General features: G+C 44.0%; 3 protein-coding genes across 5 annotated transcripts; 1 reads left to right on the plus strand and 2 right to left on the minus strand.

Moving 5' to 3' along the window:
- The first annotated feature begins 7,902 nt into the window (after positions 1-7,902).
- On the plus strand, positions 7,903-38,518 carry LOC125623187 (helix-loop-helix protein 2-like). Of its 3 annotated transcripts, XM_048822134.2 has the most exons (3): positions 30,741-31,803; positions 32,397-32,531; positions 34,436-38,518. In XM_048822134.2, the coding sequence occupies exons 2-3, from the start codon at positions 32,518-32,520 to the stop codon at positions 34,830-34,832; spliced, it is 411 nt and encodes a 136-aa protein (XP_048678091.1). In that variant the 5' UTR covers positions 30,741-31,803; positions 32,397-32,517; the 3' UTR covers positions 34,833-38,518. The 3 variants fall into 3 exon arrangements, with proteins under 3 accessions (XP_074976367.1, XP_048678091.1, XP_074976366.1); XM_075120266.1 differs by lacking the exons at positions 30,741-31,803; positions 32,397-32,531 and adding an exon at positions 7,903-7,940; XM_075120265.1 differs by lacking the exon at positions 32,397-32,531 and having other exon boundaries at positions 30,743-31,803.
- A 9,276-nt stretch (positions 38,519-47,794) lies between these two features.
- On the minus strand, positions 47,795-58,210 carry GABARAPL1 (GABA type A receptor associated protein like 1). Its single transcript, XM_048822149.2, has 5 exons — positions 57,608-58,210; positions 57,142-57,527; positions 53,919-53,997; positions 51,930-52,048; positions 47,795-50,410 (listed from the first exon to the last, which is right to left on the minus strand). Exons 2-5 carry the CDS (start codon positions 57,229-57,231, stop codon positions 50,345-50,347), a joined length of 354 nt encoding a protein of 117 aa, XP_048678106.1. The 5' UTR covers positions 57,232-57,527; positions 57,608-58,210; the 3' UTR covers positions 47,795-50,344.
- A 25,094-nt stretch (positions 58,211-83,304) lies between these two features.
- On the minus strand, positions 83,305-88,871 carry TMEM52B (transmembrane protein 52B). Its single transcript, XM_048822119.2, has 5 exons — positions 88,344-88,871; positions 87,628-87,671; positions 86,029-86,067; positions 85,426-85,586; positions 83,305-84,715 (listed from the first exon to the last, which is right to left on the minus strand). Exons 1-5 carry the CDS (start codon positions 88,395-88,397, stop codon positions 84,471-84,473), a joined length of 543 nt encoding a protein of 180 aa, XP_048678076.1. The 5' UTR covers positions 88,398-88,871; the 3' UTR covers positions 83,305-84,470.
- Between the last annotated feature and the right edge of the window lie 55,308 nt (positions 88,872-144,179).

A 144,179-nucleotide genomic window follows, 5' to 3' on the forward strand; every position in this document is an offset into this window, starting at 1 on the left:
CTTTGTAGACTCTTATCTTATCTCCACTTATTCATCACTTAGCCTATCTTGCTAATTTAGTAGACCTGGAACATTTTCCACAGGAAAATGTCTGTTTCTCAAAATCAAAACTTTCCCTGGACAACATATCAGTTTTGATGATATTTTGATTTGAAAAAAAAATGAAATTAAGCATTTCAAATGTTTGTTTCCAAGTGAATTTTCATTTAAAAATTCATTTTACTTTATATTATATTTTAAATTTTAAAAACTTGAAACTGGAAAAAAAGTTTCAGTTTTATCAAAATGTAACATTTCAAGCTACATAAAACATTTTTCTTCAAAAAAATTCATTTCATAGGAAATTTTGAAATTTCTTAGTTTTGTTCTTATCCAGAACAAAGATAAATTTCAAAACATCAGGATTTCCTGCAGAATGGAAATTCCAAATTTCAACCACCTCTGATATTTAGTTATTTTAATCTTTCCTCAGAATTCCATCCGTTTAGACCCCTAATCATTTTCATTGTTCTTCTCTGAACTCCCACTAGTTTGTCAATATCTTTCTAGTAATGAGGTGACCAGAACTCATTTCCCAATTCCAGGGGTAGCCAAATGAGGAATGGAAAAAATATAAGGAAAAAGTGCAGAGAGATCTTCAATTACTTACAGTCCAGGGACTATGGGTACATCTACACTGCAGTGGGGCAACGAGTCTGAGAGCATGGGTCAACTGACACAGACTCATGGGGCTCATACTGTGAAGCTAAAAAAGCCTCGCCAGGTTTCAGAGCTCAGGTTCCAGCCTGAATGGGAACATCCACACTGCTATTTTTAGACCCATGATCTAAATTCAATTGATCCAAACCTCAGAGACTGGCTGCTAAAAGGGTGTGTGTGTGTGTGTGTGTGTGCAGAGTAGACATATCCTATGAGTTGTAAAACCTGTGCTGTACAATAGATAGCAAAAGGTCTGTCCTGAATGGTAAAAATATAAGGTAATATGTGCCTGAGGCAAAGCCCATGGATAACAATGAGTGTTTTTCCATTGACTTCTATGGGCTTCAGATCAGGGTCTATGAACATTAAGTGTCACAGATTGTTTAGCCTCCTTCTCTGTGCTTCAGAGACATTGTTGCTTAATAAATTCTAACTAGTTGCAGCAAGACTTTGAAGTTAACATCGTAGCCCTAGGTCGTGTCATTTTGACTCTCATAGATGTAAGCCCCTTTGCTCTGAGCTATTTGGATTGGTGTAGAACATCTCACTTCAATTTGAAAACTTCCTGTGCGGTCTGAGATGAAAAATTGCAGAGCGAAAAAATCTTCCTTTCTTGGATCATGCTGTCCATCTTCTCACAGGACAGTTCGATGGTGATATTACAATTTCTCTGCTGGGACTAGACCAAATACAGCTCAGAAAGTACAATTCCAGCTCTCCAGCCTCTTCCTAAGGACCTATAGGTACAAACAAAGGTGTCATACCCAAATGCTTCCATGGCTTTTAATGTGACAGTATTAGATAAGTTTACATAAATAAAATATACCTAATTCAGAAAATGGTGGCTTTATTACACCAAAGGGATTTTATATATATGTGTGTAACTTTGATTTTATTTCATCTCTGTTAAAGTTCAGTACAAGCAGTAGGCATGATGTATTTAAGAATTCACTGTTAGGGGTTCATAGAATCAGGGTTGGAAGGGACCTCAGGAGGTCATCTCGTCCAACTCCCTGCTCAAAGCAGGACCAATCCACAACTAAATCATCCCAGCCAGGGTTTTGTCAAGCCTGACCTTAAAAAACTCAACAGAAGGAGATTCCACCACTTCCCTAGGTAACGCATTCCAGTGCTTCACTACCCTCCTAGTGAAAAAGTTTTTCCTAATATCCAACCTAAACCTCCCCCACTGAAACTTGAGACCATTACTCCTTGTTTTGTCATCTGCTACCACTGAGAAAAGTCTGGATCCATCCTTTTTGGAACCCCCTTTCAGGTAGTTGAAAGCAGCTATCAACCCCCCCTCCCCCGCCCCCCGCACATTCTTCTCTTCTGCAGACTAAATAATCCCAGTTCCCTCAGCCTCTCCTAATAAATCACGTGTTCAGTCCCCTAATAATTTTTGTTGCCCTCTGCTGGACGCTTTCCAATTTTTCCACATCCTTCTTGTAGTGTGGGGCCCAAAACTGGACACAGTACTCCAGATGAGGCCTCACCAATGTCGAATAGAGGGGAACGATCACGTCCCTCGATCTGCTGGCAATGTCCCTACTTATACAGCCCAAAATGCCATTAGCCTTCTTGGCCACAAAGGCACACTGTTGACTCATATCCAGCTTCTCGTCCACTGTAACCCCTAGGTCCTTTTCTGCAGAACTGCTGCCTAGCCATTCAGTCCCTAGTCTGTAGCAGTGCATGGGATTCTTCCATCCTAAGTGCAGGACTCTGCACTTGTCTTTGTTGAACCTCATCAGATTTCTTTTGGCCCAATCCTCTAATTTGTCTAGGTCCCTCTGTCTTTCTCAGGGCTTGTCTGTGTTCATGAGGAGGGAGCTCTGCTACGATGGAACAGATTGTTCCCCTGGTAGGCTGCCTTGCTCCATAAGCAAGTGGAAAGGGAGGGGGCATGACCCACTTTTCTGAGTTGTGCTCCCCGGGGGATGGAGAGATAAGAACCAAGCAGCTTTTCCACTCATTAGAGTGCAGGGACTGCTGTTGTGGGAGGCCCCTGTTCAGCTATTGAGTGGAGAAGGCAGGTTTATCATGCTCCCTGCTTGGCTGAGCAGAAGCCATCACCATCTGGCCAACAGAGAGGAGAATGAGCTCAGAAATGTCTGTGGCACTGTATGTGTCCGGTACACAGTAGAAGCCAAAATGGTTCATATGGTGCTAGTGACAGGAAATCACTAAAAGGCTTCATTAGGTACAGTTCTGTTGACATATCACTTGTTCTCTGTGGTCTGCCTGTATACACTTCACTTTCAGCAACATTAGATTCATTCACAAGTTGTTTTAGAAACTAAACCCACTCCTGTCCCCTTCTCCCCACCAACGCCACAATGAGTACCACTGTTGAGGATGGTTACTGTGTTAATGGCAAGGCAGGAACTTAGATTTCTCTCTCCATCTTAGGTTTACACTTACACAACTTTATACGCCAGGGGACTGTGTACTAATTGCCAGCAAAGCAGTCAAATCCTTTTTTTGTGAAGAACAACACCACCACTGCATTTGTGAGAAGAAGGCCGTTCACTCAGAACCTACTGCACTGGCAGCAAGAGGAATGTAGAAGTGATGCAAATTGTTTCCTGCCATAACCTGACTCCTGAACACAAAGACAAACTCTGGCATAATCCATGCCTCGAGAGGTAGTATGTTGCATTTATTATAATGTAGTTTACAGTCATTTTCAAATACTTCCTGCAATCACAGAAAATGCTGAGCAATTTGTAATCGAAGGAGACAGGCCTTAGCCATTCACAGTGAGTAGTACCACATTCATTTGATATTCAACTTTGGACAGGTAAAGAGCCAATCAGAACATTCTTATTAACCTGAATTATAGTGTATTTAACCACAAAGCTGCAAATACCTTTTTCACTACAGAGTTCTGATAGCACGGATTCGTCTCCCCATACAGCAATCAGATCCAGTACCTCCCGTTCAGTCAATGCTGGGGCTCTTTTGCGATTCTGGGACTCCATGGTCACCTCTGCTGATGAGATCTGCACTGTCACCTGTGCTGATCAGCTTGCCACGCTGGCCAAACAGGAAATGAAATTCAAAAGTTTGCAGGGCTTTTCCGGTTTACCTGGACAGTGCATCCGAGTTGAGAGTGCTGTCCAGAGCAGTCCCAATGGAGCACTGTGGGATAGCTCCCGGAGGCCAATACCATCGAATTGAGTCCACACTAACCCAAATTCGACCCGGTGATGTAGATTTCAGCGCTAATCCCCTCGTCCGGGAGGAGTACAGAAATCGATTTTAAAAGCCCATTAAGTCAACAAAAATGGCTTCGTTGTATGGACGGGTGCAGGGTTAAATCAATCTAATGTTGCTAAATTCGACCTAAACTCGTAGTGTAGACCAGGGCTGAGAGTCCTCAGAACCTTGTTAGGGGGCTTATTCCTTCACCCACTTACTTCCCTGGTCCTTCTCACATGAACAGAGAGCAACAATACCCGAAGTCCAAAAGTGCAAACAATTTGATGTTTATTGGGGTGAACTTCCAGCAAGCATGATTCCAGTTTCCTTCCTCAGTGTCCCTCTTCCCAGCTCTGGCACCACAGAGCCTTACACCTGTGTCCCTGTTCCCATTCCTGCCCTTAGCCAAACGTGATTCCAATTTCCCCGCCCCCATTCCCTGTTCCCATTCCCCACACACACACACACCCCCACTCTCACCCAATCACTTCCTGATTGACTGCAGACTATATAGTAAAACTTGAGTTCAGCTTAGCTATACCTTAACCAATCATTTTCCTGAAATTTAACTAACCAATCCTAACATATGGTAACGTGATTATGTAACCAGTTGTATCCCACCACCTTAATTAGTTTACACCCAGCAAAAGTAATTATACAGCAGACAGGAACAATCACAGAACCAGACAGAGATTATATAGACAAACAATAGCAAAGTGGGAACTATAATGACAAAACAATACAGAAGTGAGGATTTCACATCCCAGCTATTGATAAGTTAGTTCTTGCCAGACAGGATGCTATCAAACTAAATTTCCTTTTACATCTTCTAGGCACTTCCCTTTCTCTGGAGGTGATAGGAACTATCAGGACAGGATTGTATTCCTAACAGCCCGATAGCACCTTCTTTCAATGTGACTAGTTTGGAATGTGGGGAGGTGACCGGTCACTTCCCAGCTTATGGCTGCCTCTGTTGCTTAGTCAAAGGCCTTAGCCTAAGAACAGGGCCTCAGACTGTCACAGTAAGAGAAGGCTCTTACACCGGCAGACAGTGATTTTGATTCTTTCTTTTATATCTCTAGAACTAGCCAAGTGATAAGAATACACCTAAATTCTTAGAGTACAAGCCTTTACAGACAGGCCTGAATATCTATATCCTAACAAACCTGGTAACTTGACACCTCATGTGCTTGGAGTGTGAGAGGAAGCTTTTCTTCCTGCAAGATGTTATGGAAAGCTGCACAGGAACTGAGCGATGTAATTGTATCCCTGTGGACCAATGGGGCAGAGGAGAAGATTGGGAGTTGCCGAGCTAAATGGGCAGTGATTTCTGCCTTCCCTCTCACCTTCTACTTCCTCCCTCTCACCTTTCCCCTGCTAGACCCTTTCCCCATTTCCCTTACCTTCGTCTCCCCTCAGGATCTCCCTCCACACCCCCTACCTCTCCAATCTCTTTCCTCTTGTTGCACCATCCTCCCTCACCCTGACTCCCCAGGCAACGTCTTCAGCTCCTTCCCAGGGCCGTCCTTAGGCATATGCAACATATGCAGCTGCGTAGGGCACCTGAAAATTTGGGGCACCACTGAGTTTTAGTGTCCACCCTCCTTGCTTTGCTATCCCTGTTCTGATCCTTCGGGCAGGCTCCCACAGCTGGCTGCTGCAGCCTGGTGAGTCTTCCTCGGGAGGGGATCTAGTAGTTAAAAGTGAAAAAACCTCCAGCCTGCCAAACCTATTAGCACAACATTGAAACTGTTAAAGAGCCATTCAAGGGGTAATCGCAGAAAGAAAAGGAGTACTTGTGGCACCTTAGAGACTAACCAATTTATTTGAGCATGAGCTTTCGTGAGCTACAGCTCACTTCATCGGATGCATACCGTGGAAACTGCAGCAGACTTTATATACACACAGAGAATATGAAACAATACCTCCTCCCACCCCACTGTCCTGCTGGTAATAGCTTATCTAAAGTGATCATCCTTTTAACAGGCACTTGCCAAACCTCAGGTATATACTGTCAGTTTCTGAATTTACTGACAAAAAACAGTTGTGCATTACTGTAATATTTACTCAGAACATGTTAGTCTACAGGACCTTAGTTTAAAATGTGCTTTAAAAATATTTCATTAGTGAGTTGGTGAAGATTATAAAATCACATCTCTAAAAAATCCTTGCTTAGATTTTTAGACACACAATAATCTTTAGCCTTAAATGCTTGGATCTTCAGACATATAGTTTTTTAAATAAATTCTTCAAAAGACCACCCTTATCTAAAATACACATTTTAACTACTATAGTAAAAAAAACTTGCTTCCAATGTCTTCCTGTCCTTTCTGTCCATCCCTTTCTCCCTTCATCCCCTCTTTCCCCACCCACCCCATTGAAGAAAGCCTTTAAAGGGACAACACCCCTTTCCTTCCAGATAGTTGGACAAAGAGTTTCCCTTTCTTTACTTCGGACTATCTGACAAACTAGTTTTAAGAAAACCCTCCAGAAAATCAGTACCTTAGGAAGATATAAAATCATTTGTTATCCCTAAAATCTTTGGAAACAAATTTTTTAAAGTTGGTGAAATTTCATAAACATGTCTATTGTTATGGAGATCACACAAAGTAAATTAGTGTTCCCTTTTTCTAAAAGCAATGAACATTGTTATGAACACACTAAACTTCTGTGACTGATTAATTTAAAATAATGTCTTTGTTTCAGTGAGTTAAATATGTAGCTATCTGGAATGATTACTTTATGAAGGCTTAGGGGTACATTTAAATGATAAAATCAGCTTAGAAATACTGATTAAGAAAATGTAAAACAGAGAAGAGCTGCATCATGTATTCCATAATATTTAATGTTGTATTCAGCAGGACACCTGACTTGCCCTTACTATAGAGTTCTTGCAAATAAATCTCTGACAAACTTCAGGGTATATCAAAAAACCTGTGACTGACACTTTTTATTCCCAAGTTTAGTGCTTTTAATTATGTACCTTCTGCATGTCCATTCTGTGTGGGGGAGAGGGTACGGGGGTCTCTGCAGGGAACTGTGACTCTCCGCCACCATGAGGCAGGCCAGGCGTCTCGTTATCCTTTGCTGCCTCGTCCTACCCCCTCCGAGCTGCGAGCTCGGGCTGCCATTGGGCATAGGGGCACCAGTTTAATAATACTGTGTAGGGCCCCATAAATCCTAAAGACGGCCCTGCTCCTTCCCCTACACTAATACCTTCTATAGAATGAAGTTAATACAGAACAAGAGTCACCTGCTCAATTGCATTGTTTGTTGAGTTCTTTGGTGTGGTAATTTACTATTTGTGGGAGCAGTTAGTTTTCTTTCCTGGTAGCTATATGTTTGTTTAATATGAGGAAGGGAAACTGAATATTTGCTTGTAAACTAAAATGGGGAGGAGGGCATGTGGCCCTCCGAAAGTAATACCCACAACATACAGTGCACCAACCTGTATTACCAATAACTTGGAGTTTGGCTTGGCAAACTGAAAAGATTACAGATTAGGGGATAATACACTTAACAGGCTAAGAAATACTATGTTTGTGGACTATGTGCTCCTTTCCAATCTCCCTACAATGTAGTTACTACTTTATGGTATGGTAAAATAGAGTGCCTGTTTAAAAATAAAATAATAATAATAATAATAATAATAATAATAATAATAATGGGTATTGATGGACCTCCCGGCGCACCCCCCTTTTGGAATTTATAATTGGCTAAGTTTTATTTGTTGTGTGATGTGTATAATTATTGCCTTTTTTCACTGTGACCTACTATGCTTGGTAATAAGTTAATTTGTTATACACATGTAACCCCCAAGGAGATTACATAGATTCCTGGGACCCTGTCTGCCAGCAGCTCCGGGAGAGGCACGCTGTCCCTGGTAGGGAGGGGGAGCCAAGGCAGACTCAGAGTCTGCCCAGCAACCAATAGTGAGTGAGAGGCCCTCCCAGGGAGTTGAGGAAAGGGGAGAAGGCATTTTGGAGTCAGTCTGGAGCCAGCCAGGAAAAGGGCAGGACTGGCGGCGTGGGAAGCTGGTGAGTCCCAGGCCTGCATGCAGGGTTCCCCCTGAGAACAGGCCTCTAGGGACCTGACAGCAGATCCCTCAGCTGGGTTTTTCCTTTCCTACTGATGATTCCCAATTTGTAGAGTTTGCTGGGAAACTTCCCAGCCAGGCTGAGTTCACCCTCCAGCTCTCTAGGGGAGACCAGTCACCACAGGGTCAGCTTTGCCCTGCCTGCTAGTCCAGGAAAGCTGCCTGCGGAGTATGTGACTGGAGGCTTGTCTAGGAGGCTACAGTTTGGATGTTAGTGTAGTTGTATAATTTACACCGTGAGCAATGCACCCCTCTCTGGTGAGGGGAAATCCAGCCTGATTCCTGCCTGAGGAGGATCCCTGCCAGCAGAGATCAGCCCCTCTGCAGTGACTGAGGAGTCCAGAGTCATCTTTGAACCTGGAGATCATTCATGGAGTTTGTGAGTGCACCATCTTTTAGTTAGTTAGGGAATTTGTTTTGGGGATCCCCTACTCCCTGAACTGTGTCCTCAAGCCAGGGAGTAAGGGTTTGAGGATTTTATAACCTGCTGCATATTACACCTGTGGAGGGATTTACCACCTTCTCCCACTTGTGAGTCCTTTGGGCTGTACTGAACCCAGTCAGCCACGCTGCTAAACCACCGCAAAGAAGAATTTTGTGGTTATAGGTCATCAAGGGCCCCAGCAAAGTACGCGTACCAACAGGACACTAATCTTACATTTGCTACATCAAGTCACGGGTATTTTCAGTGTGGGCACCGGTGACCCTAAAAATAGTGTTTTACCCTGTTATGTTGTATTTGTCTCCTGTTTAATATAATTATTGTGTTGAATATGTTGTATGCGTTTGTGTTATTTATTGGAAGTCTCCAACTATCTGGCAAGTAAGTGGGGATTACCCTGTAGTTAGAATTTTCCACCCTACCTGCCCTGGTGACCCTGCCAGGAAGGAGCAAGGGGGGTGGAGGCACCGCCAAATAATTTCATAGGAAAAAAGAAAGAAGATACACCCTGCTGAGGGGTGGCGGGATCCAAAAGAACCAGACCTGTAAGCAGATTGGCATTAAAGGAGGTAACCAGCTGGAGAGGGGACGCTACACATATGTTTTGTGTTTTTATGTTTTTGCCTTAACTTGTCATTTTGTGCTTTTCTCTCCTTCTCTCCGGACCCCTCTCATCCCTATTCCCTGGCAAGCATCTGGCAAAGCAATCCAAAATCTGTGGAATAAGTATCTGAGACATTTTATCCATAGACTACCACCCTCATGAGTTTCTGTGTGGGGAGAAAAATGGGAAGTAATACAGCAAATGACACAAACATTTCATCACCTTCATCTGTAAGACTACACATCCAAAAATCATTGTTAACACAGCTGGGCCTTAAAAACCTCTAAGGATGGAGATTTCACCACCTCCCTAGGTAACGCATTCCAGTGCTTCACCACCCTCCTAGTGAAATAGTGTTTCCTTATATCCAGCCTAGACCTCCCCCACTGCAACTTGAGACCATTGCTCCTTGTTCTGTCATCTGCCACCACTGAGAACAGCCTAGCTCCATCCTCTTTTGAACCCCGCTTCAGGTAGTTGAAGGCTGCGATCAAATTCCCCCTCACTCTTCTCTTCTGCGGACTAAACAAGCCCAGTTCCCTCAGCCTCTCCTCGTAAGTCATGTGCCCCAGACCCCTGATCATTTTTGTTGCCCTTTATTGGACTCTCTCCAATTTGTCCATGTCCTTTCTGTAGTGGGGGGACCAAACCTGGATGCAGTACTCCAGATGTGGCCTAACCAGTGCTGAATAGAGGAGAATAATCACTTCCCTCGATCTGCTGGCAATTCTCCTACTAATGCAGCCCAATATGCTGTTAGCCGTCTTGGCAAAAAGAGCACACTGTTGAATCATATCCAGCTTCTCATCCACTGTAATCCCCGGGTCCTTTTCTACAGAACTGCTGCTTAGCCAGTCAGTCCCCAGGCTGTAGCAGTGCATGGGATTCTTCCGTCCTAAGTGCAGGACTCTGCACTTGTCCTTTTTGAATCTCATCAGATTTCTTTTGGCCCAATCCTCCAATTTGTCAAGGTCACTCTGGACCCTATCCCTACCCTCCAGCTTATCTACCTCTCCCCCCAGCGTAGTGTCATCCGCAAATTTGCGGAGGGTGCAATCCATCCCATCATCCAGATCATTAATAAAGATGTTAATCAAAACCAGCCCCAGGACCGACCCCTGGGGCACTCCACTTGATACCAGCTGCCAGCTAGACATGGAACCATTGATCACTACCTGTTGAGCCCGACAATCTAGCCAGCTTTCTATCCACCTTATAGTCCATTCATCCAATCCATACATTTTTAACTTGCTGGCAAGAATACTGTGGGAGACCATATCAAAAGTTTTGCAGTAAATGATGCAGTAAGGGATGCTGGAAGCTCTGAGACAGCTCAGGTTTTGTGGATGCTTCTTACTGTCAAGGAAGAGTCACTGTTGGATGATCTTGCTGTGCTGGTGAAGATAACCATACAGAAACAAGGAAAGTTGCCAGTAACTTGGTTGCCCAGCTGCTTCTGTTGCAACTGCAGTGACTAATCAGAGGACACAGATCAAATATCTGAGTAATTTTCCAAGACATAGAGGCCTAATTAGGGACTGGAAGCCCAGAGAACCAGACTAATACAGAAAGATTGGGGAGACTGGTCTTGTTTCCTTTCAAATGCCTTGATGCAGTAGGCTCTGGGTTTCAAGGGTGGCCTTCTTTGGGAGACTGTAGGCTCAATCTAAGAACACCAGAGCCCTAGTCCTAGTATAATTATATATTGCCTGCTTAACTGGTTAATTTATATTGCTCTAATTCATTTTTATTGAGTCATATTTTATATTTGAATACTGTCAATATATTTATTTGGGATTTTTACATTGTAAATATGATTCAATTAGATTTGTTTAATCCTGTTCAATCATGCAGTAATAAAAACAATTTGGTTTTATAGTAACTTCCCCTATGGGTACTAGTTCCAGAATGGTATTTAATTTCATTGAAATCTGTATCCATCTTGCATTGCCTCGGTTTCAGAATGACTCACACAATGAGCTTCAACAACTTCAGATGCACTAACAGATCACATGATTAGGAATCAGTTTGCTAATATTAAGCCAGATTTCTACTTTTGCTCTAGTTCATCCCATTACAACTAATAATACCGTTGTGTTGATAAGGCGGGGTCTAAGGCCCAACAAGAGAAGATGTCAATAAAATCTTTGTTCACTGTTACCACATTAAATGGTTAAGTGTGGTCCATGTCAAGCTATCATTGATGTCTCCCATTGTAACAATCATCATTAAAAGTCTTTTTCACTTTCTATTAAGGACACAGAAAAAAGAAGGAAAAAACAGTCAAAGCATTTGAAATGTAAAATGTTAAATAAGTCTTTCATTTTAACAATATCAGGTTTTTTCCATTTAGCTGTACAGTGTATTTTTATAGGGAAAACCTGTTTGACAAGGTTTTTTGGTTTTGGGGGGTATTTTTTTTAGATTGTGTTGAAAGATTGTATTAGCTGTTCTTTTGAGGGAAAAGAGAAAAGGTTAATTTAGGTAGCCTGGAGCTGTTGCTTGTTAAAGTCTAATCCTGTTTTCTTTAAGACAATACAAGACATACATACATGAAGGGGAGAATAAAGAACAGCAAAGAGAGAAAATGCAGTTTCTATCTCTAGTGCTGACTTTTACTTGCAGCCTTGCTGCTGAAGTTACACAGGCCCAGCACATGGTCTGGTTGGCCACTGTAAGAGCTGGCAAGATTTTACTAGTGTTTTAAGATGTTGCTTTTAGTTGCCTCTCAGGTGAGGCTTACAGCAGTGTTGCACAAGGTGGAGCTATCTGTGCAGGTTAAGCCAGACTTCTATGAGACAGAAGCAAAAAGAAGGATCTAGGAAAGAAGAGAAATAAAGTGGGAAAGGAAAATGACATGTGAGGGAACAGAAGACAGCAGAAACCCATGTCTTATATCCCAAATGTCGTTTGGGCTTTAGCTGGAGCTGGTGGAGGTGGAGATGTCTGGCTCTCTGTCTCTGGCCCAGTCTGGTAAGGACCTTTCTCAGGAGAGTGACAATAAAGGCCTAACTGTGTCATGATGGATCCTGGGATTCAGGAGATGGTGAGGCTGAAAGCCATCCTAGGAAAGCTCACTACTTCCAATCTATGTGTCCTGTTGCTCCTGTTTAGTGATGCCCAGATAAACAGTGTCCAAAAAGGGGTGACAACCTCATCTCATTAACATTAACCAGCCAAATACATTTTGTGATTTGAATGATAAACATTTCCTCCCATTGCAGGAATCTTTTAGCTTGTTCTCTTGCCAAGCTATGACTTTACCAAGAACCTTGAACATAGCTCTTATATTGTAGTCAATCCAATTTGTGCCGGTCATTCTGCCTACAACTTTGATTGACTATTATGAACAATTTTATGTTACAAACTGAGTTAGACTTTTGTTTCCTTAGGCAACTTGGAATACAGGACTTGGCACAACAGTGCCTCAGGTTCATCTACACTAAAAACTTATACTGGCATAGCTACAACTCTCAGGGGTGTGAAAAATCCACATCCCTGAGATGTGTAGCTATGTTGATCTAACCCCCAGTATACACAGCACTGGGTCCATGGGAGAATTCTTCTGTCAACCTAGCTACCATCTCTTGAAGAGGTGGATAAATTACAGTGATGGGAGAGCCCCTCCTGTAACTGCAGTGTCTACGATGAAGCACTACAGTGGTGCAGCTGTAGCATTTTCAGTGTAGACATACCTCCCCTAAAACCACCCTAAATATATTGCTTGGCATTTGCACCCTTTTCACACATTTTCTCATCATAAGTCAATCCCTCTTGCTCCTTAGTCATTTGTATTGTTCTCTGAACTCCATCCAGTTTGTCAACATTTTGCTGAAGCCAGCATGTCCTGAGACCTACACACCAGACTGTTCTAGGATTATGTCATGACTCCATGTAAACTGATAGAGCGAATCCATTGTTTTATCAGCAAATGAAACAAAATCTCAGTCATCAAGTTCCTCTCCTCATTGTGACTTAAGTTTTAAAAATAAACCTGATCCATTAATATATTTGTGAGTAGATGTTGAGTGCAGTTTGCTTTGATTTGTAGCATAATATCATTCATGAGTATTTGGATGACATCCAAGTATTCATGAAAATGTTAATTAATCCCAAAAATCGTACAGATTTTATCATGAATAATTATTTGAAAAATCTTACTAAAAATGCGTTGCTTTTTATTCCCCATACATTAGTTATTCTCTTGTTTAAAATGTTGTAGTCATCCAATTTGAGATCAGAAACAATACCATGCAATTTAAGGGACCAACCACACAATATGAAAAATAAATAGCAAATAGTTGAGTCAAAGAGTTCATGAATGACTCATAGGCTGACACTGATTCTTTCGGGCTATTTGGCAAATGCTTAATGAATAAGAAATACACTTGAAGAAAGCAAGGATCCGTTTTCAAGCAATTCATTAGCTTAAACAAGGGGCTAAGGTCTTAATGAATAGTTTTCATCACTAACAGTATTACCAGTTCTATGCAGCATTATATTTTTGAGGGTGGGCAGTATGTACAACAAGAAAAACAAAACAAAACATCATCATAAAATTTCCCAGTTTAGAGTATTTTAGAGTATTACCAATTTCCTGTGACTACCAGCTGTGAAGCTCAATCTTCTCAAAGGCAGTACCTACTTTTGAATAACAGGAAGTGTTCTTACAGAGTTTATTGAAACCCCAGCCCTGCAATTCATTATTCCTCCATGCAAATGAGGGGGAGATTTATGCAAAATTAACTTATACTTGCTGAAAAACAAGCATTGCCTCTGGACCCATCACAGTCTGATCTGATCTCCCTGTTGTTATCTTCTCAGTTACAACTGTCAGCTTCATATCAAATCCCATCACTTACTTTAATCCACTAAAACCAAGTCTAAAATGTCTATCCTATAACCCACCAGAAATGAGCGAGCAGACAGTGACTTTTGTAGACCTGCAATGTCTACAACAGAAAAAAAAATGTAATAAAGCCAGCTGCAAAGATCCTTATTCCATTTCATTATTATTTTGTTCTCCATAGATGAACATCTTCGCTGAACTGTATCACACAGTCTTTGACATTAGTAATCTGGAATCTCACACTTAAATATTGTGATACTGAGCCAGTGAGGGTTAAACCACCAGCAGGCTGGTTGAACTAAAAGCAACCTTTAAGGACGTATTAGAAGAGCATTGAAATCGTAAACATGGCCATTCCTTGTAGACAGTTGGCAAACCATGTTAAATAGACTAGAGTTCTTGAAATGTAGGCCTGTATTGTTAAAGAATCAGAAGTAGATACTAATTTTCTGTGTACCTATGTCTTGTTAGAAGTTCCACGCAATCTAATTAGCTTGTAGATGCTAAACTTCTGTTCTGGTATATAATATTTCATTACTATATTCTACTGAATAAGAGATCAAAAGGGGCTATTAACATTTAGAATGAACTTGTGATGTGACGATATCATAATCTAAATTGCAAGACTGAGGTCTCCAGGTCTACTCTGACTATTCCTGCAAATTCTCATGGAAGAATTTGAACAAACTCTGCACACAAACTGAGTATTGGACTATAACCTATTGAACTGATTCTAGAACAGTGGTGGGCAACCTGTGGACCATCAGGGTAATCCGCTGGTGGGCCACCAGACAGTTTGTTTACATTTTCACGGCTGCCCGCAGCTCCCAGTGGCCACAGTTCGCCGTTCCCAGCCAATGGGAGCTTTGGGAAGCGGCAGCCAGCACATCCCTGCGGCCCGCACTGCTTCCCGCAGCTCCCATTAGCCGGGAATGGTGAACCACGGCCATTGGGAGCTGCAGGCAGCTGTGTAAATGTAAACAAACTGTCTGGCGGCCCACCAGCAGATTACCCTGACAGGCTGCCTGCAGCCCATGGGCCATAGGTTGCCCACCGCTGTTCGAGAAATACTTTTGCAAATCAGCAGCCTCACCATCTTTGCTATGGCACAAACCCATTCATATCCGTATGTATAATGATCTTTTAACCACAGTGACTCTTTTCTTTTTAAATAAATCTTAGATTTAGTTAATAAGAATTGGCTGTAAACCTGTATTTGGGTAAGATCTGCAATATGCATTAACCTGGTGGGTAATGTGTCTGATCTCTTGGGACTGGTAGAACTTATATATGGTGAATAAGGTTTTAAGTAATCCTGACTATATAGACTTGGCTGTCTGGGTGAGAGCCAAAGGCTGAATTGCTTAAACTGTATTTTGGCTAATATAATCTAATTATAGAATAAACTACCAGTTTGGGGGATAGTTTATCCTATTCTTTGCAGTTTGCTTTGATTGATTATTCTCAGTATAGCCCCTCAAGTGACCACAGTCACAAATATATTAATGTCAGTCTATGGCATTTTAAAAACTTGTCATCTTTCTGACATCTGACCCCATCAGTATGCAGTCTAAAATTTTTAGTCCACAATATATCAGAAATGAGTGAGCAGGAAGTTACCTATATGGACCTGAAATTTCACACTCCTTCTGAGAAGCAGAGGAAATAAAGATGCAGAAACACTAGGAACAAAAGTACCATACTTATAAGCTCCTTGCTTTGTACATACTATTATTATATTTTTCATTGTCCCATAGGCATAGTCTGTGGGTGCTCTGGGGCTGCAGCACCCATAGAAAAAAAATTGTGGGTGTTCAGCACCCACCAGCCACCTGCCAATCAGCTGTTTGGTGGGCCCTGCCGAGCTGGGGTGTGAAGAGGCAGAATGAGTTTGGGGCATGCTCGGGGAAAGGGGCAGAGCAGGAAGGAGGGCAGAGGCAGGTCCTCAAGGGAGGGGGCAGAGCAGGGGGAAAGGTGTGGGGAAAGGTGGGGCAAGCGTGGGGCCTTGGGGGGAAGGGATGGATCACCCCCGGGGAAAGCTGAAAGTCAGTGCCTGTGTACAGTCTGACATCTCCTCTGAACTGTATCACATAATTCTTGAGATTATAGATCTTAAGTGTAGAATTTGTGTGAAATTTTAAAAGTCAGTGGAATATGGGCTCTTAAGCCACTTAGGGTACGTCTACGCAGCCCACAACAGCAACCTTCAGAGTTCAACAGACTTGGGCTCACAGGCTCATGCTAGGGTGCTAAAAATAGCTGCATAGACACTGTGGCCAAGCTGGAGCTCAGACTCTGAAGCCTAGGGATTGGGGTGAACTTCAGAGCCCAACCTCCAGCCCAGGCTGCAACATAAAAGCACTGTCTACTCAGCTATTTCTGGTGTGGTAGTGGAAGCCCTCGAGCCCAAATCTATCAAGCCCTGCTCAAAGGCTTGCTGCCATGGGCTGCTGCTGGCTGTGGTGCCATACCAGTACGTTTATTTCCTATCGGTTACAAGAACATTACTAATTTGTTGACCTCATTCTCAGAGTGAGGTGTCTCCAGTTCGGTGTAATGTTCTGGAAGCTTTGCAATGAAGCCATGGAATCCCAAACTCTGGAGTGCTGGCCTCATAAATATAAAGGGAAGGGTAACCACCTTTCTGCATACAGTGCTATAAAATCCCTCCTGGACAGAGGCAAAATCTTTTCACCTATGAAGGGTTAAGAAGCTAAGGTAACCCCGCTGGCACCTGACCCAAAATGGCCAATGAGGGGACAAGATTCTTTCAAATCTGGAGGGGGGGGAACAAAGGGTTTGGGCTGTGTGATGCTTTTGCCAGGAACAGATCAGGAATGCAAGCTTTACAACTCTTGTAAAGTTAGTAAGGAATCTAGCTAGAAAATGCGTTAGATTTTCTTTCGTTTAATGGCTTGTAAAGTAAGCTGTGCTGGAGGGAATGTATATTCCTGTTTTTGTGTCTTTTTGTAATTTAAGGTTTTGCCTAGAGGGATTCTCTATGTTTTGAATCTGATTACCCTGTAAAGTATTTACCATCCTGATTTTACAGGGGCGATAATCTTTTACCTTTTCTTTAAATAAAATTCTTCTTTTAAGAACCAGATTGATTTTTCATTGTTCTTAAGATCCAAGGGTTTGGGTCTGTGTTCACCTGTACCAATTGGTGAGGATATTATTATCAAGCTTTCTCCAGGAAAAGGGGTGTAAGGGCTTGAGGGAATATTTTGGGGGGATAGGACTCCAAGTGGTCCTTTCCCTGTTCTTTGTCTAAAACACTTGGTGGTGGCAGCCATCTACCTAATCGAAGGGAAAGACTTTGTGCCTTGGGGAAGTTTTAACCTAAGCTGGTAGAAATAAGCTTAGGGGGTCTTTCATGCAGGTCCCCACATCTGTACCCTGGAGTTCAGAGTGGGGAAGGAAACTTGACAGCTGGTCTGTTACTATTTAGTAAATAAACTCAGAATTTTGACATACAGTGAAACCAGTTTTTAGCAGCTCTCCAAGAGGCTACCAAGTGGATTTTAAATTAAAGGTTGGACAAAACTGTATTGGACATATTGGCAGAGTTCTACTTATTTGAGGGATTTCTTACTGCAGGTTTCAGTGAATGTTGTTTGGATATTCATGTACTGAACAGGCCCATACCAGAACCCCAGATCTCAGCGCCTTCACACTTTGGAGAGGTGGGAGTTCAAAGTCCAAGCCTGGACCCAGTTTTGCAAACTGCCAAGATTTTTAAAAACAGGAGCACATATTTGGTCTTCTAAATTCTCATTTAAGCACCTGGTTGATTTTCAAAGATGCCAAGCACCGAATAGCTTCCACTCAGGTCAAGGGAGCTGCCGGGTGCTCAGGTCTTTTGAAAATCTTGCAGCTTCCTAAATACAGTTTTAGGAGTCTCACTTTAGGCTCTTATTTGTTTTAAATCTTGGTCTGTGTCTCCTCCTGTCTGTCGCCTCCAACATTCTTGTAAGTTGGGTATAACTAGTTGCCCCTGAAGATTAGCAGAGTTTTGCACAGTGAAACATTGTCATTAGAACAACTTTTAGATTTTTCTATAAGAAGAACATTAATGATGCTTTTGATAACTTAGTTCTGGTAGTTTAATGAAAGTATAAAGAAAGAAAGGGCCAGATATCAGAAAAAGAAATTAAGAGACATACACACAACTGAATGCCCCATTACTTGATTTAACATAGAAATACAGTTGCTTATGCCTGTTCATCCCAATATTCTGGCTCTTTACAGAGCATTGTATTATGGTATAACCCCTCCTTAGTGAAAATTCCTGATATTCCCCATTTGTTGTTGATAGTTTTTCATAGACTAATCGATTAATGTGTCTCTCCTGCCACCCAGCAAAGTCAAGTGAATGGCCCACCCTCTCTGTCCTGAAATGTCACACTGCTTTTGAGCAGGAGAGGAGTCAAAAATTTGCAAACACCAGTATCACAGATATTGTATGTGACAAGCTCCTGACTCTAGGTTCTGGGCTTGGCCGTGTGTGGACAAACCTCATCTTGCATGCCTATGAAGCTTTGCTTGTGACAATCACAGCAGTAGCAGGTCTGAATGCACTTGGTCTTATTTTTTTCTTTTTTAATGTAATATGCCTTTGCTAGGCATGATGGCCAACTTGGGTCCCTAAAATGACACGAACCCATACTTGGTCTGGATATTTTTATTGAGTGTCCCGTTAATGACAGCTAATATTAAGCAGATTTTCAGTCCAAATTTGGGTGGCCTTAGAACCCTGGAACTACCCAGATAAATTCTGGTCTAATTCAGGGTTTTAGGGATGGGGGCTAAGCCTTTCTGTATCATTGTTTCCCTTTCCTTTCACTTAGATTCTCCTGTTCCAGGGTGGCTCATTGTGGTGATTCTGGGGATCCTCTGTCTGCTTTTGCTGGGAACAGCTGGCTTCTTGGGGGCCAATTGTAAGTGCAGGTATCATCAGGGAAAGACAACAAGGACCTAACTCTACTGTCAGTTACTTTATATACACATATATTCACAAGGCTAGATTCTGATCCACTCACTCATAGTGAGTAGCACCCTACTCCACAGGTATTCCCATGAATTTCAATGAGTGTAATCAGTGAGTACTCAGTATGAATAAGGATATCAGAATCTATCCACCTGCACCTCAGTTTTTCTGTCAGTAAAATGGGGATAATACTGCTTTGCCTCAAAAAAGTCTTACTAGGGCAAATTCATTGATGTTTGAGATATGCTTGGATATTACATTAATAAGGGCCATATAAGTACCTAGACACACCAGAATGTAAGTAGATAGAATGTAATTAAATTACCAAAGTTAGAAACAAAAGAATGGCAATAAGCATTATGTTTACTGAACCTACAAAATTATTTATAAAAATCTTCCCAAAGCTTCAGGACCTATATAGAAAAAGGCCTTAATTATTTGGCACCTAAATGCTTCACAGACTTGTTGGTATGCATAGAATTCTAGTCCTTTCTCTGAGGTTTAAATTGTCATTTAAACAGAAAACTTTCTACATGTTCACTATTGAATTGAACAATAGTAGTGATTAGAAGTAATGGAATAATTAAAAAAACCCACCTTTATTCACACACATTTTTGTGAATAGACAGGCCAGGTCTACACTATGGGCCAGGTCTACCCTGCAGGCCAGGTCTCCTTCAGCTCACATAGGAATGTCAATTGAGGGTGTGATGAGGTATGATTTGTAACCAACATAGCTATGGCGGCCAAAGCCTCTAGTATAGCTGTTGCAGTTATACCAGCAAAACTGTGCTTTAACCAGTACAGCTTTCGTCGCTCAGGAGAGGGGTGCTGGAATAAGCGATCCAGTGGAACCTCAATTTTACAAACACCAATCTTCTGAATGAACGGTTATATGAGCCATTTTTCCTGATGGGGAAAAAGTCACAAAAGGAAAGTGATGTTGACAAAGAACGAGTTGACATCTCTTCACATTATGATACCTTCAATGCCCTGGAAATCACTTTGTCCTGGTTTGAAGGAGAAAAAGAGTGATGCAGTGTACTGTACTGCAACTTATGTACCACATTTCCTGTAATTTTGAAATGTTCAATTTCATGAACTTTTGGACTTTATGAACACTTCAATCCCCATTAGTTCATAAAACAGGGGTTGCATTGTCCTGGTAAAAGGGCAGCTTTGCAAGTATTAGGGTCACCATACGTCCGTATTTTCCCGGCGTTTTGGTTCTTAAATCGCCGTCTGGGAGGAATTGTTAAATATCTAAAAACGTCCGGGATTTTGCCATATCAGTCAGGACGCCCTTTGTCCCAATATCGGGGACTGCTCACCTCACCGCGCGTACCAAAGTCCTAGGGCTGGCAGAGCTTCCTGGAGCAGCTCCCGGTGCCCGCCCGCCAGCAGGAGCTTGCAGTGTGGGAGGCCCCTGGGCACAGAGGTGGAGGAGGTCTCCATGTGCTACACCAGCTCCCTCCTGTCCAATCAGAGCTGTGGGAGTGGGGCTTGCAGGCGCTAGCAGCGGGCAGAGAGCCCTCCACCACCCCCGACCTGACCCAGCCCTAGGAGCCGGAGGGACCAGCCGGATGCTTCCCGAGAGCTGCCCCAGGTAAGCACTGCCGGGACTCCCCACCTCACTCCCCGGCAGGTCCCTCTGGTTCTTAGGGTCGGGTTGGGGGAGGGCAGAGGGCTCTCTGCGCGCTGCCGGCGCCTGCAAGCCCCACTCTGCAGCTCCAGCAGCTCCCATTGGGGCTTTTCCCAGCCAACGGGAGCCACGGAGCTCGCACTTGTGGCGGGCGTAGCTCATGGAGACCCCCTCGGCTGCCCCTGATCCTAGGAGGGGTGAAGAGGCGAGCGGTGAGCCATATCACTTTTTCTTATATGTATATATACACATAATATAGACAACATGTAGCGCACAGCATATATAACAGTATAATAACACATTAATACAAGGCGAATTGGTAGATACTGGTGCAAATACCCCCACCCCCCGGTGGAGTGTCCTCTTTTTTGAATGTTCAAATATGGTAACCCTCGCAAGTATAGCTGCATCCACTCTAGAAGTGCTTTTCCGGTATAGTATCTCAGTATTCCTAGACCTGTAAAGCACTCTTCGTGTAGACATGATCTGTTATTATTCATGGGGTTATATCACTTTATAAGGACAACTGCTAGGTAGTTGAGAAAATGCTTATGAATCCCCAAAATGTTAAGTGGAGAATAAATGCATATTCTCCTGTAGCAAGAACCCATTACTAATTCTCTCCTAATCACTATTCATTATCAGGTTATTAATTGCTTCTGTTTTTACTGTTGGAAAGAATCTGAATTAAAGGATTTGTAAAATTGCAATTTATTTTACAGTGACACATTTTGCTGTGATATTAGTTTGAATGTAAGTTTTCCACTTTTTTTATTCAGTGAGCAGATAGCAGGCAAACTTCACTCAGTAAAACCAAACTGTCGAAAATGTCACTCAGCAACAGGAAATACTGGAAAATCTCTTCCAGCAAACAGATTATTTCTGAGCCCTTAGTGAAAACCTCTCCAAGATTCTGCAAAGAAAATGTATAGGGTGGTCAGTTGCTTTCTATAAGGAAACTATGGGCTTGATTCTGCTCTCATTTATGCACATTTTAACTCAGCACAGAAAATTGTAACACTTGATCTGAACAGGGAAAACATGGTCCCTGATTTAAAACATATGCTCAGCTGCCACCCAGTGGAATAAAAAAATATTGCATCCAAGCAATAACTCCCACTCTTTCCCTAAACTTAAAGCGTCATTTTCACTTTACTAAAGTTGGTTGAATTTGCCATTTTTTTTATTTTGCATATAATCATTCATTTTAAGATTTTTTCTGTAATCAACCAGCTGATGGAGTGCTTTCTTGCTAATAAATTACTCAACAAGAGTGACGAGATATGACAAGTGAGTTCAAGGACACCCAAGTGCGAATGTAGTGAGGACAAAACATCAGACCAATAGAAACATGTGGTTCCTTAGAATGCTATTCATATATCTTGATTCATATATCTTTTTTTTATTTCACAGTTTTTTCGGTGGTGATTCTTTTCAATATATTTTGAAGGAGAAAGGAGTTTTTGTTTGTTGGTTTTTTTTAATTGCAGAATAAGAATGTAATTGTACCTTTATCTTCAACAATCAATCTTTATACCAATAGCATGACTCCTCCAACAACCATGAAGTTCATTCACCTTAGACAATGTAGTCCACAACCCAACATAAAGCTCCCTGAAGATCTTATCTAATCTGTCGATCTATCCCAGATCCATTGGTGTTGCTGCTCCCAGTACTTCAGACAATTCCCAACCTTCCTGCTGAGCTTCCTTTCCAGGGGTTTCTTCGTGGGAGGTTTCTGGATAAATACATGAAATCAGTGGGGCTACTCATGTGTAAACTCTGTAGCTTGAAAGCTTGTACCTTCCACCTACCTTGTCTCTAACAGATTTAAAGTCTGATGTCTCACCTCCTTGTAGAGCTAATGGGAGTGTCATACCTTTGGGAGACTCCCAGCTTCCCAAGGGGCACACAACACTTCCTTTTAGTCCTAGCAGGTCCTGAGAAATCAGCCTTCACAATCATGAAATATTTATCTACGGAAAAGCTTTTTGAGGCATTTTGAATAGAAATTTAGCTGGCTTCTTCTGAACCCTGCACAACTGATCTCATGGTAACAAAAGCAAAAAGTTTAACAGAGAGCTACACTCTGTTCTCAATAAATAATCTCAATAAAGAAAAATAAAATATCCTTAAACATTTCTTCAATAGTACTTCCCTAACATAAAGAAAATACAAGATGATAGTGTGCTTGTTTGCACTCACTTGGCCACTTATGAATAATGTGGCAGTCCCAAATCATTGCCAAAAAAAAGCTTTTGCTCCCACACCACCCTGTATTATATAAATATCTATGGAGATAGGGTTGCGTTCTAACTTTCATTCTACCTCCCTCTTTTCATTTATTTGTAATGGTCAATTTCTAAATGTATGCATTTTTGAAGGCAACAAAAGCACCCATTGCTCAGAGAAATGGATGCAGCATGGACAGGACTGTTACCACTTTTCTAATGCATGGAAATCTTGGCAGGAGAGAACAGATTATTGCCTTACTCGGGGCTCCCAATTTCTGAAGATAGGAAGGAAGAGCTGGTGAAGTATATTTTGTTAGGCTTCCTTTGTTCTATATCATAAATAATTAATATGTCAGTGACAGGAGTGAAGCAGATTTGGCTTTACATGGTACCTCTCCTGCTCTAGGCATGGGCAGTGATATATTACAGTGGATCAATGGCACTGCGATATAGTTTCAGAGTGAAAAGGATCCAGGGCAGACATCAGTATCTGAGGAATCATGAGTTAAAGGGAACATGATCGGTCTGATCTGTGTGTGTTGGGATTAGCTAGCACTGCCAGGCGTGTTCAAAGGGCTGTTGGCAGTGCTTCAGAAGCCAAACTCAGTGTTGTAGCAATTAGTGCTCTGTTCTGCCATGCTAGAGAGCTGGTTTCAATGTCCCCATGCCAGTTTCTTGTTTTCAGTGGCCCCAAGCCAGCAGGGGATGAGGAATACTGTAGAAGCCAGATCTGATATTTTAGATACTAATGGTCTGTGCCAACATATAGAGGCTTGGTCTTGATTCCCAATTGAAGTTGCTCCTACTGCTGCCAGCAGCAGCTGGGAATGCCACAGGAATGGTGCATTTGACTCCTGGAAGGAGTGTCTCTCGTCTCTCTGTGGTGACCCTGTAAACAGTTTGAAGCAGCATTAATGCACATTCTCCTTTAGTTGGAAGGAAGGTAGCTGTGATGCAGCATCAAGGAAGTAAGGGCAGAGGGTAACACAGGAAATGGCATCTTTAAAATTGGTTGTCAAATGTAGTTGAATGTCATTTACGAGTAAGTGGTCTCAGCTATATGGGAGCACAAGGAATCTGGCTAGGACTCTTTATTCATATTCCTTTCCCTGGGATTCACAGAACCAAAAGAGGGAATTGAATAAGCTCATTTTTGTTCCCATACAAAATTTCATAAAACTACCGGGATTTACTTATCAGACTATCCTGTAAAGGAGCTGACAGGGCCTGGGTGTGGGCGGATGGTACAGCTCTCTCCACTGAGCTGCAAGTCTGGAATGGCTAGAGATTCTTGTGCCCTGTGTACAGAATACCTTACAGAATACTCACTGCGAAGTAGAGACAGGAGGCTAATGCAGAGAAGGGATCCCTGGAGCCAAAGTTCAGAAATGTGACTGTATGGGGCAGGGCATCAGTATCAAGCAAATTACAAGCTGTCGAGGGGCTGTTGCAACAAGGTGCTGAGTACCCTAAGCTCCCACTGGACACTCAGAACCTCTAAAGAGGTGTACAGCACCTTGTACGTCTAGGCTCTGAGGGGTTATTAAAGTGCCATGTGGAAAAATAAGAGGAAACCTATTCAGATTTCATTATTACTAAAGGATGTTTGTATTACAATATGCTCTCAGTTTTGGAGGCATGGAACTACCCCTTAAACTAGTTATTTATCACGTTACAAGTCACAGAGAGTTTGGGAATCTCTTATTTTATTCTTATTTATTATTTGTGTCTTGGTAGCATCTAGGAGCCCCAGCCATAGACCAGGACCCCATTGTACTAAGAACTGTACAAACACAGAACAAAAAGTTGGTCCCTGCCCGCAAAGAGCTTACAATCTAAGTAGAAGACAAGAGATAACAGGCAGACATAGAGGGGTCTCCGTAAATATCCACAAAGCTATCTCATCCTCCTTTTTGCAGTACATCCATAAAGATCTCCTTTGACATGAGGCCTACAAAAATTTTGACAATGGTTGGGCCGCTCGTGTGCTGAAACTTCTTCTGCTCATGTTGACCAATATTGTCTCATTGTTTTAGTCTTATCTCCTTTGTCCCAATCCCCCACCATTATTGTCTGGACAGACAGGGCTGTAGGTCAGGACTGAGGGGTACCAGTTGAGTTATCTAGCGCAAAGCTTGCAGATCACCAGCTCCTTTGCTGAGTAACTGTATAATCTTATTATGCCTTGCCCTATCTCATCTACCTCTGCCTCTTGTCACCCCCTCATGGTATCCTGGCCTCCTTCCCATGCTAAGCAAGAGAAGCTAGTCTAAGTGCAGGGGGACTCAGGGAGTGGGGTGATGGGATCCCTACCCAAGGCTGTGAAGCAGTACTGAAAACACAGCAATTCCCAGGCTATGGTACCACCTGCAGCACTGGTCCTCCCGCCCCAAGAAAGTAGAAGAATTTCAGGTGGATTCACCCTTGTCTTGTTTCCACATCTGCACAAAGCCCTGTGATGTGCAGGACCTGAATATCCCCTTTAAAGTATCCTCAAATCCTTACACTCTCGTACACAACCGCACCAAATGAACTCCACTACCACTAGGGCCATCTGCGGATGCAAAGGACGGGCTAGTTTCCCCCCCATTCTAGGCGATCTTTGTCATTAGACTGGCATAGATAATAAAATGTGTCTTTCCAGTTAAGGTTTCAAGTAAAACAAGACAGTATAGGGGACTGTGCAGCTTTCAGAACAGGAGACACTCACTCCTATGGCTGTGCACAGCTGAAAACCTGTATTTAAGAGCAAAGGGCTCTTTAACCCAAGTGTAAGCAGAGTCAGGATGAGCCCTACCCTGACATCTGGTGGTGAGTTGTGGCAGGTTGTGGAAAAGAACTTCAGGGGCTGATCTCATTTGCATAGGTCACTCCCACCCCACCTAGATGGTCACTTTGGCTGCTGTGGGATCCCCAGTTTCTGTGTTATTGGAGAGTAAAGTTTTATTATCCTGATTATGTGAATCAAGGACAGTGGAACTGTACTTGGCTTTTTGTTATGATGGAGGGATTCACCATCAACTAAGTAGCAATTGCTAGGCAAGGGACATGGGTTCCAAAACTCAGTAAATGGAAAAAGACTGGGGGCAGGTATTTATACATTGTGGTATGGGTCCCTTCTGAGAGCCCTAAATGCACCACCTTCTCTCTCTCCACTGTGTGGGAGGAAAGCTGGTTTTGATTCTAATAGGAGTCAGATTACAGAGCTGAATTTACTTTGGGCCAGTTGTGTACCAGCACTGGGGCTCCTCTACTAAGAGCTGAAATCACTGAGTACTGTGTTAAGTAGTAGGGGGCCTGAAGATATATTGGTGAGCGGCTTGCAGGATGGCTATCGGAGAGGAGTAGCTGGGGGAACGGGTTGCACTACGGTTACTGGAGAGCAGTGCGTGGAGCAGAGTGGCTGGTGGTGAAGGCTACAGCAGAAACCAATGGAGAGGCAGGGCAGTCGGCCATTGGAGCACGTAAGGTGCCCCTTTACTCTTTCCCTTCCCCATTTCCACACAGGCGGGGGGGGAGGGGGTGTTTAAAACTCTTGGATGAACTTTTGAACTCTGGACTCACCAAGGACAGAGACTTTTGGGTTGCAGGACTTTTGGGTTGTTGGACTTTTGGGACTTTGGGTGACTTTTGGGTTGCTGGACTCAAGAATCAAAGGGAAAGGACATGGCCCAATTTGCTTGGGGTGGGTTTTTGCTCATGGTTTGTGTTATGAATCCTGTTGGTGGTTGTCAAGATTCCTTCCCCACTCTGAACTCTAGGGTACAGATGTGGGGACATGCATGAAAGACCCTCTAAGTTTATTCTTACCAGCTTAGGTTAAAAACTTCCCCAAGGTACAAACTTTTCCTTGGCGTTGAACAGTATGCTGCCACCACCAAGCGATTTAAACAAAGAACAGGGAAAGAGCCCACTTGGAGACGTCTTCCCCCAAAATATCCCCCAAAGCCCTACACACCCTTTCGTGGGGAAGGCTTGATAATAATATCCTCACCAATTGGTACAGGTGAACACAGACCCAAACCCTTGGATCTTAAGAACAATGAAAAATCAATCAGGTTCTTAAAAGAATTTTATTTAAAGAAAAGGTAAAAGATTATTGCCTCTGTAAAATCAGGATGGTAAATACTTTACAGGGTAATCAGATTCAAAACATAGAGAATCCCTCTAGGCAAAACCTTAAATTACAAAAAGACACAAAAACAGGAATACACATTTCCTCCAGCACAGCTTATTTTACAAGTCAAAAAACCAAAAGAAAATCTAATGCATTTTCTAGCTAGATTCCTTACTAACTTTACAGGAGTTGGAAGGCTTGCATCCTTGATCTGTTTCCGGCAAAGGTATCACACAGACAGCCCAAACCCTTTGTTCCCCCTCTTCCAGATCTGAAAGAATCTTGTCCTCTCATTGGCCATTTTGGGTCAGGTGTCAGCGGCGTTACCTTAGCTTCTTAACCTTTACAGGTGAAAGGATTTTGCCTCTGTCCAGGAGGGATTTTATAGCACTGTATACAGAAAGGTGGTTACCCTTCCCTTTATTTTTATGACAGTGTTGTTTCCCCCAACATAATGCCACATTGTTTCTCTCTGTTATTAAAAGACTTTTGCTACAGTCAGACTCTGTGCTTGGGAGAGGGGAAGTATTGCCTCTTAGAAGTGCTCAGGGGAGGTGGTATATATTTGTCCCAGGTCACTGGATGGGGGCTTGAGCCAGTTTTGCATTGTGTTATTGGAACAGAACCCCTAGATACTGAACCCGGCCCTTGTTGCTGCCAACTCTGATGGGCAGAAGGGTTACACAAGCGTGCACGAGTAGCAGCAGGAGGATCATTAAGACAATGACAATCATATCCTAGGATGCTGCAGACACAAGAAGAACTAGAATAGTTGCTGCCACTCAGCTTAGCACATTACATTGACCAATCTCATTGCCGCGTCCAGTCGTTCAAAAATTCTCATCTGCAATCCCAGAAATTGTCTTTTTTTTTCTTTTGGTGCCAGAAGGAGATGGGACTTGGCCATTCAATAAGGATCAGCAGCATTTTCAGCTACCAAATCCCACCCTTTTGGAATGTTCACCACCCAATCAGAAAGCTCCTACATGACTGTTATTTCTAGTCAGATACAACGGGTTTATTTTAAAGGGGCAATTAGTTCATTAACAGATTTAATACACAACTTTGCAAATGTCACTACTTGTTTGTCATTCGTTTTCTTTAATAACTCCTCACACAACCTATTCAGCACTAACAAAATATATATGTGCAAATTATTATTATTATTAAAAATAAATTATATGAATAGAGGTTTCACAAATACCCTCCTGCTCTGAGGATCTCTTCCCAGTAGCATATCACTGAATATAACTGGCTGCTGGAAACTAGAGAGGGCTCTGGGCATGTAAATTCTTCCCATTTCTGGAGAGCTCTCCCTCATTAATATGGATGATACTACCTTATGAATATAGGATTCTTTTATCAGTATGTAAAATTTCTTCCCTGTTTTCCCGGTACGGATTGAGCAGCAAGGGGAACGGAGAGCTTTTGTGCAGATCATGTCACTCCCGATTTTACCCACTAAATCAGATTCACAAATTCTGCTAAAAGCAGTGGGGAGAAATTGCTTATTCATTCAGTGACTTGAATAAAAAATGCATCCCATCAGAGGGGAGGGAAAGGGTGGGTTTGTGTTTATGTATCCAAGGGACTGCGGTGTAGAGCTGTAACATCCTAGGGAGAGCACTGGAGGCATTCTGCCCCAGGATATGCCTACCCCACAACTGGAAGGTGTTATTTCTGGCTCAAGCGGACAAACGTGCGCTAGCTCTGATCTAGCTAACACGCTGAAAATAGAAGTGCAGCCATGGTGGCATGAGAGGAGTACGATCCTGTCTGAACCCCTAGGCACATACCCAGGTGACTCTCATGCTGCTATAGCCACACTTCTGTTTTTAGAGCCCTAGAGCTAGCCACGTTATAGTGTAGCCCATAGAATATCCAGCATTGAAAGCTTTAGCATTTATTTTATTCAGCAGTAATGCAAGGGATCTACAAGCCTGTATCCTGTAAGGCATTGGCTTCAGCAGTTAGCATAAGGCTTGAGGCCTATGGACTTTGGCACAGATAAATGGCCCAACAGTCACCCCTAAGTTTTGGGGAACTGGAAACAGAGTGTGTAAGGGGAAAGTTTGTCTATAACGGCACCAGCCAACGACAGGAACATGAGCTAACACCAGCTTTTGGATAGAACATCTGCAGATGTCTGACCACAAGAGTGCTATGGCAACAAATTGATATCTCTGATAATAAGCTGAAATCATTAATATACTAATTGGGGGAGGGATAGCTCAGTGGTTTGAGCATTGGCCTGCTAAACCCAGGATTGTGAGTTCAATCCTTGAGGGGGCCATTTAGGGATCTGGGGCAAAAATTGTGGATTGGTCCTGCTTTGAGCAGGGGGTTGGACTAGATGACCTCCTCAGGTCCCTTCCAACCCTGATATTCTATGATTCTAACCTATGGGAGAAGGGCATCTCAACGTTAGTCAGGTGAGGAAATACAAATAAGGAAGAAGGGAGAAACCCCTACTGAATATGCATTAGACATAGTGATGTCAGTGTAACTGATTATAAAACCTGTATCCTTGTCTGTGTGTGGGGGAGAGAGAGAGATGTAGCCCTTGGGAGGTGCCAAAATGATGGCAACTGGTGAAGATGATGGTGATGAGGAAGATAATGGCTACCATTTCAGGTGGTTCTGCACGGGAAGGTGTGAGTATATGGATGTTCAGATGTACGTTCTGTATTATCGCTATCTACCTTTCTGGGTTAGAGTGTTTGTGACTTTGCTAAATGTATTAATAAACTATTGTAAATACAGAAGGGTTCCTAAAGTGTGAATATTTCAACTATGCACGTTGGGGCTCCCAACTAAACAATAATTTTAGTAATACGGGGCCTGACCTTGAGACAAGAACCTGTCAAACCTCAAAGTGATTACTGGGAATTCGTGAGCTGTAGCTCACGAAAGCTCATGCTCAAATAAATTGGTTAGTCTCTAAGGTGCCACAAGTACTCCTTTTCTTTTTAAGTAATCAATATAATTAATACATATTCTATAGTTTGGGCTACAACAGCGCCAGTGTAGACATACCCTCAGAGAGGGAGAATGCCTCTTTCAGCTCCCCATGGCCTGAGGAAGCACACAGATTGCTAGACCCCTCAAATGGAGCACACTTAACTGAAGCTAAATTGAGAAAAGGTACATTCAAACAAAAACAAGAGCGTCCACACAAGGGGGCCTACACTGATTTAATTACATTTTACTAAAATTGGTACCATTTGCCTAATGTAGACAAAGGCCTGAGTCAACCTGGATCCCAAGTCCCAGCATGGTGCATATGGGACTTGTGCGGCTGTAATTACCACCTCTCCAGGAGTGGTAAAACCAGGCCCCTAGCCACATACTGGCCATTCATGATATACATTTTGCAAGACCTAGGGTCTTGGCCCTGGTGTTTCTGGCCAGATTCCAAGTTAGGTATTTACATTCTGTCTTCCTAAAATTCCCCCTTTCAGTTGCAGCTGGAGAAGGTGTTTTTCACTTCCTGTCCTAAACTATCATGTGGCATTGCTGATGCAGAATGGATGCTGCATTCCCTCTCCAAAGGCAGTTGCATTTTGGGGGTAATTGCAGCAATCCCTCTACATAAATTCTGTCTGAAAATCCCTCTAAGGCTACAGGGTGTGAGACAAAGGAAAGAAACTGATATTTTATTTATAACCCAATTTAACTGATTGTATTCATCAGCCAGTCACTACATGGAATCCTCCAGGTCCATGTTCCAGTTTCATTGGACTGTCTGGTTTTATTAACACTGTGCGACGTCCCTTTGTCATTGAAAGAGAAAAGCTGGGGGCACAGGGGAAAACATCTTGGGGGCTGTTGACAGCCATCACTAGTCTGGTTTTCAGTGAAAATGTTTGAGAAGGGGTTGAGGGCTGTGAAAACTCTACCACGGTGATAGATGTCAGATCCAGGCAAGTGGCTCATATCTGCTGCCTTGCGGTCCAATAGAATCTGCCATGAAATATCATTTGAATCAGACAAGAAATTTTCCATCTAGTTTTCAGCCTCCTTTCTAGATCTTACATCATCTTCCAGCTGAGTCCATTGGCCCCCCCCAGGAAAGCAAATAGGCAGTGAGCCCTCTCTCTGTATTCGTCCTACTTTGCTGCCACCAGATGGGACTCGCCCTGTTTAAAATCCAGCGTTAATCATCTTTCAACAGCATCTTCCAGCCTGACACAAAATGTAGTGGTGCTAAAGGAATAAAATGATAAAGCAGGTAGGCGAATGAAGGAAAGTCTGAATGGAATGTGGTACCCTCTGCATATTTGGAAGCAGTGGTGATGCGGATGTAAGCACTGACACAAGAAAGCTTTGTTGAGCTAACATCAGCCCGAATCAAAGAAGAAAGGAATTTCTGCTCAGTTCTCTAAAGAGCTACAGCATTGCTTGGAAGCAAAGAAGAACTTCAGTCCAGTCCAGTCCCTCAACCATCTTTTTTTGGTATCAGAAGGGCAAAATAACGAATTTCTTTAGCTCATTTCAGTTCTGTTTTGGGGGGGACTTCTCACTTTGTTTTTCACTAAAGAGCACCTGGAAGTGAATGTAACTTTAACCAGCTATATTGAAAAGAAGAAGAAAAAATATTTTTGGGAAAAATAATCCTGGGTAATAAACCTCCAATCAAGGCAAAACCTGAAACAGCACCTCTCTCCCATCTGTAGGAGTCCTTAGTATTAATTATCACTTTATAGCTCTCAAGTGCTTTGCAAACATTAACTCATTTATTTGAAAGAAGCTTCATATAAAACAGATTTTTGTTGATTTTCAAACTTTGGGTTTTTTTAGAAAATTCTGTTTGAAATTTGTTTTCAGTTTTTCTTCATCTGATGTGGCAGAAGGCTAAAATCAATAATATTTGATTTCATTTTAACTCCTGGCCTGGAGTCTGTTTTCTTCAGAGCACATAAACAGGTGAGCTGTAGCAGTTAATTTAAGGTCATTTAATGCTGTTGGTTTCTTATGGTTTGCAGATTGAAATTAAATCAGATCATTATTAAATATATTGCAATGTACTTGTCAGATGCAAAAGCAATTGAATATTATTTACTATTAATGAACATGGTTGACTGAAAAAACCCATCTACAATGATTTAAACATGTTTTGAGAGGCTGGAAAATAAAACAAACAAACCTCTACAATATCCCATTAAGAAAGTGTCATTTAAAATTGTAATTTAAAATAATGGAAACCTGCTTTTTTAAAAATATATTTTTTCACACAGATGAGGAAGAATAACAGAGTTTGAACTGGTATTTAGAGAAGTGGCAAGATAATTCTATCATTGCACCCATGCAATTATACAGAACTCACTTAGGCCCTATGGTGGTACCTGAAAGCAGAATCTAGTCCTTACTTTGCAATGCACGGCCCAATCCTGCTTACTTTGCAAGTCAGAGCCAAAGGTGTCCATTCACTTCAATGGAAGCAGGACCAAGCCTCTAGTCTCTTCCTTCCAGTGTAAATCCTTTCTCTCCCCCTTAACTCCATTCTCTTCCCTCTACAGACCCATTACTGATGCTTGCCCCCAGGGGAATGTATTAGTTGCTGGTTCTATTGTCTTAGCCCATGGTGCTGCTGACATAGCCACAAGCAATGGCGATGTTGTGCTGCTGGCTGCCTGACAGATGGGGACTGGAAGGTGGGTAAGAGATTTGCAAGGAGGGAAAGTGGGGCAGGAGTGGAAAATAGAGAGATGCTCTTGTTTTCTTTTGAGAAAACAAAGACTCAGCCCTTGAGGGAGTGGAGGTAGAAAGAGGAGATGAAAGGATTATTGTAATTCTTATGTAATTATTTGGCTTTTTACAAAACCAGGACCACAGATATCATGCATTCAAATGCAAACACAGCTACACATGTAAATACACATGCATGCGCAGGCAAACACAACTACAAACATAAACACACATGCATGTGCATGCAAACACAGCTACATATGTAAACCCACATAAACACACATGCACTATGAAAAGAGAGGGTTAGTCCCTATAAGTCAAATGGAAAAAGATGAATAGTTACGGTGAATATGCTAAATTCAGACTTTATTTGCACTAACATAAATCACAGTGCAGAGCCCCCAGCAGCAGAAATGTGCCAAAGGACTTGGGTGGTAGAGCCATGTGGCCACAAACTATTCTCCTTCTATGGGTACATGGGGGGTCAACCGTGCAATACCGGCCAGGAAGGAGGCCTGCTCAGGGTTGCTGAGGGCTGCTTTAATTCACCATATGCTCTCAGTAGCTTCCACTCCTGAGGCTTTTATGGAGCCCTGCCTATAAGCTGAAGCTGCTCCGGGCTCTCCAGGGTAAACCCCAAGGGGGGGACGGTGGTGGTAACACGACCTGACGTCCCTTGCAGTGAATCTTCCCTGGGATGCAAGGACTTTGAGTAATTTATACTTCCCTGCACTAGTTTCACTGTATCTGGCCCAATGCCTGGAACTGCATTTTGATATTGGCCTTGACTTTGGGCAAAGAGAATCCAGTTAGTGTTTTTTTTTTCTGCCTCTTAGTAGCATATTGAGTTGACTTCCGGCCCTACCATCCCAGCAGACAGGCAAAGAAACACTTTACATAAAAGGTGCAAGACAGAGAAAACTTAATTGTTCTTAGGGTTCAACTCATATTCATCCTACTTCACTGCTGTCCCCCATGCATGACACATCCTCCCAACCCATGTCTGGCAGGCCTCCCTCCTCTCTTCATTTAAAAACCATTAAAGGCCCCTTCTCCAGTCATGGCCACAATAATAAGCCCAACAAATAATAAATATATAATATTAAATTTAAAATAATAGAATTATCATACTGGACTTCCACATCTCAGTTCCTGTGGCTTCTCTTTTCTGTCTGTCTTTGGTAGCTGTGCTAGGCAAGGACTTTCTATATCTATCTATCAATCTATACATATAATGTAGATAATCAAGCACTTAATAAATAATAAATAAATATAACAATTTACCAGCTCTGATTGCTCTAGTCTCACAGTTTAAGCAAGATCAGTCCTGTACCACACTTAGATGGGAGATCTGCACATTGAACTCAGGATGCTACAAGAAGTGATAATGGTGTTATAAGAGAACAACCCAGTGATACTAGGAGACACTGTCATGAAGGAAGTGGTATGGCAAACTAAGTAGCAGGCGTTTTTCCTTGAGTCTGTACTGACCCCAGTGCCCCAGCCTGGAGCCAGTGGGCACTGTGTCTCAGAAGAGACTTAAAGTTGGTTTTCTGACTTTGTGGTCCGTATACCATTCCATTCATATTTTCCACAAGCCTAAAAGTGTCTATGATAGTGTCCTGGTTGAAGTTTAGTGGAGATAATTGTTTTCACTGCTCCAGGGAACTAAAGAAGTTACTTTTGAGGTCCCATCCTGCGTCTGTTCTGCAGTGATGCTAGTGGGGTGGATTGCAGAAAAAATTCAGCACAAAACAGCTGCATTTCAGTGTGTGGCAGAGTGATTCTATTTCCATTGTCTGTAAATTCCTTTGGGTTGAAAGGCCTTTATATTCTGCCATTGACATTTTCTCTTTCCTTTCCTGGTTAGGAACATGATGCTGGACCAGAGGGATTTCTCAGACCCTCTCTGGGGTGCAGACTCTGACCAAGAATCCCTCACTGGGAGTGACCTCAGGGGAGACTGCTGCTTCCTGGAAAACCTAGCCCTGACAGCAGAAAATGGAGAAAATGCCAGGTCTGGGGGAGCAGCCAACCTGCAGCATCTGAGCCGGGAAGAGAAACGACGTAGCCGGCGGGCTACAGCAAACTACCGCTCAGCTCATGCCACCCGGGAGAGGAGCCGGGTGGAGGCATTCAACATGGCCTATGGGGAGCTCCGGCAGCTGCTGCCCACTCTGCCCCCCGACAAGAAACTCTCAAAGATTGAAGTCCTCCGGCTGGCCATCTGCTATATCTCCTACCTCAATCATGTTCTAGATATTTAGGGGGCGAGGGAGAAGGAAGAGGGGAGAGAAAGAACTAGAGAGGAAGAAAGAGTGAGTGTGATTATTTATTTATTTATTCGTGCATTAATTATTGAGATCAGTGCTTAGTGCTGTGCAAAACATAAAAAAGTCATGGTCCAGGACACCTGGAGCTTCCAGTTAAATTCTGGCATCAGCTGTTCATGCTTAGCTCCCAGTGAATTCAGCTGGAGTTTTCTGTATATTAGTGAAGGCAGAGTGAGGCCCTTCCAGTCTAAGCAAGACAGTACAGTTCAAACACAGCAGAAGACGGGAATCTGAAGAGCCCTCACTCCTCACCAAGAGAATTAGATGATGATCTGCTGAGGGAGAGGGAGCAGACTACAAAGAATATCAGAGGGAATCTGAAAATTGAAGGACAAAGGATAAATTCTGCCTCCTTGAAAGTCCATCTCTTCCTTTTGAAGTCTCCAGGGAGACAATGCTCTCAGTGATATGTTATGAGTCATCAATAATAAAACAAAAGCACACATCAGAGTGGATTGTTGGGGGACAAAGAGAGAAGGAAAAAGATTCAGGAGACACACACACGCACGCACGCACACACACACGAGTCAAAGCAGACAGGAGTTATGCAATAGCTTTTAGACCCTGAGTCTTCTGGTTTTTTCCCTCTTGGCTCTGTCTATACTTGTCAACAAGGCCAAGGATATCATAACAAATCACAGTTAAGTTCAGAGACAACAGGAAGGAGGAAAGGTTTTGCTTCATAAAACTACCTTGTGGCTGCATTCAAATGGCTCTTATTTAGAATTGACAGTATTTATCCTTAGTTTCTATTCAAGTTTAGTTAAAAGCAGAAAAGTGGCTCTGTAAAAATGACATTGTAGAAATTGCAGAGTCATTCTCTCTGTTGCCACTTAGAAAATTTCCACTGAAACAAAATGTAGATAAATAATGCAAAGGATTTTATGTGACTTTTTTTTCTGTTTTCTGACCATCTCAGATTTTCTCTCTATGGGCCTGATTGTTCTCTCAGTTACACCAGTTTTACACCAGCGAAACTCCATTGACTTCAGCTGGGTTACTTCTGATACACACCAGTGTTAGAGCAGAATCATGCCCTAGGTTTCCCCATCAAACCTGTTTTAGTTTATATGTCTCAAAATCCAAATAGCCAATCATTGCACCCTCAGCAAGTTTGCAGATGACGCTAAGCTGCGGAGAGGGGTAGATATATTGGAGGATACTGGTAGGGTCCAGAGTGACCTAGACAAATTGGAGGATTGGGCTAAAAGAAATCTGATGAGGTTCAACAAGGACAAGTGCAGAGTCCTGCACTTAGGATGGAAGAATCCCATGCACTGCTACAGGCTGGGGACCAACTGGCTAAGCAGCAGTTCTGCAGACAAGGACCTGGGGATTACAGTGAATGACAAGCTGGATATGAATCAACAGTATGCCCTTGTTGCCAGAAAGGTTAACAGCATATTCGGCTGCATTAGTACGAGTGTTGCCAGCAGATCAAGGGAAGTGATTATTCCCCTCTATTTGGCACTGGTGAGGCCACATCTGGAGTATTGCATCCAGTTTTGGGGCCCCCACTACAGAAAGGATGTGGACAAATTGGAGAGAGTCCAGCGGAGGGCAACGAAAATGATCAGGGGACTAAGGCACATGACTATCCACACAAAGTCAATTACTATACCTCTTAAAGTACCTTAGTAGCTCAGTTACTATACCTCTTAAAGCTCTGTATGCCATGGTTTACAATTCAAAAAATGATTTTTTTCATTGCCCAAGGTTTCATGCTTAAACCTCAAACCTGTGAGCTGAAAATCCATGTATGTATTTTCTGCTTCTTTCATTATCACCAGCAGCTCCTATGGCAATTTAGAAGCTCTTTCAATTAATGAATTGTAAAAATACCACAATCTGAAATTAATTAATGGAATTAGAGGAGACATGAAGCAGAAGAAGTTTACTCTCATAGCTTTTTTAAGTCTGCAGCATTAATGTTTAAGGAACATGCATGTGTCAGCAGATGGAGGGTAAGATGCATCAGGCACAGATTTGTTGAGTTAGAAGGTGCCATTCTGTTTATTTTCTGAAATTAACAATAATTACAAGATTGGGAGGTGGGTGTATGTAAAACCAAACATATTTTTTAACTTGTTTAAATAGAAAAATTGTTGGTAAAAATTGTCAGATTGTTGCAGATTTAAAATCACAACTGGCATTTTTACTATTGTTACATTTAATTTATTTGTCAAGGAGCAGAAGCAACAGTGCAGTCTTTGCACAAAGTAAAGAAACAAAGGATCTGAGTATCAGGGCTGGCCTTATGGACAGGCAGTCAGGGAAGTTGCCATGGCGAATTTCCAGAGCCATTTTTTTTTTTTTTTTTTTTTGCTTGCTGCTTAGGGACCACTGAAAATGTTTTGCAACCTGGTACTCCCCAGCCCTTCTGAGTATCTCCCTATGAGGAGAATTTCTGATAAGATCAAAGGGCTTGCAAAATCAGGCCCAAACTGTAAACTCTTAAAGGCATCAGAAATAACAAGGTATATGGAATTAAAACAATCTTTTTTAAAAAAGTACCATCACAATAAACATTAATTAGCCACCTCACTGGTAACCTCAGTATTGAGGACAGGACTGAATTGTCCTTGCACACTGACTTCCCTTCACATCTCTACAAGTGATTTTTGCATCTCAGATTCAAGGTACATTGATGGAACAATATGAGAGCATCTTACATTGCTACTGCCCATGCTATAGCTGATCTGAGACCTAAACAGAAAACTTCAGTGTTCAAGGGCTGCTGATCCTATATATATATATGTATATTAAAAAGAGAGACAAAAATCTAAAGTAGCAATAAAAATATGACAGTTACTGACTTCTCTCTTGCCACTTCCTTATACAGGGTTGGCAACCTTTGTAGCCTTCTTCTAAAACTCATGATTGTACTCCAGGCTGTCATGCAGATTGGTCTTTCAGAGGCCCACTGATATCTGGTCCATATACCAAGTTTTTGATCTCCCCATTGGTCATCTTCCGTTGCAAAATCCATCCTACCGATATAATCCTCGTTTCTCCGCTGAATATGCCCATGGCAGCAGAGCCTAGCCTCCTTCAGCTTCTCTGCATTTGCAGCAACCCGCTTTAGGCCCCTCACAATTTCGTTTTGTTTCCTGTCACCGAGCATCCAACCATTTGACCATCTCAACATCTTCATTTCCGTGGTGGAGAGCAGCCTGATTTCCTTTCTTGTGGCTGGCCAAGTCTCTGTTCTGGATGTTAGGGTGGGTCAAATTACAGTTTTATACTCTCTCCATCTTTTAACTTGATTGGCACCTTTTTGTCACAGGGAACTGGGATCATCTCCTGCCATTGGCACCACACAGCGTTAATATGATGCCAGGCACCTCTGAAGAGAGCAGCAGCAGCAACAATGACCATTAATTCTAGGTATTTAAATTATTTCACTTATCTAAGCTCTCTGCTGTGATATCCTTTTTGGTGAGTCCTGTTATCATAGCCTCGGGATTACCAATGTCCACTCTAAACCCAGCCCGCTCAAAGCTATCTTGCTACTCTTCAAAGGGTCTCGCAATCTTCTGCACTGATCACAATACTGAACATTTTTTTCAAGTTGAAGCATTTCTTGGAATCAACAGTGTGTGAAAGGAAAGTCAGAGAAATATAGCAAATAAGGGATGGCAATGACTTATTGCAGCCATTTTATCCATAGCTGCTCTCATGGCCAAAGCGGGATTGTTCTCTGTAGTACATTCTCCAGGGCCTAGTTTTAAAGGACTCCAGAAATGATTTGCATCAGCAGAGCAGTGAACAAAAAAGAGGGATTTAGGTGGACACAGAAATTTTTAAAAGGAAGGAATAAAAAGAAAGAAGATCTCTATTGCTTATACAGAACAGGGAACCTTGTCACCATGTTACAACTATTTCTGCTTTCTTTATCTCCCCACAACAGTTTGTGATTTGATGGCTGACACTGGAAAAAAAAAATTTAATTCAAGCCATATTTTAACTAATCAACCATTAATATGATGTTAATTCATCTCCTGATATTTATATTAGAAAAATCTTTTACAAGGATTTCTCCTGCTGTATCTCAGTTGGTTTTATTTACTGTATTTATATAAAAATGCAAGATTTTTGTAGTGAAAAAATACAGTCTGCTTTGTATTGTTGTTTTATTCATCGTTTAGAAAATACATTTTTAAAAATTACAGTGAAACTTGACTTTTGTTTTTCTGGGTTTGGTTAATTCTGCTGTACTCATTGCATGGACCTCAGCGTGGTACATTTAATTATTGGTGCATAATCCCTTGATCTAATCTTATCGATCTGTTTATTTAGGTATTTATACCCAGCTCATTATTGCAATATCTGAGTATGACAGTTCTTGGGGTCTGTGAGTCACCTTCTATCCACTGCCTCCAGTGTGAGGGAGATTTGCTTGTGCTTAACTGGATGCCAGGTCTGTGCACTACACTATCATGCTCTTCTGGGCTATGCCAGCCCTTACTTTGCCTTGCAGGTTAACAATAAGTTTATCCTAGTCCTCAAGCTCCTTTGAAGCATTCCCCTATAGTGTCCAGTCCTTTATCCATTGAATGCTCACAGAAATACCAGATCTGCTGTCCCCAAGGGAAAATTGTACACACCAGCTTGAATGATTCAACTCAGGATCAGCACCTGGCTTAATACCACAGCACTGAGGTATACTCAGAGTGAAGAAAAGAATAAGTTTATTACCAAAGATTCAAGACATAGTGAGTAAGGATAGTGGAAACAAAGGGTTACCATAAAACAAAACCACAACACGGTTTCTAGAGACTAAATTTAATCTAACAGGCTAACCTCCTGTCTGAAGAAGTCTTATCTCACCCACAGTCTTCTGCAGCATTTCTAGCTTAAACTGGTTGGGATCCTGTTTTCATGAATGTAAACACACTGCCTACTTACTTCCTACATGCAGGATGACAGAGTGTCATCTTTGTTCCCCAAATATAGTCCAGCAAACCTTTTAAGTATATCTCAAGATAAGGTTCTCTTCCTCCATTGTGTCCTTCATCTGCATTTTGCTTAGACAGGTGGTGGTGTGGGGGGGGACCCATTGTGAATGAGACAATGCTTAATTTATATTTCAACAGAGAGACATGTGAATAAATATTCCTAGCCTGACAGAAAACCCATTTGTCAACTCTGCTTTGATACAGTCTTTGAAACATTCTTTCAGTATGTATACATAGCTCCTTACATAGAAACTGTACATACATCTCACAATGATATCAATGACGAGTGTGACCCCAGCTTTAATTTGAGACCTTCCATGACATTCTTTCGGTGAACCAGAATGTACATACCAAAATCAGGACATTCCTTTAGCCCCATTCTTGGGTCACACTGAGCACCTGGCCTAAGAACACAAGATGGGGAGAGGAAGGATGGTGAAGGGGTTAGGATATTAGCCTGCGACTTGGGAGATCTACTTCAAGTCCCTGCTCTGCCACAGACCTTGGCACTTAGGGCTAGATTCACAAAAGGACTTAGGTGCCTAAGTCACAGAAACCCTGCTCAGATGTCTCTCAGCACTTAAAGTTTTTCAGTAAAAGTTCCCTAGGTACCTGTGTTTCTGCTTCTCAGCATGTGCACAGCATGCATGTGGGTGCCTGAGCCTCAGAACAATGCTCAGCCTGGGGGAAGATAGGTGTTGCTCTGCCTAACTCACCTGCAGCGCCTGGTAGGCAAGGTCTGAACGTGCTTACCGGATCAGGCGCTGCAGGTGAGTTAGGCAGACTTCCCTCATAATCTTTAGCCTGACAGTTAGGGCCAGGGGCAAAAGTAAGGCAGTACGGGCCGCTATAGTGTACCAATAAAAAAGTGCCCCTGGAACTGGCCCATACAGCTGACTTTAAAGCACTGCCCTGGCAGAGCTTTCACATCGCTGCCCCTTTTGCGCAGCAGGGCCACCAATGGGGAAGTGCAAAAGGGGCAGCGATGTGAAAGCTCTGCCACGTCAAAGGACCCTGCTTAAAGTCGTCGTCGTCCCTCCCCCCGGGCCACCGACGGGGCGGGGGGGCGGAAAAGGAGCAGCTGCCCCGAGGCCGGTGATTTAAAAGGGCCCGGGACTCCGGCCGCCACTGCCACTACCGCCGCAGTGGCCAGAGCCCTCGGCCCTTTAAATCGCTGCTGCAGCCCCAGGCGGTGCGGGCCAGGCAGTGCAGATGGGCTGGCTAGGGGATGAGCCAGAGCCAGCCCCCATATCAGTAAGAGTTCCATTTTACTTTCACCCCTTGTTAGGGCACTCACATGGGATGCAGGACACCCCTGGTTCAAGTTCCTCTTGCACCTGAGGGGGAGAAAGGGTTAAACAGTGACTTGCTACTCTTAGGGGAGTGGCCTAACCACTGGGCTATGGGACAGTCTGATGTGGGAGTCCCTCAGTCTCTCCTGTTAAAGCTGTTTCACTTTGGATAATAAATAAGAGAGTCCTGGGAACAGGATCCTGGATCTCCCATTTCTGAAGGGAGTGTTCCCACCACCAGGTCACAGAATCATTCTCATGCTTGTTTGCTTGCTCTCTCTGGCCCCACGATTCTTTCATTTTTTATACACTCTCTGTAAGCAAGAAGAGGATATGTGTATGCCTGTGTGTTGTAAGGCAGGTACCTTCTTGTGAGCATGCTGTGTTCCTTTCACCCACCTATTCTCTGTCTTTCCTGAATCCGCGTCTATTCAGTGAGTGTGTGTTGTGTATTTACTTCCCCTGTGTTTCCTGGCTGGTTCACATTCCCCAGCAGCCCCTTTTTCTTCATGGGAGTTGGTATTTGTGTGGATTTGGGTGTAGGGATTTTAGCTAGGGATGTAAAATGTTAACAGACCTTAACCGTTAACCCCTGGCCACACTGAGCTGGCCAAATCCCAGCCCTGGCTCCCACGTCACGCTGGACCCCGAACCACGTTGGCTGGATGTGTTGGCCAGACCCTGGCCCGAGCCCCGGCCACGCCAGCCGGGCCCCGTCTGCGCCAGTCTGGACTCCAGCCGTGCTGGCGGCCCCCAGACCCAGCCTCCGCCTTGCTGGCCAGAGCAACCCCAGCCCCTCTCCCTTTAATCAATTAACCGTTTTAAAGGATAGAATCGTAATGGTTTAAATGGTTAACTTTTTAAACATTACTTACATCCCTAGTGTAGAGGATTTTCCCCCTCTTCTTTCCCTACTGTTTACACTTCTGCAGAGTCCCTTAAACTGTGTGAGGAGGCTTCTGCATGTCCATGCACAATGGGGGAGGGCAAACAGGGGTACAGCCCCTGCCCCCCCCCCCCGCCAATAATTGTTGGGAGCACAGAACTACTCCAGCCCCAGGCTGGGTCTGCAGTGGCAGGGGGGTGGGTGAGCTGCTCCTCCCGGCCCTGGGGCTGCGGAGGGATAGGGGGGTGGGAGTCAGGGAAGAGCGAGCTCCTTCCAGGGTGCGGGGGAGGTAGGGTGAGCGAGCTCCTGCCAGTGGGGTGGCAGGGGACACAGAACATGATCCCCCAAAAGGGGTCAAAGTAAAATGTCTGCACATGCCCCTGGTTATGCAGGTGTGTGGTGTGCTTTGCTGTGTTGCGTGTGTGTTTCCTCCTTTGCTTTCTTACCATTATTCACTTTCCTAGACTATTCTCTGCTTTGTTTGTGAGTGTTGTGCTCTCTGTGTGTATAGTGAATTTCCTTCCCTTTCATTTCCCTTGTGCTAAATGTGTGCGGTGGGTGCTGCTTTGGATGTTTTGCCTCCTCTACTGCAGTTATACATTTACCTGTGCTGTGTGTGAATGGTCCCAGTGAGTTTGTTTGCTGTGGTGAGTGTGCTGTGTGAATGTATGTGTTTGATGTGGGGTGAGTGTGGCGTATAAATGTGTGTATATTTTATGAGGTGTGTGGGTAATGTGCATATGGTTGATGTGGTGAGTGTGGTGTGTGAATGACTGCATGGCTGGTGTGGGGAATGTGTGTATGTCTGATGTGGTCAGTGTGGTGTGTGAGTGGGCGTATGTCTGATGTGGTGTGTTTATTTTTTATTTCCACTCACTCCCCACAGCCCTGCAGCCTGCTCTGCTGTCAATGAAACCCCACTTCCCCTGGGAAAGGAGGCAGGTGCTGCTGCTCCAGGCTGCTGAATGGCAGCAAATCATGGAACCTTCTGTCACCTCCTCAGGGAGACAACAGGAGGGCAGGGGAGGCAGCAACACCAAATGGAAAAAAAAACCTCTTCTGGGGGCGTGCTGGTCCCCAGAAGTCCTGTTGCACATCCTTACCCTCAGTCAAACAAACACCAGCTAGAGAAATAACCAGAGAGAAGAGTCAGAGAATAAATCTCTCCATGCTGACCCTCTAAAATGGGTTTGTTGATGGAAGTGGGTTGAGGGCTTGCATGGTGGAGGGAGATGACACTTTCTGATTCTCCTCCAAACTGCCTTGGAAAATTCTCCAGTCCAATCATTCACAGTGCCTCTCACCTGCCTGACCATTCCCTTTGTGGTCCTCTGGGCATATATACCTTCCAAGCCCAACTGGCAGCAGAAGATGGAGGGTATGGCTGAGGGGATCAATCCAGGAAGGCTTCCGGCAGCAGGGAAAAGGACTGCAAGGGGGAATGCACAAAGATTTGGTGGATGCCCTGGCAGCCGAGAGACAAGTTGCATGGGGACATTATGTGCTGTGATGACAGTGGGGAGAATGGAGATGAGGCAAGATCTCCTGTGTACTAAAGGTGGGAAACACAGCCCTGCTAGTGAGGAACTGATCTGCATGCCCTTGCCCCAGTCACATGTTACAAAAGTTACACCTCTGTCAGGTCACAGAGGTCCGTCTTCACTACCTTAGTCTTCACTGAGACTGGCTCTTGTCCCATGGAGCCAAGCAATGTCAGAGGAGAGCCGGGGGAGGAGGGGTAAAGGAGTGCTCTAGCTGTGGGAAGGCAGGTTGAATATAAGAGGAGGGTATTGGCAGTAGATCAAGGAGGGTAGTATGGGAGCACTTATCTAGGGGAGTAGGCAGGATTTCTCACCATGAGGTAATTGGGCTACAGGGGGACTGCCAGTACAGAACTGGGCAAGTTTTCCAACTTCAGAATAGTAATTTAAGTTTAGAATGCTTGTCCAGTGGATTGTGGAGGGCTTATGGCAGAAAGGGAAGGTAGGCCAAGCTAGTAATTGCTGGATACAATAGCCCAAACCTCTTCAGCTTCTCTGGTTGTAGTAATACATCCATCTCCAGATTAGGGATGCCTGTACCTTGTATGGTTATTTACACCCATGCAATTTAAGAAATTAATAGGCAGCAGGTTTAAACCAAACAAAAGGAAGAAGTTCTTCACACAAGGCACAGTCAACCTGTGGAACTCATTGCCAGGGGATGTTGTGAAGGCCAAAACAAAGGGTCAAAAAAGAACTAGATAAGTTCATGGAGGATAGGTCCATCAATGGCTATTAACCAGGATGGGCAGGGATGCAACATCCTGCTCTGAGTGTCCCTAGTCTCTGTTTGCCAATAGCTAGGGGTGGATGACAGGGGATGGATCACTTGACGATTGCCTGTTCTGTTCATTCCCTCTGAAGCACCTGGCATTGGCCACTGTTGGAAGACAGGATACTGGGCTAGATGGACCATTGGTCTGACCAAGTATGGCTGTTCTTATGTGTAAAGTGCTACAAAATCAGAATGCTCCACTCATTCACATACACTGGTGGTAGCATTTTTATACCCACTTTGCACAGCTGTAAATAACCATCCAAGGTGCAGTGGTGGGGAGAGAACCGGGCTCCTATGCTCCAGAGGTCATTCACCTGGAAATCGCCAGTTCTGCAAAACTTAAATGAATTTATTCTCGTAAGTATGTCTGAGTGTTTCCAGGAGCTTTGAAATTCCTGGGACAAGCGTATTGCGGAGTTAAAAAGTCATGAGTCAGGCCCGCAAGAAATCATAAGATTGTCTTAATAAACATGAGATTTAAAAAAAATAATAAATATTTGCCTTCTGGTTTCAGAGCCTTCATAAGGTGCATTCACTTCATATTTTCAAGCTTTTCTTTGAAGTCATGAGGGCTAGAAACTTACCTTTTTCAGTGAAATCTGCAGCTCTTATGAAATAACAGGACTCCATACACTTTAAGGAAAACATCAAATATCATGAGACTTGGAATAAAATCACAAGAGTTGGCAACACAAAGAAAGATGCTGCAATCCCATGATCCCTCACACTCACTCATGCTTTACCTGTGTCAGTCCTGCCGGTGTCTCCCCATCAGAGAGAAGACCCATCCTTGTTTGTGATTTATCCAGGGAGGAAGGACTATTACAGTCCCACCACAACCTGAATGCATGGGAGATTTACACCGGATGCACCCTTTCAGGAATCAGAACCTTTTCTTTTTCTCAGTACACAAAATGTGTAATTGTCTTTTTCTTTAAATTGTATTTAAACTAAAATGCTGTCCATTTCCTTAACATAGTTGAGAAGCTGCTGTGTTGACCGGATTCTATTCACAGTGGGACCAGGTGGGGAGGTAGCAGCCATCAGCCCTGACACAATTTTAATTTCCCTTGGCTCCATGTTGGCCTTTCCCCACTAGTCCACCTCTTTGTCTGTTTGAAATGAAGCATTGACCCCATGAGAAAAGGGTCCCAGGTGCAGATATATGAGCCAAGGCAGCTTGTTAATTATCCAACCTCTCTTAACCAGAAGGGTCCTCAGCTTCCTTTGGGTCTCTCTCTCTCTCCAAGCCAATTTCAATAAATCTATTGGCATGATATGGTAGACAAGTGTTCCCAAAGTCCAGTATCCATGCACAGGATGAGATTTGACATATTTATGAAGTAAATCAGGTTTCTCAAAGGTGTCCATTTTGCATCTTTCTTTCTTTCTTGCTTTCTTGATACATCTATGCTATGGCCTTGACCAGATTTCACTAATGCAAAGAGAAAGTGGGACAGGGACAGACACACAAACATCACCGACACATGGTTCTGTTGCGAAAATGATGCTGTGTGTACTACAACACCTCTCCCCCTTTTCTGTTTTAACCGTGTCAGAGGAGTGTGTTGCAAACTGGTTAGAAAAATACAGGTGTGCTTGTAGACAAAATGTGGGTCCATAACAACAGCTTTGCCAGTGAACCCAGTTACCACACAGTTCAGAACTGCACTGTTGAGACTGGGAGGGGAGGGATAGCTCAGGGGTTTGAGCATTGGCCTGCTAAACCCAGGGTTGTGAGTTCAATCCTGGACAGGGCCATTTAGGGATCTGGGGAAAAAAATGGGGATTGGCCCTGCTTTGAGCAGGGGGTTGGGCTAGATGACCTCCTGAGGTCCCTTCCAACCCTGATAGTCTATGAGTCCAGCTAACTGAGTCAGCAAGACCTAACTCTATTTTAACTGTCCCTGAAGCTACTGCAGCTGTTCTCTGTCTAGAGTCATGATCAAATCCCATTTATACCACAGGATGGAACTGTGTTTTAATCATAATAGGGGACACTAGCATAACAACCATTGTGTTCCAGATGGGCCCTTTGTTTACATTATGGAGGAAGAAGAATTATTTCCAGTCTCAAAAGACATCATGACAAAAAGTAAAAGCTTAACATTGGTCTATGTTTCCACTCTGAAAATGACATAAAATTGGCCCCTTCTTACACAGCAGCCCAGCTGCCTGTGTGTATATCACAGCTGCAGACCTTAGTGACCAGAATAAGTTTTTATTCTCTTCCCGTTGGCCCTGTAGAGTCAGCACAGCTCAGAGGCACGGCCCTGATCCTCAAAGGTATTTAGGTGCCTAATTCCTATTGAAATAATGGGAGTTAGGCACCTACATACCTCTGAGGATCTGGGGCCAAGAGCCTATTCCTTCCTTGCATCACCAACACAATTGTTTACTAAGTTCCTATCAGTTATATCTGTGCAAACCCACTGCTGATTGTGGAGATGCACACGTGTCACCAAGACCCTAGTTTGGCAGGGAGAATCTTTATTAGTGGTGATGTTCAAAATGGAAACAGTCCAGTTTCATTCTCAGATCCCAGACTGAGTCAGGGCCAGCAGTTAAAACATAACCTTTTTACTTGTGAACTCATCGAATCATAGAAGATTAGGGTTGGAAGAGACCTCAGGAGGTCATCTAGTCCAATCCCCTGCTCACAGCAGGACCAATCCCCAACTAAATCATCCCAGCCAGGGCTTTGTCAAGCCGGGACTTAAAAACCTCTAAGGATGGAGATTCCACCTCCTCCCTAGGTAACCCATTCCACTGCTTCACCACCCTCCACTGAGCAGGTTTGATGCAGTTATTGAGTGATAATGAACAAGGAGCCCCACAGTCCCAACCTTCCATTGTGCCTCCCTTCCTTCCTGGCTCACCACTACTCCATACACTTGGCAGGCAGGGAAGAAGAGAGGCCCTGGCTACTGCCACTGTAGGTCCATATTTGCATGGCAAGGCAAAGAGTGGGCCCTAGCCCACCACTGTCTCTACCATTCTTTGGGAAGGCTGAAGCCTCCGCCTCAGCCTACCACAAATCCCAGCCTGTGGTGTATTTGCAGAGCGCTCCCCTACTCACTGTTGCTTGATTTGCTTACTACACTTCAAGTAGTAGGGAATGGCCCAGCACATACCACTCTACAAAGTCCTCACACACTGCTTAGTCCTTAATGAGTCATAGTTATGTCATAGTGAACAGCTAGGTGGGGAGACAGATATAAATATGATGATCTATGTATCATCCAGAGGGGATGGGATACGCTCACTGTCCCTCTCTCTCACACACACACACAACACGTGAGCAGAACTCTGGTATGTTATGAAAGGGAAGTAATGATTTATTACTGTGGTATACCCTGTCCAGTGGGAGGCAGTGCCATTTTCAGTGACAAACAAAAGTATTACAGCCAACTGCATTTAATATCCAGCCCAGAGCAAGCCTGATTTTCAAATGTCTCTTTATTGATCGGTTGATTTAGCCCATACAATATGAACTTTATTTTACAAGAACCTGCAGCTGGTTAGAATAACTGACACAGAAAAAAAATTATCGTCATTGCCTTTTACAATATTAGACTATAGCGAAAACAGAGGTAAATGCCACAATCCAGTTAAAATAACCTAAACAAACTAACCCCAACATAAAACCCCACATGTAACAAATGGCCAGAATTATTCCCACAAACATCACGGTGCGAGGGGGAGGTATGGACACCAAATCAAACACCCCAGGTTGCAGCTGTCTCCCCCTGGGCATGCACGAGCAAGAGCATGCGAGAGTGAGAGAGAACACACGTGTAGAGGTAAGTGTGTGAGCAAGCACAAGACTGGGGGAGAGAAGTGCAATGGCCGCCGTTGCCCCCAGCATGCCTTCACCCAAAGGGATTTTTCTAACCTTCAGAACATTCAGAGCTTGTGAAATGAAAGGCCAACATGGATTTCCAACCAAAGGATAAGGAAATACCCCAATAAACAGAGAGGAGTGGAGGGAAGAGGGCTGGGGGAGAATTATGTCATGACATCCTAGACAACACCCAAGTGATCTATAATGGTATTTTGAGTGTGCGATCATCCCAGGAGGACTATCCCATGAGGTGTGCGATGGAAGAGTAAACCTGAATTCAGGATGCAAGTAGGGAATGCTTATCTATATGTTTCTCCTCTTGTTCCCCTTTCTAAAGTAATGCGTCTCAGTCCTCACTGCAGTACCTCCTGCCAATGCCCCTCAATCCTGTCCTGCAGCCCACCCTGCTTTCCAGTCCGGGGCTTCCCACACTGCTCTGCCAATGTCCCTCAATCCTGATCCACAACATGCTCTTTTTATTCCTATCTATTTTAGTGGAACAACAGTTCAAAAAGTTAGAGAAATCTTAGGACAAATTTCACACACACATCACCAGAGGTTAGTTGCTTGTTTATTTCTCTGCTCCAGTGAATTGCTAACCCAGATTTTTCAGCCCCCATTGTCACCTCCCCAGGAAAATATAGGGAGTTGGGGTAGAATCATCTTATGAAAAGAGAGTGTTTATCAAAGGAGACTGATAGTTCAATGGTTTGAACATTGGTCTGCTAAACCCAGGGCTGTAAGTTCAATCCTGGAGGGGGCCATTTAGGGATCTGTGGAAAAAAATGGGGATTGGTCCTGCTTTGAGCAGGGGGTTGGACTAGATGACCTCCTGAGGTCCCTTCCAACCCTGGTATTCTATGTCTCCCGCACTTCATCTGGGGTCTGTCTGTTCTTCCACTCCTGCTGGTCTTCTCCCCACCTCTAGGTCCCTCCCTCCAACCCCCATCAATGGAGGAAAGTTTACAGTAATTAAATTCAATTATTTTATTATTGCTCAAATTCCAACATAAAGCTTCCCCAAAATTCAACTCCCTCCCTACCCCCCAATTTGACTAATGGCAGTTCTAGGAACATCCACTGTTTGTGCAACTCAGAAGGCACTGCTTTGGCCTCACAGCTTAAGTCCTGCATGGGATGAGATCTCTCGGTACTTTTGTAAGGACAACACTGGCTCAGAAAAAAATACATATATCTAAAGTATCTGTCCTTATGTTGTTCAGACTACACCTCCCCCCCGCCCCCCGCCAATAATTACCACTGTTTGGCCACAGTGTGGTAGAATTGCCCAACAACAGGAACCCAGGTTAGAATGTGTGCAGGGCCATGAAATACTCTGCTCTTAGAGGGCATGCAAGATCTATAAATGAGACATGGAGGGGAAGACTAAATCCAAAGGGTTTATGTACCAGGCTGGGCTGCAACAGAAGGGGCAGAAGGAGTTGGTCTCAACATGTTTGGTCGAGCACTTGAATGCAGTTTAAAATAAATTAAAAAATCTCACCTCCCTCATCTCAGCCTGGATAATTCCCAACCCTTGGTGAAGGAAAGGTTAATGGAGAAGTAGGAGAACTATTTGTGGGCACCAACTAAAATGAGGCTGCCCGGCATAGGGACTTCATATGGGCACGCAGAGCACCAAAGCACATGGCACACTTGAATGCCCATGCTAGATGATGAAGATAAGCATGAGAGGGACAGTACAGTATACTCACTTCCAATCCAGAGAATGTGCACACACATTACTGCCACCCAGCAATCCTTCCCTCCCTCCCCAACTACTACCTGGAAGGTGTGAGAGTCTGGCTTGCTTACCAAGGCCCTGTTACTCGCTAACAGAATTCTCACACATGGCAGAGGGCAGAACGCTACAAGGGGAAGCTCCCAGTCACACAGCTCAGAACCTTCTGTCAGCCAGTCAGATCACTCCATCGAGCCACGTCTCCTCCCTCCTCCCCCCATCCCGCTATAAAAGTAACAATAACAGTAATAATAATAATAATCAAATGTGTGAAAATGATGGCATTGTATATGTGGTTCTTTTCCAGTTCTCTCTCTCCTCAATCTTCCTCCTCTCCGACGTGGATTTCCCCCTCCCCCCACCATTCCTGTCAGTCCATTATGCCTGTGCGCCCGGAGACCAGTGCTCACTCGCCATAGACACTCTCATCGCTGTAGGCCACATAGAGAAAATAGTCCTCCTCGTGGTTATCCTGGGAGTGGGAGGGGAGAAAGGAAGAAAGGGTGAGACACACTCACCATCTGGGAACGTCCCCAACCAGGGTCCATTGTAACAGCAAAAGGAAAGAGCATTTCTCTGTCACTGTCTCTCTCTCTCTCCCCCTGGGCCTTATTTCCTTCCTCCACAGAGAACCCTGGACGTGCCTGAGTACAGAACAGTAAGGTTTCTTTGTGGATGTTTCTGGTCCATACAGAGAAATGGTTTTGCCGCAAATGCTTGTGAAATAATACAAATGGATCCTTCCATTTGCATGCCATTGAGAGGTTGTGGGAGAGGAAGGGAGCTGGAGGAATGTGGCACTAAATCTACACTGGAAAACAAAACAAACCCTGCAGCAGAGAGCCTCAGAGTCTGGGCTAACTGACTCAGGGTTGCAGGGCTTGTGCTCCGGGGCTAAAAATAGCAGAGTAGCCTCGGTGTCTTTATCTTCTATCACCTTCATTAAAAAAAAAAAATCCCTCCAGGGTTACTGATGGATAATGATTGTACTCAGGGCAGTCTGAGGAAGCCCTTTTAAAAAATGCTATTATTACAGCGAAGGGAAGATGGAGGAGATTCTCCTGCTTTTGATGGAGTCACCCCATCTCAGAAAGCTGTAAAGCAGCCTGGCCAGAGACAATGTTCCTTGGGCTCATAAAAATTTCTCCGAAGGGCAAATTATTGGCCTCTAGAATGGACCAGATGGCACCAATTATCAGGTGTTCTCAAAAAGTGATTACTGGAAGATGATCCTCAGACTCCCTATGCGGTCTTCATATACAGATTTGAAATTACACATGCTGGTCCCTGCAGTGTGCTGTCAAACTCAGTGTATTTTTCAGCATATGCACTTATTATGTTTGTTTGCCCACTGGTGTGGTTCCTCTTCCTGGCTAAGAGAAAATGTCTTTGTTTAAACAGGAAAGCAAATGAATAGGTTCTCCAGTCACTCATCTACTCATTTGAGCTATGAACCAACACACCTTCTTGGAAACAGGACTTAGCGCAGGCAAAAGACAAATGTACGTGTGGTAGCCTTACTAAAATGTTAGCAGCACATCAGTGAATAGAACAGGGGAGGCCGGACTCCCCGTCCTGTGCTCTAATCACTGGACCAACATTTCCTCCCAGGATCTGTCTTGGAAGGAATGGGACTGTAACACAAAAATGTGGACCTGCCGGAAATCTCTGACTCCTAATCTAACAACCTTACATTACCAAAGGAAAATAAATTAAGCAAGCATTAAATTAATTATTAAAATTCTTGTTTCCTCTGCCAAATTCCCCATGCCCCTTGGTCTAACCATAGAATGCAACATTCCAAAGAGGGCTGGTGGAATTCAAGCAAGAGTGGAGAGTTCCATTCAAGGGGGAGCTAATGTCCAGTAGGAATCATCAGTCATGCAGTGCTTAGCTCTACAGAGTGAGGAGTTCCCATATGTAACATTATTTTAGGGTATGAGTTGTTCAGGCCACTATAGCGATAGAACAAGGAGATGGGCTGGGCTTACCTCATACAGCTGACCCATGGTAGCACTGGTGGGAGGGATGGTGTTATTGACAAAGAAGAATAGGGCATCCTCTGGCCTCAAGTGGATCCGCTTTCGGATTAAGAAGTAGAACTGGCCAACTAAAGAGGGACAGGAAGGGAAGGGAAACAGTGGAGGATGGAATGTGATTGATACAGGGATCAGAGAGTGAAAGTCAAGAGAATGCTTGACACACACAAACTTCTGCAAATGCAACCGGACATTGACTTGTATATCTCCTGCTCTCCTGGCCCTAAACCCCAGCTCTATCAGCTACCCGCAATGCTGCCCTGCAGCCCTTTGCTATTCTAGTCCTGTGCCCCTCAGTCCGGTCCCACAAGCCCCCCTGCTATTCCAGTCCCAGACATCTCTTAAGATAACATGATCACACAAAATTGTGGTGGGATTGTGTGGAGACCTGCAGTATATCTGCAGAGGAGAAAGGGCAATTTTTTAGCCAGTTGCACTTCTGAGGCGCCCAACACCTTTTTGCCCTGAAATGTGCCCCTCCCTCCCCACAGTCTGCTCAACACCTTTGGAAGAAGAAACCCTAAACAATGATATAGTATTAACAAGAATGAGAAGTTCATGCTAGAGATTGGCCCTCCAATGCAAAGTTCAGATCTTCACCTGAACTTTCTCAAAGTTCACGGTCATTTGAGTTTGGGATTTTGGTTCAACCTGTTAAAGACACAAAGGTCTGAAATGAAATTTGGATCCAGGCTGGAACTCTGACCCTCCCCACCAGAATACAAATGCCTTGGGACCTGAGATTTGATTTGGGGCTCAGGTCACTCTCAGTTTCACTGTAAGAAGAGACCACAAGTGTTATGTACAGACTAGGGAAAAATGGGCAATGCAGGAAAGAAAACAGGAACTTCAGGGTCACTACCTACCACCAGTCTAATGTCCCATCACCTGACTACCAGAGCTGGCCAATGTCCTGACTAGACCAGTATCTCATTTTCCACCATACTGATTCAGACCACTGGACACTCTAGTCCTATATCCAGACTCTGACAGCACCTTCACTTCATTTTAGCATGAAGTGCTTTAGTAAAGGGAGACACGAGGATTTCTAACCACCATATGATCAACTGACACTTTAAATCCTGAAGCTTGAAGGCCCTTGAAAATTTTACTTTAGCGATTGTCACTGCAGATGCTATTCTCATTCATAAAACACACTCTATCCTCACTAAGTATTTGTCTGAACCGTATTCCATGGGAACGAGTTCTGCAGTTAATTATATACTACAGGAAAAATGTATTTCCTTTAATTAATTTATAAATGTTTCCTTTGTTTATGTCCCCAGATAGAATCAGACTTAATCATACAGTGACAAATCCACGGCCATTTGGAAATGGAGCTTCACGACTGTCACTGCGCTATATACCATGGCCACTCAGAATTTCATGGTGGGAGTATATAGCGATTTCACATCCTCCTGATCCAAAGACATAGGCCCTAACCACTTGAGCTAAAGGAGAATGGCCACTGGCTATTAGCTGTATTGAGGGCTATGATACACAGCTAAATCATTGTCATTATAATAAAAGGCAGTGGTCACACAGTGTTTACACAGTGTAATAGAGCCATTCATCAGAAGAGCTCAAAGTACTTTACAAACACTAATTAAGCTCCACAATCCCCCTTGTGAGATAGATTTGTGCAATAAGTACAGATGGGAAATTACGTTCCAGAGAGGTTAAGTGGCTTGTCCAAGGTCATATGGCAAGTCCACAGCAGAATTGAGACTAGAATCCAGGAGTCCTTATTCCTAGTTCCCTGATTCCAACCACTGGTTGGACTTATTCCTAGTTCCCTGGTTCCAACCAGTGTCTACACTGCCTACTTGGGTCTCCCCATCCTCCCATTAAAGCATATTCTCATTATGATGATATCAGTGCAAAGAATTCCTGGGTACTTCCTCACTGGAATGCAGGAAGAAAGGAGGCAGGGTTTGTTACCTGTGAGGTCAGAAGGCACAAGGTACTTCCTCTTGTCCAGGTCAGGTACTCTTGCTTTGGGTGCCTTCTCCACAATAACCTGGAGAGGGAGAAACAGGACATGAGAATCACCGAAGAGAGCAGACCAAAAAGTATTACTGGAAAAATAAGTGGTCCCTTAAGAGAGACGGTTCTTACAGGCCCATGGAAATTCTCTCAAACTCTGCTGGGGACCAACACTCAAAAAGCCAGGGAGCTGCAGGGCAGTATTGAGGGGCAGCGGCAGGGCTGTGTGGGGAGCTCAGGACTGGAATAGTAAGTATCACAGAGTAAAGTAGAGGAGGGAGGAACAGTTGCAAGGTTGGATCACAGGAACTGCAAAATCAGATCAGACTAATGGTCCAAGTAGTTCCGTATCTTGCCTCCAATAGTAGCCATTATCACATGCTTCAGAGAAAAGCACAAGAAACCCCATAACAGAATAGCCAGCCCCCACAGGAAATTTCTTAGTAACCCCAGTTACTAAGTGGTTAGTTTATATATATAGCGAACATGAAGATTTACATTCCTTATAATTATTTTATCTGACCTAATGTAACTGTGGATGTTCTAATTATCCACATAAATGTCCAAACCACTTTTTAAATCCTACTAAGCTCTTGGCCATCATAATATTTTGTGGCAATGAGTTCCATAGGCTAATTACCTGTATATGTTGCATAAAAGAATATAAAGAGTAGACAAAGTCAAACAGACAAAGAGGTCCAGAACGATGGAAGCAATACTTACAGGTACAACTGGACAAATATTTAACCCCAAATCAACTAGTACTCAAACAGTAGAGAGAGATGTGGTGGTTTGAGCAGCTTCCATGAAAACTTAACGTTCCATTTGAAATTTTTTGCTGAGCCCGGGAAGCTATTCAAAAGTTAGATAGAAATTTCCCTGGCACTATCTGATTTCTCTGGAGAAACATGGAGGCAAGCAATTTCATTTTTTACTTTGAGCATGACTAGTAGAGATTGATAGGCCATTTAGCTTCAAGATGCAACCATTCACCCAACGCCATCTGGACTCATTTTCTTAGAATGAGAGATGGAATTTTCTGTGCTTTTCTTGCAAGTCAGAGCAAGAAAAACCTAGGCCCAAATTTTCAAAAATGGCATCTATTTTTGAGTACCCAATGTGAAACACCTACAGCCTGATTTGCCGAGGTGCTAAGCTCTCACAGCTCCAGCTGACATCAGTGGGAGTTATAGATCCCCAGCAGCTCTGAACAAAAATCCAGCTGACACACACTTAATGTTGGTACATGAAATCACAGGCTGTTTTTCAAAATGTGGGTCCTAGCATCTCTGTAAGTTTGGAGACTTGCCTCCCCCAAGATACTGCAGATGTGTGTGGCGAGTGGGATGTCTTTGTGGGTTTGGGTTAGCTTGGGGGGGGGGGTGTACAAAGGATGTTGTAAATGTGTTGATGTGAGGAGGATGTTGTGAATGGGGGATAGTTTGGAGGTCTTGTGTTGTGTATTCAGCATGTGAAGAATGATGGTTTAGCATTCCATCTCCTTAAACACTTGTCCCCCTCGTGGTATTGCTGAATGTAACTCTGTAGTGTGTGTCTGGGGTGGGGGGAGAGTTGCGGGGGGAAGACTAAAGGAGTGAATGACTGTGGGGCTAGGGTTGCACAGGGATCTGGCTGTCAGGAAAGGCAGACACAGAAATGATTCAAAGAAGCTTGCCTCGTGTCTTCAGTTATTGCCTACACAGCTCTGTCAATGATTTTGAGGATGGTATTTTCCACTGTGGCCAGATGGACTTCCTCCTGCTGTTCCAGTCCTGGATCTCTGCACACAGAGTTTCTCCTTCAGTTCACCTTAACCCACAGCATACCTTGCTATTTTAGTCCTGGCCTCCCCCCACAGATCAACCAATGCATCTCGAGCCTGACCTGCCTCACCCCTTGCTATTTCTGTTCCAGCCTCCACGTAGCTCTTGCAGAACTTATCCATCATTACCCACAGCACAACCTGCTACACTAGTCCTCTGACTCCACCACAGATCCTGACCTCACTCTTGACCTGTGGCACCCTGTATTATCCCAGGCCTAAGGCTCTGCACCTCATTCCTGACTAGCAACAACCCCCACCTACTACTCCAGTCCTGTGATCCACATACACCTCTGCCACTGCACTACCTCGATTCTGACTTGCATAAACTCTTGCAAGTCCAAGCATGGGGCTTCGCCTAAGGAATAAAATGGTGCTGAATTGCAGCAAAAATGTGTGGCAAGATTTTTCTTTCCTCTTGCGTCCACGGGGGATTCTAGACTATTTTGGAAGATCGCCCCTGAATGCTAAATCTAGGACAGACATCTCCAGTGGGGATGGAAAGAAAGAAGATTTTGAAAATATTTAATAAAAAGGGACCGCAGAAATGTAGTCAGTTTAGTCCATTTCCCTTTCTTAATTATTTTCATAAAGACAGAAGTTTTCCATAAGCACTCCAAAGGGACTTCAGGACGAGGAAGCACAGCTAGGCTGGGAGAACATGACCTTGTTTTCTGTGTGATGTTTTTTCCACAAAGAGATTAAATGAGAGGTCAAAAGATTGAGTGGTTGTTATCAATCTTCTCTTATATGCAAGGACAAGAACAGAGTAAGGTTGTATTGAAAAGACAGGCCAGAAGAAAATAAAGCAAATAAAATGAAAGGAAGATCTCTGATGACATCATACAGGCCCTCCAGTTTTCCATGAAGGTTATATGACTAACTCACATATTGATTTCCACCATTTTTGCAAATAAAATGGTTAACTTCCCTCCCCACCCTGCAACAACGTACACACAGACTATCATAAAAAAAGATGAGCAGCGTTTTTCCCTGCTAAATCGCTGCAGATCATGGATGGAAGGGGCAGAGAGATATACCCTATCACCTATTTACATATCAAATCAAATGGTATTGTTCTTGGTATATAACAATATAATAAATAGATACAGGTATATAAACACAGATCAGGAAATAGACAGCAGATTTCAAGCAGATCAGGACATAAAAAATACTAATAACAACAAACCCAAATCCTCTTCCCCACCCCTCCCCCTTTAAATAAATAAACCACAGAACATTTGATAAAACCAAGGCCACACAAATTGTCTGCAAAACATAATCAGCACTGCAAGCCAAGCCCAGGAGGCAGCAATCAGTACACTACACGATGATACAATTATATATTCCACTCACAGGGACCCTGTCTGGATATTTCTTTCTGATTTTCTCCCCTTCTTTTTTTCTGTATTCAAAAGGATGATCTTCTTTGTACTGGAACTTCATGTTGTTGGTCTTTTTTGGTGTCTCAAGTTTCCCCTTTTGATGCTGTTGTTTCTAATTATAAAATATATTTGTATGTATTTAAGGTGTCTTCCAAAGCCCTAGATATCAGAGATAGTGGTTCACAGCAAATTCTGAAGCGGTCTGAGGTTCTTTGGCGTTGCTCTAAATTCTCCTTGTGGCAGTTTCCCAAGCTGCAGAGACACAGCTGATCATGAAATGCAAACAACGATGTAGCAAATTGGGCATTGTGATGTCACGGGGAGAAGCTTCCATCATTCTAGGCAGCACCATCTCACCTGTAGAATAGGGAGGAGAGACTGCACCTTAATTAAATCATATTTGCACACGGCTGTTAATGAAATACACGACGATATACCTGGAAATACGTAGTTATCACCCGTCATTGCATCTCTGAAGATACGGCCTTTCAAACCCTTTCAAGTATACGTTAAGAATTAGTCCTCCCCCCTTGCTCTGTGTCCTATGGCTTGAGCCACACGCTCCTGCTACAAACAGGCTTCAGGTCTAAACCACTCCGTGTGCAAGGGGAGGATCATGGGCTGCAAAACAAAACAACACGCAGCCAGCCAGCAACAGCGTCTCCGTCTTTGCAGCCTCTCCGCGGCCTGCCAGCATTTCCAAGCCATTAACAGGGACATCTGGAAGGGAAGGGAGCGAGGGGCAGAGCAGGGGGCGCAGAGCGTCAACGGGGGAAACATGGGGGGGGGGTGGCCAAGCGGGACTGTTCTGGTCTGCGGGGTCTACGCAGGGTTTTCGCCCTTCCCCGGCGCGGGGCCGTCTCCCGGCCCGCCTCTCCGTTTTGGGGCTGCGACCCTGCGTGTTTGCGTCTGTTGCCCACGGTGCGGAGCCCGCTGAGCAGAGCGCGACACAGGGCGGAGCGAGAGCGGGCCGCACGCGCGTGTCGCCGGCTCGCGGCGGGGCCCTGGTGTCACCCAGCTCCCGGCCGCGCCGGGCTCAGGGCCGCCGGCTCGCGTGTCCGCGAGACCCCGCTCATTGCACCGCCCTGGGCCGCGGCCGCCCCTCCCCCAGCGCCGCCGAGAGGCTGCCGGGGGAGAGAGCGCGTGATCTGGGTGAGTCACACCCCTGCAACTCCGCCGTCACCGCCTCTGCCGAGAGAGCGGGAGAAGGGAGAGAGGCGGCCCGCCCCGCGCTGCGGCCCGGCGGGAGCGGGGGCTGTGCAAAGGCGCGGGCAGCCTCGCAGTTGCGTCCCCCGCCCCGCCTCAGTCGGGGACTTCTTAGAGCAAACCACTTGGCACGGGAGGCAAAATATGAGCTTTAAAGTGAAGCTTAATGCTGCCTCCGTTGGTGGGGGGTCGGGGGGGGGGATATGTTCAGAAATAAAAGTGCCATCTTAGGTTTGTTTGCATTCATGGGATTCACAGAATGTCAGAGCTGGAAGGGACCTCAGGAGGTCATCTAGCCCAACCCCTGCTCAAAGCAGGACCAACCCTCAGTTTTTGCCCCAGATCCCTAAATGGCCCCCTCAAGGATTGAGCTCACAGCCTTGGGTTTAACAGGCCAATGCAAACCACTGAGCTGTCCCTCCCCCCTAAATCACTGAGCTATCACTCCCCCCTAAATCCATAATTCAGAAGTGTTTGGACAACTAGCAGTGCTTTATGACAACATTTCTCAATCCAGAAAGTCTCCCATATTTTTGAACAAATTACTAATCTGACAATTTGTACTAGAAAGAGTCAGCTGTGTTACTAGAGGACAGAGCACTTAACTGTGGCTAAGGAGACCTGGGATGTGGTCCCAGTTTTGCCACTAGCTTGCGTGGCCTTGGACAAGTAATTTCACCTCCCTGTTCCTCAGTTTCGCTATCTGTAAAATGGGGACCATACTGATCTCCTTGGTAAAGCGCTTTGAGATCTGATGAATAGCAATGGGTAAGACTCATGTATTATTACTTTTCACTGTTCCTTATTCAGTATTTGTTGTTCATTCACATTTAAAATAGTTCAGTCATCCAGTTAGGGTGCAGAAACTGTACAACCAATTCAGGTGACCTGCTAAACAACAGACATTGCAAATAGTTTAAGTGAACATTTTGTAAACAAGCTATAGGCTGGCCATTATTCATCCAAGGTATGCAGCGGACATTTGTAAATAACAAAGACATTCCAAGGAAATCAGTATCAGTTCACAAGCCAGTTACTAACCAAGAGACTCTCTTAATGAATGGGTCAGCCAGCTCCAATCATAAATATATATCAGGTTTGCAAAATTATTGCAAAAATGGATCTGCACATGCACAAATTTTACTTGCTTACCCAGTGCCATCCAGTGATGTTTTATTTGTCTATCAAAATGTATTCACCCATTAAATTTAAGAATTTAGGAACGGCCATACTGGGTCAGACCAATGGTCCATCTAGCCCAGTATCCTGTCTTCGGACAGTGGCCAATGCCAGATGCTTCAGAGGGAATGCGTAGAACAGTTAATTATCAATTGATCCATCCACCTGGGATGTTAAGGCTGAAAGGGTTAAGCAACTAGCAGGCTAAATGACCTAAATTCAACCTTTTAAGGCATATTAGAAAAGTATATAAATGGTAATTAGGGCTGTTCTTTATAAATAGCTAACATAGTTATATTAAATAGACTAGAGCTTTCAAATGCAAACCTGTATTGTTAGAGAATTAGAGGTAATACTAATTGCATATGTTTACTTGTATCTTGTTAAAGTTAGATGTTAACCATATAAACAGACGATTCCTATCTGTGACTATATCTATTGATTCAGAGCTCAAAAGGGAATATTAACATTTAGATGAAACTTGGGTGTAATAATGTCATTGTCTATATTTTTCTTTAAGTTTGTAGTAAACTGTCTGTGGACTGCTTAATGGATAATTACCTTATGCTAATGAATGCAACTAGTTACCTGTGTATACATAGGAAATAGATTATTCTACTTCAAAGCCACAGTGCTTCACCCAAGGAACACCTGCTGTCAAAAGGCTGTCAATTGCCTGCCAGAGAACTATAAAAATAACTCTTGAGCCCTGATCTTGTTATCTCAGATCTGCTTAAGCTTCATCAGGGGAAGTTTGAGTCACAAGACTGAGGTCCCCAGCTCCAGACTGGGTCATCCTGATATGGGACGTTGAACTATAACCTATGGAACTTATTCTGAAAGAACTTTTTGCAACTCTAAAGCTCACTATCTCTGTTATGAAACTGACCTAAGAACTTTATTCATACCTGTATGTATAATTATCATTTAACCAATACTTTCTCTCTTTTCTTTTTCAATAAGTTTAGTTTAGTTAATAAGAATTGGCTGTAAGCATTTATTTAGGTGAAATCTGAAATATTCATTGACCTGGTGAATAATGTGTCTGATCCTTTGGGACTGGTAGAACTTCCTATATGATGAACAAGATTTTTGGTAATCCTCATCATATTTAGCCTGGCTGTCTGGGTGGGAGCCCAAGGCTGGGTTGCTTTAAGGGAACTGTATTTTTGGCATCTGGGTAACCAGTAAGATGATATAGAAGCTGTTCTGTTGCTGGATTGGTGACTCTAAGTATTAGAAGAACCTCAGGTTTTGGGGATTGCCCCATTCTTTGCAGTTTGCTCTGATTGACCAATCTCAGAGTGGCCCCACGGGACCTCAGTCAGACCACCACAGAGGAGCAGAATTTTTTAAGGGCTGATTTATATCCCCTTATTTTAATTAGTGTAAGTGGTTTTAGTGTCGGATGAAACAGAGGCATAGAGCCAAGACCACACCCCAGATATGTAGCAAAGCCAAATGAGAACCCAGCTTTCCAGAGTTCAAATCCTGTACCCTGTCCACTGAACAAAACGGCTAGAAGTCCCAGAAGACTGAATTGTTTAGTTTGTGCTTTCACTTCTGATTCAGGAAATGGGTGGAGATTCTGTGAGATGCTGGTGGACATTTCTGTGGTATTTTCTGACACCCCCTCCCCCCAGGCACCTGACACAGTAGGAGGAGGACACCGACATGTCAGATTCAGTCTGCTTTTTGGAACAGGACTATAAGCATATACTGGTGGGACCACATCTTGCAGACCTGGAATGACCAGCAGTGGCTCCAGAACTATCTCATAAGAAAGCTACATTTCTGGAGTTTTGTGGGCAGCTTGTCCTCAAGCGTAGACACCCACATGATCTGCTCGTCCAGAAGAGGGTTATTGTCACTGTCTGGAAACTGGCTATCCCAGATGGCTACAAGTCCATTGCCAACCAGTTTGGTGTTGGAAAGTCAACTGTGGGTAAAACGGTTTCTGAGGCAATCAGGCATGCAGTTTATCACAAGGTGGAAGGCATAAAAGTTATTCCTGAGGTAATTGCTGGCTTTGAGAGAATGGGGTTTCCAAACTGTGCTGGGGCCATTGATGGGACTCGTGTGCCCACAGTTTGCCCTCCTCAAGGAGCACGTGAGTACATAAACTCCAGAGGCTGCTGCTCCATTTTTATGCAGGTCCTTGTGGACCAGAGAGGCTGATTTATTAACGTCAACATGGGCTGCACTTTAAAAATGTATGATGCTAGGGTTTTCCACCAATCAGGAGTCTACATTCATAGACCGAACGGGACTCTATTCCCTCCAAATGACATTGTCATAAATGGAATTACTGTTCCCACCATTATTCTGGAGGACCCTGCATACTCCCTTTTGCCTTGGTTTATGAAATCTTATGCTGATAGAGGCCCTAGCAAAACAATGTTGAATTACACTCTCAGCAGGTAGAGAAGGGTTGTTGAATGTACGTTTGGCACATTGAAATCCCGTTCAAGATGTTTACAGACTCATTTGGATTCCAGTGTCATCAATGCTGTCTGCATCACCATGGCTTGCTGTGCTCTTCACAGACTTTGTGAAGCCAGAAGTGAGCCACTTCCATTACTGTCATAGGTCCATTCAGAGTAATTGCTGAATGGGTACCCTCAGCCAGACAGTGCATCTAACGCTGCTGGAGCTGGATGCATGTGGGCTAGAGAAGCCAGGGATGCTTTGTGCACCTACATTATGGACTAGCATGGGACAATGGAAGAAGGAGAATAGCAATCTCATGAATGTGCTTGTGTGTGGGGGAACGAGCTGATGGATTGGGGAGGAGTTCAGTGCTGCGTGGTTGGGGTTGATTGCCAGACAATGTACTTATGAGTGATCTGCCCGCTTATCAAATGGGGAAGTGGAAAGGACAGGTTGGTTCACAACATGGATTGATGCAAGGAAGTGATTGATGTAACCAAGTGTATTGAGCAATAGTATTTCCATACTAATTCTCCCTGATCATGTGTTTACCTTTATTATTTGAAATACAAATTGTATGATTTGATGTAGTGGTAGCAGTAAACTTACTTGATAACATAAACAGCTTTATTTATAAACATGTATTAGGAGAGTACACTATTCCCTATTGGCAGGCAGGCTAGCTGCCATTATCACACCAAATACAAGCAAAAACAAAACCTTAAAAAACCCCAAAGTGCATGAACAAGTGCAAACAGTGAACCATGTACAAGATAGAAACCCCCTGCTGATCCATGTCCTTAGCCCCACGTTCTTTCTTTTTCCTTCTACATTTGCTGCCTACTTAGTGCGGGGGTCGGGGGCATCCACAGAAGAGGGGGTCACTGTGGAGGTCTCCAGGGGGCAAAGTTGTACTGCCTAGCTGCTCCTAGGGACCCTTGCAAGAGCCACCCAGCCATGGAGTTGTCCAAGCTGGTTCTGCACCGCAGCCTAGGGTACTGCCGAGGGGACTCAGGCTGTGGTGTGGGTGCAGCAGGAGCCAGGACGTTTGCAGCCATTAGTAATAGCAGATGCTCAGACAGCTCTTTCTGCTGAGCTCTGTCATCTTCCTATAGCTGCTGTCACTGTTCCAGGAACTGTGAAGCAAAGGTTTGCTCCTGTGTTGCAACCCTGTCCTCATGCTGTGCAGCCAGCCCGAGCCTTTCCTTTGCCTCTCGCCATGCCTTTTCTCTAGTTGCAAGTCCCTCTGTTTCCTTAGTACTGGACCTTCTTGTTGGCTCTTTGCAGAACTTGATTCTTCAACCATAGGTTCATCACAGAAACGCTTCCTGTTGGTACCGCAAATGAAGGTACGTTGACCCAGGCTTATGCTGCAGCGTGAGTGAGCTGTGGAGGTGCAGCCTCTAGAGGTTGAGGGGCCTGGAATAGGACAAGACACAAGAGGTTATTGTCTCTCATAGATCAATATAGGAGCACAGAAAAAATCCTTATGGAATTTGAAGGACATAAAATGTTACTCGGGCTGAGCAGAGGAAACCTGGTCCCAGCACCTTCCCCAACGACCCCAACCTGTGCCCAGCCCAGGGCCGCTGCGCTCTCCCTGCCAAATTTATCTGCAAGGGAGGGATCTGTCCTTTTCCTGCTGTGCCTCCCTCCCTCCCCCCGCAGCTGGCACATTTCCAGCTCCCCCGGTCCCTCTCCCCAGCAGCCAGGCCTGGGAAGGGAGCAGAGGGGGCATGACAGAGTTGCTTCTCATGCTGGCTGAGGGTCGCTGTTCCAGGTCACTGCCTCTGTGCGGCGTGGTGGCTGTGTGTGAAAGAGCCCAGCTGGGGAGGCAGTCTCAGCTCCCCGCCTGGGTGTGGCTGCTGGGGACAGGGGCCGAGCGAGCCAGAAACGTGTCAGGGGGCAGGCACAGCCAAAGCCCCCACCTGTCCCCGGCTCTGGGCCCAGGCAAGGAGTAGGGGGATGGGGGAGGCGGGTTGCTGCCACCTCCCCAGCTGGGCTCTCACAGGCAGCCACCGTGCTGCATAGAGGCAGCGACCCGAAGCGGCCACCCTCACCCAGCAGGAGAAGTGGCTCCATCTAGGTAGGGGGGTTTGTTCTCAGTGGTATCCCAGCCCATCTAGAGACAGTCTTGTCACTGGAGCCCCAGTAGGAAACAAAAAGAAAAGGAGGACTTGTGGCACCTTAGAGACTAACCAATTTATTTGAGCATAAGCTTTCGTGAGCTACAGCTCACTTCATTGGATGCATGAGTTTCTGTGGCCAAACCCATCGCAACCCCTTCACCTCCTGACTTCCTTGCTGACACCTCGGAGCAGAGAGGTATGGGAGAATTCTGTTTCCTTTGTAGCAAGGTGACCTCAGCTGCTGGGCATGACCAGATATTGTGGTGATGGTCATGAGGTACCTAGTTTAGATTAGGTGCTTTGTGCTGCCCCCAATATCATTACTAGTGGGCCAGGTGGAACCTGCCCCCAATAAGGAAGTGAGAGGAGGGTCAAAGCATCACAAACTCAAAAATTCAAGATAATGAAATGGGGAGGTGTCATGTCATGGGGGTTTCTAGATCTGTGGCTCAGCACCTCCCTGTTACTCAAATGGTGGGCCTCTTTGCTGATTTTGCCCGCAAGGCAGCAGGGGCAAAGATTGCCAGGTGTGTTGATGTTCTGTTGTGACATGGACACTGGTCCCACTAGGTACTGGGGTGAAAATCCATCAAGCTCATTTCACACAGGCTACCAACTGACATTGATTGACTACTGTAATATGGCTAGCCTCAGACTCATTGAACCATCCAGTTAATGCAGGACCTAGACGTTCCCCTCCCCATGGATTTGCACAGGAAGCTTGTCATAGCCCCTTTGTTAAAATGCTGCCATCAAGCAGAAGGGAAGGTTGAGGGGATTCCCCTGCCCCTGATGGAGTCACCACCTCTCTGTATATCTCTAAGCCACCCCTGACTCATTCCTGAAGGTTAATAAAAATGCCCGTGAAGAGCAAATTGCTGAGCCTTTGGAGTGAACCAGCTTGTGCCAGAGCTCAGGTACTTTCAAAACATATTCCCCCTTGAAGGTTCCTCCCATACCCCTTATACACTCCCTTCCCCCCTTCCATCCACCAAGCTGAACGCTGTACAGTCAGCATATTTTTTTCCAAGAACAAAACAAACACTTTCAGCGAAGTGCAGCTTAATATAACTTTGTTTGCCCAGTGGCACTGTCTCTCTCCTTGATTATGCAACAGCAATTTTGTTTACATAGAAAAACAAATGGATCCTATCCCCAGTTGCTCCTGGCCGCAGCATAAGCACCCCTGAGACACGAGCAGCAACAAGAATTTTTGCTATAAGTTGGGGACATATCAGTGGGAAGTGACAGAGAAGGAGAAAGACCTGGTGTATTGGTTGGTCACAGGCTGACTATGAGCTGCCAATATGATACAGCCCTGAAAAAGGCAGGGTGCATCAGGTGAGGTATTTCCAGTAGACACAGGGAAGTGTTCGTACCATTATACAAGGCGCTAGTGAGTCCTCATCTGGAACACTGTATGCAGTTCTTGTCTCCCATGTATAAGTAAGATAAATTCAAACTGGAACAGGTCCGCAGCAGGGTTGCTGGGATGATCCAAGGAATGGAAAACCTATCTTAGGAGACTCAAAGAGCTTGGCTTTTTTAGCCTAACCAAAAGAAGGCCGAGGGGAGATATGCTCACTATAAATACATCAGAGGGATAAATGTCAGAGAGGGAGAAAAGTTATCTAAGTGAAGCGCGATTGTGGACACAAGAACAAATGGATATAAACTGGCCATCAACAAGTTTAGGCTTGAAATTAGACTAAGTCCTGCACTTAGGACGGAAGAATCCCATGCACTGCTACAGACTAGGGACCGAGTGGATAGGCAGCAGTTCTGCAGAAAAGGACCTAGGGGTTACAGTGGACGAGAAGCAGGGTATGAGTCAACAGTGTGCCCTTGTTGCCAAGAAGGCCAATGGCATTTTGGGCTGCATAAGTAGGAGCATTGCCAGCAGATTGAGGGAAGTAATCATTCCCCTCTATTCGGCATTGGTGAGGCCTCATCTGGAGTACTGTGTCCAGTTTTGGGCTCCACACTACAAGAAGGATGTGGAAAAATTGGAAAGAGTCCAGTGGAGGGCAACAAAAATGATTAGGGGGCTGGAGCACATGATTTACGAGGAGAGGCTGAGGGAACTGGGATTATTTAGTCTGCAGAAGAGAAGAATGAGGAGGGATTTGATAGCTGCTTTCAACTACCTGAAAGGATGGATCTAGACTGTTCTCAGTGGTAGCAGATGACAGAACAAGGAGTAATGGTCTCAAGTTGCAGTGGAGGAGGTTTAGGTTGGATATTAGGAAAAACTTTTTCACTAGAAGGGTGGTGAAACACTGGAATGGGTTACCTAGGGAGGTGATGGAATCTCCTTCCTTAGAGGTTTTTAAGGTCAGGTGTCAAGGTTCCTCCCCCACTCTGAACGCTAGGGTACAGATGTGGGGACCTGCATGAAAACCTCCTAAGCTTATCTTTACCAGCTTATGTCAAAACTTCCCCAAGGTACAAAATATTCCACCCTTTGTCCTTGGATTGGCCGCTACCACCACCAAACAAATACTGGTTACTGGGGAAGAGCTGTTTGGAAACATCTTTCCCCCCAAATACTTCCCAAAACCTTGCACCTCACTTCCTGGACAAGGTTTGGTAAAAAGCCTCACCAATTTGCATAGGTGACCACAGACCCAAACCCTTGGATCTGAGAACAATGAAAAAGCATTCAGTTTTCTTACAAGAAGACTTTTAATAGAAATAGTAGTAAATAGAAGTAAAGAAATCCCCTCTGTAAAATCAGGATGGTAGATACCTTACAGGGTAATTAGATTCAAAACATAGAGAATCCCTCTAGGCAAAACCTTAAGTTACAAAAAAGATACACAGACAGAAATAGTTATTCTATTCAGCACAATTCTTTCCTCAGCCATTTAAAGAAATCATAATCTAACGCATACCCAGCTAGATTACTCACTAAAAGTTCTAAGACTCCATTCCTGTTCTATCCCCAACAAAAGCAGCATATAGACAGACACACAGACCTTTTGTTTCTCTCCCTCCTCCCAGCTTTTGAAAGTATCTTGTCTCCTCATTGGTCGTTTTGGTCAGGTTCCAGCGAGGTTACCTTTAGCTTCTTAACCCTTTACAGGTGAGAGGAGTTTTCCTCTGGCCAGGAGGGATTTTAAAGGGGTTTACCCTTCCCTTTATATTTATGACATCAGGCTTGACAAAGCCCTGGCTGGGATGATTTAGTTGTGGATTGGTTCTGCTTTGAGCAGGGGGTTGGACTAGATGACCTCCTGAGCTCCCTTCCAAACCTGATATTCTGTGATTCTAAGGTTTCTAACTGTCAGAGGAGTGAAATTCTTGAACAGCCTTCCAAGGGGAACACAAAAAACCTAACTGACTTCAAGACTGAGCTTGATAGGTTTATAGAGGGGCTGGTATGAGGGAACTACCTAAAATGGCATGTGGCCCATTGTCAAGTGCCAGTAGCAAAAATCCCTAATGGCCAGAGACAGGATACTAGATGGGGAGGGCTCTGAGTTACTACAGAGAATTCTTTCCCAGCTGTCTGTCTTGCCCTCATGGTCACGTTCTAACGGATCACCATATTTGGGTCAGGAAGGAATTTTTCCCTGGGTCAGATTGGCAGAGACCCTGGAGGTTTTGCCTTCCTCTGAAGCATGGGGCATGGATCACTTGCAGGTTTAAACTAGGGTAAATGATGGATTCTCTGTAACTTCAAGTCTTTAAATCATCATTTGAGGTCTTTAGTAACTCAGCCAGAGGTTCTGGGTCTCTTACAGGAGTGGGAGGGTGAGGTTCTGTGACCTGCAATGTGTAGGAGGATAGACTAGATGATCACAATGGTCCCTTCTGATCTTAAAGTCTGAGCCTATGAATTTAGACTCTAAGAAGCACATTATACCTGGTTGAAATGTAACAATTTCTGTCCCCATGTGTTATTCTTGCTAACTCTCTCTTAGATCTTAGTCTTTAATAATAAATGTATCATTGTTTTCACTATAAATATAGCTCAGTGTTGTGATAGTATAAAGGACCTGATCCTGAGTTATACCAGTCTAGCTGCATGTATACTGTGAGTGTCCAGTGGTTAAGGGCTGGACACTGCAGGTGGATGCTTTATAAGAGGTTGGGAACTGGGGTGCCCTTAATGCTTACCTCAAAGGTGAACTTAGGGCTAGCATAAGCCCAGTAGAGAGTGCTTGAGTGGCTGGCAGTGACACCCAGCTACCATAAGAAAGATTACTCCAGTGCTTCCAGCAAGAGGGAACACAGTGACTCGCAGTCCTGGGCACCCCAAGGAGGTTGCACAGTGGTGTAGTCTTGGCAGGATTTAGACACAGCTTGGTGGTTAGCTAAGGACCACACTCCCAGCCCTGGGAAATTAGATTCTGAGAGATTCATGAGTGAGAAGGTCAAGAATGGACACAGAAAAAGGTTGCAGTTTGTTATTTTCTATAATTTATTTTGGGGAAGGGAAATAGAACAGCAGAAACAGCAGGATGAGCAAAGAAGTATATGCTAAGCACACAAGAAATCATTTACAAGAGTTGTGTGCAGGTTGCTCTGGTGTTTGCAGCACAAAAAATGATGGACAAGTTGAAAACCCTTCTCATGGAATATAACAGGCATTATGAAAGGCAGCCAAGTTTCTTGAGTGTGCCTGAGGACCCAGAGGCTGTGGAGCCGGGCTGAAACAGACCTTGAAGCCTACAACTGAACCTAGAATGGATGCGGCTGGAGAGGGAAACAGTGCAGCTGGAAAGCCTTTGGCTCTGTCAAGGTTCCTTCCCCACTCTGAACTCTAGGGTACAGATGTGGGGACCTGCATGAAAACCTCCTAAGCTTACTTTTACCAGCTTAGGTTAAAACTTCCCCAAGGTACAAACTATTTTACCCTTTGCCCTTGGACTTCCACTGCCACCACCCAACGTTTATCTGGGTTTATTTTTATTAAGAAAGCGTTGTTTGGAAACGTCTTTCCCCCCAAAATCCTCCCAACCCTTGGTAAAAATCCTCACCATTTTGCATAGGTGACCACAGACCCAAACCCTTGGATCTTAAGAACAATAAAAAAAAAGCATTCAGTTTCTGAAAAGAAGGATTTTAATAGAAGAAGTAAAAAGTAAAAAAGAATCACTCCTGTAAAATCAGGATGGTAAATACCTTACAGGGTAATTAGATTCAAAACATAGAGAATCCCTCTAGGCAAAACCTTAAGTTACAAAAAGACAGACAGACAGGAATATTCATTCTATTCAGCACAACTTAATTTCTCAGCCATTTAAAGAAATCATAATCTAACGCATATCTAGCTAGATTACTTACTAAATTCTAAGACTCCATTCCTGTTCTGTCCCTGGCAAAAGCATCACACAGACAGATACAGACCCTTTGTTTTTCTCCCTCCTCCTATTTTGGTCAAGTGCCAGCGAGGTTATCCTATCTTCTTAACCCTTTGCAGGTGAGAGGATTTTTCCTCTGGCCAGGAGGGATTTTAAAGGGGTTTACCCTTCTCTTTATATTTATGACAGGCTCAAACTAGAGCAAGAAGAAAAAGAGAAGCAACACCAGCCCAAGGTCAATTAGAAAAGGAGAACTCTCAGCCAGCAGATAACCTCCCCCAAAATCCACCCAACTGGGAGAAACTGTGCTCTGCATACAGAGAGATGTATTGTGCTATTTGAAGCACTTGGGATGGGTGCCTGTAGGACTGCCCAAAACTAGGGGCAGGGAGGGAGAAACAAAACAAGGAGGGAGAAACTGCTGAACCTAGGCATCAGTTGAGTACATGGGACAACAAATAAAAAAACCAGGAGCAGGGGTGAGGCCAGAGCTTAAGAATCAGGGATCCAGAGGGGAACATTGAACAGAGAACCCCTGACAGTGCCCAGTGTTCCTCAAAAGCTACCAGGGAATCAGTAGACACTGCCCAGAGGAACTCTGCTGGGAGGCGTGATTGGGTAAGGGACTAGAAATAGACCACACAGTCGAAAAGCCTCCCCCAGTCCAACTTCTTCCTCCTGATATGGTGGTGATGGGATGGGCATCTTAGCCAGTGCCAGGAGGAGATTGTCGAGGAGGTCCTGTGCCAGGATCAGGAGGTATGGGGAAAAATGCAGCTTGAACCTCAGTAAGAGGTTCTGGAGGAGCTGGAAGAGGGGCTGCAACCTGGCACACTCTGCATTGATATACACCAGGGTCTACCTCTTGCTGCAAAGGAGGCAGGTGTCAGAGGAGTTGGTGAACCATGACAGGAACAGGCCTGTGCTCATGGCTCTGTGAAAGAGCTGCCAACTAATATCCCCAGCAGGCCATGGGATACAGACTGGCCCACCAGGATTCCTCACCCTTTTTGGGTGGCAACAGGTTTGGTATCAGGGCTGGACACAATGGCAGGGAATTGAATAGTATAAAGTACAGATGGTTCCTGTGTGCAGTTTGGAGGCAGACTGACTGGATTTTGTGCAGTCAGCTCAGGTGGTGTGTCAGGGGTGGCCAGGGAGGCTCAGGGGCAGGGTTCTGATGACAAGGTCCAGAGGGCCAGGGATGAGAGACAGGTGGGGAGCACCCTCCTGCAGGGCCTACTCCAAGAAAAAATTAGAGACTGGATGCAAGGCTACCCTCATCTCCTGGAGCAAGCAACTGGGGATGTTCAGGGTGGACAAGCTCATGTGCTGTCTGAGCTCCGCAAGATCTGCCCAATCCCACTTTCCTGCAGAGGAAGGCTCAGAGACCCAGTGCAGCTCCAGCCAAAAAAACTACAGGATCTTCTTCTGGAGGCTGGTCAGGGTTCCTGGGGGCAGTCTCAGTGTGTCGAACCAGTGCCAGAACATAGACAGGACCAGCTATTTGAGCACCAGCTCCCTCTCTCAAAGGGAAAGGCATCAGAACAGCCCCATCCACTTTTGCAACTGGTCAGTCACTCTGGCCTTGATACTGACCCAGTTCTCCAGTGAGGAGGGATTGATGGCAGAAAGGTAGATGCCCACATAGAACAGTGGACCCACACCCCATCCGATAGCCGAGAGCACGAGTGGGAGGGAGCTTGCCTGCCACCCGTCCCTGACCACCAGGCCAGAGCTTTTGACCCAGTTGACCCGGACAGAGGAGGCTGCCAAATAGATGGGTTGTCTAGCTTACAACCACACCAGGCTCCCAGGCCCTGGGCCACGAGGAACAAGTGGTTGGCATACACTAACAGGACTGTCTGCAGGTCTGGCTCTTGAAGCATCAATCCTGTCATCCTTTGACAGAGGAGACGGAAAAAGGACTTAGTAGTAATAGGATAGAGCTAGCTGGACAACAGGAATCCTGATGCACTCCTTGACAGAAGGTGATGGGTTCAGTCAAGGGCCAGTTGAGCTTGACCAGACATTCTGCAGAAGCATACAGCACTTGCAGAAAGCCCATGAAGCTGGTCCTGAAGCCAAATGCCTGCCAAGTGCCCCCAAGATACCCATGATCAGACACCTTTTCCTGGTTCAGGGACAGGAGAGTGAGCAACTGACCATCCCAAGACACAAGATGGAGTAGGTCCTGGACCTGATAGAGGTTGATGAAGATGGTCCGGTCTGGGATCATGTAGGTCTGGTCAGGGTGGATCACATCCATCAGCACGGACTCCAGCCGCAATGAGATGGCCTTCACTATGACTTTGTAGTCTGTGCTGAGGAGTGAGATTGGGCGCCAGGTCCTTAGCTTGTGGAGATCCCCCTTTTTAGGCAGCAGAGAGAGCATGTCCCACCTACCTAGCGAGGGAGTATCCCGCTTCCTAAGGACTCGGCCCAGATGGTGGAGATGTCTGGGTGAAGATGTCCACAGACATGTGGTGCAACTCCACAGTCAACTCATCAGTGCCTGGAGATTTCTTGGTAAGCATCAGATGGAGGGCTTCTGAGAACTTGGCCAGAGTCAGAGGCTGCTCTAGCTGTTGCCCAGTTGCCTGCGCTGACCATAGGGAGTCTGTCCCACAGGCATCAATGTAAGTCAGATCTTTGGAGAATAGACTGGTGTAGAAGGCGTGGTCCTTCCCTGCATGTCCACCGGATCCATGAGTGGTGTGCTGTCCTCCACGAGGAAGCAGGTGTGAGGTGGATTGTACTGAAGAATATCTCAGCACTCTTGAAAGAATTTGTGAACTGCATCAGATTCCTGAAGAAAAGAGGGTACCCACACTTATCACCAAGCTCTCGGGTAAAAGCTTTGCACGTGTTTAATGAGATGGACATGGAGGAGGCACTGAAATATGATGAGTTTTAAAAAGCTGTGTTGCGAAGGTTTCATATTACCTCAAGGGATACCACTAAGATTTAGGAACCTCAAAATATATGATAAGATGAGTCATAGAGAATACGTGTATAAAATGTGTGACTTAATGAAAAAGTGAGCAAAAGGGAAAGAGGCAGTCAGTTATGACCAGTTATTTGATGTCGTTGTGTCCAAAGCTGTTAATATAGTGACCTCTAGTAAAACGGAAAATGGCACTGATGTCTCAGAAGTGAACTGGGGGACAGAAAAGCAGCCAAGGGGAGAGGAGAACATTTCCAGCCCTTATTCAGCAAAGGATGATAATGTGTCTCTGTGAGTTGGGGGCAGGAGTCACTCCTTATACCTGAGACGGCTATTAGGGCTGGCAGAATCTAGAAATTTGCAGCAGAGAGCAGGCCAAATAAGCATGTCAGCAGGGATATCATTTGCCACACCACTTTTAAATTGCTTTCTAAACCCTCATACTGTATGTGTACCTTGGACAAAAGCACAGAAATCCTAAATCCTCCTATTAACACAAGCTCTGCCATTCAACCAGTATCTTCATCTTCAGTAAGACTCCGAATAATACTCCTGCAGGAATTCTGTGCCATTGCACAATGCAGAATTTGCCCAGAATTAATGTTTTGTGCAGAATTTTACGTTTCCCCCGCAGAATTGGGGCTGTAGTGCTGCTGGCGGCCATTAGGGACTGCTGGACTCTGCAGAGCCCAGCTCACCAGCTGGTAGTGAGTGGAGTGCCAAGCCCGGTGGGAATGGAGGCTCTGCATGCTCTGGCTGCCTGGCTTGATTGCCCGGGGACAGAGAGGTCTGGGATGCACTTTACCAGAGCAGGATGAGGAAGGGCAGGGCCACACCACACCTCATCCCCCAGTGGGACAGTAAAGAAGCTGGGGGGAAAGGGGTGCCCCATGGCTTGACTCTGGGGGGAGGGAGGTGCACATGTCTAGACCTGGAGGTGCCCCACAGCTGGCTCGGGGAGAGGGGTTGCAGATGTCTGGACCCGGGGGTTTCCCATGGTTGGGCTCTGGAGGGAGGGGGATGCAGGTGTTTGGGACCTGGGGAGACCCATGCAGCCCCCTCCTGCACCCCTCAACTGGAAATGGGTTGTCATAGGTGTTTCTTTGACTCTCTACTGCTGGGGGAATCTTTTTTTGTTGTCTGTATTGTTAACATAATTGTTGACAGGTATTTTGAAATAAATTACCAAAATAATTGAAACTGGAGTGATTATATTGTGTTATACTGACAAAAAAAAATGTAGAATTTTAAAATATTGTGCGCAGAATTTTTAATTATTTGGCACAGAATCTCCGCATGAATAGAGTAAGGAAAACAAGGGAAGAGAGAAGAATGTGGAGAGAGGCCCCTGTGGGGAAAATCAGAAATCCTGGGGAACCTTATAAACAACTGCTTGTGCCTGCAGCATCAATGTTGTTAGCTCTACAGCTGCCTTTCATTGCCATCAACTGTCTGTGATTCATGACCTCCATCCTTAATGGCTGGATGCCATTCCATTAGAAACTACTACCGCAGAGGTGATAATCTCTCACATGGACCATTTGTTTTGCCATATGGGGCTGCCCCATGTGGCTATCACAATAGGCCTCCATTTATCTCACAAGAGGCCAACATTTTTCTTCCTCAGCGTGGCATCAGGCATGCTGAAGCCTTTTCCTCTCACCAGAAAATATTGGGAAGTTTGAGTGGTTTCCCTGTATTTTAAAGCAAAGAAAGATGGTGTATTTGCTGCCAGAGTATCTTTTAATTCTGCTTTGTGTGCTGTCCGTGAGCACTACATGGAAGTTCTCTATTTGGTGACCAGTGTCACTTATGACACAAGTTTCATTTGGCACTGGATTTGTTAACTATCCCAGAACCACTATGAGCCCATTAGCTCTTGGGCTAGGGAACCGAGTTAGCCACTTCCAGCAGACAATGGCTAATTGTGCAGATGCCAACCTCTCCATCTGTACTCTTAGGTGAGGGCTTTGTGTTGCCTATGCTGAGGACCCAGTTTGACACTTCTATTTTCTGTAGCTTCTTACATTTGCAAAAGAGCTTTTCACATCTGCAGAACTGATCTAAAGGTTCTGTCTAAGCTCCAGCTGCTGAAACAGCTGCAGCTAGTACAATCACAGGATTTTGGAAAGCAGCTCTACACATTACAAGAAGCAGCACCACTGGGGAAAAGCCAAACCCCAAGGTTGCAACACCCCGTCTGTCGGTTCACAGTTGTTATTTCTCGTCCACTGAGGACGAAGGGACTACACACCCTTAGTGCCCCTGCATATCACAGTGGCATTTTGGATTCTGTTCTTTCTCAAATGCTACACCTACTTAATTCACACCGTTCGTTCAAAGGTGCCACTTAACTACAACCCCTCTAAACAATTCCTGAAGCTGATAATCAGTTGTCCTAGGAATTGGGTAATACTGTGCCATATGTTGGCTGGAATGGTCACTAAAGAATGATGTGAAATGCTTCTGCTTCCTCCTCTCTGCTCTGAAATTAATTGCTCTGTGTTTGTTCTGCTCCCAGCCCATTCCCTCATTCAATGGATAAGCAGTTCCTTGTAAGGGAGGAGGCATTACCTAATGGCTAGAGCAGGGAAGAGGGGGTCCAGTCTCTGGCAAGTCACTTAACTGCTCTGTGCCTCAGAAATGGAGGGTAGTAAATGCTTACCTGCCATACAGGGAACTTGTGAAACTTAATGGGTTAATGTCTGTAAAGTGTTTTGAGATCTTTGATTGAATATTTTAAGTATTACTTCTATTTTTATTTTATTAATAAGGATAATCATTTGAACGGTTGTTGTTTTTTTCCTTTTAAAGAATAAGAAAATACTGTGCAGAGTATATGTGCCAAAATGTAGCCATCTCTTGAGTGGAACGTAGAAGCCATTCTGTATCAGTAACACTACATAACAATTAAGCAAGCCATATAATTCTTTAATGATTAACAAGGTAATTATTCTAATGTCTTTATGCATCTTATGCCTTATTTAAGAGTTATCCATGTCACAGCTGCAGTTACTACTCACAGGTACAGAAAAAGGTCACTAATTAAAGAACATATTTGATTAAATGCTGTATTCATTTATTAGCTATTCAGTTAAAGAGCCTTCACTGTCTTTAATAATACTTTACATTTATATGTCACTTGTAATCTCAAAGGGTTTCAGAGAGCTTTATCACTAATAAACTGCCATACAAAGTATACTCAAGGTCCATAGCCGTCAATGAAATGCAGTCATCTCTGGTGTGGAACAAGTCAGCTGTCTAATAGCATACAGCATCACTAAACAACAGATTAGCAATGGAGTTAAAGAAAAATGCTATATTCCCTTAGGATCTTCTGGAAGAATCGAGGGAGCCTAAATGTAATTAAGTATAATAAACAGGTATTAAGTCCAGTCATTGGAATGAATATTCCTATTCTTTCAAAAAGGGAGGCAGTGAGGCCTAAAAGATGGAGCTGAGAAGTGGGACTCAGGAGACCTAGGTTCTAATACCAGCTCTGCTGCTGGATGACTTTGGGAAAATCACTTTCCCTCTCAGTGCCTTAGTTTCGCCATCTGTAAAATGGGAATAATGATGCTAACCTACCTGTGAATGATGCTTTGTGGGCTTCTGATGAGAAGTGTTATGTAAGAGATATAGATTACTATTACTACTGGATCTTTACTGATTAGGTTCTTATTTTTAAGTCTTATGTGAAGGAGACAACTTCCAGAATCATAGTGCTCTCTAGTACTAGGTTGAGATATTGTGGTCAGTATAGATTCAAAGACTAATGTAACCCCTGCTGGGTCACTCACACTACTCCTTGGAGAACAGTGCCCCCTAGTGCTGGGCCATTGAGGTCAGTAATGACGTAGAGAGAAAAACATCCCCTACTCAGTCACTAGCATTACTCCACACACCTTTTCTTTCATGTGATTTTTTCAATGGTTGAACACATTTCAAAGGGTCTGAAATAGCAGCATTCTGTTCTGTCTTGCCCGGGTGAGCCCTGAATAGATGGTCCATTATGAGAGGTCTAGTTATTATTTCTGCAGGTGTCCACCTGAAGTCAAAGTACAGTAGTAGGACATAGCCCTATGATAGGTGAGGTTAATTTCCCCCTCATCCCATGAAAACACACTGAACCAAAAATTACAGTGCTATTGAGTGCTAAAAAGGTTAATTGTGACCAGATACTTAACACAACTAATATTAACAACAAGGAGGAAGGAATACAAGCCAGAATGGGGAAAGAACAAGTTAAAGATACTTAGATAAGTTTGACGGTGACACAAAAATTGGGGGACTGGTAAATAATGAAGAGGACAGGTCACTGAATTAGACCAATCTGGATCACTTGTTAAACTGAGTGCAAGCAAACAATATATGCTTTCATACAGCTAAACATAAATACAGTAGATACATCTAGGATCAAAGAATGTAGGCCAGGCTTAGAAGACAGGGAGCTTTATCCTGGGAAGCAGTGATTCTGAAAAAGATTTGGTGTTTTAATGGATAAAGAGAAGGTTAAAGGGTAACTTGATTACAGTTTATAAGTACCCACAATGAGAAAACTATGTAATAATGGGCTCTTCAATCTAACCGAGACAGATATAACATGATCCAGTCAATGGATGAAAGTTGAAGTTGGACAAATTCAGATTGGAAATAAGGAATACATTTTGAACAGTGAGAATAATTAACCATTGGAACAATTTATCAAGGGTCATGGTAGGTTCTCCATCCTTGGCAATGTTTAAATCAATATTGGATGTTTTTTGAAAATATCTGCTCTACGAGTTATTTTGGGGAAATTCTATGGACTGTCATACAGGACGTCAGACTAGATGATCATAATGGCCCCTTCTGGCCTTGGAATCTATGAATCTATTAAATAATCGGCTTGTAAGCACTTGGAGGATAATAGGAATATAATAGAAAAGGAGCACTTGTGGCACCTTAGAGACTAACCAATTTATTTGAGCATAAGCTTTCGTGAGCTACAGCTCACTTCATCGGGTGCATACTGTGGAAAGTATAGAAGATCTTTTTATACACACAAAGCATGAAAAAAATGGGTGTTTACCACTACAAAAGGTTTTCTCTCCCCCCACCCCACTCTCCTGCTGGTAATAGCTTATCTAAAGTGAAAAGAAAAGGAGTACTTGTGGCACCTTAGAGACTAACCAATTTATTTGAGCATAAGCTTTCGTGAGCTACAGCTCACTTCATGAGTGAGCTGTAGCTCACGAAAGCTTATGCTCAAATAAATTGGTTAGTCTCTAAGGTGCCACAAGTACTCCTTTTCTTTTTGCAAATACAGACTAACATGGCTGTTACTCTGAAACTTATCTAAAGTGATCACTCTCCTTACAATGTGTATGATAATCAAGGTGGGCCATTTCCAGCACAAATCCAGGGTTTAACAAGAACGTCTGAGGAAGGGGGGGCAGGTAGGAAAAAACAAGGGGAAATAGGTTACCTTGCATAATGACTTAGCCACTTCCAGTCTCTATTCAAGCCTAAGTTAATTGTATCCAATTTGCAAATGAATTCCAATTCAACAGTCTCTGGCTGGAGTCTGGTTTTGAAGTTTTTTTGTTGTAATATCGCAACTTCCACGTCCGTAATCGCATGACCAGAGAGATTGAAGTGTTCTCCGACTGGTTTATGAATGTTATAATTCTTGACATCTGATTTGTGTCCGTTTATTCTTTTACGTAGAGACTTTTACATAGAGACTGTCCAGTTTGACCAATGTACATGGCAGAGGGGCATTGCTGGCACATGATGGCATATATCACATTGGTGGATGTGCAAGTGAATGAGCCTCTGATAGTGTGGCTGATGTTATTAGGCCCTGTGATGGTGTCCCCTGAATAGATATGTGGGCACAGTTGGCAACGGGCTTTGTTGCAAGGATAGGTTCCTGAGTTAGTAGTTCTGTTGTGTGGTATGTGGTTGCTGGTGAGTATTTGCTTCAGGTTGGGGGGCTGTCTGTAGGCAAGGACTGGCTTGTCTCCTAAGATTTGTGAGAGTGTTGGGTCATCCTTCAGGATAGGTTGTAGATCCTTAATAATGCGTTGGAGGGGTTTTAGTTGGGGGCTGAAGGTGACGGTTAGTGGCGTTCTGTTATTTTCTTTGTTAGGCCTGTCCTGTAGTAGGTGACTTCTGGGAACTCTTCTGGCTCTATCAATCTGAGAGTTACCAAAAGAAACTACAGCATTTGCTCAAGAAACTCCCTGAAAAAGCACAAGATCAAATCCGCACAGACACACCCCTGGAACCCCGACCTGGGGTATTCTGTCTACTACCCAAGATCCATAAACCTGGAAATCCTGGGCGCCCCATCATCTCAGGCATTGGCACCCTGACAGCAGGATTGTCTGGCTATGTAGACTCCCTCCTCAGGCCCTACGCTACCAGCACTCCCAGCTACCTTCGAGACACCACTGACTTCCTGAGGAAACTACAATCCATCGCTGATCTTCCTGATAACACCATCCTGGCCACTATGGATGTAGAAGTCCTCTACATCAACATTCCACACAAAGATGGACTACAAGCCGTCAAGAACACTATCCCCGATAATGTCACGTGGCTGAACTTTGTGACTTTGTCCTTACCCACAACTGTTTTACATTTGGGGACAATGTATACCTTCAAATCAGTGGCACTGCTATGGGTACCCGCATGGCCCCACAGTATGCCAACATTTTTATGGCTGACTTAGAACAACACTTCCTCAGCTCTCGTCCCCTAACACCCCTACTCTACTTGCGCTATATTGATGACATCTTCATCATCTGGACCCATGGAAAAAAAACACTTGAGGAATTCCACCATGATTTCAACAATTTCCATCCCACCATCAACCTCAGCCTGGTCCAGTCCACACAAGAGATCCACTTCCTGGACACTACAGTGCTAATAAACGATGGTCACATAAACACCACCCTATACCGGAAACCTACTGACCGCTGTTCCTACCTACATGCCTCCAGCTTTCACCCTGACCACAACACACGATCCATTATCTACAGCCAAGCTCTGCGATACAACTGCATTTGCTCCAACCCCTCAAACGGAGACAAACACCTACAAGATCTCTATCAAGCATTCTTACAACTACAATACCCACCTGCGGAAGTGAAGAAACAGATTGATAGAGCCAGAAGAGTTCCCAGAAGTCACCTACTACAGGACAGGCCTAACAAAGAAAATAACAGAACGCCACTAACCGTCACCTTCAGCCCCCAACTAAAACCCCTCCAACGCATTATCAAGGATGTACAACCTATCCTGAAGGACGACCCAACACTCTCACAAATCTTGGGAGACAGGCCAGTCCTTGCCTACAGACAGCCCCGCAACCTGAAGCAAATACTCACCAGCAACCACACACCACACAACAGAACCACTAACCCAGGAACCTATCCTTGCAACAAAGCCCATTGCCAACTGTGCCCACATATCTATTCAGGGGACACCATCACAGGGCCTAATAACATCAGCCACACTATCAGAGGCTCATTCACTTGCACATCCACCAATGTGATATATGCCATCATGTGCCAGCAATGCCCCTCTGCCATGTACATTGGTCAAACTGCACGGTCTCTACGTAAAAGAATAAATGGACACAAATCAGATGTCAAGAATTATAACAAAAAGAAAAGGAGTACTTGTGGCACCTTAGAGACTAACCAATTTATTTGAGCATGAGCTTGAGCTCATGAAAGCTCATGCTCAAATAAATTGGTTAGTCTCTAAGGGGCCACAAGTACTCCTTTTCTTTTTGCGAATACAGACTAACATGGCTGTTACTCTGAAAGAATTATAACATTCATAAACCAGTCAGAGAACACTTCAGTCTCTCTGGTCACGCGATTACGGACATGAAAGTTGCGATATTACAACAAAAAAACTTCAAAACCAGACTCCAGCCAGAGACTGTTGAATTGGAATTCATTTGCAAATTGGATACAATTAACTCAGGCTTGAATAGAGACTGGGAGTGGCTAAGTCATTATGCAAGGTAACCTATTTCCCCTTGTTTTTTCCTACTCCCCCCCCTCCCAAGACGTTCTTGTTAAACCCTGGATTTGTGCTGGAAATGGCCCACTTTGATTATCATACACATTGTAAGGAGAGTGATCACTTTAGATAAGCTATTACCAACAGGAGAGTGGGGTGGGGGGGAGAGAAAACCTTTTGTAGTGGTAAACACCCATTTTTTCATGCTTTGTGTGTATAAAAAGATCTTCTATACTTTCCACAGTATGCATCCGATGAAGTGAGCTGTAGCTCACGAAAGCTTATGCTCAAATAAATTGGTTAGTCTCTAAGGTGCCACAAGTACTCCTTTTCTTTTTTGCGAATGCAGACTAACACGGCTGTTACTCTGAGGACTATAATAGACAACATGGATTTGTCAAGAACAAATCATTCCCAACCATTTCCTTCTCTAATAGGGTTACCAGCTGAGTAGATGGGGGTTGTGGGGAGAAGACTGAGGGGCCACCTGATAACAGTCTTCAAATATGTTAAAGAAAAGGATGGTGATTATTGTTCTCCAGGTCCACTAGAAGTAGGACAAGAAACTGGAGCAAGGGAGATTAGGTCAGATAGTAGGAAAAACTTTCTAATTATAAGAATAGTTGAATTCTGGGACAGGCTTCCAAAGGAGTTTGTGGAATGATAAATCCCTGTTATGGATGTTCTTGGTTTACTTAACCCTGTCTCAGTGCAGGGGCATGGACTAGATGACTTCTGAACAGCTCTTCCAGCCCTGCATTTCTATTATTCTGTAATCCACATAGAAATTACAATGTGCTCAGATACCATTCCTGCCAAGTGGAGCAAGACTGACATCTAGTGTCTATGTATGCTCACATAAACCAACATAAATGTAAAGAACTTGGCTGTTCTATTCAGAGCCAGAAAAGGGGTGGAGCAAGTAAAGGAATGGTATGTTCCAAGTGGAAAAGATCTTCAAGGATTCCTGGAACTTTGTGCACTTGGCAGAGTTGTATCCAGAGTCAACAGATTCTAATGACTCTGTTCCTGGCCTTTATTATTCAGTAAACCTGAAATCTCCAGGAAACAATATAATGGATTAATTGGGTCTTGAGTGGATATTAAAGATCAGCAACTAGAATAGATTTATCAAGTCTACACAAATAATTATTAATAATAATTTGAGCTGGTTGAATAATGGAAAAACAGATCTGCAAATATATTCATGAGGCATTGGTATGCTTCTACACATGGGGTCTTACTAGTAGCAAACAGTTGGACAGTGGATAATTCAAGAAAATGTTCATGGATCTGGGGAGGATTTCACCTGGTAAGTTGAGATGCTGATTCAGTTCCATACTCTATCACAGATTTCCTGTGTGACCTTGAGCAGGTTACTTAAGTCTCTTATGACTCAACTCCCCATCTGTACAATGGGGATAACAGCACTGCCTCACAGGGATATTCTGAAGACAAATACATTAAAGATTGTGAGGTGATCAAAAGCTAAGCTTACAGGGGCTATATTTATATAGCTAGGCAGGTGAATATTTATTTGTCTGAATATTCACACCATAAATGTGTCATTAATTCATCACCGTTGTTTGTCATTTGCCATTATGTCTAACATTTTTCCACCATCCAGTTAGTGAGCAGAAACAATACCATGTAACTTAGATGATCAATCACACACCAGAAAAAGTAGCTATTCCAAGGAGCAGTTTGCAGACTGTCCATTGGTTGAAAATTATTATACTATCTATTTGAAGAAGAATCATGAATAATTAATATATTTAAGGGTTCTGCTTGATAACAATGCAAAGCAGTGCGGACCGACGCATGTTCATTTTCATTATCTGATTCAGATGCCACCAGCAGAAGGTTGATTTTCTTTTTTGGTGATTCGGGTTCTATAGTGTTTCTCTTTTAAGACTTCTGAAAGCATGCTCCACACCTTGTCTCTCAGATTTGGAAAGGCCACTTCATATTTTTAAACCTTGGGTCGAGTGCTGTAGCTATCTTTAGAAATCTCATATTGGTGTCTTCTTTGCGTTTTGTCAAATCTGCAGTGAAAGTGTTCTTAAAATGAACAACATGTGCTGGGTCATCATCCGAGACTGCTCTAACGTGAGATATATGGCAGAATGTGGGTAAAACAGAATAGGAGACATACAATTCTCCCCCAAGGAGTTCAATCACAAATGTAATTAATGCATTATTTTTTTAAAGAGCATCATTGGCATGGAAGCATGTCCTCTGGAATGGTGGCTGTAGCATGAAGGGATATACGAATGTTTAGCATAACTAGCATGTCAATACCTTGCAATGCCGGCTACAAAAGTGCCATGCAAACACCTGTTCTCACTTTCAGGTGACACTGTAAATAAGAAGCGGGCAGTATTATCTCCCATAAATGTAAACAAACTTGTTTGTCTTAGCGATTGGCTGAACAAGAAGTAGGACTGAGTGGACTTGTAGGTTCTGAAGTTTACATTCTTTTGTTTTTGAGTGGAGTTATGTAATAAAAAAATCTACCTTTGTAAGTTGCACTTACATGATAAATAGATTGCACTGCAGTACTTGTATGAGGTGAATTAAAAAATACAATTTCTTTTGTTTGCCATTTTTACAGTGCAAATATTTGTAATAATAATATAAAGTGAGCACTGTCAACTTTGTATACTGTTGTAATTGAAATCAATATATTTCAAAATGTAGAAAAACATCAAAAAATATTTAATACATTTAAATTGGTATTCTATTGTTTAACAGTGCAATTAAAATGTCGATTAATCACATTAATTTTTTTAATCACAATTAAATTTTTTAAGTTAACCATGTGAGTTAACTGCAATTAATCGACAGCCCTAATTTTTATCTATTTAAATTTTCCACCGTTGCAGGAAATTATGGGAGGTCAGACAATGGAGGGAGGTCAAACAATTTTTTATTGACAGACATTGAAAAAACAGTTAAAGTTTTATGACCATTAAACCACACATTGTCAATATGACATCAGAGCACACAAATATTCTTGAATCAAAGTCTAATAAGTTCTCATGCAGCATTTTTCTTACTTGACATATCTGTAAATTTTTATTATTATCAATGGAAATATTTTTTGTCCATTTGTGAGTGTATGTTGAAATTGATGTTAACTGACATTTGCTGATAAAAAATCTAATCCTTCCAAGCCTAGTAATAATACACAGATACACATTAATTGAGTTTATTGTACCAGCAGTGTTTCTGCCCCTTCCCATCTCTGATCTGTTATCCCACATAACACATTTTTTTGAGTTCAAATATAAGCTCTTCAGGACTGGGCCTCTTGTTTTTCAATATGGTCTATAAAGCACAGCATGTGTCTACAGTGTTATATGATCACAGTTATGTACTGTATATAAGCAGGTGGTGTTACCACCTTGCTCCAAAATATAAACACTGTATAAGGTTAAACTCACCCTTTTCTTGGGGTGTGTCTTTATTAAGAAGGTATTTAATAATAATAAAACACAAATTCCACCTCAAGCTCTTTCCCTAATCTTGGCTGTTCCTAGTGTTCTTCCATCAGATCTCTGTGTCCTACACCTGTCTCCCTCTAGCAAAATAACCATTCCCACTTCCCATACAGCCCAGTTGGAGTGACTGAGCTACACCTGCCACAATGAGCCATCAGGAATTAGACAGCATCTTCCTGCAGGACACCAACAACTGCCAGCAGAGTGGGTCAACAGAATAACCCTGCTGCCATGATGCAAGGCACTAACTATGGTGCTAGAGACTACGGTGATGGGCATCTTATTGATGTGTGTAATGAAAGTAATAAATAATAATAATGAATAACAATAACTAATTAACAATAAAAGATCCCAGTGAGGTATCAAGAGAGATCCATGAAAATATTATGAGTCATAAAGTATTAGGAAATTGAGTTACTCTCTTTGGTCAGGACATTAGATTAAAGAGGAGAATAACCTGAACTGTATTCCTGAGCCCACCTAGAACAGATTTTGGATCCTCCCCTTGAATATTAGTACTCTGCATTGTTGGCCAAATGAAAAAAAAAGAAAGAAAGAAATTGGGTGCATTCACATCAGGGGAGGTCTTGTTGTGAATCGTCTTCCACAGCTGATGCCTGTTGCTTTTCCTCTAGCACTGGGGCCAGGTCTGGGACTCTCTGCCCGGTCCGGGCTACCGTGAACCTGCTCATATGTAGGGCCTCCTCATAGACTGGAGGGGTCTCCGATCCGCAAGGGGGTGGTGCTCCTAGCACGGCATTGTGGGAATGTGCCACAGCCAGTATCCTCCTGGCAGCAGGACCAAACACAGAATGCAGAGCTGAAAGGAGTGAGATTGGGAAAGGTTAATCTAACCCTGGAACATCAAATACCAGACAGAGAGCACAAATATACTTGCTGTGTATGGCTTTTCCGAGCTACACACACTCAGTGCCAACCACCTTTCTTCTCCAAGGCCATCCCTTCTCATCAGACACATCCTCTACTGAAACGTTCCACAAATGCTTCTCTCAGCTGATGGACCTGTCCTCGTTCCACCAAAAGAAGTGTCCCACCTTCATTCCCTACTTCCCAGCTAGCTGGATCTTCCAGATATATCCCATGAAATCCCCCAGTCTCAACTCGCAGATGCCCCCATTCCCCAGCATCAAGCAATCTGGCCCATACACCAGCTGTTAGGACCCTCCCTCTACTACCCCAGCAAGTGACATGATGACCCATATGTAGCTAAGACCGGACCTGATCCTTGAACCCCTAGTTTCAAACTTTTGGGGCTCTAGAATTTGGCACTTTGAAGTATGTTATGGGTTCTAGACTTAAGGGGGCAGCTCCTTAGCTGGTGTAAATCAATGTAGCACTATTTACCGCAGTGGAGCTTTCTGACTTATACCAGCTGAAGATCTAGCCCTTGAAATTCATGGGATACAAAGGTCTGAATTTTTCAGACCTTCAGTTTCTGGATTCTGGAATATGTTCAAGGATTCTCAGCCTTCTCTACATCTACCTTGGCTTCTGCATGGTCACACTCACAAGTGATAGTGCTCTGAAGAGTGTTGTCATGATCAAAGGCGATGACTGTGACCTCATAGGGGTGGGAACCCGACTCCTCCCCTGCCTGCCGGCAGCAGCACCTCATGCAGGCTGACACCAGGCCACACAGAAGCAGCAGCCCACCAATCGCCACCACCAGCCTGTAGAGAGAGAGGGAGCAGCGTTATTGCCATACCTTTTCTTTATGTACAGACACTGAATGGATTCTAAGAAGTGATCACACTCATTTTACTAACATTTAAAGAGTCCTTTAAAAAGAAAAAAGCACTCAGCTGCACATCTGTGCTGTGAAATCATGAATGTTGTACATCTTACATTTCTCATAATAAAACTAATGCATTTAATAAAAATGCATGACTGAGAAGAGGGAAAGAGATATGTTCATGTTTGACGTGTTATCTAATACTAAGGAACAGGAAAACACAATACTTCCTTCACGACACTAGAGGGAACTGAGGGAAAGAGGAGAAGGGAGGAATTGTTCGATTTTTTGTCACTTAAAGGATCAGATTTAATTCTATCAATTGCTTGCTAACTTAAGTGACAAATATACAAATGATATTTATGTAAGTGTAAACTTACCAGATGTACCAGAGACGGACCCAATCAGTGCTTGAGCAGCTGAGAAAAAGAGGGTGAAAGAAAGAGTTAACAACATAACATCATAGCAATATGGGATGGAGAAATTCCCTGTTTGATCCTATCTTATCTACCATGCCAACTCCCATCTTCACTCCAGTTGATGAAAGATGGAGACTGGTCTACACTATAAGTTTTAAATGAGTCACATGATGGAGCTTCCACCACTTCTCACTGAGGAGACTATTCTTCAGTCTAATAAATCTCATTACTAGGAATTTTTTCTTAATGGCCAGCCTCAAATTTTCTCTTTTATAGATTCATAGACACTAATGTCAGAAGGGACCATTATGATCATCTAGTCTGACCTCCTGCACAACGCAGACCACAGAATCTCACCCACCCACTCCTGTGAAAAACCTCACCTATGTCTGAGCTATTGAAGTCCTCAAATCGTGGTTTAAAGACTTCAAGGAGCAGAGAATCCTCCAGCAAGTGACCCGTGCCCCATGCTACAGAGGAAGGCGAAAAACCTCCAGGGCCTCTTCCAATCTGCCCAGAAGGAAAATTCCTTCCCGACCCCAAATATGGCAATCAGCTAAACCCTGAGCATATGGGCAAGATTCATCAGCCAGATACTACAGAACATTCTTTCCTGGGTAACTTAGATCCCACCCTATCTAACATCCCATCACAGGCCATTAGGCCTATTTACCATGAATATTTAAAGATCAATTAATTACCAAAATCATGTTATCCCATCATACCATCTCCTCCATAAACTTATCGAGTTTAATCTTAAAGCCAGATCGATCTTTTGACCCTACTGCTCCCCTTGAAAGGCTATTCCAAAACTTCACTCCTCTGATGGTTAGAAACCTTCATCTAATTTCAAGTCTAAACTTCCTGGTGGCCAGTTTATATCCATTTGTTCTTGTGTCCACATTCGTATTGAGCTTAAATAATTCCTTAAATAATTTTATTCAGCTTCATCCCATTTTCTCCAAGTTCTCCCCGTCACACACACACTTTGTGACTATGTTATTCTGTTTACATCCTTCAGATACTTCTAGAGAGTTCTCATGTCTGCGTCTTCCTTATTTTTTCTTTATAAATCAGCCCTTCCAGCCCCGTTATTTTTGTTGTTTTTCTTTGAATTTCTCTCCCAATTTGTCACCCTCTTTTTGGAAGTGGGTGCACTGCACATTTCTTTACCTATAATTAGTAGAGTTGATCAAATTCTGAATATTGAATCCTTACAATGAACTGCTTGAAAAACAGTGATAGGACAAAAATTAATCCCAGAAATTTCTTGGCAAAAGTTTTCAAACAACCAATACCCCTGAAAAAATAAAAATCAGACAATTTGCAAGTATAAAGACAGGGCAAATACATAAAATAAATTGTATGTTAAGAATTAGTAACTCAGATCTAACAAACAAACTTTCTGGCCCTGGAAAATGCTTGCTCACGATTTACCAATACTGTTAACTAAAGCAAACTCCATTGGTGAGAGACAAGGCCATCAGCTGAGATTCCTCCCATGTCTGTCACTCCCGCCCTCAACCTCTTCTGAAAAGAATGCAGGATGTGTATACTCACTGTTCAGCATTCACACAGACCTCTTCACATCTCACTTGGGGAAACTACAAGGAGAGTAAAGGCAATCAGGGTGAATTGTCCTCACTTAGTCTCCTTGATGTCCTGTGTTCAGTATCTCTCTCATCCACCCCAATGCCAATCCTAATGCCCCCACCCATGGATTCACAGTTACCCACTCTCTTTCATCCCTCTCACGCACACCAGCATTAATCTGAATTCTCCTCTCCCCCATGCAAACGTAATTTATATTTTACCTTCCCCTGCCTCCATTAGAGACCTAAATTCCCTTCTGTTCTCTCTTTCCACAGACTATTACCGGCTTTCTACATCCTATATGACAGATCTGAATTCCCCTCTATGCCTAAAAATATAGACCCATCAATATCCTATTATTTACTGTGCCCACTACAAATCTGAATTCCACACTGTGCTGATGGATCTTCAGTTACCCCATTTTCTATCATTCCTCAATGTAGATTTTATTAACCCCCCAATTCTCTTGCTTCACTTATCCCCACTTGCTCTACATCCTAACATCCTGTTTACTGCTTTGAATTCTCCTCTGCCCCTACTTTATTTCCCCAATACTTTTAAATATCAGGGAAATTCTTACTTCATATCTATCTTTGGCTTAAATCCCCTTGAACTTTCTGATGTAATACAGTGCCCCAGCAGAGGCCAAAGTCTGCCAAAGAGGAACCTGTGATGTGACTCACCCAAGAGAGACTTGCCAGAGCAGAGACGGTCACGAGCGGGCTACCGATCCCCATGAAGAAAAAAACAGCTGACTCTGCTGTCTCATGTAGCTTAGGGCCAGTGCCTCCTTCCTAATTTCAGTTCATCCTCGCCAGTCCTCACAGTGGGGTGAGGAGCAGGGAAACTCCCTTTCCAGAGTGAGTTCCTTCTTTCTTCTTCTTCCTCTACTGCTTTCTGCACCCTTCTGGGTTTGTCTTTCCCTCTCATGCACACTTGTCTGCCTTCTTCTCTCTTTGTCTTTCTGTCTCTCTCTGTTACTCTCTTTCTCTCCCTTCAGAAGAGAGCCCAAACACTATCCAGTCACTTCATGAAAAGAACTGAGGATGCCAGTAACTTAGCTTTGCTATTTCCAACTGATCTAGCTCAGGGAGTCAAGGAGAAAAATGTACCCATGATCCTGAAAGAAGGGAGAATGGAGAACTCTCTTCTGTGGGGGGCGGGGGGGAAGCTGCTCTGACCTCATTTATTCCCAATTACTTCTCTCCCCGCCCCCTTATCCAGGGAGACTGGTGCAGTTTGAAGGTCATTTGTTCACCTTCTGCTTTACTCCGATGTGACCCCTCCTGTTCCCCTCCCTCAACACCCTCCCATCATTATACTTGTGCTGTTCTGGCCTGCTGAGTCTAACCAGAAGCTCAGAATCAGAATGGAAAGCACATTGCACCTGGGACATTCCTGCTGGCACAGGATGGGCAGAACTGGGGGGTGGGGTGTTATGGAATATCTAAAAACTTCTCCACACACCCCTCACTCTGAATATGCAGAGCTCCCTTCTCCTCAACTGGTGCCTCTCCCCTTTGCTCTGGTGATCACCTCAGTCCTGATATGCAGAACTCTCTGCTATTCCAATCATGGCCCCCATCTCTTCCAGCTTTACCAAAGCACACAGTCTTGACCTACAGAAACCTCCACTGTTCAAGGCTTGAGTTCCTTACACAGCTCTACCGGTGTCCCTCAATCCTGCCCTGCAGCCCCCCTGCTATTCCAGTCCTAGGCTTTCCATACAACTCTGCTGCTGCCCCTCAGTCCTGCCCTGCAGCCCCACTGCTATTTCTGTCCTGGGCTCCCCACACAGCTCTGTCAATGCGCCACAACTCCTTTACCATAGTAGAGAATGTTTTGTTGCTTCTCCTCCTGCATACATTACAATTGTCCCTCCAGCTATTTAACTTAATAGGCCTCTTTTAATGACCTGCTGTTTTCCCTCTTGTATAATCACTTTGGATTTCTATTACATTACTGCTCACGAGTATCCATGAAGTGCTTCCATGTATGTAATTAGCATCTCTCTCACACACACACACTGTTTCCAATAGTTGAAACAGAAAAATTGCTCCTCAGTAATGTGTTATTATTTCTGCCCTGCAACCATCCAGGATTGGTATATGAATATGTGTTTGAGGAAGTGAGCAGTGCAGAGACTAGTGGAACTTGTTACTCCATGTTGCAATCACGTCGCATCCATATTAAGCTGGTGAATCATTAGCCCTGGTCATGGCTATTAAAGGCAAAGAGCAGAACCAATGGATTCATAAACATAACACACACATTCCCCCCAAATGGGGGCTAAGAACCATCCACTATGAGCAACCTCCAAAAGAATCATGGGCTTCTCAGGCTGTTCAGATTGTAATCTTTCTATCTATCCGTCTGTCTGGTCATCTCTTCCTCACCCTTCTATCTGAATTAGTTTATGATCTGGGCCTATATACTGAATACTGGTGTGCAAAGAAGAAACATGCAAAAACACACTAGAGGCTTCTTTCCCATCTGCAGACTGCTCCAGATTCCTGTTCTTTCCTTTCTTTAAATGTCCCTATATATCATGGAAGTTTCAAATGAAAAGACAGTACAGCCTTCACTGAACAGCCTTCACTGCATACAACTCTTAGAGCTGAAGTGGCTCAACACACAATAACCAAAAAAAAACAAACCAAGTGCAAATTATAAGTGTGGCTCAACTTTTCTGCAGCTTTACAACTCAGACTCATTTAACAACCCAGAAAACTAAAAATAATTCTAAAAAAAATCTGGGTCATTGCATTTACAACTGATTATTGTGACCCTAGATGTATGACCATTTCTCCAAACTGTTCTTTCCAGCCACCAGGTATTCAGCTAATGTAAATCAACATTGCTTTACTGAAAGTCAGTGGAGCTACGCTGATTTACACCAGCTGAGGATCTGGTCCATCATATGTAATCATCCATTGAAGTCCAAATTGTCAGTTTTTAGTTTTAGTTCAATAGCTATGGACAACAGATTGTCAATCAGATTTTTTAGTGAAATGCTAATATTATAAGAAAATTTCAATTTTAGACTGATCAAATTTTGCAAAATATCACATGAAGAGATAAACATTTCTCTAATGAAAGAGTAACATTACAACCTGAAATTGTGACCTTCAGAGAGCACATGATCATTCATTCTGGCTGAACTATGTTGGCTCCAGTTCTTTAATTTCTGTGGCCTCTGGTAATACCATGGTTATAGTTGGCCATAGTAATTTACCATGGCCTCATTAATCTATTACACAGTGACAGAAAAATTCACATTCAACTTGATACTTTGGCTCATTTATCCCATAACTTTATTTTCCTTTGATTTGTTTTACGGTGAAGTCAGTTTTTTCCACCAGATTTTCCCCCTTTTTAGAAGTTTAAAGCAAGTGATTATACCCTTTACACAATTGCTCACAATCATCCTTGTCTTGTTGATGTGTTCTGCTGTTGTCATATTTTTCAAGGGCCCATTACATGTTCAGCAGTGAGATTCGTACTTCCTACTGGTTTCAGAGTAGCAGCCGTGTTAGTCTGTATCCGCAAAAAGAAAAGGAGTACTTGTGGCACCTTAGAGATTAACATATTTATTTGAGCATAAGCTTTCGTGACCTACAGCTCACTTCATCAGGTGCATGCAGTAGAAAATACAGTGGGGAGATTTTATATACACAGAGAACATGAAACAATGGGTGTTACCATACACACTGTAAAGGGAGTGATCAGGTAAGGTGAGCTATTACCAGCAGGGGACGGGGGGAGGGGGGGAAATAATCTTTTGTAGTGATAATCAAGGTGGGCCATTTCCAGCAGTTGTCCAGAACATGTGAGGAACAGTGTGTGTGTGGGGGGGGGGGGAGGGGAGGAATAAACATGGGGAACTAGTTTTCCTTTGTGTAATGACACATCCACTCCCAGTCTTTATTCAAGCCTAAATTAATTGTGTCCAGTTTGCAAATTAATTCGCATTCAACAGTCTCTCGTTGGAGTCTGTTTTTGAAGGTTTTTTTGGAGTCTGTTTTTTGAAGGCCATCCACAGCCTCAGAAACATCTCTGACATCATAATCAAAAAGGCTGACAAAGGAGGTGCTGTTGTCATCATGAATAGGTTGGAATATGAACACGAGGCTGCTAGGCAGCTCTCCAACACCACTTTCTACAAGCCATTACCCTCTGATCCCACTGAGGGTTACCAAAAGAAACTACACCATCTGCCCAAGAAACTCCCTGAAAAAGCACAAGCACAAATCCGCACAGACACACCTCTAGAACTCTGACCTGGGGTATTCTATCTGCTACCCATGATCCATAAACCTGGAAACCCTGGACGCCCCATCATCTCAGGCATTGGCACCCTGACAGCAGGATTGTCTGGCTGTGTAGACGCCCTCCTCAGGCCCTACGCTACCAGCACTCCCAGCTATCTTTGAGACACCACTGACTTCCTGAGGAAACTACAATCTATCAATGATCTTCCTGAAAACACCATCCTGGCCACTATGGATGTAGAAGCCCTCTACACCAACATTCCACACAAAGATGGACTACAAGCCATCAGGAACAGTATCCCCGATAATGTCACGGCAAACCTGGTGGCTGAACTTTGTGACTTTGTCCTCACCCACAACCATTTCACATTTGGGGACAATGTATACCTTCAAATCAGTGGCACTGCTATGGGTACCCGCATGGCCCCACAGTATGCCAACATTTTTATGGCTGACTTAGAACAACGCTTCCTCAGCTCTCATCCCCTAATGCCCCTACTCTACTTGCGCTACACTGATGACCTCTTCATCATCTGGACCCATGGAAAAGAAGCCCTTGAGGAATTCCACCATGATTTCAACAATTTCCATTCCACCATCAACCTTAGCCTGGACCAGTCCACACAAGAGATCCACTTCCTGGACACTACGGTGCTAATAAGCGATGGTCACATAAACACCACCCTATACCAGAAACCTACTATGCTTACTGACATGCCTCCAGCTTCCATCCAGACCACACCACCTGATCCATTGTCTACAGCCAAACTCTACGATACAACCACATTTGCTCCAACCCCTCAGACAAAGACAAACACGTACAAGATCTCTATCAAGTGTTCTTACAACTACAATACCCATCTGATGAAGTGAAGAAACAGACTGACAGAGCCAGAAGAGTACCCAGAAGTTACCTACTACAGGACAGGCCCAACAAAGAAAATAACAGAACGCCACTAGCCATCACCTTCAGCCCCCAACTTAAACCTCTACAGTGCATCATCAAGGATCTACAACCTGTCCTGAAGGATGACCCAACACTCTCACAGATCTTGGGAGACAGGCCAGTCCTTGCTTACAGACAGCCCCCCAACCTGAAGCAAATACTCACCAGCAACCACACACCACACAACAAAAACACTAACCCAGGAACCTATCCTTGCAACAAAGTCCGTTGCCAACTGTGTCCACATATCTATTCAGGGGACACGATCATAGGGCCTAATCACATCAGCCACACTATCAGAGGCTCGTTCACCTGCACATCTACCAATGTGATATATGCCATCATGTGCCAGCAATGCCCCTCTGCCATGTACATTGGCCAAACCGGACAGTCTCTACGTAAAAGAATAAATGGACACAAATAACATTCAAAAACCAGTCGGAGAACACTCTTCAACAAAAAAACTTCAAAAACAGACTCCAACGAGAGACTGCTGAATTGGACTTAATTTGCAAACTGGACGCCATTAACTTAGGCTTGAATAAAGACTGGGAGTGGATGTGTCATTACACAAAGGAAAACTAATTCCCCATGTTTATTCCTCCCCTCCCCCTCCCCCCCACACTGTTCCTCACATGTTCTGGACAACTGCTGGAAATGGCCCACCTTGATTATCACTACAAAAGGTTATTTCCCCCCACACACACCACACTCTTGCTAGTAATAGCTCACCTTACCTGATCACTCTCGTTACAGTATGTATGGTAACACCCATTGTTTCATGTTCTCTGTTTATATAAAATCTCCCCACTGTATTTTCTACTGCATGCATCTGATGAAGTGAGCTGTAGCTCATGAAATTTGTTAGTCTCTAAGGTGGCAAAAGTACTCCTTTTCTTTTTACTTCCTACTGGGGCTCCAGTGACAGCATATTTTGCTGGTGAACAGGCAGAGAACTCCCCCTTTTATATACACAAGCACACACACATTTCTGGGCTACTGCAGTCTCAGCAAGGTCTCAATCTCCTCCCAGATTTGATTAAATTCAGTTGGACAGTTCTTGGAAGTCAATAGAAATTTCCATTACGCATGCTTTGTTACCCTTCTGAGGAATGTTTTTTTTTTAAGGCCAGCTTCTTTAGTCACATCAGATATTTCCCTTGTGAACTTAGAAACACAGAAGATGGGAAAGCTTTTGGGGTTCATAACAGCCATTCGTTTTTTTCCTGAAGTTGGAGAAAAGATATGCCCACTGTTTCATGTACCACATGCTGGGTAATAACACAAAAGGACACCAGCTTGTACAACAAAACAGGCTGTTTATTAAGAGAACTATTTACAGAAATGCTGCAACTGCAGCTAGCATTCTCACCCATGTGCATACAGACTGACTTCTTGGTGCCTTCTCTAAACTTTTCCTCCTGCAAACTCTGCTCTAGCCTCCAAGTTCCAAGCAGGTTGCTGCACCCACCTCACAGAAGATTCAATGTGGTGGCTGGGCTAGGAGTTAGTGGTCTGCACTGCTGTGCAAGAAATACATGGAGTCCAGGTCATAGTGCCCATTTTTCCTACTGAAAGAGGTAAGGGTTTATCTGTGTCAGGAGAATAGGACCTCTGATCTTCTACCTCCTGGGGCTGGTGAGGTCTGGGAATGATGTGGAAGTAGGGCTTGATGCCACAAAAGGGGTAGCATTCTGCATTGCCCAAGAGTGGTCTGTTGCCCCCTGGAGCGACAACTAGTGAGAATGCTACTGAGACTGGGTTCTTGTGCTCCTTGAATTAGTGCTATGTGCTGCCAAGCAAGAGACTCAAGTTCAAGACCTATTCCTGGCCTCACAGGCAGCAGCTGGGACGGCTACAGCGTCTAGGACTGGTTAAGGGTCTGTCTTAATCTCAATCAAATAACAAGCATTTTGGGGTCCTGCTGTTTTGGAGGCTCTGTAACTCATCCATATGTCCCTTTGCAGCACTGGGATTAGAGGGACAGGAAACAATACATTTCCAGGTCTCCAGCGACCCTCAAGCAATAGGACCAGAAAAAAAGGCAACTCATGTCTGGAGTTTCTTCTTCTGGTGGCTTGGGGCCCTGCAAATAGTAAAGCTGACTCTGGTATGGTGCAGCTTATCTGTAAACCATGGAGAACCAGTATCTATTCCTAATATTGGTATCACACTCTCTGGAGTTGGCAGCACTGCAAGGATTGGGCCTGATGCCTACGACAGTTAGTGCTCTGAGTTGTCTGATGAGAAACCTGGGTTCAGTTCCCATTCTGATTCTTTTAGTCCTTAGGTGGGATGTTGGCTATGAAAACTGGATCTGTTACACCCTAGGAATCAGAACTCCATGCAGGAGAACAAAAGCACCTAGAAAAACAAGTTCAGTTCTGAGGCTTGGATTCTTGCTTCTCCACAGGACTAGTGAGGACTGGGAACATTGAAGAACACTGTTTGAATTTACTGAGTGTTTAATAATTGTGTAATAAAGTTGAGAATTGAAACACATATTGCACTGAAGCCTCAAGAAATCTGTAAAGAATCATAGAATCATAGAATATCAGGGTTGGAAGGGACCTCAGGAGGTCATCTAGTCCAACCCCCTGCTCAAAGCAGGACAGATCCCCGACTAAATCATCCCAGCCAGGGCTTTGTCAAGCCTGACCTTAAAAACTTCTAGGGAAGGAGATTCCACCACCTCCCTAGGTAACGCATTCCAGTGTTTCACCACCCTCATAGTGAAAAAGTTTTTCTTAATATCCAACCTAAATCTCCCCCACTGCAACTTGAGACCATTACTCCTTGTTCTGTCATCTGCTACCACTGAGAACAGTCTAGAGCCATCCTCTTTGGAACCCCCTTTCAGGTAGTTGAAAGCAGCTATCAAATCCCCCCCTCATTCTTCTCTTCTGAAGACTAAACATCCCCAGTTCCCTCAGCCTCTCCTCATAAGTCATGTGTTCCAGTCCCCTAATAATTTTTGTTGCCCTCCGCTGGACTCTTTCCAATTTTTCCACATCCTTCTTGTAGTGTGGGGCCCAAAACTGGACACAGTACTCCAGATGAGGCCTCACCAGTGTCGAATAGAGAGGAACGATCACGTCCCTCGATCTGCTGGCAATGCCCCTACTTATACGTCCCAAAATGCCATTGGCCTTCTTGGCAACAAGGGCACACTGTTGACTCATATCCAGCTTCTCGTCCACTGTAACCCCTAGGTCCTTTTCTGCAGAAGTGCTGCCGAGCCATTCGGTTCCTAGTCTGTAGCGGTGCATTGGATTCTTCCGTCCTAAGTGCAGGACTCTGCACTTGTCCTTGTTGAACCTCATCAGATTTCTTTTGGCCCAATCCTCCAATTTGTCTAGGTCCCTCTGTATCCTCCAGCGTATCTACCACTCCTCCCAGTTTAGTGTCATCTGCAAACTTGCTGAGGGTGCAATCCACATCATCCTCCAGATCATTAATGAAGATATTGAACAAAACCGGCCGCAGGACCGACCCTTGGGGCACTCCACTTGATACTGCCTGCCAACTAGACATGGAGCCATTGATCACTACCCGTTGAGCCCGACAATCTAGCCAGCTTTCTATCCACCTTATAGTCCATTCATCCAGCCCATACGTCTTTAACTTGCTGGCAAGAATACTGCGGGAGACCGTGTCAAAAGCTTTGCTAAAGTCAAGGAACAATGCGTCCACTGCTTTCCCTTCATCCACAGAGCCAGTTATCTTGTCATAAGCCAGTTATCTTGTCAACTGTGTAAGCACAGTTTGAATCTAGCCTTTTCTAGCCCGCTTCCTATTAATCACATTTCAGCTCACTCTCTCTGTCTCCATAAATCTCTCTATGCATTTATGGCAGTAGCCAAGAAATGCAAGACTCCCTATCCCATTCCCACTGTGTTTGTGCAGAGGCAGATGAAGAAATAAATGTCAGCTTGTGAAGCTATTGTAAAAGCTCCCACAATGTATAAAACAAGCTCCCCAAATGGCCCAGATTTTGTTTTATAAAACTCTGGCATGAGCCATAGTCCCCGCCTGATTTGTAGATGAATCACTCTCTCATTTCTAATGACTCTGACCATTCGAAGGATCACACCCAGAACTGTATCTCTGTCGGTATCTCCCTCTGTGCGCTCAGCCATAGGATTTCTCTCAGAACCTTGCCAAAAATGGCTGAAGTGACCTATGCAGATCTGAAGTTCATGACACTGGAGCAGCCCAGGAACCAGGAGCCCAATGAAGCCAAAGTGAAAGGTAACAGAGGGGTAGATCTTACATGGTGAGCTTGCTTACTTAGAACACAGCATTCAGTGTTGTCCCTCTGTGTTCTTACACCAATGGGACCTCTCTTAGAAAACTGCATTCAGCTCCAGGACCAGAAATCTGTTGAGAAATTAGAGGGAGAGGAGCTATACTGCTAAGAAGCTGGAGTGGTTGGTTTTCAGAAAAGAGTAGAAGAGCTAAGACTCATATTATCCCCTGATATGCACACAAATGACCCCCCTGAAATCATCGGGACTGAAGCCATTTGGGTGGCATGGGGTGTAGAATTTGGTCCTCAGTATATATCTCTTAACTAACCAATTAGTAATGAAGGAATATGATTAATAGCTACAAGTATCTGAAGAGTATATATATCAAGAATGCAGAGGACCTCTTTATGCAGGGGCAAAGGGGTCTAACTAGGCATAATAGGATGAAGTTAAGAAAAAAGGTACATTTTTGGATTAGCTATTAGGCATCAATTCCTAGAGGTCAGCAAAATAGTCTTCCCAAGGGAAATGATGGATTATTATTATTGGGTTATTTAAAACTGAATAAGAATATTCTGTAGGAACAATTCTGGATTGTCCCCCCAAGGGATGGAACAGATGGGTGGAAAAAGACCCTTTGGCCTTTAAGTTCAGAGTCTATGAAAATAATGCTGTGTAGCTTCACAACAGTGCTGTGTGTGTGGTTGATCCCTGTTCTATTGAGTATATACAGTTTTTAAAGTGCTTTGAAACCATTCAGGATTAAAGGTGCTAGAGGAACAAAGAATTAGTCTAACAAAATTCCAACAGGATCTTAATTGATCAATTTACAAGACTGAGGAACACTTTCCTGGGGGGATTCTCTGTCCGTAGCCAATCTAGTGGCTACCCCATTACCAGCCCTCAGAAGGATTCCTGGATCTTAGATACAGAGTAAAAAGTCAGACTCTGTAGAGTGCTTCCCCTTAGGGTTGGGAATGGGGATGGTTAATTCAGATGTTGGATTGTTTGGATCCCACAGGATTTCACAGGGTGCCTTCAGCATGGAATAGATTTTTTTTTTTTTACCAAAGACGAAGAGTATCAGCTGGAATCAGAGAAGTACTGATTATTGTGTGTGTGTGTGGTTATGCATACATTGCCTAGCTGTCTTTGCATATATGTTTGTTTCCATATTGCTTGTATGTACCTATATATTTCCATGTACGTCTATGTTTGTGTACTCTATGTGCATCATGTCCGTGTTTATATGGCAAGATTTTCAGAAGTGATTTTGAATGTCCATTTTTTGGGGTGCTCAATTTGAGACACCTTTAAAGGGGCTTGATTTTCAGAAGATGTGTGTTTTAGAGGGTAATTTCTGAAAATTAGTCCTCTTCAAAGTGTCTCAAGTTGGGCACTCAAAAATGAAGGCACGCAAAATCACTAACCACAACTGAAAACCTTGGCCATGTTTTAGACATATACATATGTGTTTGGTAACGAATGCATATGGTGGGGAGGGTTTTTTTTTCTTACATGTGTACATTTCCGTGTCTCTATATGTTAGTCACTTACATCCTATTCTGTCCATCTCAATAATTTGAACCTATCTATATATATAAATACCACTGGGTATTTCTATCTCCAGGGTCCAATGCGTCCTTGGCATCTGTCTGCTGAAGGGGGGGTCAATCAGTAGCACAATTATTGGGGAAGTTTTTGTAAAGTATTACTATGAACTGGACTGAACCCATCAATTCATTTCACATAGCTGCACAGCCATCAGACAGGAATGATTTTCAGACAGGAACGATAGCTGACTTGGGGCTATGTATGAACTGGTGAGATGTGAGAGGATCCATTTATTTGTCGATTCCCTTCCTTTTCTTTATCTCAGAATCTCCCCCTCCATCTCCTTATTGGCGACTTGCAGCAGAGATTCTTGGGATCTTCTGCTTGGGTTTGCTGGTAACAGCTGGTGTCCTGAGTGTGAAGTGTAAGTATCAGCAGAGAAGCTGGGCTAAGAATTCAGTGTGAACCCTTAACATGTTTTGAAATAAATTAAAGGAGAGGAAATGCAGTCTTGTGGTTCAGGCACAGCTTGGGCATTAGGGGATCTGGAAAGTTTTCCTTGCTGTGTGAGCTTAGTCCAATCTCTCTGTACCTCAGTTTCACAGTCTTTGAAGCAGGGATAATGCCTGTTTCAAATGCTGCCAGGGAGCTGGGATGTGAGGCTTAATTTCCCTCTTATCCCATGACAGCTTATTTTGCTTAAGAGCCTTTGGGGAGGGATCTTGTCAAAGGCTTTCTGAAAATCTAAGTACACTATATCCACTGGATCCCCCTTGTCCACATGATTATTAACTCACCCAAAGAATCCTAGTAGATTGGTGAGGCATGATTTCCCTTTACAAAAACCATGGTGACTCTTCCCCAACAAATTATGTTCATCTATGTGTCTGACAATTTTATTCTTTACTATCGTTTCAACCAGTTTGCCCGGTACTGAAGTAAGGCTTTGTAACTGCCAGGATCACCTTTGTAGCCCTTTTTAAAAATTGACATCACATTAGCTACCATCCAGTCATTTGGTACAGAAGCTGATTTAAATGATAGGTTACAAACCACAGTTAGTAGTTCTGCAATTTCACATTTGAGTTCCTTCAGAACTCTTGCATGAATACCATCTGATCCTGGTGACTTATTCCTGTTTAATTTATCAATTTGTTCCAAAACCTCCTCTAATATCACTTCAATCTGGGACAGTTGCTCAGATATATCACCTAAAAAGAATGGCTCAGGTTTGGGAATTTCCCTCACATCCTCAGCTGTGAAGACCGATGCAAAGAAATAATTTACTTTCTCTGCAATTGCCTTATCATCCTTGCGTGCTCCTTTAGCATCTTGATCGTCCAGTGGCCCCACTGGTTGTTTAGCACGTTTCCTGCTTCTGATGTACTTAATTTTAATTTTTTTTTGCTATTACTTTTTGAATCTTTGGCTAGCTGTTCTTAAAATTCTTTTTTGGCCTTCCAAATTATATTTTTACACTTCACTTGCCAGAGTTCATGCTCCTTCTGTTTTCCTCACTAGGATTTAAGTTCCATTTTTTAAAGGATGCCTTTTTGACTTTTTGTTCAACATATATACATTTATATACATTTCATATGGAAATATATAACATACTCTAATATTAAATGGAACAATTTCATTCTAGTTGTTTTGTGAATTGAAGTCACTCAGGTTTCCCAGCTAGTGAGTGAATGGCATGAAAACCTTACCCAGAAAAGAGAAATTCTGGGAAACCTCACCCAGCAGCTGGAGTTTCTCCAAGCGCAGAACCTAAACCTTTCGGAGACTGTGCAGCAACTGGCAAGCTACAGAGGTAACTTTTTTTCTAGGGAGTGCTTGTAGAGCTGGGCAGGAAATGTTTTTTTTTTTCCATCCCACAAGAGCTTAGGAAAAAAACTTTTCTAGGGATGAAATGTTGAAATCTAGAAATTTTCGTGAACCAATAAACAGGGGGGAAAAAATGGATCAGGTCAAATCAAAACATTTTATTTTGATACCACCCTTTTAAAATCGTTGTTAATATTTTTAAAATATAAATTACTAAAATTTGAAAATGAAAAATGGAAGTCTTTATTTAGAAAATGTTGAAGTGGGACATTCTGACAATTTCAAAACTTCTTTTCAAAAGATTTTGAATCCTCAGATTTGTCAAAACTGACCCTTTCCTGTGAAAAGTTTTGGTTTTGACAAATCAACATTGTCCAAAGAAAAAACATTTTGTCAGAAAATTCCTGAGTAGCTCTACTTTTTGAATATATTGATCTCCTCAAGGCAGTCTCTTTCTAGTATAAAGAATGAGGAGTACTTGTGGCACCTTAGAGACTAACAAATTTATTTGAGCATAAGCTTTCGTGGGCTAAAACCCACTTCATTGGATGCATGCAGTAGAAAATACAGTAGGAAGATTTATATATTCACAGAGAACATGAAAAAATGGGTGTTGCCATACCCACTGTAACGAGAGTGATCAGTTAAGGTGAGCTATTATCAGCATTAGAAAAAAAACCCTTTTTTTCCCCTCACTCCTGCTCACCTTAACTGATCACTTTCGTTATAGTGGGTATGACAACACCCATTTTTCATGTTCTCTGTGTGTGTATATATATATATATATATATATCTTCCTACTGTATTTTCCACTGCATGAAAGCTTATGCTCAAATGAATTTGTTAGTTTCTAAGGTGCCACAAGTCCTCCCTGTTCTTTTTGCTGATACAGACTAACACGGCTACCACTCTGAAATCTTTCTAGTATGTGGCAATGAAAAGCTTAGTGTGAGCATCACTGCTTTCTACTGGATGTGAGCAAAACTCCTCAACTGTTTTAATAGACCCTATGCTGGTGATTTTTCTATCCCTTATTTGGTATGGGTTTGGTCTTTTCATGAAGATCTGAGTTTGTTAGGTTTTCCATACACATATCGGAGGGAAGGAGGGGAGCAGATTGAACAAAAGTTTCTGTGGTAATCCCCTCTGCCTCTAAATTGAACACAAAATAGCAGCAGTCTCCTACACAGAAAGTCAAAATACATCAAATCATAAGGGTTCAATATTCCACATTGTTCCATCCTAATTGCCATCCAGCATGAAGTCCTGAGAGGCTAGGGTATACACTGGCAACTATGACATTCCTAGTTAGCTATGGATTTGTAGCAATATAAAATTGTGCTGTGAACTACAGATAGGCGAACCATTATGCAGAAAGAAACAACCGTCCCAAAACAAGAACCAAGTTTCCTGAAACTTTTCTGAAGTCTCCAAATAGTATTGGGTACTTTAAAAAAAATCCCACAAATAATAACAATTCCTGCATCCATTTGTAAGCCAGAATTGGACCTCCCAAAGTACCACAAGAGAAAGACTGTTTTCATTATTGTATTGCCAGCCCAACAAGACGCAGGAATTTTGCAGACTTATTGAGTTTGGAGGAGTCTGCACAAGGGTCAGAAAAACAATCCAATATTTTGATTGCTTCTTTCTGACTTCAGTATTGAACCAGAGTCTCAGTTTGGTGTTCAAGGGGAAATCAGCTAACAAAATGGTATGGCAGAAAGGAATAAACACAGTCACTAACAGTAAAGGCTTCTTCTTAAGGAATAATGGGTCTGATTCTCTCCTGCTTTACTCCTTGTGCCATCATCTACACCTGTACAAAAAGAGTGCAAAGTGGATATGAAATGCCACCAAATCAGAATGGTAGCACAGGTGTAAATGGCTTCATAATGTGCAAGCCTGATGAGAATCAGGCCCAATGTTTTGAACAAGAAATAAAAATAATAGAGCTACAAATAATATAAATAAAATAATGGGACAACAATTCTGTTTGATGGCAATTTTGAGGTTCCAAATTTTGTTTTCGTTCCACACTGGAACCAAAATAAAACCTTGTGAATGTTTTCGCGAGAATGGAATTGTGTCAATGTCTGCTGTCAGGTCAAAACTTAGCTTTTCAATTAAGGAAGAGGTGTAGACAGCCTGAAGGGTAGGGCACTGATGTGGGAGACACAGCAGGTTCAATTCCCAGAGTGATCTGGGATGAAGAACTCTCCTATGAATTAGGTAGAGTGGGGGCTTAAACCTGGGTCTCCTCTATTCCAGGCCATTGCCCTAACCACCAGCCTATACAACATGAGGGAGCTGCTCTCAAAAAACCTTCCTAGCAAAAACATTGCTGAAACTGCTACATTTTCCCAGACATTTCAGTTTTGACTAAGCAGCATATTTCAACAAAACTTCATTTAGTCTCAAATGTTCCTACCAGCTCTAAGAAATTTATTAACACACACAGAGTAAATAAAAAATTCCCATGGTAGGCCTCTGCCCCTGTGTGTTTGCAGCCCAACCTGCCCAAAGGCTCTCAGGAGCAGCCTTCTCTCATACCCTTCTACAGACATGGGTGCAAGTTTAAGGGGGAAGATAGACTGAAGAGGTAGTATTGTGCTGATGGATGTACTGACTCAGCTGAGACACAAAACGAGGTCCCCATTGCTTGTATGCACTCAAGGTCTCATTTGTGAAAATAGAGATGTTAGCCCTGGTGGATCTGATCAAATTCTAAATGGGTTAGTATTACTCGAGCTGTAGGAAGCTCTTCAATTTGGTTTTTAAGTGCTCAGCCAAACTTGGTGATTTGGCTGACTTAGCCGCAGCCTTAACTACAGGGTGGCTATTGCTGTTCCATAATACAGTTTGTGGATGTTTCTGTGACCCTTTAGCAGGAATCTCTAGATGGTGCTATTGATAAGCATGGTGATATGGTATTTTATTTTCAAGGACATAGATGCAGCCTTTGTCCTGAGAACTGGCTACAGCATGGAGAGAACTGTTACTTCCTTTCTACCAAATGGAAAACTTGGCAAGAAAGCAAAGCTCTTTGCTCTTCCCTGGATTCCAGATTTCTTAAGATAGAGAGTAAGGAAGAGCTGGTAATGATTCATTTTTCTCTCTTACTTTAAGGGTATTTTTTTATTTCTAATGTTCAGCTAAGTGGAGGAAAAATCCAGGAGATGGTACTCAGACTCAGATATATAGGAACATAGGGCTAGATCCTTTTCTGGTGTAAATCAGTGTAGTTCCACTGACCAGTCGATTATGCTTATATATACCTATCAGAGGATCCAGGCCAGAGGACTTGCCCTACCAGCTAAGAGCCAGCTGTTCCATGTACTTCCTTATCCCACCTCAAATCAAACTTCAGTAGATCATTTAGCAGTTCTATTTGATATCCAATCTCCAGACATGTTGGAACAGACTGCTAGTCCTCCACTTGGCTGGCTTTCCATCTCTTGCCTTACTGAATTAGAAAAGTAGCCAGTCAAGCTTGCCATCCTGCTCCCTGACCTCCCAGATCAAAACACCCAGCCCATCTCATTTCCTGATCCCTCCAATACCAGATGAAGCAGAATGTAACACATGAAAGCAAACCTGACTGGGAAGGCAAAGATGTTCACTGTGGGGAAAATTCCTCCCAGACTCCCATTGCTGATCAGTTTAAACCCTGAAGCACGTGATTTGATTACTCTGATTTTGGCCAGCCTAACCAGAACACCAGACAAAACTCATCTCAAGGGCTAAGACCTTTCACTTCCCTTGTGACTGCTGTATGCAGAGTCTGATGGAAAGAATTCTCCCAGGCTCATTACATGATCCTGGGAAGTGCTGAGCCCATAGTTATTCATTCAGCACATCACCTTTCCTGGCCTGTGAAATAGAACTAACTGCTGGAACTGGAAAACCCAAGGCAGATTTCCTTGCAAAACAAGCCTCTGTTATAAACACCTGAAACCAATGAGTTCTGTTTCTCTCTGTGCCTCTCTCCCTTTGCAGCTTTCCAGTTCTGTCTGGCTATGGAGGGGATATGATTCAGAGCTTTGCTTATGTTTCCATACAGGGTTTCATAATAAGATCAGCACAGTCTTATAGTTCCTATTCTTTCTGGATTGCCTTATCTCGCAAATATGCTGACGGGTCCTGGTTATGGGAGGATGGCACAGCTTTCTCCACTAACCTGTAAGTCTCTGCATGGCTAGAAATGGTTCAATTTCTAGGTATGAGGAAGGAAGACGTGATCCTTAATTATGGACTCACTCACTCACTTACCCAACTTCCTAGTCATCCATCACTCACACGCCCACTAGGTAGACAGACTGTACTTGACAGCTGACTTACCTTAATGCACTTCTACTTCAAGTTCAAAGGGGTGGCACTGGCTGGGCTTATATAAAGTTGATTAGTGATTTTTACCACATGAAACTGGCTGCAGCTGGTTGTAAACTCTGACTTTCTATTCCAGGTTTCGTATCCCAGAAGCTAGTTCCAGTCTTTACCAGATCTGTGTGTCAATTCAAGGTGCAAATGTTCACGCTGCCGAGTGTGGGTCATACAAGTTCTGTATTTGTGAGAAAGTGGCTAATCCAGTGGGGACTGCCTAACTGAGCTAATCAGACAGACAGGGGGTGCAGATCTCCAGAGAAAGACACATCCTGAGATGCTGCTCTATGGAGTCATCTCTACCACTGGGGTTTGTGACAAAGAAAAGAGAGGTGCGCAATCTGAGCTCACTTGTCAAGGTTAATTTTAGGGATCACCAAAGTTGTACTTTATTGTGTTCTGGCACACACTAGCCAGTCCTTTAGATTCACCCTTGAGCCTTCCTCCAGCAGCTCCTTTCCAGCTCTTCTTCACTCAACGGTACTGACAACCCTCACACTCTCCTGTTTTTCACTGAGCCTCACCAGAGTCTAATCTCAACACCTACCCTTTGCTGATGCCTGCTCAGAGAAGGAGGGATAGCCTGAGTAACTGACGCAAACATATTACAAAATAAGATAGAAAACGACAGGGAAAGCTGTAGCAAGGAGGAGGGATAGCTCAGTGGTTTGAGCATTAGCCTGCTAAACCCCAGGTTGCGAGTTCAATCGTCGAGGGGGGCATTTAGGAATCTGGGGCAAAAACTGGGGATTAGTCCTGCTTTGAGCAAGCAGGGGGTTGGACTAGATGACCTCCTGAGATCTCTTCCAACCCAGGTATGCTACATGCAGAGAACCTGAAACTGAGAAGGTCCCCCAGTGCTCCCTGCTGATACACCAAAGGATCAGTTTGTAAGAGGCCCAGTCAATTTCTGTAGAGTGCAAGCTTTCATTTGAAACAAAACTAAGGAAGAGATTTTCCAAGTGAAGTAACCTCAGTGAGAGCACAGTTAGGCCAACCCTGAGTTCTCCTGAATTTAAAAATAAAAACACTCCTTGCATACTCAGTGTTGTCAACTCTCATGATTTTATTGTGAGTCTGGCAATATTTGATACTGGCCCTGGCCACTGGAATCAAGAGATTGCAACAGAATCTCAGCTTTAATTTAAACAAGAGTAAGTTTCTACCCCTCATGATTACCAAGAAAAGCTTGAAAACATGACCAGAGTTCACCCTAAAGGCTTAGAAACCAGAAAGCAAATACAAAGAACTTCACATTTATTTTAAAAAATCTCATGGTTTTTGAGCAAATCCCATGATTTTGAAGGCCTAATGCCAGGGGTAGGCAATAGCTAATGAGCTATTTTTGTGCTGCGTCTGGTGATTACGGAAGAAATGCAGTATCCATGCAGGGCAACTTCCTTAGTGTGCATCAGGTTTGCTTAATTACTTCCCCAAATTCCATTTTCCAGTCTATCTACTATGAGTTTTACAATGTGTATAAATACTGATGGTGATAATTTGTGTAATACATGCTTCTTAGACAGCCACTGTGCATGATGCCCTCAAGGATAAGAAACTTATAAGCAGAGGGCCTTTGGCTGCGGAAAGCCCTACCACCACAGAGCCCTTCTGTGTGACCCACACACCTCTGCAGCTCTTTGAGAGGCTGAATGGGCAGAGGTGAGACAGAGCCATGGATTTCTTATCTCCATGGCACTGACCAACTCCAAAGCTACTTGGAAACACCCACAAGAATGAGTTAGATGCTGTCACCAGGAATTCCCGCTAGTTGCCCATGTGTATATTTAATACCCTTCTGATGTACTCCGTGAAAATTAAGATCTGAAGTCAGGCAGACAGAGAAAGGTGAAGGTCACTCTACTATTGTACCAAGCCATAGAACCAAAGAAGGCTGTGCTCTTCCTCAGTAGTGCTGTCTCAGAATGGCTGGTGAGGGACATAGTGGGCACAGAAGGGGAATGAGGTGACAGTTACAGGCAGAGTACTTTTCTCATGTCCAGTGTTTTATGCTGTGATGAAAAAAGAGGCAGTTTCATTCCATAGCAGGAGTGGAGACCCTGATAGGGACTAATGTTCTAGCACACAGAGGACAGGGGAGTCTGAAGTAGCTGATGTTAAAGCCCTGTTACCTCCTCCTGGCAGCAGAGGAGGCTATGATGGGCACTACGTAACTGCAGAGGGAAGGAAAGAGACACAAATGGGGACCAATGGATGGATCCGGAGCAGGGAAGAAGGGACGCAGGGGCTTGTGTGCTGGCCTGAGGAAGGAGCCAAAAACACAGGCTGGATTTAGTGGTCAGAATTAGCCAGTGCTTACTTAGTGAGGCTGATGTGAGGGACTGAATTACAGGAGAAAACAGTGAGGGGTGCTGGTGTTATGGGCCAGAGCTAAGGATGAGACAGTGATAGAGGTGAGGCCTGTGGCTGGGAAGGAGAGAGTGAGGGCCTGCAATTACAGGCTGGGGCTGGTGAAGAGACTGTGTTAGTTAGGCGTCTTGTTTTCGACCGGAATGCCCGGTCGAAAAGAGACTCTGGAGGCTCCAGTCAGCACTGCTTACTGGGCCGTTAAAAGTCTGGTCTGGAGCGCAGTGCGGCTAAGGCAGGCTGCCTGCCTCCCTGGCTCTGCGCATCTCCCCAGAAGCAGCTGGCATGTCCGGCCCCTAGGTGCAGGGATGATTAGGGAAGCTCTGCGTGCTGCCCCCGGGAACCCCTGCCCCTGGGAACTGCAGCCAATGGGAGTTGTGGGGCGGTGCCTGCGGGTGCAGGCAGCACATACCACGCAGAGTCGCTTAGGGCCCAGACATGCCAGCCCCTTCTGGGAGCAGCACGGAGCCAGGGCAGGCAGGGAGCCTGCCTTAGCCCTGCTGTGCTGCCAAGCGGAAGCCACCAGAGATTAAGCACTGCCCGGCCGGCACCCACACCCCAAACTCCCTGCCCCAGGTCAGAACCCCCTCCCACACCCTAACTCCCTCCCAGAGCCCACACCCCCTCCCCGATCCCAACCCCCTACCCCAGCCCTGAGCCCCGGCCTGCATTCCAAACCCCTCAGCCCCAGCCCAGAGCACCCTCCTGCACCCCAAACCCCTTATCCCCAGCCCCACCCCAGAGCCTGCATCTGAAGCCAGAGCCCTAACCCTCTCCTGCACACCAACCCCCTGCCCCAGCCCAGTGAAAATGAGTGAGGGTGGGGGAGAGCATGTGATGGAGGGAGGCAGGTTAGAGTGAGTGGGGGCAGGGCCTCAGGGAAGGGGCAGCTCAGGGGGCAGGGCAAGGGTATTCGGTTTTGTGCAATTAGAAAGTTGGCAACCCTAGTGTTAGTATGCAATGTCTATTCCTCCATGTCTTCCTGGAAGCTCTTCCCAATCTGGAACAATGACCAGGAAGCCAGGCCTGCGGCTCATCAGGACCCTCACCTTGGGAGATGGGCTGCCCTCAGTGTCCAGAACAGGCTCCATGCATATGCAGGACCTTTTCTGCCCTCTGGTGGGAGAATCTTCATGGTGCCTCCATGGCGCATCTGCAGGGGCAGGTCCCCAAAGCTCCTGCAGGAGCCCAGCTAACAAAGTTCTCCTCCTGCCACAGCCTCAGAATTTCCCCATTCAAGGACCTTGCAGCTCCCTAGGTGCCAGGAGACATTAAGGGGGCTGGCATTATGGGCTGGGACTGGGAAGGCCACTGTTGTTGTTAACATCTTGTTTAGTTCCTGGAAGCTCTTCCCAGCCTGGGATAACAACCAGGAAAACAGACCCTGTTGCCCACCTAAACCTTGGGAGGTGGGCTGCCTTCGTGCTCCAGAACTGGCTTCACCCACACGTGGGACATTTTGCTGCCCACTGATAGGAGTGCCTTCATGCTGCCTCCATGACACATATGCAGAGTTAGGGCCATTGGGAGTGGGTATTGTTGGCTGGGGGAGGCTGTGCCTCCCCAGACAGCCTGGCGTGGCCCCGCCCATGCTCCACCCTCAGGCCTGCTCCTGCAGTTCCAGGTGCTCTCCCCTGGCCCAGGCTGGCTGGGGCTGGCCTGCCTGCTTCCCACACCACAGAGCCTTACACCTGTGTCCCTGTTCCCATTACTACCCTTAGCCAAACATGATTCCAACTTCCTTACTCCCATTCCCTGTTCCCATTTCCCCCTTTAGCAAAACATGATTCCAATTTTCTTACCCCCATTCCCTGTTCCCATCTCCCTCACCCACATCCCCACGCCCACGCCCACCCACACCCCCTCACTACCTCATTGACTACAGATTATATAGTAAAACTTGAGTTCTGCTTAGCTATACCTTAACCAATCATTTTCCTGAAATTTAACTAACCAATCCTAACATATTGTAACATGATTATGTAACCAATTATATCCCACCACCTCAATTAGTTTACACCCAGCAAAATTAATTATACAGCAGAAAGGAACAATCACAGAACCAGACAGAGATTATACAGACAAACAACAGCAAAGTGGGAACTATAATGACAAGACAATACAGAAGTGAGGATTTCACATCCCAGCTATTGATAAGTGAGTTCTTGCCAGACAGGATGCTATCAAACTAAGTTTCCTTTTACATTTTCTTACCACTTCCCTTTCTCTGGAGGTGATAGGAATACAGTCCTGTCCTGATAGTGCCTAACAGCCCAATAGCACCTTATTTCAATGTGACTAGTTTGGAATGTGAGGATGTGACCGTTCGCTTCCCAGCTTATGGCTGCCTCTGCTGCTTAGCCAAAGGCCTGAGCCTAAGCACAGGGCCACAAACTGTCACAGTAAGAGAAGGCCCTTACACTGGCAGACAGTGGTTTTGATTCTTTCTTTTATACCTCTGGAACTAGCCAAGTGATAAGAATACACCTAAATTCTTAAAGTACAGGCCTTTACAGACAGGCCTGAATATCTATATCCTAACAGGACTCAGGGCAGTTGGAGCTCAGACCGTGCTGCTCAACTGCCCAGCACTCCAGGGCTGGGGCGGCCACCCAGTGCACTGGGGCTGGGGCCATGGTGGGGTGCTCTGGGCTCTTGCAGGAGTGGGGGTAGAAGGAAAGGGGGAGGGGTGGGTCACCGGGAACAAGGGGCAGGGCCGGGGGCTAGCCTCCCCCATCAGCCAGGTCATTGGCCGCCCATGATTAGGGCCCAAATCTCGTGTGTGAGCCCAGATTGCAATGGGTCAATCTTTGCCATACCTTCAATTTTCCCCTAGTGCCCCACCTTCAATTTTCCCCTAGTGCCCCTTCAGAGAGGCCAGTTTTCAGGATTTCTGCAGCTCCTTGGGTGCCAGGAGGAGGACACTGGTGTCAGTGGGACCATCACTGGAGATGAACCTGAGTCACAAATTTCAGATCTGGCTGCAAACTTCGAGAGTATCAGTGTGAGTCCATCACTCCCTGCTCCCCTGCTGCCCATTGGGGTAACCTTTTCCTTCTAATAACCTGTCAGGGGTTGGCTGTGTGTTCTGGGGCCAGCGGTATGGCCTAGTGGTGGTACTCTGAGGTGTTACACCTAAATGGCGAGAATCCAGTGGCTGCCTTGTCTTGCGACTATATCTTGGGTTAGTGTTGCCTAGTGGCGAAAGTGAGGGGGTAGGGGAACCCGGGCCTGCACTACTCCATCAGGTTCTGACCCATGGCCCTTTGAAGCAGTAACCCTTGTACTGGGCTTAGGGCTTGATACCCCTAAATGTGCTCCCTAGGTCACTTCCTAACTTTGTCTCTGTCCCTTCGGCGGCATCTTGGGCTGGACTTGGAATCCCTTCTGTGTTTCCTGTTGATCTATCTCAGAAGTCTCCTTTGCTGTCAACAGAGACACATCACCTTCAGCTCCCATGGTCGATGGGCTTTCAGGGGTACGGTCTTAGCAATGTGAAGCCTGGGCAGCTTCCAGGCAGGAGGCTACAGCCCAGACTGAGCTGAGTTACTTCCTTTTAAATGCTCTCTCCACAGGGACCAGGCCCAGCAGAGGTGAAGAGGCATGGCTTCCTATGCTGAAAGAAGCTCCTTTACCCTTGCCTTCCTGCCACAGGGTTGATACACCCCAACACATAGCCCCTTGCATATAGAGGGGCCAGGCTGTCTTGCTCACCCGCTCCCCTTTCTTCTGCAGATTGGGGAGTGTGGAGCACTGGAGGTTCCAGTCGCCTCTGCCTTCATTGGCAGAGGGTCACTGCCTGCTGATTCCCTGTCTGGACTGTGCACTGCCAGGTAGCTCTTTACTTGACAATTTCCTCTCACAGCCCTTCCCCTGGCCCCAATACTGCTGGGGAGGGAAGGTAAAAGTCCTCACAATTTCTAGGCAGGACTTGAGACTCCAATACAATGACATTGATTTGATGCCTCCAGCTCAGGATTCCCCATGCAATGAGATTTTCCACTGTGCTTCAGTCAAGAGCCTACACCGACCAGAGGCCCTGAAAGGAAGCAAGGCCTCAGGCCTAATCACCCTGTTCCAGACTATGAGGAATCTCCCACCCTAGCTCTGGATTTAGTGATAGTTTGTTAAAGGGTTAGAAACTCTAGGAAAGAGCCTGTTCAGTTCCTAAGGGAGATGCTGTTTTGTTCCTGGTCTTCTGCCCTGACCCAAAGGAGACACAGAAGTTGAAAGAATAAAACCAATATATGTCATTAGAAGAAAAGCTCACTCTGTGAGCTGGAGAGAATTGAGGGGAAACTGTCCCTGGACATCACATATTGACTAAAGGTACCATGGAAGCAGATGGTGACTAGATTTTGTTTTTACAGGGGAAATTTCTCAGTGTCATCACAGCAGTATGAGAGGGAACAGAAATAGAGAAATAGATGGTGCATGTCATACAATTTGGGCATGTGCAGGGTGGACCATGGTCTGTGCTAGGAGGTTTTGGAGATGGTATGAGAACAAGTAGGAGGCAAATGTCAGCAGGGAATGGGCTTTTGCTCAGGAGCATGGGAGGATAAGGAGATGGGTCATGGGTGTTCATTGTCCAAGGAACACGTGGAAGAAGGATACCTGTTTCTGGTCCCCATTGCCTTCCAGCTTCTCTTCCCCTCATATAGTACCTTAATGATGACTCTGAGACCAACCCAGCTTTCTCTGCATGGGGGCCTATAGCTCCACCTGTCTGCCTCCACACTGTACTGTGAAAACATTAGTACCCAATACAGTGTGGGTGCTTCAGAACCAGATGATGCCCATGGAAGCTCTTCACTCAGGTTCCATCCCTGTTACCATGTTCACAAAACTACGTAATTAACAGTCTTCTTACAACCTCCCTTTTCCCCGTCCCAGATTGACTCTTTACCCTGCAGGTCCACACTTAAAAAGAGAATAACTCCCAAAGCCTTTCTCCACCTACAATATTGCTTTGCTTTTGCTGATGGAGAACTTAGCTCCAGCTTTGGCACCATTCTCTGCATAGCCTGCTTCCTAGGAGGAGGGGACAAACACAGGCTGTACATTTCTTGTGCAGGAGTTAGATTTTTTCTCTTTTCTGTGCCAAATACTGCGCAGGCGCTACTCAATACCCCCAAACTTGTATAAGGAAGTTCAATATGAAAGCACATATCGCAGTATGCACCTGTGAATACTGGGTGCACACTATTGCAGAATAATTATCAAGTCCCCATGGATCAATAAAGTACTTAATGTAACACACACACAATACGTCAAACAAAGCAGAAGAGAACAGAACCGGGAATTCCAATAACATAACACTCTCTGCTCTCTACAAGCCCCATACAGGACTTACTACATTATGGGAACATCAGGAATTCAATACCATGTAGAAAACACTGATAAAAAAGCACAGCTCATCCACGTCTCCTAAGGGCTACCGAAGAAAAACAAAACAAAAAAGTAAAGAAAGGAAAATAAAGAACCGAATCCCAGTTTAACCCTTCACCCAACCCAAAGTCCCATCAAGTGCCAGCTGGGTTAATTTCTCTGTGTTACACCATCTGGGCAGATACTGAATTGCTTTATCTTGAGTACTAGAGAAAATTTTAGACTGATTTTCTTTACTGCAAATAACTTTTAAAACATTATAAGATCTAGTAACACAAGTGTGCAGGCTGTCACTACAGGGAAATACGCATGAATTACATATTTGTCCCTATCAATGCCACTCAAAAGCTAAATGCTTTTTAAAAATTGGACTCAATTTGTAGCCACTGGATTTCTCCAAAAATGATTGTGAATTTATTGCTGGGGTAAGTTCTATTACAAGTATTTTTTTTAATAGGAAGATTTTCTCCAGTATCTCTCAATTTCTAGACAGCCCTACTAACCTCCCAGAACAACTATTGCATCTCCAAAATTTCTTTGAATTGAAGATTTATGTCAACTTTTAATGATAATCTATTTTAGGTACTTATATGGCCCACATTAGTGAAGTTTCTGAGTGCCCCATTTTAATCTCTGCATCTTTAATATATTTATCCTCATAACACCTCTGTGAGGTAGGGCAGTGTTTTTATCCACATTTTACTGATGGCAAACTGAGGCACAGAGAGGCTAAGTGACTTGCCCAAGGTCATACAGGAACCTTTCCTGTGGCAGAGCAGGGAACCAAACCTGGGTTTCCTAAGGCCTAGACTGCTGCCCTAGTGACTGGATCATCCTTCTTCTCTGGAATAGAATATTTTTGAGAATGAGAAAGGCCCAAGAATCACTCATTTCCTTAACCAATAAAGCTCAGCCATTGATACTTCAAAGTAAAGCCAGTGCGACAGAGCTTATGTTTTCATTTAAAATATAGTTAGTTTTACACTGATAGACTATATCATACAGCTTTCCTATTAATATGTTTAAGAAACCTTTTAATTTTAGGAATAGGTATTGTAGCTTAATTCTTACCTACCTCCCATTCCATACAAAGGTAGCAAACAACTCCATGATTTGGAATGTTGAATGGTATCATAGCTAATATGTAGGTGACCAGTGTTACAAATGACATCTTAATTGATTCCCTTCTATTGCAAAGAGATGTAGGGAACTTTGTGAAAGGTTCTATTTTCATTTGAAGGAACATAAGCATCTCCACAAAGAGAGAAAAGTGAATCTTTGCCAGTCCTTGTTTGCAGTCTGTCTTAAGAAGTCCTAAGTGCTGAGGAGAGTAAGAATCTTTACTGAGGCAGAGGCTGGAGGATTTCAGAATAAATGTAATAACAGAATAAATGTAATAATGTGTTGCAGGTGATTCTCTGGACAAAGGCTGATATTTTTATCCTTGGAAAGAAGACATTATTGATAGATTTTAGCATATTTCTGCATCATTTAGTAGTGAAGCAATTTGTTTTAGGGTAGATGGTCCCAAACCTAACCCCCCTCATGCCAAATGCCCTTACTCTTTGGTAATGGTGTTCAGAGGAAACAGTGCCTACTGTCACCTGCTGTTCAGTGGTTTAGGTGTGGCATCACAATGTTAGCTCAGCATGCACTTGCTAACTAAAGAGCATTTTGAAGTGTTTCTCAGGCTTCTACTGTCACTGTTCAATCAAGGCAATAATTCCTCCTCTACAGCCTCTCTGCTGTTTATATTGGGATGTCTTCAACACAGTCCGTATTACATGTGTAAGGAATAGCCAGTCTAGAACCCACATTTGCAGATCCCCCAGGTGGTGACCACTGCCCCCCAATCACCTAACAGCTCTGATCACTGTACCAACGTACAGTGAAAGACAGTTTGTGCCCAAAGCATTTATAATCTGTACTAAAAGCAAGGCATCACAGCAGGTCATAGTTTGTAACAGGAGGTCAGGGGTGTGTGAGAAGACAAGAAACAGTAAATGAAACACATGGTTACATAGACAAAATAAATACATGATCCAAAGTGAAAGTGACTCAGGGATGAATCTTTGATTGTCCATCTTAGAGTTGTTCCATAGTTTGTGTGAAATGAGTTGAGGAGTCTCAGTCCAGTTCTTAACAGAAAAGTGTCCACATTAAAATAGAACACAAATGTAATTTGCTTTAATTAACCACCTTGCTATGTCATCTTGAAGCTAGTAAAATAATTGAATGCATTATGGAAAATGAATGCTCTTGCACCTCCCCTCCCTTTGTATTCCCAGCTTACACATAGGAGATTGTTCCTCTAATTGCCTGGCTAAGGGCCCAGGCTCATTGTCTATGGTTGCTTAAGGGACAGAGGTATATTGCATAGTCATTGGATTATAAAGTGGATAGCAAGCTGGCTAGATTGTTGGGCTCAATGGATAGTGATCAAAAGCTTGATGTCTAGTTGGCAGACGATATCAAGCAGAGTGCCCCAGGGGTCGATCCTGGGGCTGGTTTTGTTCAACATCTTTATTAATGATCTGGATGATGGGATGGATTCCACCCTCAGCAAGTTCGCAGATGACACTAAGATGGGGGGAGAGGTAGATACACTGGAGGGTAGGGAAAGGGTCCAGAGTGACCTAGACAAATTGGAGGATTTGGCCAAAAGAAATCCGTTGAGGTTCAACAAGGACAAATGCAGAGTCCTGCACTTAGGAAGGAAAAATCCCATGCACCCCTACAGGCTGGGGACCGACTAGCTAAGCAGCAGTTCTGAGAAAAGGACCTGGGGATTACAATGGATGAGAAGCTGGATATGAGTCAGCCGTGTGCCCTTGTTGCCAAGAAGGCTAACAGCATATTGGGCTGCATTAGTAGGAGCATTGCCAGCAGACTGAGGGAAGTGATTATTCTCCTCTATTTGGCACTGGTGAGGCCATACCTGGAGTATTGTGTCCAGTTTTGGTCCCACTCACTATAGAAGGGATGTGGACAAATTGGAGAGAGTCCACCGGAGGGCAACAAAAATGATTAGGGGGCTGGGGCACATGACTTACAAGGAGAGGCTGAGGGAACTGGGCTTAGGTAGTCTGCAGAAGAGAAGAGTGAGGGGGGATTTGATAGCAGCCTTCAACTACCTGAAGGTTAGTTCCAAAGAGGATGGAGCTCGGCTGTTCTCAGTGGTGGCAGATGACAAACAAGAACCAGTGATCTGAAGTTGCAGTGGGGGAGGTCTATGTTGGCTATCAGGAAACACTGTTTCACAAGGAGAGTGGTGAAGCACTGGAATGGGTTACCTAGAGAGGTGGTGGAATCTCCATCCTTAGAGGTTTTTAAGGTCCGGCTTGACAAAACCCTGGTTGAGATGATTTGGTGTTGGTCCTGCTTTGAGCAGGGGATTGGACTAGAAGACCTCCTGAGGTCTCTTCCAACTCTAATATTCTATGATTCTATGATGCGCCCATTCTGGGATAGAGGATTTACAGCCTTATTTACCATTATTCTTATTCATCCCCATTCTTCTGAACACAAACTCTCATTTTTTTCAAACTCTTTGAGCAATTGCTGTTAGTGGCTTGCCTATTTTTGTGGTCCAAGGTGGGGCTTTCAGTTCCTTCCCCAAAGGCTCGGAAACCTGAAATGAACTAAAATACCTTCCAAAGCAAGATTATGGTTTTGATCTTTTAGCTATTGCTATGTTATTCATTCTTTTTATGTACATCCAGGGCTTGTGTATGTAGGTGTGTGATTACACGTGTGCGTTGCAAAAAGTAAAGGCTAGGAGAAGATGAAGAAAAATACCAGTAAATGTGATTACCAGAGTGATGTTGCTATATTTTTGTATTTCACCTGTGGCATAAAACAACAGTTATCATGCATCTGCACATCATGATGTATCATCATTCTTTCATTCAGTAACATCCCACACTGAAGAAACCTTAAGTTGTAACAAGAAAAACTGAAGTTACAATGTAAGAAGGAAATTAGCATCAGTGACATCAGACACTGCCATAATTCCCCAGATTAATACAGGATTTTTAATTGTTGTACAGCACACACAAAACACAGTCCGGAAAAGTGAAAATTGGGATAGATTACAAATCAGAACTGCTTCATAAATTTGTGTGATATGTGGTTGCCTATTTTAAGATAATTGTACTGAGGGAGGTCATGATGTGAAAGAACAATTGGATTTACCACATGATCATGCTCTGACAAGTGCCTCTGTAAAGGTGGCATTGGAATTCTGTAAATGGAAGTTAGTTAACAATTCTGTTAGTAATGAATGAGCCAGAATAGAACCCAGCACCCTTTCCAAGAAGTGCCTGGACACTGCAGGGCAAAGAGGAGGAAAAAATTACTTTAGTAGTAAAGTAAACAGATGTGATCCTGAATTCAGCAGGTGTGCTGAGTAAGAAGTGAGACCATTTGAATGGTCATTTGTCTGACCTTAACCACTCTCTGGGCCTATAACCGCTGCTCTTGATGGAAGTCTGGCCATCACCATTTTACAGCTTTATTCAGGATCAAGCATCACCGCAATATACTGAGAAGTTCAACTTCAATGGGGTGTTCCTGTGAAATAAGCAATTAAGACACACTTTTAAAGGGCTGATTTTAACAGAAGGTTAACATTTTCAAATGCATGTATGTAAAGGGATCTTTCATAACAGAACAATAAATGTGAGTGATATTTAAATGGGATACAGAGCTTTTCACTTCTAGGTCACTGATCTAGAGCCGGCTCAGGTCACTAGTAACTGAAAGTAGTCACCATCATGCTTTTTCATGGCCTGTGGGAAACAAGATGGTGAGTTTTAAGTGCAGAATCTAGTGATCTTAAATGATCTGTGGCGAGACACTTGGGGTCTTGATGGTGCGGGGGGTGGCGGGGGGGTGCCTGTTGGAAGACTGAACTGTCCTTAGTGTATTGGTTCTGTGGCTATTTAGAGGGTATCACTTTCCATGGGGCTGCCAGACCAGCACATTTTACCAGCATTTGAATTCCCAAAAAATCTAGAAGTAAATACAATAAGTCTCAGTACTTACACAGGACCAGCAAGGTTACCGGCCCAATGAACAGCACCGTCTGTGCACAGTGTGAGCAAACCAGACATCATGTGGGCAGGCAGCCCTAGGAGAAACCAAGAATGGATTTGGTGATAAAAAGAAGTGCACACACAACTCCATGCAGTGGCGTCTCCTATCTGTTACTGGCAGCCTTTTGGTCACTTTTTAATTATTTTTTTGAACAATGTTTTTTTTTCCAATAACAAATATTTATAGTGACAAAATGTTTTGAGATTCTGGGAAACACAAAGAGGGCAGAAAGACACCTTGAAAAGCAAAGGCAGATAAACATTAATCATTTTGTGAATAGCTCTCTATCTATGGATGTTTTTATACTGAACTCATCTTATACCACATCTTATAAATAGATACCACACTACCTGGGAATAATATTATCAGGAAGTATAAGAATAACTTCTGCAGTGGCATTAGCTAGGGCTGTGGATCCTCCTGTTTCAGATTGTAAAGAGACTGCCATCTGCAGGACAGAATGAAATCCCTTCGCAGAACTCCAGGATAGTGCATAATAAGATTAATTAAGCCAATGAAGGGATGCAATGAGAGGGATGATGTGGTCAGAGTAATGAGCAAGAAAGATTATCCCAAGAAAAGCATATTGAATGGGCTTGAGCAGTCAATTCTTCCTCCATAGCATCTCTAAATATGGCCTTTCCTCTCCACCCAGACAGCTAGACTCCAGGCTGTCATCTCATGTATCACCTACTGTGAGATAAGAACGGCCATAGTGGGTCAGAACAAAGGTCCATCCAGCCCAGTATCCTGTCTGTCGACAGTGGCCAATACCAGGTGCCCCAGAGGGAGTGAATATAACAGGTAATGATCAAGTGATCTCTCTCCTGCCATCCATCTCCACCCTCTGACAAACAGAGGCTAGGGACACCATTCCTTACCCATCCTGGCTAATAGCCATTAATGGACTTAACCTCCATGAATGTATCCAGTTCTCTTTTAAACCCTGTTATAGTCATAGCCTTCACAGCCTTCACATAGCCTTCACTCCTCAGGCAAGGAGTTCCACAGGTTGACTGTGTGCTGTGTGAAGAAGAACTTCATTTTATTTGTTTTAAACCTGCTACCCATTAACTTCATTTGGTGGCCACTAGTTCTTATATTATGGGAACAAGTAAATAAGTTTTCCTTATTCACTTTCTCAACACCATTCATGATTTTATATACTTCTGTCATATCCCCCCTTAGTCTCCTCTTTTCCAAGCTGAAAAGTCCTAGCTGATCCAAGCCGATGACACCCTCCTGTCTAGCCCTGACAAATGCAGTCTTGCCCTGCTGCAATGATCATTCTCCTAGCTCGTGACTTTAACCATGTTAACCCTTCTGTTTGTATCTTTTCCTTGGGCTCCCTTTTTTCATCACTTCAAATAGCAATTACTTGTCTTCACTTTAAAGCTCTTCATGACCTATCCTCAGGCCACCTATCATCTCTTTTAAACTACTAAAATATGGACGGCCATCTGTGATCATCCAATGATGCTTACGACCAATGATGCCAACTGTCATCACCCATTTGTTAATTTTCAATCAAGCACCTTTGTGTTTTCCCTCCCATGCTGCCCCTCTCTTAGGAGGTGCTCCCTGTAAAAGTCCACAAAGCTACCCCATTATCATCCTTCAAAATTCCCTTTAATACTCTCCTTTTCCATCATGCCTACGAAACCTTGACAATAGCTCAGCAGCAGATGTGCTGAAACCACTGCCTGTCATGCTGATAAAGAATATCCCGTTGTTTCCATGTGTTTCTCCATGTGTCTGTCTTCACCTGTTATCTTTTTTCTTATGCTTAGATCGTAAACCCTATAGGGCAGGGACCATGTTTTTGCTATGTATTTGTAGGATGCCTAGCATAATGAGCTCCTGAGTCCCCGATTGAGGTTTTTAGGTGCCACCTCAATAAACACATAATAAATAATAATTTATTATTAAAACTAAAGCATATGTTTTTAACGGTGAGGGTTATTAAAAACTGGAACAAACTACCAAGGAAAGTGGTGGATTCTCCATCTCTTGATGTCTTCAAATCAAGACTCAATACCTTTCTGGAAGATATGCTTTGGCCAAATACAAGTTAATGGGCTCAGTTCAGAGGCAATGAGGAGAAATTTTATGGCCTGAGATAGACAGAATGTCAGATTAGATGGCCTAATGGTCCCTTCTGGCCTTAAAATCTATGGTTCTGTGAATGAATCTATGAATTCTTCCCTGGTGCTAAGACTGGCAGTGCAAGGGAGAGAAACTCCTTAGTTCATCCGCGGCACTGAGACACAAAACTAAATTCATTTTGGGCGGTAGTGAACATAGCTGATAAGGGGTATGCCATCTAATCAGGGAACAAAAAGAATATCATGTGAGTTATCCAGTCACCAACCAGACCAATCATATTGCATTAAGGGCAAACACTTGAAAATTCACATCAAACCCTTTGTGAGGAACCCATAGCCTTAGGTTTATTCGCACAAACAATTAATCCAACAGTTATGTATAGCAGAGTCCTAAAAATCAAGTAGAACTGTGCAGATATAATTTGTGAAAAGAAAAAGGGGCTAAATTCACCAAACAAAGGCTGGAGGTTTTATTGATCTCATATTACCCTTGAAGACAACTCTACACACTAAGATGAGCAATGCAAAGGTGCTGTTCCCTGTGCAATAATTAAGAGTTCATAAGATCCCTACCTGATAAACATGCCCATAATTTACGGCCCAATCCTGAAAAGTACTGATGCCCAGATCCTCAAAGATATTTAGTCTCCTAACTTCCATTGAAATCTATGGAAGTTAGGAGCCTAAATAACTTGGAGCTCAGGGGCCGGGCAGGATGGTCCCGCGGGCCGGATGTGCCCTGTGAGCCGTAGTTTGCCCATCTCTGCGCTGGAGCGTAGGAATAGGATACAGAGGGACCTAAAAAAATTAGAGGATTGGGCCAAAAGAAATCTGATGAAGTTCAACAAGGACAAGTGCAGAGTCCTGCACTTAGGACGGAAGAATCCCATGCACTGCTACAGGCGAGGGACCGATTGGCTAGGCAGCAGTTCTGCAAAAAAGGGCTTAGGGGTTACAGTGGATGAGAAGCTGGATATGAGTCAACAGTGTGCCCTTGTTGCCAAGAAGGCTAACAGCATATTGGGCTGTATTAGTAGGAGCATTGCCAGCAGATCAAGGGACGTGGTCATTCCCCTCTATTAGGCATTGGTGAGACCTCATCTGGAGTACTGTGTCCAGTTTTGAGCCCCACACTACAAGAAGGATGTGGAAAAACTGGGAAGAGTCCAGTGGAGGGCAACAAAAATGATTAGGGGGCTGGAGCACATGACTTATGAGGAGCAGCTGAAGGAACTGGGATTGTTTAGTCTGTGGAAGAGAAGAATGAGGGGGGATTTGATAGCTGCTTTCAACTACCTGAAGGGGGGTTCCAAAGAGGAAGGAGCGAGGCTGTTCTCAGTGGTGGCAGATGACAGAACAAGGAGTAATGGTCTCAAGTTGCAGTGGGGAGGTTTAGGTTGGATATTAGGAAACAGTATTTCACTAGGAGGGTGGTGAAGCACTGGAATGGGTTCCCTAGGGAGGTGGTGGAATCTCCTTCCTTAGAAGTTTTCAAGGGGCCGCGTGACAAAGCCCTGGCTGGGATGATTTAGTTGGGGATTGGTCCTGCTTTGAGCAGGGGGTTGGACTAGATGACCTCCTGAGGTCCCTTCCAACCCTGATATTCTGTGATTCTAATATTATGAGGCTCATCTTTCTCTTCACTGGATCCCACATCTGCAGGTTCCCTCCTGCACAGAAGGATGGACCGTGGGATCCTTCCGGCTCGCGTTTCCCACTCTTCACTGGGCACCGAAGATCCACCTCACGCTCCCTTTGTATCAGGGCTCAGTCAAAGTGCCCACAGTCTACACCATATGTCACAAGGGACGAATGCTCCCCAGTTTCCAAGCTTCCCCCAGTTTCCTTTAAGTAAAGTAGGTTTATTGTTCAAAGATAAGTAAAACAAAGACAAACAGTTCCTCATCTCACCCTTGTCAGCTAGGTCTTTTTTAGCCAGTTCTGCTCTGCACTGGCTCTATTAACATTCTGGAAAAGCAGGTTGAAAAGAGAGCAAAAATGAAGTGGGGATGTTCCTAGCTCTTTATAGCCAACTTCATCTGCTATGGATCATCACAAGCAGTTGAGGCCAGTTGAGGAGCTAGAGGTAACCATCTCTATGTTAAAATGTCTGGATGGAGGCAGGATGATCCTCGTGGAAGTCCCTGTACTCTGTAATTCACTTCTCATGCTGGTTCAAGAAAACCACAATTTGTTGATCTTTAGTTTATAGGGCTGGACCCATCTCTTTCTTTCTGTTGCTCAAAAAGGAGTTCACTAGTTTGAAGTGTAATTTATATTTTTTCCTTTTGTTTAAAAGGCACATCTTATATTAACTGGAGCACATGCATTTGGATACTTTGTATGGAGAGTACTTTCTAAATTACACAATAAATAAATCCATCATGCATTGGCAGTTGGACAAAGTAGCACTTTTTAGACTCAGAGTTTAAGGCAAGAATGGCCCACCAGATCATCTACACTAACCTCCTGCATATCTCAGGCCAGCAATACTACCCAGCACCCACACATTAACCCAACAACTGAAATTAGACCAAAGTATTACAGCCCTTGAGAGACTAACCTACTACGTGCCTCAGGCAGAGAATAGGAGGGAATGAAGTGCAGCAGTGCCTGAGGCCCTTGAAATGGCAGGGAATAGTTCCTGCCAAGCGACCAGCACCCCGCACTGCAGAGGAAGGCGAAACCCCCCCAAGGTCACTGCCAATCTCACCTGGGGAAAAATTCCTTCCTGAACTCACATATGGCAATTGGTTAAACTCTGAGTATATGCAGGAGCTTTTCCAGCTCTAATTTCAACGATTATGACAGTAAAAATAAACCATCAACATATTAATTAGTATTTCTTGTCAATTTTCCCAATTAAACAGAACTATATTTGATGATATATCAGAATCTCTCATATTTCTAAAGGACTAAGACTTGAGTTTATAGGAATTTACATCCTTCTATTTAGGTGGAATATTCTTATATTCCTAGATGGGCAAAATCACTTAGTCCTACAGCAGTCACTCTTAAATTTATCCTGAGAATGCCATGCCATTGCCTGGGAATTATCTCCTGTCATTGATTTCCATTAGGGGTCTTTTTTTAAGCAACACAATTGTGAACGATAAGAACTTTGGGTTGTTTTAATAATTATTCCCTCATAGAAACATATACCAAGAGACAATACACAATATCACTGGACTGGATTATCATACAAATCTGAGAGGATTGGCTGATATTGGGAGAATGGCTCAACTCTCCTTGACACAGGGAGAGTACTGGTAAATTCTGATAATTTAGGGACAGATTATGACCCATCCTGAGGGCCCCTGTAGGGGAGAATCCTGTGTCACTCCCTTACTCTTTTGCGCTGGCTGCCTATGTTGTAACTAGAAGCATAGGGACAAGAGTAACCTTTGTGGGGCTGCTGATTCCCATCGTGCCCAGGAAAGGGAGGGAGTGAGCAAGCAGAGGTAGAGGATTGGACCTGGTCCCACAATGCCCTGGCTGGCACAGCTGAATTTGTATGGAGGTGAAAGTAAACTGAACCAATCATAGGGAAAATACAGATTACTTTCCCCAGGGAAGCTGGTGAATGGGCCCTGAATACACATAAGGAATTCAAATGTCAGGACATAACGAAATGATGCTTTATTTTCTAGGATTGAGTTTTATGAAACTATAAAAACTGTGCATCCTGTATGGATTGAAAATTTATACCCGTTGTGCCTGTTCATGGGAACAATTCTGGATCTGCAAGAAAGCAGATGTCCAGCTAAAATGAAGAGACATCAGTCGACTGAACATTGTTTCTATCAGTATGAGATAACATAGGCTCAGTGTATTTTGTTCACTTATTTTTTACTTTGCTATTGTTTAGGGTTCCATTAGGAAAATGAAGCCACAATAACTGGAAAGAGTCTGAGGAAGTAATGTGCAAAAATAAGTTAGTGTCAACATCAAAGTACTACTGATATACACCGGGAAAAACTCACTAGCTCCATCAATCCAGTTGGGAAATGTGTAACCAATGACCAAGTAAAACTGGGGACTTCAGGAATATCACAGAACTGTACAAATTATAAATTAAAAGACCGGTTAGGTCACATCTGGTGACCAGAATTCCAGGACATGATTCTTCTGAATAGTAGATTCTCTAGTTCAGCTTTAAATATTGTAACTCAAGAAATGAGGCTTTAACCACTTCTGTTAGGGAGGATCATATAGATCTTACTTTTGCAGGGGGAAAACCAAGTTGCTCAATTCCAACCTGAAAATTATTTTTTCTCAATTTCATCACTCTTCAGTTATACCCCTGAGACAGCCATGAACAAATCCCTCATTCTGCTTATTGATTTTATTTATCTACTGCAAGCATACTATATCATGCCTGTGATCCTCACTCCAAGTTAGACATGTTTAACTCTTATTGTTTCTTCATAAATCAGTCCCTCCACCTGCTTAACCACTTTGTGTGGTATGGGGATATGAAAAGAATTCTAGAATTCAGGTCCAGATGACTAGCTCTTTATTATATATTCAGTAAGATTGTAGAAACAAAAGCAAATTCTTTATATAGGGTACAGAAAAATGTTGGAAGTGACTGCTGCAGAGAGTGAGAGTCAAATTCTGTGGCTGGTTTTCAAATAGGCTGGATTATTCTATGTTTATAATCACCTTTTGTAGCTATACATGTGAAGATAAGGATAATAAATGGATTTTCTGCAATATGCTCTATATGGGACTAAAGTTGAAAACCACCAGGAACTTAAGATAGACAGCTGTATTCTGCACTAATTTCTTAATTGCGCTACTCCTATTATACATACATTTGTCTGAAAGCACAGGTTACGATCCAGTGACATCTTCAGGTGAAGTTCAAAAGGTTGGTAATGATCTAAAAAGACCTCATTTAGTTCAACAGAATTTATGTATAGGGTTTTTGCACACTGGTGCTTTGTCATGTTTCATGTGAATAGGCTTGTTTGTTTTGTATTCTATAGGTGCCTTGATGTCTGAACAAGTGTCTTTTATTAATCTAAATGAAAAAATACTTCTATGGCATCTTCAGTCTGTGTTGAAATGATCTCAAAGTCTGGAGCAGTTTGCTATCAAAATGTCTGGTGTTGAGCATCTGCTGAAAGTTATATGGGAGTTGAAGATATACATCAGCACTCAGGAGGCAGTCAGGCTGGCCTCTCCCCCACAGCCTCAGTGCACTGTGCTACCAGCGCTCTGGCCCACCGCTCCTGCCGGGTAGCGCGGCGGCGTGGCTGGCTCTGGCATGGTAAGGGGGGCGGGGGACAGTCAGGGGACAGGGAGTGGTTGGATGGGGCGGAGGTTCGGGGAGGGGGTGGCGGTCAAGGAATGGGGGGATTGGATAGGCGTGGGAGTCCCGGGGGGCCTGTTAGGGGGCAGGGGTGTGGATAGGGATCAGGGCAGTCAGGGGACAGGGAGCAGGGGCAGTCGGATAGGGGTGGGGTCGGTCAGGGGACAAGGAGTGGGGCGGGGGGGTTGGATGGGTCAGGGGTTCTGAGGGGAGCAGTCAGGGGATGGGAATTGGGAGGGGGAGGATAGAGGGTGGGGGCCAGGCTGTTTGGGGAGACACAGCCTTCCCTACCCGGCCCTCCATATAGTTTTGCAACTCTGATGTGGCCCTCGGGCCAAAAAGTTTGCCCACCCCTGCTCCAGCGTATCTACCACTCCTCCGAGTTTAGTGTCATCTGCAAACTTGCTGAGGGTGCAATCCATGCCATCCTCCAGATCATTATTGACTGACCCTACATCGTTTGATGGTGAGGATAAGGGAAAATGGAGGTGGTGATGCACCTGTCAGTAACAGGGGAGCAGCACCAGATGGCCATGATACAGCGACAACAAGAACAACAACAGCAGACTCAGGTTCTGCTCATGCAGTTGATGGAGAATCAGCAGAAGGCAGAATTGGATGGCCCACATAGCACTGATAATAACAGGCCAGGCAAAGGCAGTTTACTGAGCAGTAAGTGATGAACAGGCAAATCCCTATTTGGCAGTGACAGCAGTCATTCTGGACCAACTACGGTTGACTCCAGAGGTATTCAGCCACCAATTTTGAGTGGGGCACAACCAAGGGTAGTGTCTCAGAAATTATGGGATCTTGTGGCTCAGTCCTGAGACCAGCTCGATAGAGAGAGAATCATGGGACAAATTGTCTTGGAGTAGTTCTTAAAACTTCTACCCTGGGAGCCCAGAGCTTGGTAAGGCGCTTTCAGCTACCCTCAGTGGAGGAAGCTGTTGAATGAACAGAGGCCTTTGAGGCCAAAAAGAGGTAGATGAATGGCTGGGGCAGTATGGCAAAGTGAAGGGATCCCACCAGAAGGTGGCCCAGGGAAGTTTCCAAGGGGAAAATACCTCATGTGACCAAAACTTGGGGGATACACAAGAGTTACAGAGGGCCCAGGTAATCCCACAGTTTACTGGAAACACTTGTCGGGATGGTGAGGGGGCCACATGGTGTGCTTCAGTTGTGGCCAGCCTGGGCACATTAGATGAGAATATCCAGTCATGAAGTGTGTTCTCTGAAACTGTTACTTGAGTAGGACCAGGAGCCAGGGTCTACACAGAAAGTTACGGTAGGGCTCAGCTGTACATGGTACCAATTATGTTGGGAGAGGCAGTGGTAATGGGACTTGCAGACTGGGGTTATTGGTGTACTCTTGTCAGGGAAGGTGAGGCAAGAGTAAACAAGTTAGATCAACATCTTCCAGTACATGTCTCATGTATCCATGGTGAGTCCCATGTCTACCCCACAGCAGAAGTTGACCTGGGGGTGCACTGCCAGAGAGCTTGGTTGTGTGTTGGGGTGGTCAAGGATCTAGCCAGGCCTATCATTCTGGGGACAGATGGGGTGGGTTTCTGGGAATTCCTCATGTAGTGGGAATTAGAATGGCAGGACAGGGCAGGTCTGGGATCAAATGGAAAAGGAAGTAAGGTGGCTGGAAGCTCAAGTAAGGACAGCAAAGGAAGTTTGAGAGGGGATGATTGTGATCTCCTAAGGCTGGTGGGAGCAACTTAAAAAGATGTCTAAAAAGTTGAGAGAGTTAAGCATCTCATCGGAAAAGATTATTAGTCAGTTAATAGGTTTAGAACAAGAATTAGACTGGGTTTGGGTGGAGACTTAGAAAGAAAAACAAACTGATGCTTAATCCTGAAGCAAGAATTGGCTTGGCTCCTGAAAGAGAGAAGAACCAGGGAATGGTGGCTTGTGGAAACCAAATCTCAATCCAATCAGGGTACCACAGAAACCCAGACTGGCTTCCAATTAAGCAAGGTAGCGTGTGGACCCAGACAGTACCACACCAACAAGAAGAGGCCCAGATAAGGGGCCATAGGTGGAAGCAGGGCTCCAGAGTGGGTAGGGATTCAGGGAATACCTGTTTTATGTGTCTGCCCTGGGCACCCGGGGGCTTGCAGAATGATTACAAGTGGTGGTGTGATAAATAAAGTGTGGTGGGGGGAAGAGCTCCCTTTTGCGGACACCCAGCCAGCCAGTTAGCTATAAAGTCCCTCTTGGTGGCTGCTTGCTTTACCTGTAAAGGGTTAAAAGTCCCCAGGTAAAGAAAAGGGAGTGGGCACCTGACCAAAAGAGCCAATGGGAAGGCTAAAACTTTTTAAAATGGGAAAAAAGCTTTCCCTTTGTCTCTTCGCTGTTCTCTCTGGGCTGGAGGGACAGAGCAGCAATGCTGTAAGCAGCTTTAAGCCAGGTATGACCATAAATCATCAGATCATACCTAAAACTACTTATCTGAAACTTCAAATGTGTAAGTAGATCAGAATGTTTAGCAAGATGCAATCAGATTTATTTCTGTTTATTTTTTAAGGCTTGTGATCTCCTCTGTGCTAACCCCAGATGCTTTTGTTTGCTTGTAACCTTTAAGCTGAAACCCCAAGAAAGCTATTTTGGGTGCTTAATTTTTGGAATTGCTCTTTTAAAATCTCGCTAAAGCCTGAGTTCCAGATGTATTTTCTTCCTTTTTGTTTTTAATAAAATTTACCTTTTTTAAGAACAGGATTGGATTTTTGGTGTTTTAAGAGGTTTGTGCATATGCTGTTTGATTATCTGGTGGCAACAGCTAATTTCCTTTGTTTTCTTTCTCAGCTCTTCCTAGAGGGGTGGGGGGAAGAGCTTGAAGGTACCCCACAGGGAGGAATTCCCAAGTGCTCCTTCCTTGGTCCTGAGTGGTGGCAGCGTTTACCAAGCCAAGGCCAAAGAAAAGCTGTAACCTTGGGAGTTAAATACTTGCCACTCCAGGCTTGTATTAATTTTTAGAATCCTTGCAGATTCAGCCTTGACAGGTGGAAAGCGAGTTACAATACCTCAAACATGAGAAAGGACAACTGGTGAGAAATCTTCGGCTCACTCAGGAGGAAAGATGACCTCCAAGTCCAGGCAGAGAAAATGAAACTGTGTATTGATTGTGCCCAGTGAGGCTAACTGTGTGACCCTGACCCCATTGCATAGGGCTCAGGACAAAGATTAGAGGTTTGTTCCAGTTAGATTGTGTTTGGGTCCATGGGACTTCAGGAACCCTCTGTGATATGTCTGAGTTTGTGTGTAATGTTAAATGTTTTATTGAATGCTTGTATGATGTTAAATGAGTGCTGGGAATGTTTAGATTGGTTTGGGAAAATTTGGGATCCACTTTGGATGGAAGGCCCTGGAGTATTATGAAGAATGTTTTCCGAAATATGTCTGTGATAAATGTAGTTTGCCTTGGGAGGGTTTGTAGGCCTTCCTGGAGCCCTAGGCATAACTAAGAGTGTGAACGAAAGGCTGTGAACCAGAGTAGGCCTGGCCTTGGCAAAACAATACCACCACACTAGGTACTGGCTAACCAAGTAAGCACATTCCTGACCAGAGAGGATGACACAAGAACACGCAGAGTTTTCAATTAACTACGTAAACAGATTCTTAAGAGATGGTACAGGAACACGCTGACCCCTCATAAGATAAGGAGGGGATGACAGGATAATGGATAAGGATGTTTTGTTTGAACTAGAAGGTACGAGGAAAAGGGTGGTAACTAGCAATGTCTGGAGTGTAATACAGAACTTGTTTGTATAAGTGTGTAAAAGGAGAACACATAGGTGGGGCAACTATTTCCAGAGTAGGGGGTAGTGTACTGGTGCACTGACTGAGCTGGTACCCTTGTCACGGGCACACATGTGTTAGTGTACCTGTAGCTCCTATGGGGTGCTAGTACCGGGCTTTGTCGACAATAAACATGGCAAGCGCCTTCACCACCAAACAAAGCCTGCGGTCTCGCTTATGAATAACACACTCCACTCGCTGCTAGTGCGGCGGACCCTGGAGCTCCCAAACCAGCAACACTGGCAGCAGTAACAACATCCTACAGGGTTAGCCCCCGGAGGCATTTCACAGGTCAAAAGAGGAAAAAAAAGTCAAGGTTCTTTCCTAAAGAGGGGAGAGGTATTACAGGGTAAGTAGACCAAACCCAGCGCCCTGTGTCAGAGGAGGAAGGGGGGCAGGGCTGCAGCTGAGGCTATAAAAACCTGCCAGAGCGCAAGAAGAGGAGAATGGTGCGGAATGGGGAAGCCTGTGAGGCTTTAAATTCTCAATTGACAAAACTAAAGGACTTATATTCACTGAAGTGTCCTTTAGTTTTGTCAATTGAGAATTTTTTTTAAAAAGATTGTAAATATGGACAGAAAAGAAGTACAGTTAAAAGCTTCACATTTTTAGGTACTTGATAGCAAGCTCACTTAGAGGGACCAAATTCAAAATATTAGAGATAAGTGTAAAGCAGAAACCACTTACTTAAAAGTATTTCTGGAACTTCCTGATGTGCAAATAAGAAAGCAGTGGTAATGCCATTCAAAACGCTAATAAGACCTATGACTGATTATGGGTGCCAGGCTTTCAGTTTGACTTCAAAAATGAATTTGAGAAAGCTTGACTCACTCCAAACTCAGGTGTTGAGAAATGCATGTGGTGCCTTCATCACAATGCCACTGTGTGTGCTGAAGATGGCTGCAGGTAAAATGCCTATTGCTTTAAGAATGAAGCTTTTATAGACAACCCTTTGGGCTAAAGTCATTAGAAACAGCAAAGATGGAAACAATTAGCTAATGTATGATGAATGCTGGGAATGAAGTAGTCGATGTATAGGTCAAAACCTCAAAATTCCTCATGTAAGTAGAGTTAAACCATGGACAAAGGATCTCAGTGAAGAGAAAAACCTGCAAGAGGTTAAAAATGTAGCTTTGGGAAAATGCATCATAATTGGAAAAGTATACCTCCTGAGATAGATATAGAACTGCATAATGAAATTAAAAAGAGGAAAGGGAGTGTTAAATGTACAAGATATAGCAAATCAATGTGCTTGTGATAAGATGTGATGCTACTGCCAAATGTATACCAACAGTTCCAAAAATGTAAGAACAGGAAGAGTGGGAACAGCATTCTGCATTCCTTCGCTTGGAATCAAGACAATTGTAAGGCTATCAAATTTTGTACCTATTTTGTTAGCTGAATGAGCAGGGATAATACTGGCATCAAACTGGGGCATAGATGTTCTCCCAGCCACTGTCTGATTGCTTATCAGAATTACTGGCAGTCAAAAATGGCACTTTAGATAGCAGAAATAATATACGTAATGAAATATTACTGTTGACAACAGAACTGATGCAGCTGGGCGTAATCATAGTAATAGCAAAGGTCCCCGCACATGTAGGGGTAGTGGGCAATGACCTGGCAGACAAAGTGGCAAAAACTGCTGTCAAGTAAAAGCAACCTGATTTAGAGATTTCTTTGAATAAACTGAAGTTCAAAAAAGAGAGGAATGGCAGAAAGTAAGCGCAAAAGAAACAAAGTGGAAAATACTGATATACTCCAAGACACTGAGACAAAAAGTGAAGGGGGCCTAGTTAGAACTTAAATGACTATTTAAACCACAATGGCCAGTTAGTTTCTAAAAAACATAAAGATGGATTATGTGGGAGGTGCAAGGTCCAGGAAACAGTTGATTATCTTCTTTGAGAGTGCAAAGAGTGTACCATTGAAAAGGGGCATTTATATGAAAAATAGAGAGGCCTTAAAATGCCTACATTTTCACTGTAACACCTAGTAAGAGCATCAGAAAAAGGGGCCCTATAAAAAAGAAATATTGCAATTCTTTAAGAATACTGGGGAAGGTGAGAAACTTTAATTATTGAATTATTTGTGGTGTCCGGTGCCTGGGGGTTATAGACTCTGCTTCACCATAAAACACAAGAAAAGAAATGATTGGGGCAAGCTAAATCTGAGGAGAGGAGTCACAGAGGAGTGGAGCTAACCCCTGGAGTGGGCCTCTGGAACAAGGGGTCAGTGCCCAGAAAGGTTGCCCTGAACTTGCTGTTCAAGAAGGGTAACAGAGCCAGCGAGAGCAGAGCTGGCTGAATAAGGACTGGCTGAGAAGGGTGAGCTGGGGACCTGTTTGTTTTGTGTATATCTGAACAATAAACCTATTTAAAGGAGCCTGGGCAGGACAGTGTATGCTTGGATAATGGGGAGAAGCCCCGCCCTGTGACAGTCATCTGGGAATATCTCACCAAATCAATTCCATGCCATTGCAGGGGCCTTGGTGCACTTCAGTCCCACCTATTTTCTGCCCATGGCACATAATAGTCCACTCTCCTGTGGTCTGTAATACCGTGGTCTAATTTTGGTTGCTGGGTATAGTGTTTGGGTGCTGGTGACCTATAATAAGCACGTTGTCAGATCAGAAAAATCTTATCTCTTATGATCCCTTCAGTAGGTATGATTATTAAACTCTGGATTTGATATTTTTGCATTTGACCTATGGCATAAATTGACAGTTGTAATTAGGACTGACACTGTTGAAAACTTGCCATCAAGACTGTTTGACAGAATATTTTGTTTTCTATTAGACAGAATTTTTCATGAAAGCATCTGCTTTCTTCTGAAAAGTTCAATTTATTTTGTTGATAAACTGAACTCCCAAAAAGCTAAAGTCTTCTGGTTTGGGCTGAACCTCCCCCCCGCCCCAAATATTTTCATTTGGCTATGCTGCCACATTGCCTCATGAGAATTATAGGTTCTTTCATCCGATGCATCACCTCTCCTGAAGACAGAAAACCATGGTGTGTAACAGTAGAATATCAGGGTTGGAAGGGACCCCAGAAGGTCATCTAGTCCAACTAGTAGATGTAGTGTGAACAGACAGAACATCACATCAAGGAGAATGGGAACATGATGCACCCAAACTGCAACTCCCATTGAGAGATGGTGTGGAATTTCCAAATAAAAACATTTTTGTTTTCAGTTTGTAGCTAATAATTTGGTCCCTGAAAGAAAAAAAAAATTCCGACCAGTTGTAATGCTTTTAACTATCATTCTGCAACATTATGTTCTGATCCAGTGATATGCCTCTTTGAATAAACATTAAAATGCAGGAAAACATGACCTGCAAGGGCAGGTTATAACAGACAAATGTACAATTATCAAAGTCAGAGTGATACTATTAGCAAAACAACATAGTTAATGGGATTTAAAAAAAAAACCCTATAAATATGAAGGAGATGAGAAATGCGATACAGAGCCTTTCACCTCTAAGTCACCAGTCTGAATACAGCTCAGGTGGCTAATAACTGAAAAAATGTTACCATTGATGGCTACTGTGGAATGGGTTGGTGGGTATTAAGTAGAGATGTTAGTGATCCTATATGATCTCTGCTGAGGCACCTTGGTGGGGAGCAACGTGTGTCGGAAACCCGAACTGCCACTGTACTTCTTGTATTGTTTCTGTGGGTATACAGAGGGCATCAGTCTCCAGGGCCTGCCAAACTAGTATCTTTCACCAGTGCTCAAATGCACTAACAAAACTAATACAGTAAGCCTCAGTACTTATACAAGACCACTAGGGCTACCAGCCCTATGCATAGCACCAGGCACAGTGTGGGCAAAATCAGGGCTAATGGATAACACGTGAGGCTGGAGCAGGGAGTCCTGGGAGAAACCAGTGGATTCAGTATTGAAGAGAAGTGCACCCCTGTCAAATATAAAGGGAAGGGTAACCACCTTTCTGTATAAAGTGCTATAAAATCCCTCCTGGACAGAGGCAAAATCCTTTCACCTGTAAAGGGTTAAGAAGCTAAGGTAACCTCGCTGGCACCTGACCCAAAATGTCCAATGAGGGGACAAGATTCTTTCAAATCTGGAGGGGGGAGGGGACAAAGGGTTTGGGCTGTCTGTGTGATACCTTTGCTGGGAACAGATCAAGGATGCAAGCCTTCCAGCTCCTATAAAGTTAGTAAGTAGATTTTCTTTTGTTTTTTTGGCTTGTAAAATAAGCTGTGCTGGAGGGAATGTGTTTTCCTGTTTTTGTGTCTTTTTGTAACTTAAGGATTTGCCTAGAGGGATTCTCTATGTTTTGAATCTGATTACCCTGTAAGGTATTTACCATCCTGATTTTACAGGGGTGATTCTTTTACCTTTTCTTTAAATAAAGTTCTTCTTTTAAGAACCTGATTGATTTTTCATTGTTCTTAAGATCCAAGGGTTTGGGTCTATGTTCACCTGTACCAATTGGTGAGGATATTATCATCAAGCCTTCCAGGAAAGGGGGTGTAGGGCTTGGGGGGATATTTTGGGGGAAGACATCTCCAAGTGGCCTCTTTCCCTGTTCTTTATTTAAATCGCTTGGTGGTGGCAGCGTATTGGGTTTTTAACCTAAGCTCGTTCCCAAGGCAAGAAAGAAATCTGTGCCTTGGGGAAGTTTTAACATAAGCTGGTAAGAATAAGCTTAGGGGGTCTTTCATGCAGGTTCCCATATCTGTACCCTAAAGTTCAGAGTGGGAAAGGAACCTGGACATGGTGGCAGAGGTGTAATCATTTTGAACCAGAAGCACAGCAGGATTTTAAAAGGTTTTGTAAAAGGTGATTGCAGCTGCAGATTCTGTGTCTCTGCCTGGGGACAGAGCAGCTCCATAACAAAAGGGTTTTTCTGTAGGCTCAGAACAGCTATCAGGTTACAGCACAGGAAAGTTTACAAGCCAGGTTTTTGGGGTTTTTTTCCTTTCTAATGCTCGGGTATAGCTAGATTAAAAACAGAGAGGCTAAGATGACAAAAATCAATGCCCACCAGAAACTGGAGCTAGCCAGACTGGAAGCAGAAGAGAAAGAAAAGAAACACCGGAGACTGGTCGAATTAAAACAGAGAATCCCTCTAGGCAAAACCTTAAGTTACAAAAAGACACACAAACAGGAATAGACACTCCCTCCAGCACAGTGAATTTTACAAGCCAAAAAGCAAAAGAAAATCTAACGCATTTTCTAGCTAGATTACTTACTAACTTTAAAGGAGTTGGAAGGCTTGCATCCTTGATATGTTCCCAGCAAAGGTATCACACAGACAGCCCAAACCCTTTGTTCCCTCCCCCCTCCAGCGTTGAAAGAATCTTGTCCCCTCATTGGCCATTTTGGGTCAGGTGCCAGTGCGGTTACCTTAGTGTCTTAACCTTTTACAGGTGAAAGGATTTTGCCTCTGGCCAGGGGGGATTTTATAGCACTATATACAAAAGGTGGTTACCCTTCCCTTTATATTTATGATAATCCCACTTCTCTCCCCGTGCAGAGGGGTCTACCCTCACTCACTTGCAGTCATCAATTCATCTTTAAGCTGCTTTTTCCTTTACTGACTAGAGTTTTTAATGACTAAATATTTTGAGCATTTGAGCTATTTGGGAGAAATACCTATTTCTCCACTAATGTTTTTATACTTCACCCATTACTATAGTATCTGGGAATAATATTGATAGGATCAATATTTACAATAAAAGCGTCTGCAATGACACTAGCTACAATACAAATTGATAAGGCTCTAGATTCTCATGTTCCAGGTCTTAAACAGATGGGCATCTACAGGGTGAAGACAAAATCAGTCTCCTTACTTCTAAGATAGAATTATTGCATAATGAGATCCAGTATCTATGCAACCATCTATGGTGCATCAATTATTGTGGTGCACAGGGGACTTTCTAGTGGGTTATACCTTATTCTAACAAATACACTCAGACAGAATATCAGATTTGATGGAACACTGGCCCATTTAATTTGGCAATCCAATAATCCTGGTCATAAAATCTGGTAAAAGAGGAGAGAGAACCACCCACCCCTCACAGGCCTGTACTATGTGTTTTGTAGAGGAACCACTGATTAGACAAGAACCACTTTACTTACAGTACCACAGTCTGGGAACATGGTGCTTTATTCACCTACAGAACAGTGAGATAGGGATGCACATTAACTAAACAGAAAATAAGGGAGAGGTGGCATATGGCTCCAACTCATAATACTCAGTAACATAGTTAACCCCTTGATGATCACTTTACTTCAAGAACAAGGAATAGAAACACTATAAGTCAATAGCCCATAAGCAAGAAAGCTTTCTATTCACTATGGGTAAGTGAGTGAATGCATTTTTCAAGCCCTGCATTATTAAATTATATTATCCTTCCTTTTTTCATGTGATCTTAAGAAACAAAGTTGACCAAAATAATAAAATCCTGATCAGGGCTAGCTTCTACTTTCCAGATTGGGGAACCCCACACATCATGTTAAATGGAAACAAGTCAGAATTAGGTTAAATATTGCATCAAAGACCCCAAAATGATCATACTCAACATTGTTTCCACAGCTGCTTGTTAAATTTTACAGCGGAAATTACAGAGGTTAGCAATATATGTATACACAGTAGTATGCACATATTACTCATTTCCTTTGCTGCCTGAAGTCCATGGGCTGAGACTAGAGATCAGGACAGCAAATTTAAAATGATGTATCCTTCCTCATCTTCCCTATCCAACACTTGGCTGTTCTTTCCTGGGATATTCATCTCCAGGGGCAGGGACACCCTGACTGTCCTGTAAGGCTCATGCTGGGAATGGAAGCATTGTTCATTGAGCATTTCCACAAAACCCACACAGGAAATTGGCACTGTGCTAGTCTGAGTACTCACAGAAAAGGGACTTGCAGCTTGAAGAATTAAAGTGACACTGTATAGGCTAGAGCCTTCTTTCCTTCTCCCTGTATTTTAAGTTCATGTAATTTGAAAGGTGCAATTATGTGTCTGTATAAAGTTAAGCAAACTTTACAGTTATAGGTCACCTTTTATCTAGGTATCTCAGAGCTCTTAACAAAGGTAGGTCTCACTAGCCACGTTTCACAGCTGGGAAAATTGAGGCACACAGAGCTGAAGAGATTGAGTCTCACCATGAGTCAGTGGCAAAGCCAGAAACACAGTCCCAGCCTTCACATCAGTATTCATCGATGCTGTCCACCAGACCACAAAGGCTCCTTGTTTATATCTATTTTAGATCTTAACAGAATACAAGGAGGGTGTGATGGTGCCTTTCTTTAAAGTTATTCCATCTTTTATGCTCACACTATAAATGCCATCCCTGCGTGGTGCTGTCACATGCCCAGGCCATCTCCCCATTTCCCTTTGCTGGTATAACTCAATCCTGAGTGAAACTTTTACTTTTAAGAGCCCCTTCAGAGGATTTTATTCATTCATAACACAAACTAATACAAAAACAGTTTCAGTCTCCAGTCCATCTCAACAGACTGGTTCATCTCTTGCTAGAAACTGTTCTCATTCCCTTGCTTACTGAGCATCAGCTGCTTAACCTCAGCATGGACAGGGAGATCAATCTCTTGTTCATCTGCTCTCCCAGAAGCTATGCCTTTTATTACATGTGCCCTCACCAGGAACCGACTCCTACCCAGAGGATTTCAGATTTTTCTGCTTCCTCCTCAGGAGCCAGATCCAAACTGCAGGTCTCTTCAAAGGCACCTACCAACTCTCCTCCCACACCTAACAACCAGATGCCCCCTCCTATCTCCCTTCACAAAGGCTCTGACAATTATCCCTTCAGGGCTCTCTGTCACCTCTAAGCCCTAACTCAAGGCTTCTACCCAACAGCAGCCTGCTCTGCTTCCTGTGGGTTTCCCTCTAACTTGTAGTCCCAGGCCTTCCCCACAGCAAGAACTCTCCTCCTTTTTTTTCTCCTCCTGATCTGCATAGGTTCTTTTCTATACTCCTCAGGCAGTCTCCTTATTGAGCTCAGCAGCTCCCTTGCAAATTGGCTAATGAGCCACCACCAGGAGCACCTACCTGCTCCCAGGTGTAATTATGTGAGCAGGGAATGGTCCCGCTATCCGAGTCCTCGCTCCCACTTCCTTTACCCAGAGGCCTGCCTGACCTCAAGGGCTCCCCTTCCACACTCCTCTCTGGCAGAGTCCTCATAACCCCAACAAGGCTGGGCCTAGGATTCCTGGGGGGCTCGACCTCCAACCTTGTTGTGGCCACTTAGGGCAGGGGCTAAGGTGTCCCGACTCCAAGGTTTCTCTCTGCACTGGATGCTTCCCTGACCCACTGATCATTACATACAGTTCAAAACAAAAAAACTTTTAAACAGCAATCAATTAAAAAACATAAGGAAAAAGTGGGAAAGGTTAAAGGAAAACACGTCACCCTGCTCTGTGCCACAGGGACGTCACAACCAGAGTCTCTGGAACATAAGGGAAGTTCAGACTGTTCCTCACAAATCCCAGGCCTCCTCCTCAGGCCCTGGCTGTGCTGCAGGGATGCTGCAGGTCGGACACTTGCTCTTGTGGTGGCCACACGCTCTCAGGCTCTAGGTGGCAGGACCCTTCTTCCCAGCATCTCCCCAGCCCTGTCAGGGTTACGATCCCCCTCCAAGTCTGGCCTTCAGGGCCTCTTGGCTGGGGTCAGCTCCCTGCGCTGGGCCCGCTGCCCAGGGTCCCCCTCGCTCTTCCCAGCTGCTCACTGTGCGTGGCTTCAGACTACTCCAGCCCCAGCTCCTGCTCCTGCTCCACTCTGCCTCAACGCTGCTGCTGCTCTGCCTCCAGCTCCCTGGGCTGCTTCTCTGGCTCTGGTTGCTGCAGCTCTGCTCCCAGCACAGTTCTGCTCTACAGGCTGCTTCTGTGACTCTGCTCCCAGCACTGACCTGCTTCGCGGGCTGCTTTTCTGCCCCCTCTGATCTGGCAGAGCTCTGCTCCCCAGCTCAGCTTGGGCCCCTGCTTTCTCCTTAGCTCAGTCCCATTCTGTCTGACTCAGCCAATTCCAACTCACACAGAGGAGGACAGGACCCTGCTGGCTTCTTGACTCCCTGATTAGCCTGCCAGCCCTGTCAATCAGGCTGACCTGGAGCATTGGCCTCTCCCCATTGTTCCTGGGGACTGTGAGTCTCAGGGTCCTGATTCCCCATTGACCCTTCCCCTTTCTTTTGGTACTGGGAGCTAGCCAACCAAAACACCCCCACTGAGTTTTAGTAAGGGGACAACATTCCCCTTACAGTTACATGGTTGTCATGGGCAGGTTGAGCCCTCATTCTCTCTGAACAGCCACTGACCCCATGACAATCATCTTCAGAGAGCTGAGAACTCTACCCCTCTTAGCTCGACTCACATTTACATTGCCACTTGCACCAATATTTCCTCTTCCAGTCAGAAGAGAATTAACATTCTCTGTGAAAGCATCGGACAGTAATTTTCTCCTTGAGAATCTCACTCCAGCAGACATTATGGTTTCCCTAAAGAAGTGAGGCTTAAAATATTCAACAAGTTACAGATGAGATAATACAGATTAAGAGATATTATGCAGGATACTATCCCAGTTCTTATACCTCACCTATCCCTGTGGTATTTGAGCACCTAATAAAGTAGCTTCAGTGAGGAGTTGCATTATCACCAAAATGTCACTTTGGAGAATAAAAAGTAAACTATGCATAGGAGAAGTTAGTTCCCTCTTTAGCATTTACCTCTTCTGCTTGTAGCTTAAGCATCTTTGCTTCTCTCTCTTCCTATCAGCAACATGGCTAGTGACAGCCATTTGGGAAGAAAGAGTCTGCATTGAGAGACCTTTCAGAGATATAGGCCAATTCTCTTTCTGAGCACAGGTGATTCAATTAACAGAGTGGGACCAATACTAGGGATTATCAGTATAACACCATCATAAGGTAGTGAGTGGGGTTTGTTTGTTTTGTTTTTTCTTTTCTGAAGATCACACAACAGCTTTAGTGACAGTCACTGGAAAAGTGAAATGATGAAGCTATTTATATCCAAACAGAAATTAAGATGAGGAAGTTGTGGGTAAATGATACTTTAAAGTGCAAGTTTGCTCTGAAGAACAATTCTGTTCATGCACACAAAGGGCTAAAATCCAGGTCCCTTTGCCGGAGATGGTCTGTTTCTGAAGTTTGAACAGGACTAAAAAACAACAACTTATATCTGTTCCTTAGGCCAGTGGACAGGGCTCTAAATATCTACATGTAAGCGGGGGAAAAGTTCCGCTATAGTGGGGAACTTTCCTGGCTTCTGTACTACCCCGGTGAAGTGGGCTAGCGAAAGGATCTGAGTCCTCACTCCCACTTCCTTTACCCAGTGACCTCCCTGCCCTTGAGGACTCCCCTTCCACGCTCCTATCTGGCAGAGTCCTCGTAACCCCATCAAGGCTGGGCCCAGGATTCCTGGGGGGCTTGACTCCCAACCCGGTTGTGGTCACCTAGGACAGGGCTAGGGTCTCCCCACTCCAGGGTACTCTCTCTGCACTGGGCACTTCTCTGACACACTGACCATTACATACAATTTAAAACAAATGCAAGTTATTCAATCAACAATTAATTTTAAAAAGAATAAGGAAAAATGGGAAAGGTTAAAGGAAACACATCAACCCGCTCTGTGGCAGGGAACATCACAAACAGTGTCTGGAACATCAGGGCAGTTCACAGTCTGTTCCTTGTAAGTCCCAGACCTTCTTCTCAAGCCCTGGCTCTGCTGTAGGGATGCTGTGGGTTGGACACTTGCTCTGGTGGTGGCCACACGCTCTCAGACAATAAGTGGTAGGACCCTTCTTCCCAGTGTCGCCCCTGCCCTGTCGGGGTTACGATCCAAGCCTGGCCTGCAGAGCCTCTTGGCTGAGGCATCTCCCTGTGCTGGGTCCACTGCCCAGGGTCCCCCTGGCTCTCCCCAGCTGCTCACTGCACCCAGCTCCAGACTGCTCCAGCCGCAGCTCCACCACTCTGTCTCTGCACCGCTGCTGCTGCTCTGCCTCCAGCTCCCTGGGCTGCTTCTTTGGCCCCTCTGCCTCTGGTTGCTACAGCTCTGCTTCCAAGACAGGTCTGCTCTGCAGGCTGCTTCTGTGACTCTGCTCCCAGCACTGACCTGCTTCGTGGGCTGCTTTTCTGGTCCCTCTGGCTCTGGTTGCTGCAGCTCTGCTCCCAGGGCAAGTCTGCTCTCTCTGGGCTGCTTTTCTGGTCCCTCTGGATCTGGCACAGCTCTGCTCCCCAGCTCAGCTTGAGCCCCTGCTTTCTCCTTAGCTCGGCCCCACTCTGTCTGACCTAGGCAATTCCAGCTCACACAGAGGACAGGACCTCCCTGACCTCTTGACTCCCTGATTAGCCTGCCCGTGGTGTCATTCAGGCTGACCTGGAGCATTGGCCTCTCCCCATTGTTCCTGGGGGCTGTCAGTCTCAGGGTCCTGATTCCCCATCGACCCTTCCCATTTTTAGTACTGGGAGCTAGCAACTAAAACACCCCACTGAATGTTAGTAAGGGGGCAACAGTCCCCTTACATACAGGAAGCAGGTGCATTCAGTAAGAAGTTGTCTTTTTATACTCAACTTTCAAAGTAAAACTGCACTTTTAGAAAATTAGTCCTGTGTAGCAAAGATAATATTATGGTCTTGCTGATTACATCTTAAACCATGTCTTTGTCAGTACAGAAAAATAACACCTGAGATTTTCACACTGGTCTAGGAGGATTTAGATACACATCTTCCACTCAAATTATGTGTGTCTTTAAATTCCCTAAACTGCTTTGAAAAATCTCAAAATCTTTTTTTCCAGTAGAATCTTATTGTTCAGAATTACAAGAGAGAAAAGAACAATTTAGACAGATTAAAGGCATCAAAATATAACCACAGTCTAGACAGAGTGATCTGAAAATACATGGAAAATCGGAACTGAATAAATGGAAATAGACTTTATGGAGTCAAAACCCACATGCATACACTATGCCTTCTGGCTAGACAGTGAATATTGGGCATACAAAGGGTAGTTCATACCTCAATTGACTCAGTACAGTTTTGCTTTGCTGATAAGTAGAAATTGTAAGGTTTTGCTGTTGCTAGAGAAATTGTTTTAGCCTATTAGGGGTTATGATTGATTAAAATAATGTAAGTAAAATAATTGGTTAAATTGGTTAAAATATTTGGCAGTTTGTTTACCTGCCGCGTCCGCAGGTTTGGTCGATCGTGGCTCCCACTGGCCATGGTTCACCCCCCAGGCCAATGGGGGCTACGGGAAGCGGCGGCCGGTACGTCCCTCAGCCCGCGCCGCTTCCCGCAGCCCCCATTGGCCTGCAGCAGTGAACCATGGCCAGTGGGAGCCGCAATGGGCCGAACCTGCGGACGTGGCAGGCAAACAAACCGCCCCGGCCCGCCAGGGGCTTTCCCTGAACAATCGGTGTCCCAAGTTTGGGAAACACTGGGTTAAGGCATAGAGAAGAGGAATCCTCATTTTAATTATATAATGAGGGGCAAAAGACAGTCTCCTCGGAACTTAACTCTGGGATTCAACTCAAGACCAAAGCTGCTAGGACTTTTTAACCCCTGCACAACCAGATTGTGCAGAAGCTGGAGCCTCATATGAAAGGACCCTGACTCACCATCTGGAGAAGTCCATCTGTTTTACTAGGAATGGTGAGCACTAGACTATTGGCATGTGTATTCTGCTGATTAATAGTTGATTGTTAATAAATACATGTACATATTTAAGAATATTCATTGTGTAATAAAGGCTCTTTCACTGGGAAAAGGTCCCGTTAACCCGTAGAGGCCAATTACACCCCGAGGAGGAGGAGAGAGCCCTACATTGTTTGGGTGACTGTGACACATTTTCCTGTTTAGTTGAGGAAGATGCATACTGTAGTTCAGGCATGTCAAGCACCTGGCCTGTGGATTGGAACTGGCCCACTGGCACTGGATGTATTTTTGTGACCCTTGTGACATATTCAGATTCTGCAGAGCGTAAACTTTTTTATTTTTAAAATTAGGTTTCCAGTCCCAAGTTTTGCAAAGAAACACTTGAAAATCTGAACCACCCAGTATCAATTGATGCAGTGTTTTACGGAGTTTGCAGAGAGCCTAAAGCTATCACTGCAAGTGTTCAATTCCACCACATCCCCATTAATCTTATTAAGGGCATTAACCATGAGCCAATTGATGACATTCTAAATATCAGAATTAATATTTTCCTTCTAGATGGAATGAGACAGTAGCTAAGAATGAAGCCCACAAGAGTGGAAATTGAGAGTTGCTCAAGGTAGAGAAATGCATAAGATAGGAGGAGACAGAAAAGAAAGAGAGAGAAGAACAGAGAAAGGAGGATGGAAAAGGAAGAGAAGTGATAGGCAGAAATTGCCATGGTCCTAAAGGGGAGTATAATTTACGACTAAGTGATTCTGAATGTGACAATTAGGCATTGAGAGAATGAAAGAATAATAATAGTAATGATAATAATTAATAATATGCTTAGTTAATATGTAAAGGCCAGATTCTATCCTTGATCTTTGTATAAAACTCCAAATGGCACCACTGGGCACTCCATTTTGGACTGATGGGGGGTTTGAGTTCTAAATTTAAACACTGATCTATGTACCACAGTTAAAAACAGAGTTCAGTCCTGTCCACAGTGTGTGTGTGTGTGTGTGTGTGTGTGTGTGTGTGTGTGAGAGAGACAGTTCTCAGTATATAAATAAAGAGTCACCTAGTTATCTCCAGCGAATGGTAGCCTTGCCCAAGTTGCCTGTGGTGGCTGGGTGTTAGCTCCTGATACCACCAGCCTTTCAGCCACCCAAGAACTCTTCACTGGGCAATGCCAGCCCTGACTTTGCCTGCAGGTTAACAATAGGTGCACCCCAGACCCCGAGTCCCCTTGACTTCTTCTCCAGGGATATCCAGCCCCTGACACTGGCTACTCAGTAATCCCAGATCCTCTATCCCCAAAGGAGCAGTGTACCCCAATTTACCAGTTTTACTTAAACCACCTCTCCTGTAAACTACATTAAAAATAAAACAAAAGAAGGTTTATTTAAGAACTAAATTTGTTAGTCTCTAAGGTGCCACAAGTACTCCTTTTCTTTTTAAGAAAGGAGAGACGTTCAACTACACACAAAAGATAGTGATGGAAACAATGGGGGCTGCCCTTCCCGCAGCCCCCATTGGCCTGGAGCGGCGAACCGTGGCCAGTGGGAGCAGCGATCAGCCAAACCTGCGGACACAGCAGGTAAACCAACCGGTCCGGCCCACCAGGGGCTTTCCCTGAACAAGCAATGGACTGGCTTTGAGAACCACTGCTCTAAGGGAACTAACCATGTGTTACAAAGGCAATATAATGGCATTACTGATTCAGTATAAACATATAATTTGTTTCTTTCTGGTGACAGAAGGGAACAACAACATGTTTCTCCAGTAGCATCACATTGTTCAGAATGAAACGCAAAAAAGAGGAACTAAGATAGGTGGACGGCATCAACATCGGAGCACAGCCCAGACACAACTGTCACCAGCAGGCTGAAAATATCTATTTATTTAACAGAAACTGGCTTTATGTGGTCAGACCACATAAGTAAGTTATGTCTTTTGATTGGAAATAGATGTTGGATATACAAAGCATACTTCTCATCTGAGTGCTGCAAGCCTGTTTTCCTGGTAGGATCACAGGAAAACAGATGTCACAACACCATCACACAGAATTTTATACAAGACAAAACGGGAGGGACCTTCTTTGTTTTGCTTCACCTATAGTCAAAGATCATTTTAATGGAGACCTGACTCAGTGAGGCCTCTCAAGATTCTGCTATGTTGCAATATCAGTAAAATCATCAACTGGGCATGTTTGCCTTCACTATTCTCACCCTTTTTCAAGGTGTACTTGTACTCTCTTGTACCTTGAATCACAGTGGGAATTTGAAAGCTAGGGCTTTCATATATCAGCTGAGTATCAGCAACCTTTGGGGTGTTGGCTAGACTCAGGGATCAAGCTTCCCAGACTTCCTATCCCCTGGTTTTGACAAGAAATTCCATCATAGACCCGAGATCCTTTCATAGATCCGAGATGAATGATTTGTCAAAAACTGATTTTTTTCTTGCAGAAAGTTTCAGTATTGACATTTGCTGAGAAAAAAAGGTGAATAAAAAAATTCCTGCCCAGCTCTACAGCTTTACAGATGGCATCAGTGGGAGCTCCCCTATG

The sequence above is a fragment of the Caretta caretta genome, chromosome 1, assembly GCF_965140235.1.
Source record: "Caretta caretta isolate rCarCar2 chromosome 1, rCarCar1.hap1, whole genome shotgun sequence".
Classification (NCBI taxonomy): Eukaryota; Metazoa; Chordata; order Testudines; family Cheloniidae; genus Caretta; species Caretta caretta.

Excerpts from the sequence above, each read along its gene's own strand:
- GABARAPL1 (XM_048822149.2), bottom strand. The coding sequence starts at position 57,231 with ATGAAGTTCCAGTACAAAGAAGATCATCCTTTTGAATACAGAAAAAAA. Across the intron at positions 53,998-57,141 it reads AATATCCAGACAGGGTCCCT|GTTATTGTGGAGAAGGCACC; the intron begins GTGAGTGGAATA and ends CTCCCTCTCCAG. Across the intron at positions 52,049-53,918 it reads TGTGCCTTCTGACCTCACAG|TTGGCCAGTTCTACTTCTTA; the intron begins GTAACAAACCCT and ends GTCCCTCTTTAG.
- TMEM52B (XM_048822119.2), bottom strand. The coding sequence starts at position 88,397 with ATGGGGATCGGTAGCCCGCTCGTGACCGTCTCTGCTCTGGCAAGTCTC. Across the intron at positions 86,068-87,627 it reads GTCTGTGTGAATGCTGAACA|CTGCTCAAGCACTGATTGGG; the intron begins GTGAGTATACAC and ends TCTTTTTCTCAG. Across the intron at positions 84,716-85,425 it reads TCTTCAGAGCACTATCACTT|CTCTGCATTCTGTGTTTGGT; the intron begins GTGAGTGTGACC and ends CACTCCTTTCAG.